This window comes from Delphinus delphis, chromosome 8, assembly GCF_949987515.2.
Source record: "Delphinus delphis chromosome 8, mDelDel1.2, whole genome shotgun sequence".
In the NCBI taxonomy this organism is placed as follows: domain Eukaryota; kingdom Metazoa; phylum Chordata; class Mammalia; order Artiodactyla; family Delphinidae; genus Delphinus; species Delphinus delphis.
The window spans coordinates 103,360,862-103,482,757 of record NC_082690.1 but is presented as its reverse complement, the minus strand read 5'-3'; the positions used below and the strand labels follow the sequence as shown (position 1 = coordinate 103,482,757).

Here is a 121,896-nt window from a genome sequence, read left to right as displayed (position 1 = left end):
CCACGACCATGGTGTCCTGCTGCCCATGCCACACTGAGGACCCCATTCACTGTCACAGACGCCCAAGGGGAGGGGCCCTAGTCCTGGAACCGCACTATTACCGGGACACATGGCTTCCTCCTTCCAGCTCCTGAAATGTTCAGTGTGAACCCCAAGCCCCCAAACAGTGCCCACCCTCCAGGGCCAAAGCCCACAGTTACCACTGCTGCCTCCTGCGGCGCTTCCAGTGCTCTGGTGTGTGGGTCTCGTGCTGTCCCGTGCCCACCCGCCAACAGCACCTGTGGGAAACAGACTGCCTCCTGGCCAAGCCCGGGGCACGAGGAGACCTCAGGGCTGGCAGGAGAAACCCCCAGACCTCCTGGGTTCTCTGGCCTCTCCCCTGAGGCACTGGCATCCAGACTGGGCCCTGGGTCCCAAGCCCAGAGCGTGAGGTGCGAGCTGATGGCACAGCGTCCAGCAGGCCGGGCCAATTAGGCTCACTGGACAGGGACAAAGCGTCTGCCTGCCCACTGCCAGCTCCTTGTTCCCCTGCTCCCTGCGGAGCTGTCACCTTGGTTCCCACCATGAACCCCAAAAGCCCCCTTGGACCTTCCCACCCTGGGAGTCCCTCACCAACCGCTGAGACTAAAAAGCTTTACTCTGGGTTCTCCACCTGTGTCTAGCTTGGCAAGCCCAGCGGGCTGCATCCCAATACACAGCCTATAATTAACTCCCAGGCTGTAATTAACACACTCTCGTTATTTCACACCATAAACCACCCCAAAATTTGCTGGAAATTGATTTTATTATTGATAAGTCACATGATACGAAAGGATAAGAATATTCGAAGGACACTTAGTAAGATACTGCTCTGCACGAAAGGGCAGGCAGAAAAAGTTAAGGTACAGTGGATGCTAAGAAAATAGGAAAAAGAGGCTGAAGAGTCAAAACAAGTAGTTTGTGTGTACACCACCGCCCCCCCCCCCACCCCGCCAGGCCCCTCAACCCATCAGGTAAGAATGCACCTGGCATCAGAACAGTGAGCTGGGAGCCGGGGAGGGGCTCCAGGAGGAGAGATGAGGTGTCCTACGGCTAGGACGTTCCAAAGGACTGGAGATGCCTGTGTATTGACAGATAACAGTCCCTACTGCTGAAAGGCAAGCCACCTCGAAACATCTGGAATGCTCAAGAGTCACCAAAGAGAGAAGGAGGTGACTGGAAATCCAGAGACAAGAGGTTCACATTTCCTCTCCCACATTCTCCCCTGGGAAGGGAAGACAAAGCAAAGCCTGTGCTGAGCTGGGACTGCCTCAAGTCCCAGGAAGCGCTCATGAAAGCCAGGGACCTACCACGGAGGAGCCCGAGGGCTGGGAGGCCCTCCCCGCGGCCAGCTCATCTGGGGGAAGGCAGGCGGGTGTGGGAAGAGCCATGCCCAGGCCACATCCAGCCTACCTACAAGGTCCTCAGGAAGGAGGAGACCACTCCCGTCCTGGGGTTTCCCGTGCATGGGCCGGCCCCCTGGCTCAGGCTGGGTGAAACCACAGCGCCATCCTGGAAGGAGCGCCAGTGGCTCTGAGGCTGGTGGCAGCAACCTTGTGAGTTGCCCAAGTTCACAGGCTTCATGGAACCAAAGCAGACAAAGAAAGATCAAAACTAAAACCTGAAGCCCAAGGGGGTTTGGGAGCTCCTCCGGGTGTGGACCGTGGGTCCAGTGGACTTGCTGGTCCACAGGACAGCCAGCTCCCAGCACAGTGGCATCACCAAAGATGAGCAAGCACACTTTCCTTCTGGTCAGAGTGTCTCCTGCCCGCAAAAGAGGCCTGAGTGAGGGGCGCAGGGGCCATCCAGTTTCATCCAGCCGGGGAGGGCTTGGTGGGGGCCTCACCTTCGCTGTTCCTGCTGTGTTTCAGTCCAGGGAGGCCCCCTGCCCTCTCCCCGCAGGGCCACGTCCCAGCCTGGTGGTGTGGGCTGGAATGCAGCAGAAGGAATGCAGGGATGTGGTCACCAAAGTCCAGGGGAAAGACCAAAGACACATAGTACGCCCAAGTGTCCTGAGCCCTATTCCTCCTCCAGTGGGGACACCTGCCTCCAGCGGGGACTTCAGGGCAGGGGATACTGTGCGTTTTGAGAGGGGCACAAAGGCGAGTCCCTGGGTGGGAGGGGGCGGCCGGTGCCTGGTCAGATTGGTCCTGAGACTGCAGCGGGGCCCAGCGTCCAGAGGGAGGGCAGGCAGGCTGCAGGAGGGATCCTGCGGCTGCCCCCAGCTGGCTCTGCACAGCGCAGCCCGGGCAGTGTCCCGGGTACAGAAGTGACTTGTCCACACGCTGAGGCTGCCCTCCTCCCAGCGCTCCCCCTCAGGTAGCATGATGCTGGGCCACGCCCGGGGGCTGCCCCCGCGCCCTCCCACCAGGCACCGCGGCCCTCAGCCCTGCTCCAGGCTCTCGGTGGGCTGCACCACGGCGTAGGTCCCCTGGCCCAGGGAGAGTTGCCGGCTGAAGAAGGACGTGCTGCGCTTCGGTTTCACCCGCTTGATCTGCTCACCTGTCGGGGAGCAAGAGGGACACGCTGAGGGGAGGGGGCCCAGCCCCAGGGGAGCCCCTTCTGGAGCCTGTTCAGGATGAGCTCTCCTCTTCACTCCTGCCGGCTTTGAGCCTCAGCCCCACCCCAGCTCTCCCACCAACGACAGGACATGTGGGGTGGGTGGCCAGCCTCCAAATCAGAGGCCACCAGGGTTTGCATTTGATGCTGGGCCTGCTGTGCTGTCTAAACCTGTTCAAGAAGAGACCAGAGAGGTGTGCAGACTTCCAGCTGTAAGTCACAGGGATGTAATACATAGCATATGGAATATGGTCCATAATATTGTAATAACTCTGTATGGTGACAGATGGTAACTAGACTTACGATCATTTTGTAACATATAAAAATACTGAATCACTATGTTTGTCAAAATCACTATATATATCACAATATATAATATATTGTATGTCAACTATAATTCAATTACAAAAAAAAAAGAAGAAGAAGAAGAAAAAAAGAACAGGCCAAACCCACAAAATACCTATAACACATACTACTGGCTGAAGGTAACCCTCAATGAGATAAAAAGACCTCTTTTTCTTTGGCCTCACTGCGAGGCTTGCAGGATCTTAGTTCCCCGACCAGGGCCCCGGCAGTGGAAGCCTGGAGTCCTAACCACTGGGCCGCCAGGGGAGTCCCTAAAAAGACTTCTTAAAAGTTAAAAATTTCAAGCCAGGTGATCAAGGTTAATATCAACAGTCATAAATCATGTTGATAAGGTACCTTTGATATGATGTAGTAAAAATGGCATGTTACCTCTGTGATCTTCCTCCCCCAAACCCATAACCCCATCTAATAATGAGAAAATCGTAAGAGAAATTCCAATAAAGGGGCATCCTACGATATCCCTGACAAGTACGCCTCGAGACTGTCAAGGTCATCAAAAAACAAGGAAAGTCTGAGTAACCTGTCACAGCCAAGAGGAGCCTAAGGAGACATGACAACCAAATGTAGGGTGGTGTCCTGGATGGGACCCTGGGACTGAAAAAGGACGTTAGGTTAAAACTAAGGACTTTAGTTAATAATACTGCATCATATCGGTTCATTAATTCTGACAAATACACCATATTAACATAAGACGTTAATTTAAAAACTCAAGCCACAAAAGAAAAACAGGCAACAGAAATGAACAGCAACGCAGGAAGAAACTGTACGTGATCAAGCGTGTAGAAACGATGCCACTTCACCAGCATCCAAACCCTAACTCCAGTGAGTTCTCCACCCCTCAGGACGATAACACCCATCGTGGGTGAGGGTGGGGAAGGCAGGTGCCTCCTTTCCTCCTGGGACGGGCACAGTGGGCACACACTCTGACCCAGCAACCCCATTTCTAGGAATTTATCCTGAGGAAACAGTTCAGATTCCAGGTAAGGATTTGGCTACAGGTACGTTGTTTGTAGTAGCTGAGAACTACAGTCAGCCCTAGGACAATGCCAACCCTCTGCGCAGTCGAAAATCTGGGTATAACTTACAGTTGGCCCTTCATATACCCGTGGTTCCTCCTTATCCACCGATTCAACCAACCAGTATTTACTACTGAAAAAGACCCGCGTGTAAGTGGATCCGCGCAGCACAAACCGGTGTTGTTCAAGGGTCAACTGTAACTATGATGTCCACCAACAGGGGATGGCGGGGGAAGGGGCTGAGCTCACTAGGAGAGGAAGACAGCAACTGTGGTAACAAGTGTGTCAGAGAAAAATTATAAATTATTTTGCTTTTTCCGATGATAAAAATGACATGCTTGTAAAAATTTAAATGCCAGAACGAAGCACGAAGAAAAAACGAAAGTTACAGCAGCTGATGGCTGCAAAGGGGTCCCTCCCTCCTGTGCACGTGGACGCTGTCTCGCATGCTAATGAGCACCTAGTACCTAGTACTCGTGCCTGATTTTCTCCTAGTACCTGATTTTTTCTACTCAGTGCTATTTTGTGAACCTCTTGCCATTTGAAAACCAAAAAAAAAAACCCTTTTTATTTTGGAATAATTCTAGACTTACAGAAAAGTTGCAAAGATAATACATAGAGTGCTTGCATATCCTCATAAGCCTCTCCTGTGTCAGCACGGTCCGGCTGTTACCACGGTCTGTGTCATAGATAAGAACACTGGTACAGCTTTATCAACTAAGCGGCAAACCTGTGGATTTCACCTGTTCTTCCACAATGTCCGCTGTCTGTTCTGGGACTCGATCCAAGACACCACAGTGTGCTAGGGTACGTATGGCATCTTTACCAGCTGGACTGATCCCACAGGGTGTGGGCCCATCGTTCCTGTACCCACACCTTTAATAACAGACACTGGTAATTTCTACTTTTTCACATCTGGACACGTCTGCGGACGCAGCAGTGAGAAGGGACGGAGAAGGGCTCTTACTGCCAGAGCCCCAGAGGCCTCAGATTCCCTGTCGCAGAGCTCAGACGATGGGACACCTGTGCCCAGCCTGCCCCCCACGCCCCAAGCCAGGTCCTGCCGCTGGAGGCTAACTCACCGGGTCTGGAATTGCTCCCCACCTCCCTACCCTCCAGAGCTCCCCATGGCATGCGTGTGCACGCGCGTAGGTACACGTGTACACGGCGAGGGGGTCACTCACCCTCCTCCACGTAGTCGATGGTGGAGAGATGCTGGATCCGGCTGCACACCACGCTGCCCTGCCTCCGCAGCTGGGGGTGTTGAGTGGGGGGTGGTGAGGAGCCAGGGGCCGAGGCCGGGCCGGCCGCGCTCTCCTGAGGGGTGGCGGGCTCCGCGGCCTGGCTCAGCTCGATGCAGTACTCGATGAGGCTGCTCATCAGCTCGGCCTGGGGAGGAGAGGGGGCCGGCGTGAGGCCTGGCGGGGGGAGCCCTGGCCCAGGCCCACCTCTCCCTACCTGCTGCAGAGCCAGATGAACCGAACCCACAGCCCCCTGCCCTCTGGTGGGGGAGGCAATGAGGAAACCAACACCCTTTACGCAAGGAGAAGGAAGGGGGGTGTGCTCTGTGGGCCAGAGGCAGGGGAGGCCTCCCATGTGGGGGGACTTCAGGGGTCAGAGATGGGCTGGGAAAGAAGGAACACTCTAGCTAGAAGGCGCAGGTCGGGAGGGAGGAGGGGGCAGGGCTCTCTGGGCCTGTGCGTTCGCTGAGAGAAGAACCCGCAGTCAAGGAGAAGGCGGTGGTGAGGTCACCGGGCGGGGAAAGCGGCTCCCTCTGGGCACGTTCTTCTAAAGTGACGTCTTCTCAACAGACTGGAAACGTTATGCATGTTGACATAAAAGGTGATGTGACCAGATGTCAGCGGGCACGGTCTGGGCACCATATGGCGGGGATGGCAGGGGATTGCAGACCCACAGACAGAAAGCTGCCAGCAGGTGGTGTCGCTTAGGCAGCATGTGTTTATGAAGTGTCACCCCGCTGCAGGCGGCAGGACACAGCAGGGACTGAGGTGAACAGATGCCTGCCGCGTGTCCTAAGAGAACCCGCTGGGGAGCAGGGTCAGAGGCCAAGGGGGCAGCTGGTGCCCAGCTGCCCGATGGGGTGGCCCGAGGCCTCCCCAGAGCCACACAAGCTGCCCTGCGCAGGGAGAGCAGGGCAGGGAACCGTGCACAGGCGGGTCCGGGCTCCACACCGGCCTCCTCGCCTCCCCGAGGGAACTGTGCTGAGCTGAGAGGGGCGCTGGGCAGCGGGCAGCCGGTGGGGACAGGCCCTGAGCCCTCTGAGTTTCTCTAACACCGCTTGATGCTCCTGAGGTTCGGGGACGCTGCCGTTATACCTCAGCCACATCCGACAGAATGAAATATCCACTCGGGATACAACTCAGCAAACTAGAAATGGACGGGAACTTCCTTAACCTGACGACAGGCGTCTATGAAAAACACACAGCTAACACCACACCTACTCAGAGCAAGACGGAATGCTTGGGCTTCCCTGTTGGCGCAGTGGTTAAGAATCCGCCTGCTGATGCAGGGGACGCGGGTTCGAGCCCTGGTCTGGGAAGGTCCCACATGCCGCAGGCCTGTGCGCCAGAACTGCTGAGCCTGTGCTCTAGAGCTCGCGCGTCACAGCTGCTGAACCCGTGTGCCACAACTACTGAAGCCCGCACGCTTGGAGCCCACGCTCCGCAACAAGAGAAGCCACCGCAATGAGAAGCACGCGCACCACAACTAAGAGTAACCCCCGCTCGCCACAACTAGAGAAAGCCCGCAAGCAGCAACAAAGACCCAACACAGCCAAAAAGAAATAAATAAATTTATATAAAAAAAAAGACTGAATGCTTTCCCCTCAAGTCAAGGATGTCTGCTCACACCTACTCACCACTGTAACGGGGGTCCGAGGCAGTGCTATCAGCCAAGACAACTGAGAGGCAAACAGACTAGAAAGTTAGAATACAACTGTCCCTGTTCATAGACAATGTAACTGTCCACACAGAAAATCACAAAGAATCTGCAAAAAAGATACTAGAAATAGTGAGTGAGTTCAACAGGGTTACAGGATAAAAGGATATATGGTAACAGAATCAGGTGCATTTCTATACACCACAATGAATAACTGGAAATTGAAATTAAAAATAGTACCATCTCTGGTAGCACCAAAAAAGGGGGAGGGGGAGATAAATCTAATAAAAGATGCACAAGACTTGTATGCTGAAAACCATAAAATGTTAGTGAAAGAAATCAAAGACAAATAAATGGAGATATAAAATAAATGGACTGGAAGATTTAAGAACATCTTTTTAAAAGACATTTTTTAGGAAAAAACATCAAGTTATAGACTGAAAGAAGACATCTGCAAAATATATATCAGATAAGGGACCGGTAGGCAGAATATATAATGAACTCTTACAGCTTGGTAAGAAAACAACCCAATTTAAAAAATGGATAAAGGAAAAAAAAATGGACAAAGGGAATCCTCTTGCACTGTTGGTGGGAATGTAAATTGATACAGCCACTTCGGAGAACAGTTTGGAAGTTCCTTAAAAAACTACAAATAGAACTACCATACGACCCAGCAATCCCACGACTGGGCATATACCCTGAGAAAACCATAATGCAAAAAGAGTCATGTACCACAATGTTCATTGCAGCTCTATTTACAATAGCCAGGACATGGAAACAACCTAAGTGTCCAACGACAGCTGAATGGATAAAGAAGATGTGGCACATATATACAATGGAATATTACCCAGCCATAAAAAGAAACGAAATTGAGCTATTTGTAGTGAGGTGGATGGACCTAGAGCCTGTCATACAGAGGGAAGTAAGTCAGAAAGAGAAAAACAATTACCGTATGCTAACACATATATATGGAATCTAAAAACAACAACAAAAAAAAATTGGTTATGAAGAACCTAGGGGCAGGACAGGAATAAAGATGCAGACATAGAGAATGGACTTGAGGACACAGGGAGGGGGAAGGGTAAGCTGGGACGAAGTGAGGGAGTGGCATGGACATACATACACTACCAAACGTAAAACAGATAGCTAGTAGGAAGCAGCCACATAGCACAGGGAGATCAGCTCGGTGCTTGGTGACCACCTAGAGGGGTGGGATAGGGAGGGTGGGAGCGAGACGCAAGAGGGAGGAGATATGGGGATATATGTGTATGTATAGCTGATTCACTTTGTTGTAGAGCAGAAACTAACACACCATTGTGAAGCAATTATACTCCAACAAAGATGTTAGAAAAAAAAAAGTAAAAAAAAAAAAAGGACAAATGATTTGATCAGACATTCCATCAAAGAAGACCTATGGATAGCAAATGAACACACGGATGGATAATCAACATCATTAGTCATTATGAAAATGCAAATTAAAACCACAATGACTTATCACTACCATACAGTTATTAGAATGGCAAACAAACAAAAACTGACCACACCAAGTGCTGGGCAAGGATGCGGAGCTACTGGAACTCTCAGACATTGCTGGTGGGATAACAAAATGGTGCAGTCACTTTGGAAAACCATTTGGTAGTTTCTAGTAAAGCTGATTATATGTTTATCATACAGTCCAGTAATCCCATTCCTAGGTATTTATGCAAGAGAAATGAAGGCACACGCCCACACGGTAGCCTGTACTCAAATGTTCAGAGCAGCTTTATTCACAAAAGCCCCAAACAGGAAACAACCCAAACAAGTGGGTGAAGAGCTGACCTGCAGTGTATCCATACAACGGAATACTATTCAACAATCAGCAGGAACGAACCGCTACACCACGAAATGTGGACGAATCTCAGGAGCATGAAGCTTAGTGACAGAGGCCAGGCTCAAAAGGCTGCATACAGTATAGATACTGCAGGGCTGGACCACTATTTGTTTATCTATCTACCAGTTGACAGACGTTTATGTTGTTTCCAATTCTTTGGTTATGACAAACGAAGCTGCTATGAATATCTTAGTATAAGTCTTGTGTGGACATATATCTCCGTTTCTCCTGGGTAACTATGATGCATGTGTTTATGACATTCTGGAGAAAGCTGAACTCTAGGGATAGCTAAGGGGAGCTGTCAAGTAGCGGGTGAAGAGGTGAGTCTTAAATCAGAAGCAAAATGTACAAAACAATTAAAAAAAAAAAAGCACAACCCCAAAGAAAAATTGGCAAAAGACCTCAATGAACAGGGTATCCAGATGGTGGATACACACATAAAAGATGCTCAACCTCATTAGTGTGCGTGTGTGTGTGTGTGTGTGTGTGTGTGTGTGTGTGTGTGTGTGTGTGTGTTGTCAATTAAAACCACATGGAGATTTGGGGGTGATGGAAATAATGCCAATTAAAAAATGGGCAAAAGAAAAAAAAAATGGGCAAAAGACGTGAATAGACATTTCCCCTCTAGAAAGATACATGGATGTATCTAAGCACCTCCACAGCTTGCCTGTGGTGGCAGTGGTTACAAGGGTGTGTGAACGTGTTAAAACTCACTTTTATTGTAAATTATACCTCAATAAAGTGACTAAATAATAAAGGAAGAAAACACAAGGAGATACTCCTCCTCACCCACCAGACTGGCTGAACGTTCACGATGACAGTACTAACTACTGCCGCAGCCAGCATCCAGCCACCGTGGGTGAACGCCGAGCACAGCACCTGCCTGTGACCCGGCCTGTCGGCTCCTGGGCGCGTACCTGGACGCGCACACAGAGGACATGTGCAACACTGACCACGCAGCACTGTCTGCAACAGTCCCAAACTGGAGACCCAAGTGCCCGTCCGCTATGGTATGGAAAAGTCAACAGCAGCAAATTCACATGTGGGAACACCCGAGAGCCGCATGAAAGACCAAAGCACTGCCACCTGCAGTGGGGACGAGGATGGAGCTCACAGACACAGGGCTGAGCGCAAGACACCGGGCAGAACAGAACACACTGTGGGAACCCACTGCCCTAAGGCTCAAAACCAGGCAGAATGACTCTGGGGTGACACAAGTCAGGATGCGGAGGTCCCTTGGTGGGGGCAAGGCTGGGAGGGGGCTCAAGGGGTCTTTCTTAATCTGAAAGGTGTTACATGGGTTTCTTTGGGGAAATTTGTTGAGATTAAGAGCTGGGGGGCTTCCCTTGTGGTGCAGTGGTTAAGAATCCACCTGCCAATGCAGGGGACACGGGTTCGAGCCCTGGTCCGGGAAGATCCCACATGCCGAGGAGCAACTAAGCCTGTGTGCCACAACTACTAAGCCTGTGCTCTAAAGCCCGTAAGCCACAACTACTGAGCCCACGTGCCACAACTACTGAAGCCCACGCGCCTAGAGCCCGTGCTCAACAAGAGAAGCCACCGCAATGAGAAGCCCGCGCACGGCAACGAAGAGTAGCCCCCTCTTGCCACATCTAAAGAAAGCCCATGCACAGCAACCAGGACCCAACGCAGCCAAAAATAAATAAATAGATTTATATATTGAAAAAAAAAGAGCTGGGCATTTTTCTACATGTATATTATAATTCAATAAAATGTTTACTTAAAAAAGAACTCTACGGAATTCCTTGGCGGTCCAGTGGTTAGGACTCCGCGCTTCCACTGCAGGGGGCATGGGTTTGCTCCCTGATCGGGGAACTAAGAGTGATGTAGAAAATGTGATGTCATCAGCATAAAGGTTGGGACGGCCGAGTGTTCAAAGACGAGAGAGGGAAGAGCTAGGACAGGGAGAGAACTCCCTTGCGAGGCCCTGGAAAGGAGGCCCAGCAGGGGAGACAGGGGGAGAAGGGCAGGAGGTGGGAGGGGCCCGTAGGGCCCAGGAGGGGAGCCTGCAGGAGCAAGAGCAGGCACCGGGTATCGGGTGTAGCAGGGCAGAGGCTGCTGGGGTTGGAGCAGTGGGTGCAGCGGTGGGAAGGAAGGCGTAGAGGGAGCAACGGGAGAAGCCTGGCTGTGGCGGGCCCCCAGGAGGGGGCACGTGCTTTCACAGGAGTCCCTGGAGCCCGTCTCTGTGCTTGGGGCGGAGAGCAAGGAGGCCCTGAGTCCTGGAAGGGCTCTCCTGGAGAAACCAGGGTGGGAGGGGAAGGGGCGGGGATGAAGGTTTGGCTGGGAAGACCAGGTGCCCAATGGATGAAAGTGAAACAAAGGCAAAGAGGGGTCTTAGCCATTCCATGCCTGCTCGTCACCTGAGAGCCCCGCTCACGGGGGGCTCAAGGACCGAGGGAGCCAGTGCGGGCTGGTCACACAGTACCGGGCAGCCCTCCACCAACCACTGCCCCACCACCTGGCCAGGCCTTCCGAACCCGCAAGGGTGGCTCCCAGTCAGCAGGAGCTGGCCCCCTGGTCCCCAGGCCCTCAGCAGCCCTCTCACCTCCTTGCCACCCAGCCTGGAGCCTCCAATAGTCTGGGACGCCCTGAGCACACCCTCCCCGACCCCCATCCCCACCCCCAGTGCAGGCAACACCCACCACTACCTGCTTGGAGTAGATCTTGAGGAGCTTGTTGACCGGTGTGCCCTCATTGTCCCCGTCGAACTCCAGCCACAGGACAGACTCCTCCTCCTCGGGAGAGGTGTGGTCCCACGACAGCTCCTGGAAGCGCAGGCCCAGCAGGACGTGCTGGCCAGCGGGAGACACAGAGCTTGGACTCCTTTGGGCAGAGGCCTGCTCCCCTGCCCCATCCCACGCGGGCATCGCCAGGAGGATACACCTGGCCAGGCTATTTACCTCCAAGGCTGAGCCTAAATTCAGGTGTCAGTTTCTCTCAGGAGAAGAAGCCCCGCTTCCATCAGACCCTCAAAGGAGGCTGTGGTCCAGGGAGGATGAGACCCCCTAAACCACGCACTTCTCATCAGTGGGTCAAGCTCCTGACAGCTGGGGTAGTGACTCGGGGAAAGGAAGGTGGGGAGGGGAGGCCTTTCCCCTGCGATCAGCTGGTTAGCATCTCAGCAGGAGGCCGGATGTGGGCCCGGCATGTTGGGGCACAGATGCCCAGGAAGGGCTGGGATCCCTCCCTGGGGACAACCAGAAGTCTCCCCCAAACTTCTCTGCTGGCTTAGCAGGGACCCCTGTCCAGGCGCAGAGAGGCCCGCAGGGCAGGCTGCCGACACCACCTCCTACACAGGCAGCCGAGACAACCAGCACCAAATGCAGGAAGGAGGGCCCCCAGTCCCGCAGGAGAAGCTCCCAGGGCTTCTTTGGAAAACCACCAGCTAGTCTCCAGCCACTGGCCAGGCAGAGCAGCCAGGCCCTACCAGACTCTCCACCTGTCTCCAGCTGCAGCCTCCCCCTGTCCACGCCACCGCCCTGCCTAGCAGGCTGGGCAGGAGAGCTGACCCACAGCAGACCCAGGGAAGCCCCCGGGATGACAGTGGAAGCCCCAGGGACATCTGAGGGAAGGAGGCCAGACAGGCCGCCCACCTGCTCCCAGGCCAGCCAGAAGCCCAAGGGAACCAGGAAGGCCTGGGTAATGACCCCACTCCCTTCCTCTCCAGTGAGGCCCCCACTCCAGGTCCCACCCTGAAGGAGCAGCAGGTACCTTCTCCCTGCTGTCAATGACATGCACACCCTCCAGACTGATGGCCACAGACACCGGCTTTTGCCCTCCCCGGTGCAAAAAGCCCTGGGCTGGTTTGTCAATCTCGCCGTGGAAGAAGGCAGACCTGGGGAGGGAAAGTGGGGTTAGGCTGTCCCCTCCAGCAGCGAGAACAGATGGCCCAGGGTCTGGGTTCACCCACCAGGGAATGCTCTGGCCAGCCCCTGTCCCAGGCACCTGAGAAGCTTAAGCTGTTTGGGTGACAGAAGTTAAATGGAAACCCACCCCAGGGGAGGGAGAAACTGAGGGGGCGGCGAGAAGGAGGCTTCATGGAGGTGGTGGCATCTGAGCTGATCAGGCAGGAGGAGGAACTGGGTGGCACAGCGAAGGGTAGGCACTGCAGGCAGAGGGTAGAGCATGAACCCGGGTGTGGGACAAAGCAAGTTACGTTCAGGGAACAGCCAGGAGCCCAAGGGCTCAGGGTCTGCAGGCTGTGGTTGCTGGAGGCTGGGAGAGCCCCGCTGCCCACCGTCCCCCAGGGGCTGCCCAGGCAGAGAAGCAGCTTCAGGACTCGACACCAAGAAAGGGAAAGGGCGCATCAACCTTAGGACACCCACCCGCTGAGCTGTCCCTCCTCCATCCTGCCCGGCCACGGCCTCTTCCTCTCCTCTGGCTGCCCTGGGCCTTCGCCCACACGCCCCCTCAGCCCTGGCTAAGCCAGAGCCCTAGTTAAATCCTGCAGCCCCAGGCTTCTCTGGTGGCACAGTGGTTAAGAATCCGCCTGCCAATGCAGGGGACAGGGTTCGAGCCCTGGTCCAGGAAGATCCCACATGCCGCCGAGCAACTAAGCCTACGTGCCGCAACTACTGAGCCTGCGCTCTAGAGTCCGCAAGCCACAACTACTGAGCCTGCGTGCTGCAACTATTGAAGCCCACGTGCCTAGAGCCCGTGCTCCGCAACAAGAGAAACCACTGCAATGAGAAGCCCGTGCACCTCAACGAAGAGCAGCCCACGCTCGCTGCAACTAGAGAAAGCCCGTGCGCAGCAACGGAGACCCAACCCAGCCAAAAATAATAAAAAAACAAAATAAATTTATATATATAAAAAAAAATCCTGCAGCCCCGAGGACAGGACTGGAGACAAGCACGCTCTACCTTCAGTTCCAAGAGCACGGCCCGGTGCTCCCACTCCAGGAAGACTCCCACAGGCTCGCTTCAGGGCTGGGACTCCTAATCCGCTGAGGAAACTGAAGCAACCCAAACAGCGGCCACATGCATCTCACTCACCATAAAAGCTAGAGACCTTTTGCTGCCCCACACCCACACTACTGCTCCGCCTCTGGGCTCCATCTCACAGCGCAGCTCCTGAGGAGCTGCTTACACTCACTGATTCTTTTTCTCATTGTCCTCCACCCACTGCTACCCCCAAGATGCTGGAGCCAAGGTCAACTATCAGCCACTCGGGACCTGTTGAACTTGACCTTGAAGCAGCAGCACCTGAGGCTTGGTCACTCCCTCCTCCTCAACACCTCCTTTCGCCGGGCTGGTGGAGACCCTCCCGCCTTGCTGGCCGGGCTCCTTCTCTGTCTGGTCCACACTCACTTGCTGGGGCTCCTGGTTTCAAACAGCACCTGCATGCTGATGACTCACCCATTACCCAAGTCTAGACTCAGAAACCCAAATGCCCGCTAGGATCGCCACCTGGGTCGCTGGAGAGCATCTCAAAATCAACACGTTCAAGGACAAGCCCCCGAACTTCCCTGACCTGCCCCCCCGCCACACACCATCCTGTCTCAGCTGATGACAAGGCCACCCTGCAGCTGTTCAGGCAGAAACCTGGAGTCCTCTCTGCCTGCTCTCCTTCACCTCCTGTACTGCACATCTTGCAAATTCCTTCAACTCCACCCTCAACGTCTCTGGAATCTGGCCGCGTCTCCCCTCCTGCGGTACCGCCGTGCGGCCTGAGCCACAGTACCCTGTGGAGTATGGCCACTGTCCTCACGGGCCGTCCAGCTGCTCCCTTGCCCCCCTGTAGTCTGTTCTCGGCTTCTACTGCTTGCTGTCTCTCTCGCCACTAGAACGGCCTCTTCACGGGCAGGGATGGCGGTCTCTTTTGTTTACTGAGGTCTCCAGCACCTAGAGGGTGCGGGCATACAGTAGGCACACAAGAGCTATTGGCTAGACGTGCCTCCATGAATGAGATCTGGCCGAGGGGGAGGTGGGCAGGTCCATGGACCACGTGGCTGCGGCAGGAGGAAGGAGAGGACCTGTCTGGTGTCCTAGCCCGTGATGGGGAAGGCGGAGGACGAGTGTCCAGCCTGGGACCTGCGGGGCCCCAGGTGCTGGCATCCAGACACACCTCGCGTGAGGACAGAGCTCAGCGGGAACGGAGATGGGCTCACGGGTCTTGAGGGAGGGACAGTGGGCCTGGGGCTGTGGCCGCGGCCAGGGAGCCGCTCACCCGTAGAAGGGCAGCTCGTGGCACTTGAGGAGGTAGGCGCGGTAGTGGGGGCTGAGGGAGGCCTCGTGCTCGCTCTCGCTGCCGGCTACCTCCTTCACCCTGCGGTAGGCGTTCAGCAGGCCCTGCTCGCCAGTTCCGGCCTTGGTCCCACGGCCCCGGAGGGCAGCGAAGAGCCCGTGGCCCCGCTTACAGAGGTGGGCAGGGAGGAAGGAGTCCAGCTTCTCCCTGTGAAGGAAGGAAAACAGGGCCCAGCATGAGGGCAGCTCCATGCCGGCAGGCTGGGGAGGCGCCGAGGTTCCCAGGGCGTGGGGAGGGCAGGGGGCACCCTGCACACGGACCCCCGGAGAGCCCACTGCCGAGAACCCTGCAGCATGAGAGGCCTGAAGGAGAAGTCTGGAGACCGGGATGAGAGCTGAAACCAGGCCCACCCCAGAAGCAGACTGTGGCCAGAGGAAGGTTTCAGTTTCTAAACTGGTGATTTTGCAACCAAGAAGTGGTCCTAGAGCTATCAATGTTCTGTTCTACCAAATAGGGAGGTAAAAAAACCACCAACCTACAACTCATCAGCACAGGTTCATGAAGGAAAGGGCATTTTCAATCACACACACAGAGTCGGGAAGCATCCTGGCGTGACGGCACCGTTCTTCCCCCTCAGGCAGCCCCCTGACTCTGGCCAGGCACTGGCCCTTCCAGGTGGACTGCAGCCAGGGCCCAGCCTAAGAGCAGTGAGCGCCCTCTCCAAGTCTACGTCTCCACGTTTAAATAAGGACACGGATCCCTACTCATATGGACGGGTGCCGGCAGGCGCCTGGCATGTGGTGGGTGCCGAACAAATATGGCCGAGGTTGTCACTGTCACCAAAGAGGGGAGGGGTCCCCGCAGGGGCTTCTGGAGGACCAACACCCCGGGCCATGGGAAGGGATGGCTGGCCCTGCAGCAGGGCTGACGCAAGGAAGGACCCTGATGCCCAGAGAGGCCCAACTGCAGGGCGGCATGAGGAGGGGTATCCAGGGGGCTGCCCCCACTTCTCAGGGCTGCCGTAGGCATCTTCATCATCTGTCCCCCAACATTCCTGCTTCCAGCCACAGCGCCCACTCGTCATTGGAAATCCCGCCTTCCCACTGTCAGTCCACAGCATCTGTGCAGGCTCATGGCAGGTCCTAAGGGAGGATCTGGGCCTCAGCCAATCAGCACTCTGGCCACTCTGTCTCCTTTGGGTGGACGTGGGCCCAGTCACCAGATGAGTCTTAGAACTCTGGTCACGTGAGGGATGAGGTCTCTCCTTGCCAATGTGCAACTATTGTGGCCACCTGGCCACCACGAGACAAGAGCCTGTCTGACTGAGAGCTGGCCCAGAGGACACAGGGCTGGGCGAGGAGAGTGAGGACAGGATCTGCAGGTTGGGGGTACCCAACTGGAGCCCCTGCACCTCAATCACCCCAGACCCGTCCATTTCTTGACAAAGTCCCTCAAGTCCAAATAGTCTGAGCTGGATTCGCTGTCACTTGCAATAGGACCAGACATGCCTATCACGAGAGCCAGGATTTCTACGGCTGCCAGCCTCCAGCCAGCTCAGCTGGGATCACTCAGGCTCCACTGAGCCCAGGGTAGCCCCTGCTGGGCCCCGACACAGGGCCCTGTCTCTGTGCATCCTCCCCCCGCAACACAACTGTACCCTGAAGGGCTGGTGTGGGTTAGAGCCCTGGGTCTAGGACAGGCTGTGTTCAAAGTTCATCTTCAGGGCTTCACTGGTGGCGCAGTGGTTAAGAATCCGCCTGCCAATGCAAGGGACACGGGTTCGAGCCCTGGCCCGGGAAGATCCCACATGCCGCGGAGCAGCGGAGCCTGTGTGCCACAACTACTGACCCTGCGCTCTAGAGCCCACGAGCCACAACTACTGAGCCCATGCGCCACAACTACTGAAGCCCGTGCGCCTTATAGCCAGCGCTCCGCAGCAAGAGAAGCCACCGCAGTGAAGCCCGCACACCACAAGGAAGAGTAGCCCCCGCTTGCCGCAAGTAGAGAAAGCCTGCGCGCAGCAACGAAGACCCAATGGAGCCAAAAATAAATAAAATAAGTAAGTTTTTTTAAAAAATTAAAAAAAAAGGCTACATAACTGTTACCAGTTTAAAAAAAAAAAAAAGTTCATCTTCTTTGGAAATATCTCTAAACCTTAAGATCACTGTCCACGGAGCTCAGAGACAGCCTGGTCTGCTTCCAGGGTAGCTCAATCGTCACGACCCCAGGCCCTGCCAATTCACACAGCAAAGAGCACGGCTTCTAGAGAGATGGTAGGAAGCACAGAGCCGGCATACTGGAACGTCCGGGAAATGGGGCCTCATCCCTGGAGCTCGAGACTAAGTGAGACTGTCACTGACAACTGGGACTCGGTATTTGGCCACACCCTGGCTGCGACCCCCAAAAAAGAACAAGCCCAACTCCCCCTGACCTCACACGGAGGCCGGGCTCCACCCTCACACACCTCTGGGGGTCCTCTCACGGACGTCACTTCCCCCATCTCCCACTGCCCGGGCCCCTCAGCCCAGAGCAGACGAGGAAAAGGAGGTTCAGAGAGGTGGGGTGACTCACCCAAGGTCACACAGCGTCAGGGCCTCCTGACTCCAGGACCTGGCAAGACCACTTGTAACCAGGATTCCGAGGTCACCCTCCCCACCTCGGGCCCCTGCCTCAGGTCACGCTGGCCCTCACCTCAGGGCACAGGCAGTGGGCTGGCCAGGCTGGTAGGGCCCGAGCTGCACACGGCACACCAGGGCGCCCAGGGCCTCGCAGTCCTCCACGTCGCATGGGTACCGAGCGGCCAGCACGTTGCCCTTGGCCTCCTCGTAGAGCAGCCGCAGGACCTCCTTGTCATGGATCTGCAGGCCGGTGTGGCAGGGAGGGGTGGCTCAGCTGGGAGGGGCACCAGTGTCCAGGGGTCAGGACAAGGGGAGGCTGGACACAGGGCGCCAGACCTGGGTGGTACCGCCTGGGAATCCCTGCCTCACCTGGAGCTCCCGCCGTTTGGGGAAGAACACGTTCCTCCGGAACTGCAGGGAAGGCTCATCTGGGGAGAAAGGAGGGGGTCACCGGCCGGCCGCCCCACGCAGCCAGCTCTGCCCTCTCCCCGACTGGCCCAGTCTCCATTCCCCAAGCCTCCTCCACCACCACTCAGAAAACCCCCGGGCTGTCCAGCGATAGGGGGCGTGGCTTATCGCAAGCTGCTCACTGTGCCCCCAGCCCACCCCTCCGGGGCTCCTCTAAGGGATCCCTCCCTCCTCTGGGGGAGATGCCGGCCCTGTCTCTCAGCCAGGGCAGCTCCACCTGCCAGGGGAGGCCTGGCTGGGCCCGGGGTCCGTGCTCCAGACCCCGGTGGGCCCGAGACAGGGACGCACAGGCAGCAGCACTGACCCATGGCCACGTCATCGTCCGGAGCGTCGGTGAATCGCAGCAGCAGTTCCTGCCACTGGCGGCCCAGCTTGTAGGGCTGGTGCTTGGGCTTCAGCTGCACCTCTGCAGGACGAGAGGGGAAGCGGCCATGAAGCCCTGACCAGTGCGACTGCCACCCACTAACAACAACAACAATGCAACGATGACGCAGTCATGACCAATATTAACTGAAGTAGGCACAAAGTGTCCAGAACCATTTCAAGTGGTTAAAGGCAACTGCCCTGCAATAACCCTACCCTCATTTCATCCAATGAAAATGAGGCTCAGAGAAGAAAAATGAGGCTCAGAGAAGTTAAGGTGTGTCCAAAGTCACACAACAGGGACTTCCCTGGCAGTCCAGCGGTTAAGACTCCGCAGTTCCACTGCAGGGGGCGCGGGCTCGATCCCTGGTCTGGGAATTAAGATCCCGCATGCAGTGTGGCTCAGCCAAAGAAACAAAAAGAAACCCAAACAAACAAAAAAAACAAAGCCACACAGCAATGAGAGGGGGTCAGGTTCCAGGCAGAGTCAGCCTCTGACTGTTCCCTACTGTGCCCAGGATGGGCTGGAGCTGAGAGGCTGTGGCAGACGGAAGGTGCTGGGGCCGGTGGTACAGATGGCTCCAGCACCGCCGTTAGGAAGCAGAGCCCAAAGCTGGTAACTGAGGCCCAAAGGGCCAAGGGGCTGTTCTCCCCTGCTCCTGGCCCTGCCTGGGCCTCTGCCCCGCCAGCCTCCACCCCAGCAACTCCCCCGGGGGCTCTAGGCTCCAGCTGATCTTCCATCCTGCAAGCTCCCTGCCTCAACGCCATGCCACCCAGCTGCCGCCAGGATCAGTGGCTCCACCAGGAAGCACTCCTGGCAACTTGCTCCTGGCAAGCCTTCCCGGCACACTTCAGACCGTGAGTCCCCTGAGGGCAGGGACACTTTCACTCCTGTTCCTCACCGGACCCCCAGAGTCTAGCTCTCTGCCCAGTACGAGATTGTGGGCGGGCTGCTCTGCACATACTTGTGAGACGAATGAGATGAGTGGCTAGCTGGGACCCCGGGACACTGTCCACGGTCCCCAGCCAGCCTCACCCCGAGCCCCAGCAGCTCAGAGGACTCCCGTTATCAGAAGAGGACTGCGCTGACCCTGCCGTCCCACGCTTCCAGATGGGGCCTTCCTGCCTGGGGGCTGCCACCCCAACGAGACTGACAGTCCCTGGAGCCCTGTTCCATGCAGAGTGACAATGGCATGCAGAAGGTCAAACCCTCCCAAACATCCACCTTGAAGGGCGGCTCCAGCAGACAGCACCCCGTCCCTGGGGCATATGTCACCCACTCCGGGCGTGGTGCGGGACCAACAGCTCTGAGGGCCCAAGTCAAAGCTGAAGCGGCCTTTCAGCCTTCCTGAACCCAGCCTGGGAACAAAGCGGGCGCTGACTCTGTGCTGGGGCCTCTGGGATGGGGCGGTGCCCCAGGGTGACCCACGGGCCACACAGGCAGCCCATTCATGTTCCGGTGAAGGGGGAGCAGGAATGCGATGACGAGGGAGTGGGGGAGGAAGTGAGTTGCCCCACTGCAGGGACAGGGAGCCTGAGGTAGGGCAGGGGCCCCATGAAACCACCCCCAGCTTTGCAGAGACACGAGCCAAGGGGCCCGCGGTCCTGACCAACAGCCAGAAGGGTGAAGGAGGGGCAGCTGAGCTGGGTGGGGAGCAGCGGAAAGAGACGGATCAGCAGGAAGAGGGTGGGCGAGAGCAGTAGCTGGGCAGGAAGCTCCCACTAGAGGGTGGGGGTGGGGAGACAGGCACTCCCTCTCCGACCAAGTGGGCATACCCTCCCTCCAGGGCACAGGCACAAACTCCTAGGGGCCCAGGGACCAGGCACACCCTTCTTGCCCCTGTTGCTCTACAAGGGAGGGGAATGAGTGCAGAAAACATGCGTGGTCCCGGCACCAGCTGGGGCATCCTCTCCTGGTCCCTCTCCTGACCAAGCCAGCAGGCTAGAAGCCCTATTCTGAGGCCCCAGGGAGCTCCCCATTCCCCCCCCACCTCATGTCCCCCAGGCCTGCGGGCTGGAGGGCTCCCACTGCCCTCACTCCCACTCCACCCGCCCGCCTTGGGATCTCAGCCTGAAAGGGCAGGACAGGGTGATCACGGGCCAGAAACCAGGCAAGGCTGGAGGCCCCCTGCAGAGAAGCTGGGTTCCCACTCATCCTCCCAACCCTCAGGAAAAGTCCCATCCTCAGGGGTGGCTGCTTCCTGGGCCGGGTCCCACCTTCCTCCCTGCCTCCACGGAGCAGGATGCAGCTCAAGGAGGCTGGCTGGGGGCCACCCAGGCTTCCATTCTGATCTTGGTCCCACCACTCACTGGTCCCATGGCTCCAAACCTCAATTCTTCATCTGCGTGACCAGGCTGGGCCATGAGGATAAGGTGAAACTCTGCTTGCAAAATGCCAGCTCAGGCTGTGGCACAGACCACGTGCTCGGTGAACACGCGCCCCCTCCCTCCCTGTCCGCCGCCCCCACTCCTCCTGATGTGCAGGCTCCAGCAGCACTGAGGCTGAGGGGTAGGCTTGGCCCCTCCTCTGCCTCCAGCACAAAGAAAAGAGAGGCGGGGGCAGAGGAGCCAGGCCACCTCTCAGGGCTCTGGGTCCTGAAAGCCACGGCCAGCTCCAGGACACAAACATGTCCCACCTTCCCCCGATGTATAGCGGCCAGAGGTTCCAGAAGCTGCCCCTTCCTTCCCCACTGGTCAGCGCCCTTCCAGCCGTTCCCCCTGGGCTTCTCACTGCCAACTCTTACCCAGCAGAGGGGAGACAAGCCAGAGCGCAAAGGCATCCAGGGCAACATCCGGGAGCTGCAGGACCTCACGGACGGCCTGATGCAGCTCATGGGCAGTGAGCGAGGGCAGGTTCTCCACGGCCAGGGGCACCATTGTGTCATCCGCCAGGTACACCAGCACGTCGGCTGCTGCGATGGAGGCCAGGCAGGGTCAGCTGGGCCCACTGCCCAGGCATGCCAACCAGGCGCCCTCCACTCCCCGCTCTGGGGCTGCAGCCCCCACCCTGCAACCCTTAGGATGACCAAGGCTACATTCCAGAGCCAGAGCCCCGGCATCCCCTAAGGACCCCGTGAAGAGTGCTGTCTGTTAGGACTTACTGAAGACCCTCAAACCACCCAGAAACCTAGCAATTCCAGCCCAGGGACCAGCCTAGACCCACCCTAACCCCCAGAAGTTCAAAATTAGGGCTGCTGCACCCACACACACTCCCCTGGCAGCCCCAAGGACTCTGGTGTGCTTCTCCCCCGAAGGAGAACATTCTACAGGTGGGACTGCGGCAGAGATAGATTGAACCCATCCTGAGGTTACAGTAGTTAGTAAATCAAGCAGGGAGGGAGAGAGCTATCATCCTTAAGCAAATCACTATCTCCCTCTGGCCCAAGCTAACATGGGGACAGAGGATTCTCAAGGCCACCCCAGGGTAAAGCCAGTTCCAGCGCTCAGCTTCCTTGGGACTCTTTAAGACTCAGGACTCAACACGATGGCCTTTCAGTGTCAAACAGAAGTACAATCCAAAAAGTTGAGTGTTCCCTTGTGACAGCCTGTGGGATGCCTATTTGGAGCCTGGAGCCAAAAGGAGACCCTTGAAAGAGCAGCCAGATTCAATTCTCCATCACTGGAACCACAGGTACCATGAAGAAGCACTCAGCTTCGAGGCCAATATACTCGGGGTTCCAATCCTGCCTGGCCTCTGGCTAGTTGACCGATTTCAGAAAGTCAGTGTGTCAAATGCCTCAGGTGCAAAGTATAGCTAATACCTGACTGACTTGTCACTTTTCCACACCTCAACAGACCTTATTTGTTAATTAATAAATAAGATTCTCTTCACTGAAAGAGATGACAAACCAGGGCCACTTCCTCAGGGCTGGGGCCCTAGGAGGGTACAGCGGGGAGAAGACTGGGGACAGGGACCCACCTCGGGCTCCCACGGAGGACACGCTGCTTCGATGGGACCGATCAGCGGGGCCGGGTTGCCCCCCATTGCCTTCTGTTCCGTCCATCTGCAGAGGGAAAGAGAAAAAGCAGCTAGTGGAGAGTCCGGAGCCCTTCAAGCTCTCACTGAGTAAGGAAGGGGTCCCGAACTGATCTACGAAGGTGAACAACCAGGGCTGGAGGCACTGGTGTGCTGACTAGCGCGGTCAGGGGTGGGAGTCCTCAGCCAACTGGAGGTCGGGGCAGGTGGAAGGGGTCGGGGCCGTGGTGGTCAGAAGACGGGTCAAGTTCGGTTCGCCAGGGTGCCCAGGCACGGCACGGCGCACCCCCGTCCGGGGCGGGGGCCCGTGCAGGGTGTCGCCGCTCCCTCACCTTGCAGGGACGCAGCGCCCGCCGCCTCAGTCCAGGTTCCTGCCCTGACCCCGGCCGCCAGCTGCTGCCCCGGCCTCACCGCCGGCCGGCACTCTGAATCCCACTTCGGCTCCAGCTCCCGGGGCTGCTACGCGGAAGCAGAGGCGGAGGAAGCGCCGCACACGGCCCCGCCTCTCCGGCCCGCAGGAGCCAATCGGAGCTCGGGGCCGCCGCGCACGCGCCCTGCCTGCCGCCCACGCGCTCACGCCCCTCGCCGGCTCGCGCCTATTCCGGCGGCACGCCTCCAGCTTCTTGTGCCTGCGTTGCGAAAGTTCCTCGCCACCTACTCGAGTGACTGGAGGGCCAGTGGCCCACACAAACAAGGGTCCCGTCTCTTGGCCGCTAACAGGGTGTGGCGAAGGTTCAAGGAAATCGGGAATGGGGGCGCGAGCTCTGGCGCTCAAACGCGTGTGACTTTGGGCCGGTCCCCTCACCTGTAAAAGGGAGATGCTTCGTGGCTGCGTATCATGGAGCCACACTGTGCTGGGCGTTAGGTAAAGGTGACGCAGGCCGCCGCCTCTACTGCAGCGCCTCGAGGCCGTGAGGGGTGGTAGGCTCTCCGCGGTGGTCAGGGCACAGGGTCCCTGTCCCCGCTCGTCCTGGACAAGCCCCTTCACCTCCGGGCTTCAGTTCCCTCTGTAAAATGAAGAGGTTGTACTCGATGACCTCCAGAGGTCCTCAAATTACATGTCAAAAATCCAGGCTGGGCACACCTGTTATTCCAGGGAGCAGTCACATGAGCCTTCACTATCTTGGAGACACAGCCTGGGACACCTTGCGTCGTTCGCAGGCTGGGAGAGGCATTGGGGCCTCGAAGAAGCAGGTGTGAAACCACTTATCCCCAGGGTCATGTCACTAACGTGTATGTCCTGGCAAGGCCAGCATGTGTGTGCCTGAGGTGTAGAGGTGCCTCAGAGAGAAAAACAAGTCCATACGGCGCTTTCCTAAGCCAGAGTAGCCAGAGGTTGTTCTAAATGACAACAATGGGCTAGGGGATGGGGGGTGGTGGGAGGTAGAGGGCTCACCCTGCCCTGATTCCAGCGCATTGGAAGGCAGCTCCAGCTCCTAACCCAGTCCAAGTTTCCTCAGTATTTGAAACAGCTCTTTGCCTGACCTGCGGGACCCACACTGCCCCCACAGTTGGTCTATTACATCATGTCTTCCATCCCAGCATGACCTGAGGACTCAAGGAAGTTCAGATGTGAGCAGTGGGAATCGGCATCTCCCTCCAGGTTCTCAGCTCTGGGACAGGCCGCAGTGGCTTGGTGGCCTCCCTAAACCAGCTGGACTGAAGTGTGAACACAGTTCAGTGTGTTGAGTGCTTACTGGGTGTGTGGCCTGGGCTGGGGCAGGGGATGGAGACCTGGGTGAGACGTGGTCCCTGCCCTCAGGGGTTTCATTGGGGAGTGGAGGGAGAGAGGAGAGGGAAAGAAGCCCAGGAGAGATGCATGTTTATTTATTTAATTAAATATTTATTTTTTTGGCTGCACCGTGAGGCATGCGGGATCTAGTTCCTTGACCAGGGATGGCACAAGGGCCCCCTGCATTGGGAGTGCGGAGTCTTAACCACTGGACCACCAGGGAAGTCCCGAGAGATGCATGTTTAAAGCTACATAAGATGACAGAATTGCTTTAAGAGCTATAAACTGTCACAAGCAGGAAGAGCAGCGTCCTCAATTCCTGAGCACCTACTGTATGCTGGGCCCTTTCCCGTGTGTTTCCTCATGTCATCCTCATGGACCTTCAGAGTGGAGATGAGAACAATAGTAGCTCTCATTTGTGGAGCATATATGATGTGCTGGACCCTTTTCTAAGTGCTTTAATCTTTGTAACACACTAAGAGGTGAGTATCATATTTCCATTTTATGAGAAAACAGGATCAGAAAGGTTCAGTAACAAAGCTGACGTCTGGCAGTACGTGTGGTGGCGGTGAGGAGACTGGAACCCAGATCCAGCGAGGAGCGGCGCTGGAAGAGATTCCTGAAGGCATTCCAGGTAGCGGGAGGTGTGGGAGCATGGTTAGGACACCAGGGAAGCCCTGGACCATCAGAGCACAGCAGGTGGGAAGGTGGGGGTGCACCTGGTGCGGGGGGGGGGGCTGGAGGGGTAGGCATGAACAGCAGGGGTAGGGCTGTGGTGTGTTTAGCAGACAGTGAGGCCATTTTGGAGGTCGTGAGCTACAGAATGTCAAGATCGGAGCTTTGCTCCGGCAGACAGAGGGTCAAGCTGGTGGATCTTGCTGGAGGATTGGAGAAGAGCTAGTCAGGGGTGGGGCTGCCCTTCTGCCAGCCTCTGGGGAGTGGCAATGGGTCTCCCTTGAACTGGGGAGGTGTGGTGGGATTAGAGAAGAGAGTGGGACCCATTCTGAAGTGACAGGGCAGCCTGAAGGCCTTTAGAGCCAAGAGGCCTTAGACTCAGCAATCTGCTGGGCTGGTCCTTTACTTTTGCAAACAGTGAAGGCCCACAGAGGGATTGCCCAGCATCACTCAGGAGAGAACGAGCTGCAGAGCTAGGATAACAGCCCAGCCCTCCGCGAGAGACCAGTACTCGGGAAGGTCTTTGGGGGCAGCCCTAAGGGCCCTGGGCAGCTCTAGGGGGAGGGGGTCAGAGATGGAACCCTGCTTCCTAGAACTTGTCTACCCGTGAGAATGTGGTGGGGGTGGATGTGTTCTGCTTTGGCAGCAGCGGGAGAGGAGAAGCATCAGCAGGGCTGGTCCTTGGGCATTTGATGGGAAACTAAGAGCTGTAAGAGACCTGGAGGGGCAGGTTGCGGGTATTTGGAGGACTTTACATTCTTTGGGGCCCACTGGAGATGGGGACAGAGAATTGGAGACCCAGGGCTGGCTGCAGGGCAGCTCACTAATGCTGTTCCCTCACTTGTCCACACATTCATTTCTCCTTCATTGCCTACACTGTGCCACACATAGTTCTAAGCCTTTAAGGTAACATTAGTGGACAAAACAGCCAGAGATCCCTGCTCAGACAGACAACAAGTTAATTGCATGGTGTGTCAGAAGGTGATGAGTGAAAGAAAAGGTTGGGCCAGGGAAGGGGCACCTGGAATGCTGGGCAGGTGGGGCAGATGGCAGTATTCAGCGAGCCAGTTAGGGCGGGCTCACTGCGCAGGCGATGTCTGAGCCCAGGCAAGAGGAGGCCGACTGAAGGAGGGAGCAGCCAGCGTGAAGGCCTGGGGGCGGGAGCCTGTTGGAAGAAGAGAAGGAAGCCAGGGTGGCACCTCGAGGGCACCTGGAGCCTTGGAAGGGTTTGGCTTTTTGTTTTTTTAGGTTTTTTTGATGGCGACGTGTGGGTTGCGGGATCTTAGTTCCTCGAGCGGGGATGGAACCCGTGCCCCCTGCAGTGGAAGCGTGGAGTCTTAACCACTGGACCGCCAGGGAAGTCCCTGGAAGGCTTTGGTTTTGAGTCTGAGCAGGATGGGGCCATTGCAGGGTGTGGAGCAGGGCAGAGACATGGTCTGCTTCAGTTTCAACTGTGTCATCTGACTGCTGTGGAGGACAGACTGGAAGGGGAAGTGGGTGGGTGGGAGGGACAGGGTGGGGGCAGGGAGGCCAGCTGTGGACAGGAATCCAAGTGGAGGTGATGATGGCTGTGGGCCAGGGCAGTAGCAGTGGAGGAGGTGAGGAGGGGTTGGATTCGGGATCCGTTTGGAAGGTAACATGAACGCAGTTTCCTCACGGAATGGTGGTGAGGTTGAGAGAAAGGGAGGGGTCAAGGCAACTCCAGGGGTTGGTGACACGTTTGGGGACTTCACAGCTTTCTCTGGGCAGTGGTGCCTGAGCCCTGGATCTCCATGCCCTTGAGAGAAGACCCCCTCCTCCTCAACCCCACCCCAGGCCCCAACTTCCCAGCATTCCTGAGAATAGAAATCTGACGGAATATCTTATGGCTGTTGATGTGAAGAACGTGGTACATCTGTACGCCGCCATTCTCTCTGCGTTTGCAGCCAAACCTGCAGTCAGCACCTTGCCTGCATCCACGGGTCTGCCCCCTTGTCCTGCCCTGTGTTCCGGTAGCACGTGTGCATCCCACCCTGCCACCACATCCCCACCACTGCTGTCTCCCGGGCCTTACGTCATAGGAATCGATGTGAGGTTGCCAGAGAATGTCAGAAACGTGGCCTGGATGATGTGGTCCTGAACGTGGACACTAACAAAGGAAACGCTCATACCTGAGTTATGGCTTATACGGCTCATACCTGAGTTATGGCTCATACCTGAGTTATGGCTCATACCTGAGTTATGGCTCATACCTGAGTTAACTTGAACGTGGTGCTAACTGGAACAGCCTGTTTGTGGCCTACCAAGGATACACTGTACGTCTGCTTTAATCATTAGAGAAAAGGGCGCATTGACCAGAAGCAAAGAATGTCCACATTAAAAATAAAGATTAGGGACTTCCCTGGTGGTCCAGTGGCTAAGACTCCACACTCCCCATGCAGGGGGCCCGGGTTCGATCCCTGGTCAGGGAACTAAATCTCGCATGCCGCAGTTAAGAGTTCACATGCCGCAACTAAAAATCCTGCAGGCTGCAACTAAGACCCGGCACAGCCAAATAAATAGATAGAAGATTAAGTGCCTCTCTTCCTGGGACGCCAATGCTGGTGCTCCTTCGATGATAAGTCTCACTTCCCAGGCGCCAAGGCCATACTGACGCTCTATGTACGTGCTGATCTGTTTTTTTGAAACCATGAAAGAATGTCTCCCTGACTTGTTTGATGTTCTTTGTTCTGACAAGGCATAAAACTGTGCCGAAAACCATGCTTCTCCGGAGCAGTCCCTCAGGGTTACCTGAGAGGCTGTCTTCCGGGCTCTAGTCCTCAGTTCGGCTCAAATAAAACTCTTTTCAATTCCTATTATACATTGTGCATCGATTATTTTCCTCGACAACACCAACACCTGGAAACCCCCTTTAATGACCTCCCAAGCCTCCCAAATGACATGGGAGCAGAGAACCTCAAAGTGTGTGCCTGGTCACAGATCACCAGGCTGCCCGGGGCTGCTGAGACTGGAACCCGGTTTAGAAGGTGCCAAAGCCTGTGCTGCTTCCACTCCATGTACACTGCCCCCCTTCTGGGGCAGAGAAAGATGACAGAGTAGGAAAAATAAAAGTACCAGACACTTAACGGAAGACACAACAGGTGAGCAATCATCTGATTTATAAAAAGAGGCAATGAATTTTTTCTTAATTGAAGTATAGTTGATTTACAATGTTGTGTTAGTTTCTGGTGTACAGCAAAGTGGCAACAAATGTTTAAATGATACAAAATAGCATTTTCAAAACAAAGAGTAACTGTATTTAACCATACTCAGCTCATAACAGAGCAAGAGGGTGAGTGGAATAATCATTCATGCTGGGACTTCCCTGGTGGCCCAGTGGTTAAGAATCCACCTGCCAATGCAGGGAACACGGGTTCGAGCGCACTGGTCCAGGAAGATCCCACATGCCACAGAGCAACTGAGCCCGTGTGCCACAACAACTGAGCCTGTGCTCTAGAGCCCCCAAGCCACAACTACTGAGCCCACGCGCCTAGAGTCCATGCTCTGCAACAAGAGAAGACACCGCAATGAGAAGCCCGTGCACCGCGACGAAGAGTAGCCTCCGCTCGCCACAACCAGAGAAAGCCCGTGCGCAGCAACGAAGATCCTACGCAGCCAAAAATAAATAAATAAATTTATTTTTAAAAAAATCATTCATGCTATAGCACTTATTTCATGAACTGGCGACAGAGGCAGTTGGTCTAAGGAAGCAGAGAGCAAGGGAGGGATTCAGGTCCCTGTCCTGTCAGTTTGGGTTGTTGTCTGAAGAGAAGTGGGAAGTCATAGCCTGGTCACCCCCAGGCAGACAGACACACCACCCTTTGTACACCGAGTCTCCAGCCTTACCCCGGAAAGAGGCATGGGGAGGGGAAGGCGAGGGAGGCTGTTTCTGACACACGCGGAGGAGTCAGTCGTAAACAACCCCTGGAGAAGGTGGCTTTGGGCCCTGGTGAGTCACTCCTCTCTGCTGGGCCTGCCTCCCCGTGGCCAGGCCCCACTGCTGCGGGCCTTGCTTGGGCCGGGCCGGGCTGGCTCCTTAAACCCTGGCTGACTGAGGCAGCCCTGGAGGGGTCCCACCAGGGCCTGAGCCCAGCTGCCAGGCCTAGTCACACTGTGAGGCCATTGCTGGCCGGCAAGGGGGGTCAGGCCACCGTGGGCCATCCTCCCTGCCCTGTGACATTTCACGCTCTGCACAGCTCCAGGCCACCAGGCCGCCTGCGTTGGCTCCCTTCCTGTCCTGGTCTTGGCACTGGGCCCTCACCCAGGGTTAAACATTAGTAGCAGATTATCAGTCCAGGGTCAGGGGGAGGGTGGAATTACACTTTTACCAGCGTCCCCTCTGCTGGAGCCACCAGTGCCTACCCCTGCCAGACAGTGCCCGTGGAGGAGTTTGTGACCGGCTGGGTCTCTGGTGAGACACTTTTCTTCCTTCCGTCATAGTAACCCCAATTACGGGTCATTTCCTGGGGAAGGTGGGTGACGTAGGAGGAGCTGAAGCCAAAGTCCTGGCGGCCTAGGAGCACCCAGAGCCAGCCGTCCTGGAGCCTCCTGGGAGTTGCTGGAGAGGAGAGGAGAGGCGGGTGCTTCTGCCCAGTCCCCAGGCTGCCCCCCAACAACCTGGATACCTGCCAAGTGCCCAGGTGCCATGCTGAGTGCTCTCCCAGACTCACCTGCACCGCCGGAGCCACTCTCCGGGGCTCAGAAAGGAAGTTCACCTTTGACCTCACCTGCTGTCCTGCATTCCCCTTTGGGCCTCTGCCCTACCTGGCAACGTGCCCTGAGGCCAGCTGTGCTGTGGACCCAATCCAGCGTCCAGGTGACACTTCTCTCTGAAGAAAGAGACATCCGAACCTGCCTCCCGGGGCTGTGACCTCACCGAAAGGTTGGGGACCAGCATCCACTATGTAGGGCAGGACCAGGAGGTGGGGAGACACTGGGGGCTGGGACCTCCTCCCCTGGTGCCAGTAAGACTCCTCTAAGGGGGCCTCCCTGGTGGCTCAGTGGTTGAGAATCCGCCTGTCAATGCAGGGGACACAGGTTCAAGCCCTGGTCTGGGAAGATCCCACATGCCATGGAGCGGCTAAGCCCGTGAGCCATGGCCGCTGAGCCTGCGCGTCCGGAGCCTGTGCTCCGCAATGGGAGAGGCCACAGCAGTGAGAGGCCCGCATACCGAAAAAAAAAAAAAAAAAAGATAGCTAGTGGGAAGCAGCCGCATAGCACAGGGAGATCAGCTCAGTGCTTTGTGACCACCTAGAGGGGTGGGATAGGGAGGGTAGGAAGGAAACGCAAGAGGGAGGAGATATGGGGATATATGTATACGTATAGCTGATTCACTTTGTTATAAAGCAGAAACTAACACAACATTGTAAAGCAATTATACTCCAATAAAGATGTTAAAGAAAAAAAAAGAAATGGTGTTCTGGATGCTTCTTTTAAAAATATATTTATTATTTATTTTATTTATTTATTTTGGCTGTGCTGGGTCTTAGTTGCAGCACGCGGGAGCTTCATTGAGACATGAGAACATTTTTTTTTTTTTTTTTGCGGCACGCGGGCCTCTCACTGCTGTGGCCTCTCCCGTTGCGGAGCACAGGCCCCGGACGCGCAGGCTCAGCGGCCATGGCTCACGGGCCAGCCGCTTCGCGGCACGTGGGATCCTCCCGGACCGGGGCACGAACCCGTGTCCCCTGCATCGGCAGGCGGACTCCCAACCACTGCGCCACCAGGGAAGCCCCGAGACATGCGAACGTCTTAGTTGCAGTATGTGGACTCTTACTTGCGGCATGCAGGGTCTAGTTCTCCCACCAGGAATCAAACACGGGCCCCCTGCATTGGGAGCATGGAGTTTTACCCACTGGACCACCAGGGAAGTCCTTGGATGCTTCTAATAGAAGAAATACACTGCCCATTCTAGCTGAGGAAGTTATGAGTCTGATGGAAGTGACTCAGACTCCAGTTCTGGTGGCCTCAACTCCTGCACAGATCCAGGAAGCCTACATTCCTGGTGTGAAAGAACAAGGTCTGTCTGAGACAGTCACTGCCCTTTCTGTGCCCCATTTTCCTCTGAGATCCCTTCCAACTGGTCCATCTTTGGGCCCCAGTGGCCAGTCCAGGACCACCACGGTGCCAGGGATTTTAGGCCGGACACAGAAGTGCTGGGGAGCAGTCACTGGAACATCTCAGGGGAGTTGGCGGCTGGTTCAAAGGGAGCAAGCAGTATACATGTGAAACAGAAGGTGGCTCTTAGAAACGGGGCAAGGAGGGATCAGTAGGTCAGAGTGGTCCTCTGTAGTTTGTCATTTCTCACCACATTACCAGTTAGCAAGAGAATAACATTTTAAAATCCTTTTCTGATTTTGTTTTAATTAAATCCTTTTGGGGGCAGAAATGATGCCTGTAAGCTTGCCTTTTCACTGCTGGGCATGGGTTTCTGTCTCCTCTCTCTGGTTCTGTCCAGAGGCATCTGTGCAGGGGCTGGAGCTCCTTTTCTTTATGCACCTCATTAGAACCAGAGAGAATGGCCGGCACCCCTCGGGCCATGCAGTCCCAGGCCTGAGTTGCTTCCACTGGCCTATGGCAGGGGCTGCTAGTAGGGCCCGGAGAACAGTGCTGCAGTGAGGTGAGAGTTAAGCGTGGCATGATTAGTGAGAAAACAACTCACTCCTCTTGGAAAGGAGGATGGAAAGACAAACAAAGATCAGGCAGGAAATGGCCGAAGATATTTTAAAAAGCCAGATGTTTGTACATCAGCAGGGACTCAGAATACGCCTGTTAAATTCCTTAAGGAATTAACAGATGTTATTAGAGGTCATCATTATTTGAGACTCAGAGAGGAGTCCCTGAGAGCTAGGAAATAGTAAATGAACCTGCTCTGAGGTTGAAAATGGGGGTGGTGTCTGAGGGTCACACATAAAGGTTTTTTTTTTTTTTTTTAATACATTTATTTATTTATTGGCTGCGTTGGGTCTTTGTTGCTGTGCATGGACCTTCTCTAGTTGCAGTGAACGGGGGTTACTCTGTTGCGGTGTGTGGGCTTCTCATTGTGGTGGCTTCTCTTTGTTGCGGAGCACAGGCTCTAGGCACGCAGGCTTCAGTAGTTGGGGCACGCGGGCTCAGTAGTTGGGGCACATGGTCTTAGTTGCTCCGCAGCATGTGGGATCTTCCCGGACCAGGGCTCGACCCAGTGTCCCCTGCGTTGGTAGGCGGATTCTTAACCACTGAGCCACCAGGGAAGTCCCACATAAAGGGTTTATAACTTGGGCAAACATGTTAAATAGCGTCTCATTGGATTCATGTCATCAAATGTTATACTTATTTTTACAGCACCGATCACAGTAGGAGAAGTTGCAGGAGACCTAATTTACATGTATAGTGACACGAGGGCTACATGTGTCTAAAGCAACTAGGTTCCAAACCATTAAAACATGATTTTAAAACCATTGTTAACTTTGCAAGAAGTAAGGGAACTTCCCAAAGACCCCTTCAAAAGAAGGAAGTGAGCGTAAACAGCGTGTTGGAACTGTGCAGCCCTTGGGGCAAATGCTAACACTGCAACCTTGAAGATTAAAGAAACACACAGAAGACTAGACTTTGGCCCAGACATTAAGGTAGCTGAACCCAAGATTGATAAATTAAGTCAAGATCCTGGAAGGGGCTATACCTTTAGTGAAAGAGTAGACCAGAAAACCTCCACCCACCGGTAAACGGAACCTACAAAGAAAACTGCCTCTCCCTGTGGTGGGAAAAAATTAAGAATAAGATGGGCTCCTGTGAACCACGGCACCTGCTACCACACTGTCCTTCAGCTCTGGGACACCTTCCCCCGCCAGAAACTAATTTATCATGATGGTAGCGCCACCTTGTGTCTGGAAGGAGTAACTACAGGCTTTTCTAAAGGAGCGCCCCCAAATCAGGATCTTCAGGTTTTCCAGGGATTAAATGCAACCAATAAAAAAATTCCCACGACAAAAAAAGCGACCAGACCCACAATGAAAAAAGAGCCACCATGGATTCAGGAGAAACAAAAGCAACAGATTTGTCCCTCCGAAGATTTCAGATGTTAGATTTATCAGATACAGAATGTAAAATAACCATGCACAGAAGATCTAAATATATAAAAGAATTAAAAGAGAAGAAGCAAGACAGCATAAAAATGACTATATATATACATATATATATATATATGTATATATATATATATTTTTTTTGTCTGTGCTGCACAGCTTGCGGGATCTTAGTTCCCTAACCAGGCATTAAACCCGAGCCACAGCAGTGAAAGCGCCAAGTCCTAACCACTGGACCACCAGGGAATTCCCTGATTCTGTATATTTAAAAGAAGAAAAAAGAAAAAGAACTGTCACAGCTGAAGAGAATTGGAGGTAGGTTGGGAGAAATTAGAGTGCAATGCAGAGAGAAAAAAGACGGGGAGCCAATCTTTCTGCCTTGGGGCTCTCTGGATCCCGTTCGTCATCTTCTCAAGACTGATGCTGCTGCTGAATGTAATAACAATAATATCTAACCTATATATATATAGTGCACCTATATATAGTGCTTAAAATAGCACCTGGCGAGTAGTAAACATTTTATAAATATTAATTTGTTTAATGCTCATGACTGACCCATATTATTTCTGCCTCTTAGGAACAGGGACTGTGTCTTATGCATCTTTGCTGCCCTGGAGCCTTGAATGCCTTCTGAACATAGAAAATTTAAATCAACTGAAATAATGCACATAATTTCTTTGTCCCCCATTTTGCATGTGGCAAAACCTGCAAAATTGGATAGGACTGCCTGACCTTGATTAAAAAAATTAGGTCTGTTGGGAGTAGCCGAAGTCCTCTTCGCCTTCTCTGGCTCCTTACACCTTATGCCCAGTGCGTGAGGAAGTCCCACCAACCACAGTAGCTTCCTAACTTACTTGGTTTTCCGGTTTCTACTTTTGCTCCCTACCTTGCCATGTATTCTTCATGCAGCAACTGGAATTAGTTTTTTTCAAACGTAAAACATATCATGTTCCTCCTTTGTCTAAATCTTCCCACTCTCCCCGCCCCCCCGCAAAAAAAGAATCTTCCTGTCTCACTTCCAATGAAATGTAAGTGCTGCCAGCTCAGAGGCCCCTGCCCACTTCTCTGCCCTCCTCCTCTGCTTGGCCTTCTCTCATTTTCTGTTTCTTAAACCTGTCAAGCGGTTTCTAACCTTAGATATTTGTACCTGCTGTTCCCTTTGCAGAGAACACTCTTCCTTTGGAAGAATGGGTGTTCCCTTCTTATCAGTCACTATTCCCCCCAACATTTCCCTGACTCCCCTCTCCCAGTCACTCTCTAGGACATGGTTGTTTTATTTTCATCTTGGCACTTATTGCTGTCCAAAATCACCGTGTTTATTTCTTTACTTGTCTTTTCTTTATCCCCTCTACCAGAAAGGAAGGGTTTAGTGAGGAGGATCCTCTCTGTCTTGTTCAGCACTAGCTTCAGGTCCCAGAACAGGACCTGCTCCACAAGCAAAGCGTTCAGTAAATACGGCTTGAATGAGCCCATGGCGCCACCCACCAAAAGTTAAGTACGATACACGATATCAATGCAAGAAAAGAAGAGATGACTGGTGGCTTTTTCTTTATGGCCGCGCTGCATGGCTTGCGGGATCTTAGTTCCCTGATCAGTGATCGAACCTGGGGCCCAGGCTGTGAGAGCGCCGAGTCCTAACCATTGGACTGCCAGGGAATTCCCTCTTTTTGGGGGACTGGTGGCTTTAAAAAACAAGCTGTAGGGCTTCCCTGGTAGTGCAGTGGTTGGGAGTCCGCCTGCTGATGCAGGGGGCGCGGGTTCATGCCCTGGTCCGGGAGGGTCCCACGTGCCGCGGAGTGGCTGGGCCCATGAGCCATGGCCGCTGAGCCTGCGCGTCACGAGCCTGTGCTCCGCGACGGGAGAGGTCACAGCAGTGAGAGGCCCGCGTACCGCAAAAAAAAAAAAAAAATCAAAAAAAAAAAACCAAAAACAAGCTCTGGAAAGAAGTCAGCAAGAAAACCCTGTGCTCTATCCCGCTCCTCCAACAGGAATACGACTCACCTGAGAACAGATTGCTTATCTGCCCCTCGGTTGCTTTGGTCAGGCCTTTAGAGATCATGTAACTTTTGGCTTCAACATTTAAAAAGAGATATGTCAGAACTGGAATGACTTCAGAAAAAGGACAATTTCAATGAATACAGGTGGGACTTCCCTGATGGTCCAGTGGTTAAGAATCTGCCTTCCAATGCAGGGGATGCAGGTCTGAGCCCTGGTCGGGGAACTAAGATCCCACAGCCCTCGGGGCAACTAAGCCCACACACTGCAACTACTGAGCCTGCGAGCTCTGCAGCCCGTGTGCCACAACTAAAGAAGCCCCCAACGAAGACCCAGCACAGCCACAAAAGAAAGAAAGAAAAAGAATACAGGTAGGAGAGCAGAATCTGTGGGGAAAGGCTGAATTATTCGGGACCTTAGGCAGAAATGGAAAGCCAGCAGGCAGCTTCAGAACTGTTTAAAAGTGAGTGGGCAATGACACACCTTTGTCTCACTGTCGGGCTGCCAGGTGTTGAGGTGGTTAGTGAGGACGATGAACCAACCTGAAAGAACAGTCGGTCTTTATTCACTGAGCGCTACTGTCTGAGAGGCAGAAAGAGGCGCCAGCTCCCCAGGGGTCCGTTTTCCCCAATGCAACAGCACTGGGGAGGGTCAGATGACACGGTCTCCTGCCTCTTTATGGACAGTGGGAGTGGGGTGGGGAGCGGGGGAAGGCAGGGAGAGAAGCGCTGGGAGTGAAAGGTACGACATCAAAGAGGAGGAAGGGTCTCAGCCCACGCCCCCAGTAAGGAGGTGTTGGCGAAGCCCCTAGAGAGCGCCTGAGCTGAGGCCACACAAGGAGGTCCCTGGGCTGGTCTGAGTCCTTGACTGTGATGCTCCCCAGAAAACCACACCGCCCTGTCTTGTGATTCCTGCGGTCGGCGTGAAAGGCCTCATGTAGGATTTCGGCCTGGAGCTGCACTCCAGCAGCCAGGGTCTGTCTGCGTCCAAAGTCCTGGTCCTTTCCAGGTGAGCCGTCCTCTCCCATCCTGCTCCCGTGCGGGATCTGGCTCAGGCCTCCCCATCTGTCACTGGGACCAGTGGGAGTTTCTCTGCCTCTAGGTCTCACGTCTTTGACCCACCCTCCACACCTCAGTGTTCTAGAACCTCACAAATGACCTGTCCCCACCATGAGTGAAACCCTTTGGGGGCGCCCCACCACCAGGCTTGGGGGGCTACAGGTGCCTCCAGCTCTCTGGGCCTCCCCGTGCTCTCTCGGGACGGCTGCCTCCTCGCCTGCCGCCCTTTTGCCAGGACTATGCTTCCCACTCCTCTGTCTGTCTGTCCTTCTGCTGTAGCTCAAAGCTCACCTCCTCCCGAGGCTCCCCAGGGCCACAGCACTGTGCACACGCCTTTATGACGACCCTTAATCACACTCCACTGTCACTGTCTGCAAGGTCCTGCCTGGCGGGGACACCATCTTCGCAACCTTGTCACACAGGAGGCCTTGCTGAAGAGATGTCGTGTAATGATCACATGAATGAAAAGAAAAAATGCATGGCTATTCCAAATCCTCTTTTGGCCACTCGGCTTGCAGGATCTTAGTTCTGTGACCAGGGAGCGAACCCAAGCCTCGCCCTCTCAGCAGTGAGAGTGCAGAGTCCTAACCACTGGACCACCAAGGAATTCCCCTGGCTCCTTTTTGTTCCCCTAGAATGTCCCTAGCTTGTCCCCTTCTTTCTCAGACACCACCCCTACCATGGCAATCTGAGAGAGAAATCAGAGCAGCAGAATGTCCTGGGCAATACTTGGGATCTGCCTGTTTGCCCATGAGGAGTCCCCACGTCCTGGGAGTCCCTCCTGCCAGGAGAGGCTCACTGCTGGTCATCCGCACACAGCTCGACAGCCGCGTTGCAGCGACCCCCAGCAATCAATTTAAAAATCTGAGGTGGGGCTTCCCTGGTGGCGCAGTGGTTGAAAGTCCGCCTGCCGATGCAGGGGACACGGGTTCGTGCCCCGGTCCGGGAGGATCCCACATGCCGCGGAGCGGCTGGGCCCGTGAGCCATGGCCGCTGAGCCTGCGCGTCCGGAGCCTGTGCTCCGCAACGGGAGAGGCCACAACAGTGAGAGGCCCGCGTACCGCAAAAAAAAAAAAAAAAAAAAAAAAATCTGAGGTGAACGTTTTCACCCTTCTCCCGTGAAAATAACACCCTGGCCTCTTTTCTGATTAAAAACTTTATTTCCAGAAGCAGAACTGTTTTTAACGCAGAATTCAAGGGATCGGCCTGTCTGTAAAGCCCGAATTCCACCTTCCCAAGTCCCTGACTCCACAGCGGTTCAGAAACCATGCAGCCTAGCTTCCCTCCCTGACACCCCATCTTTAGACCCTCTTCTCAGGGCTTGGAGAACTTTCGCTCAGAGCTTAGACTTAGTCTCCCAACTTGTCTCCCTTCAACGCTTTTCACAAAAGCTCCATTTCCACGGGAAAGAGACCAGCCCCCAATCTGCCTTCTGAGCGAGGGCGTTTCCATGGGAAACAGGAGAGGAGGGGCTCCGGCTGGAAGGGCCCTTCACAGGCAGCAGAGTCGCTCCACCTCCTCCTCACAGGCGTAGAAATTTGCAAACAGCTCAGGGCCGCTGCCCTTGCACTCAATCCACCTCCTCAACGTGCCCAGAGCCCGGAGGGCGTCGGCTTTGGTGGGCAGGGGCTCCAAGACGTCCTCTCCACCCCCACCCTGGTCTTCGGTGCCCACCTCCTCTTTGCACACTCCAGACACAGGCTCCTCACCCTCCAGGTCCACAAAGCGGGAAAACTCCTCGAGGCTCAGCCCACCGGGGACGGGTGGCATCTCCGAGGCTTTGTGCGGGGCCAGGGCCGTTCTGCCTGGAGCCAGCCCTTCCTGAACAAAGCTGCTCACGATGAGCTGGAGAGGCACCTTGGCCCAGGCCGCCGCTGCCATGTGTAGAGCATCCAGCACTGTGATGCCTGCCCCGGCCTCAGCTAGCGACGTACCAGCCCTCTCGCTCTGGACGGCAGCCAGCTTGCCCAACAGACGGCGCCGGTAATGGGCCTTAAAGGCCTGGACCACGGAGCTGGGCAGGGAAGGCGTGGTGCTAGCAGCGGACAGAGGCAAGAGCTTCACGTGGCCGAGCCCGGGCAGGCCTGCCAACTCCTCCACCACTCGGGCAGCCAGCAGCAAGGCTACCTGTCGGCCCTGCCGCCCCATGTCCCGATCAAACTGTGCCAACCATTCTGACCAGGGGATGGCCAGGTCAGGGTGGTAGGAGGCGGGCAGGGCCTCACTGCTGACCCCAAAGAAGCATCTTGGGGCAGCCTGGAGCCCACTGACCAACACCCGCCGTTTCTCTGTGCCCCTGCTGTTGGCACACAACAGCACCTGTACCCGATCACACACACCCACTCTGCCGGGCACTGCCCGATACAGCAAGGGCACTTCAGCACACCCAAAAATGTCCTCTGGGGAGAAATCTTTAAGAGAAAGAGGCAGCTGGGCCTGGGGCGTGGGAGCTGGGGGAGGCAGCTCAGGGGTGAACGGAGACACCACTACATGGCGGGCCCCGAAGCCCACGTTGTTTCGGCGTTTCCAGCGGACCAGCCAGCCAATGCTGGGCACAAAGTCCTGGCCCATGATGTCGGCCAGCTCCTTGGCTTTGTGGAGCAGCATGGGCCCCGTCACCTCCCAGGCCTTGGCCTGGGCAATGTGGTACCAGCAGAGCAGAGCCTCATCGATCCCGCTGTACTTGGACTCCCGCTTGCGCTTGCGCTCCCGGTTGGCCGTGCCACTGCACCAGTCCGCCAGCAGCTTCTCCTTATTCTTGCAGATGCGGGAGATCTGGGGCTGGGAGACCTGGAAGCGCCGGGCCACCTCCGACTGGGACATCTTGGACTCATCCAGGAGTTCCAGCACCTGGATCTTCTCGGCCAGGGACAGGGCGTGAAGCTTCTTCTTGCTGCACAGCTCCATGGTGTCTCCACAGCACCTGTGTGGGGAGGAAACGGCGAGCGGGGGCAACGGTGGAGGCCACTCGTGTTGGGAGAGGAGGTCAGTAAGAAAAGAGACATATGAGGCTGGGAGATAGGCTGGTGTGGGGGAGAGGCCAGGGAAGACTGGACCAGCTGGAAGAGGGTGAGGGTACCCTGAGCAGGAGGTGAGAGGGCTGGGCTGAAAGGAAGGGAAATGGCCAGGCTGAGTGAGCAGTGGGCTGGGCACTGATGGGGAGAAATGACAGAACAGAGCCCAGAGGAAGTGGCCCCCTGGTCAGAGGGAGAAGGGAGTCTGGGCTGGGGTTTGGGGGAGAAGGATGAATAGAGCTGAGGGAACAGCTGCAGAGGCAACAAAGGAGAGTGGATGGGCCAGGACAGGGGGCCTGGGGCTGAGTGGGGCAGGTGTAGGGATAATCAGAGCTGGCGGGAGGAATCCCCGAGAGGGGGAGGGGGTGGGGGGATGATGGCCTAGGCTGGATGTAGATGAAGATGTTCGGGGCAGGGTGGTGGAGTGAATGAACAGAATTGAGGTGACAGGTGTACAGACGACAAAGAGGGACGGATTGGGGGCTGAAGGAGCAAGTCTAATTTGGTGCTGGGTCCTGAGCAGGTAAGGCTGGGCCAGGGTCCTGCCTGGAGGGGGAGTAGGAGCACAAGGCCGAAAGGGCAGGTGCACAGGCGACGAAGGGCCAGAGGGGTTAGGAGGCCGCGGGCAGCGAGAGGGGCGGGGTGTCCTCAGCCGGGAGGGTCGTGGCCAGGGAGGGGTACCACGGCGCGGGGACGAGCGTCCGGGACCCAGGCAGGCCGGGAGTCGGGCTCCGCAACCCGGCCGGCCTCTCCCCACGGTGACCCGGGGTCCGTCGGCAGGGCGGACCCAGTTATCCGCCCGCCGGGCCTCCAGGCCTCCCCGCCTCCCCGCCTCCCGCTCCGCACCCACCTCAGGCGCTCGTCCCGCGGCTCCCGCCCCGGCCCCGGCCCGGCTCCCGAGCCCCTATCCCTGCGGTTACGGGAGAGCAGGGGAGGGACGCGCGGAGCGGACAGAGGGGCTGCGCGGGTGGCGGGCGCGCGCACAGCAGGGCCCCGAGCGCGCCGCCCGCGCCGGGCCCTCTCTCGACAGGGAAGACCGCGGTCCGCAGTTCAGCTCCCACCGCCTCAGCCCCGCCCCGGCCCAGTTAGATTGGCCTTCGGTGGCGTCCATCCCGCCCCTGGCTAAGTCTCATTGGGCATCGCGAAAGTGGCGGGTCGCCGGGTCCCCCGGGGGACGGAGCTTCCAGTGCTAAGGGACGGCGAGGCGGATCCCGGACGCGGCGGGAGTCCTGGAGGCGCCGCCAGCCTTAGGCGTCCCGGCCCTCGGGGCCTGACGAGACTCTGGGCAGCGTGAACGCCGGAGGTCTTCCTAGCCGTGACCCTAGGCAGCTTCCTCATCTGCCAAACAGGTCTAATACCCCTCATTGAGTGTTTTTTTAAAAAATGGAAGGTTTTGAGCTACGCAAAACATGTTACCATGGACAGCACGGGCCTCACGTCTATCAGCCCGGCTACAATAAACTACTTGCTTGGGGCCAGTTCTGGTTTAGGGTGAGAAAAGGCTAATTTTCTTTTTTTTTTTGGCCATGCCACGCAGCATGCGGGATCTTAGTTCCCCAACCAAGGATTGAACCCGTGCCCTGGCATTGGAAGTGTAGAGTCCTAACCACTGGACAGCTAGGGAAGTCCCAAAGACTAATTTTTATTTAGTTTTCTTTTCTTTTTTTTTTTTCCCTCCCATTGTGGAGCACAGGCTCCGGACGCGCAGGCTCAGCGGCCATGGCTCACGGGCCCAGCCGCTCCGCGGCATGTGGGATCTTCCCGGATCGGGTCACGAACCCGTGTCCCCTGCATCGGCAGGCAGACTCTCAACCAGCGCGCCACCAGGGAAGCCCCAAGATTTAATATTATTCCCTTCCTTGGTAGCCTTCAGTTCTTTGCAATCAAATATAGACTTTCTAACCTGGGGTCTAGTGCTCCCCATTCAGATCTAGCCTCCTTTCCTCTCCCTTTACAGCTCTGATTGGAAGCCTGGGGCCACAGATGAGTCTGCTTTCTCATAGGCTTCCCTTCCCATCCCAATCCTGACCCCTCTTCCATCCTTCTGTATGCCATCCTAAATCCACCGCCTGCAAACTTTCCAAATTTCCTCTCACTTATGCCTGTTAGTGTTCTCATCAGCATCCTCATTTCTTACATTTTCCTTTTATCTGTTCTCGCCTTAGACCACTGAACCACCAAGGATCATTTCATTGCTTTCTTCCCTCTGCTCCAGGCCTACTTCCATGTAAAGGCATGAGGATGGGGGCTGTGCTGTCCCTAACAGTTCCCAAACTAGAGCACCCTGCTTACTTAACTGAACACAAGGGCCCAGGCCACACCTTTCAGTAGGAAACAGTGGCTTTCAGACTGTCCCAGAAAACCTTAAAGATACTTCAGGGGGTTCATAACTGATTCAAATCTTTAAAACGGCTGCAGGAAAAGGAAACTCATTTTTGTGCACGTATATATGCCTGGAGGAAGGCTGCAGCGCTGCGCTATGGGCTGAGTTCATGCACACTGCATACAATGAAAGTACGTCAGCCAAGCAAGGCTGAGGTATCTCTCTGCTCATGTTCATTACTCGTGCAGAAAGGTTTCATGTGTTTCACTGTGATGTCATTAATTTTCCTGTCATTATAATCAAGCTTCTGGACCTATTTTTAAGTATCTGAAACCGCCAGGTCAGCCGTTACAAACCTGTCACCACTTGCATATACAAATCCAGCAGAATTTCCTCCAAACCAACAAAAATACAGAAATAAACAGGATTTTAAAGTTATTTTTTAACCCAAATTTTCTATTAATCAAAACTTCATTGTTCTTTATAAAAAAATTGTTATAATCTACATAAGAAATTAAATACCCAATTTTATATCAACTTAATCTATTGAGCTTAAGCAAAAATTTTAATTGGGGGTAAAAGCTATGCTTCAAAACATTTAAAAGCCACTGTCCTGGGCTTCCCTGGTGGCGCAGTGGTTGAGAGTCCGCCTGCCGATGCAGGGGACACGGGTTCATGTCCCGGTCCGGGAAGATCCCACATGCCGCGGAGCGGCTGGGCCCGTGAGCCATGGCCGCTGAGCCTGCGCGTCTGGAGCCTGTGCTCCGCAACGGGAGAGGCCACAACAGTGAGAGGCCCGCGTACCGCAAAAAAAAAAAAAAAAAGCCACTGTCCTAAGGAAGAAAGATTTAGGATGAAGTGGCCTTAACCAGGAAAGGGAGTTTGGAGATAAACAATCCAGCAGAGGGCTCCGTGTACAAATGTTTATTTGTACTAATGCTCAGTACACAGGAACTAAAGAAAGAAAGAAAAATACACCTCAACTCCAAAGTGACAGTGAATTAGGGCCTTCCCACAGCCAAGGGGAAGGACACTCCAGGGTGTCCTGGCATGGACTGTCCCCGCCCCACTACTTAATGTGTCACCAGGCAGAAAACTGAAGAATCAGGGTGCGAAGACCTTACCAGCTGCTAGCGAGTGTGCCAGGGAAGAAAGGGATGTCTATGTGGCTTCCCCACCACCCAGGAGCCAGGATACACAGAGCAGGAGGCAGAGGCTCCCAATTCAGTTAAGGGCAGGAGCTGAATGCCCAGGTCCAGGAAGAACTAAAAGGGGATTTCGGAGGTAGGCTTTTTCATCGAGTTAAAAAACAGGCACATTGTCCAACATCTCCCTGTGGCCCCCAAGCTGCTGGCCTGGCCCCCTAATGCTTCCCCTCTCCCCACAAAACCAAAGGGAATGAGGAGGGGAGGCAGAAGACAGGAAATAACAAGGGTGGGGAATGCTTCAGTCACTAGAGACCAGGGCCTGTGACAGTGAGCCAGGCAAGCACAAGGAACAATCAGGTGAAGCTGCTCCTCCCCCTGGGGTGGAGTGGTGGGAATGGGATAGAGCCAGGAGGGTGACCAAGAGCATCCTGGCTCAGGCAAAGGATCCTGGGTAGCAGGAACAGAGAGCCGCAGAGAGCCACTCTGGGGGAAGGAGGCTGTGAGGCTAAGCAGCACAGAGGGCACCGGAAGCTTCTTGCAAGCTTGCTCAGTTCTCACTCCCAGCTGCTCTGGCAGAGGCCCCAGCCTGGCTCACCTCCAGGGGAAGGGAAAACCCTGGGGACCAGAGTGGAGGCAGAGCTGAGAGAAGTGAGCTGCTCTCCCACTCTTTCTCGGAGGACACGGTTTGAACGCTGTGAATACCAGGGCCGGGGCCCAAGGCAGACAGAGTGAATGCACTTCATGGGGAACAGCGAGGAGCTGGGCCCACAGGTGTGCCTTGGGGCAGTGTGATGCTCCGTTCTCCCTGAGGGCCTGGGGCCAGAGGCGGTCAGAGCTGCCACCTCAGCTTGCTGCTGCCAAAGGCAGGTTGGCACGACCTCCCCGAGGTTCTCTGGACTTGTGAAAGAGATTAGGAAGGGAAGGTGGGTATGAAACACAGGAGAGAAACAGCCCTAGATGTATGGGGGATCGGGGGCGGCCACATCAAGAGGAGTTCTGATTCTGGTAGATGGAAGCTTTCTCCTTCAGCAGGTCCAGACACAAGTGGCAGCTCCAACTTCCTGCAGAGAAGCATAACGGGGTTAGGAGGGGCCCCGCACAATCCTCATCTGCTGTTCTTCTACTCCCCATACCTCACCTCCAGTAGCAGGATTGGCTACAGGCAGGATGGGAGATGTTCTGCAGTAGCAAAGTTTCACAGTTATCCTGAGCAGGGAGGAACTCTAGGTCTTCAAATATCATGAAAAATAATTCTCAATGGAGATATAAGAAATACTCGCCTAGAGGCCTATTTCAGAATATAGATGCCCAGGCCCTCTTGGCCTATTAAATCAGAGTCACTAAAGGGGACCTGGGTAGATATAACTTTTTTAAAGCTTTAAAAAGCTTTAAACTTGTGATTACAGAAGAACCACACTTCATTCTCATGGCCCCAAAGGTTAGAATAAAGATCATGAATAGAGGCTCTAGAGAAACCAATATTGATTCCACATAAGACAGCTTTCTGTGAAGACCACGGAAAGATGAGAAGGGCTCCCCACCATCACTAGGTGCCTGAGAGAGGCTGAGGACCCAATCAGAGGAAAGGGGGCCAACTATGATGACCCAACTTGTTGTGACCCAAGTCTGGTTTCATAGAAAAACAGGAAATAATGTCCCTTATGAGAAAAATAACTAGCTCATACCTTGTTTATTAATATTTGCTATGGTTGGATTCTTCTATGCTTTTTTTTTCTGAGAAAGAAAATGAGCCCTTTATGCCTTGAAGTTATAAGTGTAATTGTGCGTACGTGTATTCGAACATTATTCTGGGGGAAAGAATCCACAGCTTTTATCAGCTCTTCAGAGATATGAGACTCTCAAAAAGGTAAGATCCTTTCTGACCCAAAGGTAAACACGCAGCAGTTGATGAGCTTTCCTGTAAGTAGCCGGAGAGCGCTAACTACTTGAGGCTTTGTGAGCCGCATACAGTCTCAGCCATATCTTTTTTTTAAAAAAAACTCTCTTTAAAAATGTAAAAGTCATTTTTAGCTTGTGAGCTATATACACTAGCTGCAGCTATGTTTGGCCAGAGGGTCACAGTTTGCAAACCCCTGACCTAGAGCCTAGACCATCTGATGGCTCTACGGGGCCCCCCCGCGAGCTGCCTGCAACCCTCCACTACCTCAGTGTCTGACAGCACATCATTAGGAAAGCCTTTCTACAGTTAATGTAGAATTGTGCCTGTGAACTGGTATTTTATGGTTAAAAACCCCCAAAACACACTACTTCTCCTCAAACATGGCATGACAGATGAAACTTATAAACGCGGGATGACAGATGAAAAAGCCGAGTGCTCCCCTGCAGCTGCGGCAGGACCTCAGACTTTGTTAGTGGCCTCCTTCTCTAGGGGGTGACAGCCGTCTGACCTACACTACGAGTCAGCCCACATGACAGTGAGCTACCTTCTCTTGCCTGTAATGCTGGCCCACGTCCTTTGTCACAGTAACAGCTACTAGGCATTTGTGTCCTCCTGAGTAAGCTTCTGAATTTCTATAAAGGAGGGGCCTCGGCACAGACACCTGGCTGGAAGAGGACTTGCGGCGAGGCAGCCACTTTTTGGTGTCACCACTGGTTTTGTCGAAGACCTTCCATAAACCTGAAGCATCGTTAAGCACTGCTGGAGGGCCAGAGTGACCCACTCAGGCTCCAGGTTCAACTGCCTCCCCAACACTGGCAGAAACAAACGCTCACATCTGTCGAGAATGGAGTGCTAAAACTAGTCTCGCGTCAGACAAGCTACGAACTGAGTTTCTTAGACTTGTTGGAGGAAAACAAATCTCTCCTTCTGGTAATTACTCTCTGCTCAGCATCTCTTTTCTCTCAGGCTGTCGATTTTCTGTGTTTGTAAATGTTATCTGGTGATAATGTACAAACATTAAAGCCTCAAAGCTGCAATGCTAGGAACGCACTCTGAACTGAGTGAAGGCAATGTGCCTACTCCCTCATCTGAAAGAATGTATCACTGATACGAGAACTCACTTAACCGTACAGGCGATTTTCCAAGTTACTAATAAAATACTTGTCCTGAGTAAGAGATCAGGGAAACCTACCTTCAGGAGGCTCAGACATAGACGGGGTGAGACAATACATGTGGTAGCCACGATCGCAGTCATCACAGAAGAGCAGCTGGTCCTAGAGAAGGCAAGATGGAAGAGGAAGGGGGGAGGTGAATGACTAATGGGCCTCAGTTGGGCTGCTGAGGACAGGTAGGAAGGAGGGCTTCTGCAGACACGACTGCTAATTCCAGGAGGGGCAGGATAGATGGCAGTAAGAACAGACATGGGACCCTCTGGACAGAAAATCACTGCTGTCCACTTCCACCCAGACAGAGTCACTACTGTCATCCCACCTGGACGCCACCAGCCGCCTAACAGATCTCATGGCCTCCACATTGTTCCCTCCCAATCTGTCCTCCACAGAGCAGCCAGAGTTACCTTTTTAAGACGTAAGACAAACCACATCACTCCTGATTAGACTCTCGGAGCTGATGGCACCCGCCTTCCAGCCTCATCTTTTACCTGCTCTCCCACTGCAGGAGGGCTCCAGCCGGCCACAGGGGCCTCAATCCATCCAGTGTGTCCACCTTTAGGCCTTTTTGCTGGCTACTCTTTCCTGGGAATACTCTCTCCCCAAATCTTGAACTGTTTCCTTTGTATCACCCAAACCTCAACACCAACACCACCTCCTCAGAAAAGGCGTCTCTATCTGAATCAGTTATCTAGTTACTCTCTGCCACATTACTGCTTTCACTTTCTTCATGGAAGAGCATAAAAACGTCACCCACTTCCTTGCTTATTGCTTGTTCCCGCAAGAACGTAAACCCCATGAAAGCAGGGACCTTGTTTGCCTTTAGCGTGCTTATTGCCTAAAACAGTGTCTGACACCAAGTCGGTACTCAGTGAACACCTGCCCAACGAATCAAAGTTCCCACGGGTGGAAAGTACAGTAGAAGCTGAGCAGAAGCGTGCTGGGGGCGGGGGTGGGACGGGACGGGACGACACACGCACATCGTTCTCGGAGGTGCCACAGATGTTGCAGCACTTGCACTCGATGCACTGCCAGCGGTAGGTCTTCACGGCTGCCATCATCACGGGGGTGAACTGGAGGCAGGACGGATGCCCTGTGGGGGGAGCGAGTGAAACAGGCAGCCGGAGGTCGGGGAGAAGCGAGGTGACCTGGGTGACTGTGACAGCCGCTGGATGCCGGCAAGCCACGAGCCCCTCGGGGACTGGGTGCCGCTAGGGCTGCCCTGGCCCTGGGTTGGAGGTACCTGAGCGGCCACAGTCAGAACAGGACACCAGCTCCTCGGGCTGTCCTGTCTTCTTGTTGATCTTGGAGTCCCCCAGGCAGAAGTCACAGTAGTTGTTGGGCAGGGCCAATCCATCGGGACCCTTCTTGGCTACAGGGAGAAAGGGAAGAACTTTCATGATACCCATGTGGGCCTCTGGGTCTCTCAACATCCCTGCAGGGAGGGCTTTTCATAACCAGGCCAACGCCTGTTTGCCCCGCCTCTGACAGCAGCTTACATTTCTGCTCCTCGGACCTCTGGGAGACCGGCGTGGGTGGCTGCGAGTCTTCCTTGTCCTCGCCCTCCTCCTCAGCCAGGTGGGAGTGGGCGTAGTGGTAACTGAGGCCTGGTCGGTTCTTGTAACGTTTTCCACAAACTAAGCGCAGAGAAGATTGCAGAGAAGGGTGTCAGGATCCCAGAGTGCCACATCCCTGCCCCTCTAAGCTGTGGGCTCCACCTGAGGCAGAGGTAATCACCCCCATCAGCTCTGCTCAGGGACAGGCCTTTAGTGACAGCCGCCTCCCCGTGGCCAGGAACATCAGGCCTGGGGCTCTCCAGCTTCCATGGCTCTTCTCCCTACTAAACTCCAGCCCACGGCCACCTCTACTCCTCCACGTAGGCTGTCTGGGAGGCTGAGCCCTTGCCCCATCACCGCCTGCCCTGGGAATAGTCTGGGGAGCTCCAGGTCAGGAGGGAGAGGAAATTTCTATAGTCTTGCAATATGGCAGGAAGGAAGAAAGGTAGCAGAGACTCCAAACTTTTTTACCTCTCAGTAAATGAAGGAGCCTTACGCTACTCCATATATAACATAGCCCATCTCTGCCCAAATAAAGGAGCTAGGGGGTGGATCTCTTGGGGATAACCTACCAACTGAGTCTGCTGGGGTAGCTGTCTCCCAAAGAAACTCAAAGACACTCCCACATCAGTGCCCTGCCCGACCCCCCACCCCCCAACCAGCAAGGAAAGCAGATCCCCACGAGGCATCTCGCAGTTCTGAGCAGTGATACCAAGAAGAGCAGGGGGCAGCAGGAAAGGAACAGGGAAGGGATGGGAGGAGGGGGTGGCGGGATGGTGGGGAACGTTAGCTGACCACTATGTGTCTGTTTTGGGGAAGGGGGAGCAGAGGGATCTGTTTGTAACGGGTTCCTTATAATGCTTCTGAAGCCACCCCATGCAGTGGGCCCGAGCAGCCCTAGGAGCAACTCTGTGGGAGACAAGCAGTGGTAAAGGCAGCTTCCAGGACCGTGAGGAGCGGAGCACACAGAAGGCCCATTGCTCCTGTCCCCATGCCATTCCAGAGACTTTACGACTAGCATCACAGATGATAAGGCAGGAACAAGGGAGGAGGGAAAAAGGGATAGGAAAACCAAAAGTCTGAAAAGTTGAGAGAGCTACCTCTCTGGGGCGCTTTCGAGGTATGCTTTTGTTTGAAACTATCTGAAAGACAGAAAGAAAAGTCATGAGAAGAAGGCCTTGATACACTTGAGACAGGTGCGGCAGCAGCAGGAAAGCGGAGCAAACGAGAGAGAAACCCCAGCGGTGATGGTGCTCCCAGGGTGGAGGGACAGAAGTGGGCAAGAGAGAGAAAAGGGGGAGAGAGCACAGACATTGAAAAAGTCAGTGTTGGACTCCTGGGGCCCTGACTTGACTGGGGCCAGCAGACCTGGATGCCACCTATTTGAGGCCAACCCTGCCTGCTGTGTGTGCCCCTCACGGGTACCCCCACCCCGAGGACGGCAATCTCCCCCAGAGCATGCAGGGCTCACCCACCGTGTAGCGGAGGCCAGGGCCTCTCAGGGATCTCAGAGGGAACCAGGCAGCAGGCAGGACAAGAGTCCAGGCTTGTTTTACCACTTTGAACAAGGACACAACCTCCCCTCCTCTCATCTCCTGAGGAGCTGGGTCCAAGGCAAGGACTACCCACCCACTCGTGAGGCACTCACTGTCACAGGCATAGGGTTTATCTCGATCCTCCAGGATGGAAGCGTCCAGCTTCTTACGGGCACTGCCCACACCTTTACCCTGTGAAGAAGAGCAAAAAAAAGCCCTTAATAAGGTGTCTAGGCCTGAGGAGTTAGACTCTCCCGGAAGCTGGCTGCTCATCTCACTCAAGAGGGAAAATGGCAACAACGAGCAATAAAACAGTGGGACTCTGCAGGCTACCTGAGCCCCCAGGCTGCAGGCAGCACTCGGCCCCTCACCTTGGACTTCCCCTTGCCCCGACGCTTGGGAGTGTCTTCTTCATAGTCCTCATCATCGAGGTCATCCAGGAAGTCATCCGGTTCTAGGATCCGCTGAGTGGACAGGAAGATTAGGATGGGCAGAAATAAGGAACATCCAAAAGCTCCCCCATGATGGGACTGGCCGAGGCCGCCCAGAACCTCCTCTGTGACCTGGCCCCTCCGCTCCAGCCTCACTCCTCACTGCTGTTCTTTCAGTGCTTTGGGCTCTCCTTCCTCTGCGCCTCTCTTCATGTTGCTCCCCTAGCCTGGAATGCCTTTCCCATCAACTCCAAGTGGCTAAATCAAACCCCATGTTTTCATAAAACTTTCCCTGATACCCCAAGTAGCTGTGGCCTCTCCTGCCTCCGATCTGCCACCTTAGGTGCGTGTTAGTGGTGGTTCCCTTCCGACACCTCACTTCCCAGATTTAAATTAGAGCCTTCCTGCTTACTTGGGTGGCCTGGTGGGAAGTTTTTTTTTTTTTCCCACTGATCTGCTGCAGTCTCCCTATATGTGAAATGGTCAACAATACCTATTTCATAAGGTTGTAGAGACTGGAGAAGATGATGGAAAAGCACTTAGCACAGTGCCTGGCATATTTTTAGCTCTTATTATTTTTATGTACAGTTTTATCTTCCTTGTTGGCAGAGACCAGGTCTGCATCCCCCATGTAACCCCAGGCACCAAAAAACTTTGGTGGCAACAGAAGATGAACGAGAGTCTGTAGTTAGAAGGAAAGGAGCAAGAAAGACTGGAAGGTAACAATGAAGTTCTCATTACGGAATGGAGCAGGAACAGAAGTCCAGGTGGCTGCCTCCAGCCCCACAGCTTCTACTTCTATTCTGATTACTGGGTGGCCTCTGATGAAGAGGAGACTGATTTCCATCAAAGTTCCCTTAACCACAGTGTTAATCTTGTACCTTCCGTGCTCGACTGTTCGTCACAGGAAACTCGCCCAGGCTGTCATCATCAACTCGGGGATCCGGGGCGCCTCGCTTCTCCAGCGGGTCGGTGCGCAACAGAGCCTCTAAACTACTGCCGTCCTGAGAGATCAGCCCCTCCTTCTTCAGGGTCTGGTCTGTGTCTGCAGGCAAGGCCAGGAGGAGGCGAGGCTCAGAAGGGCGGAAAGCAGACCTCTCTGGGTGTATACATTGCTAGATCAGCCACTAGCCAGTCACTGTCTTCTGGTCTCTGGCTGAACCAAGACACCGTGGTTCACTTGGCACCATAACTTATCTGTTTACCTGTCTCTTCTATTCGACTGAGTTCTTTACAGAAGGAATCACATCTCATTCATTTTAGCGTCTTTAGGATCTAGCATTGGGCCTGGTACGTAACAGGTGATTGGCAGGCCTCCTACTACACAGCAGGCTACGCCCCTGCTCAGGGAGGAGTGTGCTTTACCTGGTTTAATAGTTGGGAAAGAAAGTCTTGGATCCTCAGGAGGGTGGGCTCGCCGCTTTTTCCGCCAGCGCCGGGCAGGGTAGGAGTACAGCTGCCCAGAGGCCAATCCTGTGGAAGGGAAAAAGAGAGAGAAGTCAAGACCTAACCCTAGAAAATAATACCAAACACTTTCTGCATGAGTAGGCCCTGACTGAGTTCCAGAGCAAGGGAGGAATATGGACAGTGAGGGCCTGGGGACGGGGTGCGGATAAGAAAAGCAGATGTAAGCTCAGAGGCCTTGGCTAACACATAGCTCTCCAAGAGCCCAACAAGAGCCTCAGCAGTGCAGCCTGCAGAAAACAAAGATGCTTCATCCTCCCTGGGCTTCTAATCATGGGAAGACTATAGTCATCCACGGGTGGAAAGCAGTAAGGAAAACCCTTTCAGCTGCTCATCACCTAAGATGAGGACGCTTCTTCCTCCTTGTGCTCCTGAGTGGACCCTCACCTGGACCCCGGTGTCGCTTTTCCATCCAGATATAACAGTTGCTCTGTGCTACTCCGGTCTGTGAGTCCAAGAAAGGCAGGCGCACGCTGCGCTCAGCACAGAGGCGGGCGTTGTAATTGTGGCACTGCTCCATTGCATCTTTGTAATACTGCTCCCCAAGGCTGCAGGAAAGACAAAGATCAGGTGTGTGTGTGCGTGTGTGTGTGTGTGTGCGCGCGTGTGTGTGTGTGCGTGTGTGTGTGTGCGTGCGTGCGTGTGTGTGTGTGTGTGTGGGGCTGGTGCTGAGCTATCCCTTTCACTTGCCATCTGCTTCTCTAGAAGGCTCAAGGGACTTGGAGAGTGTCACTCTGCTTTCATTTGCTACCATTTCTGCCTCACGGGACACCAAGCCCCTTTACTAAGTCATTATGAGGAAAGGTACTTTACAAATAAATTACCGTCAGGAACACAGGATTTCATCATGTGTCTAAGCGGACCTTAGTCTAACCCACAAAGAGGGGAAGAAAATAATGTTCATTCTGTGCCTCTCAAGAGTATAACCCTGTGCTAGCCAAGATGCTATTTCTCTTAACCCTCAGGATTCTGAGAAGCAGAGGTCAGCTCCTTTTTACAAATGAGAAAAGAATTCAAAAAGATCTGGGAGACTTATGGAATTATATTTAGCAAACTCTATACTAACTCTATCTATACCAACTATCTATACAATGAAATTCTACTTAGCCATAAAAAAAAAAAAAGGAAACTCTTCATGTACTAACATTAAACAATCTCCAAGACGACTAGAAAAAAAAAGGTACAGGGCTGAGCAGTGTTATAGGATGCCACCATTTATGTAGCCAATTGGTGGAAAAGAAACTGCAGGCCTCCAAGGAGAAAAACCAGGTGACTAGGGGACTTTCTCCTATGTGCCATTTTATATCTTCTTAACTTTAAACTAGGTGTTTAGCCAACTAATTCTATATACTAATTTTACAATAAATGGAAAACATCAGAAAATACTTGGACACTCTCGAAGCCTACTTTCTACTGAGTACCATTACACTGATATAAAACCTGTTTGCTCAAAGGCCTATCCTAGGACATTCTCCATTCTCACACCATCAAATTTTTTAGGAAAGAAACTTCTTGGACTCAAAAGATTCAATTTGAAATCTGATTTTTTAAAGTGCTTTAAAAAGCTGCAAAACTGCACAGTGCCAGGAGTTATCTGGTTCTAAGAAGCATGTATGGGCTTCCCTGGTAGTGCAGTGGTTAAGAATCCACCGGCCAATGCAGGGGACACGGGTTTGATCCCTGGTCCTGGAAGATCCCACATGCCACAGAGCAACTAAGCCTGTGCGCCACAACTACCAAGCCTGCGCTCTAGAGCCCGCGAGCCACAACTACTGAAGCCCGCGTGCCACAACTACTGAAGCCCGTGCACCTAGAGCCTGTGCTCTGCAACAAGAGAAACCACTGCAATGAGAAGCCCGCACACTGCAACAAAGAGTAGCCCCGGCTCACCACAACTAGAGAAAGCCCACGCACAGCAACGAAGATCCAATGCAGCCAAAAATAAAAGTAAATAAATTAAGAAGCATGTATATAGAACCAATCTTGTTCTCATGCTTCAGGGTTTAACAAGTACTTTAGTATGGGAACTTTAACTATATTCACATTTATATATCCAATCAATCTCAAAATAAACAAAATGAGGGCAGAGATGATTTCTTTCCCACAATATCCTCAGTACCCACGATGGTGTCTGAAGCATCTTGACTAAGGATTAAAAAGACCTGGCTTGGCTTCAAGTCACCACATAAATGTGGACATTTAATCAACCTACATGGACCTCAGGTTCCTATGCTATTGATTGGGGAGGCTGAACTAGATAAGCTCTGACATATTCTACGAGAGGGAGACTCCTAGCAAAAGAAGCTGAACCGAGGTCTTCTGTTGTTTATGTCCATAACTCAAGCTACAGCAACAAACCCTTCTCTGGAATCTGAGGGGGGCTTTCACTGGGCAGCCACAATAGACCACTTAGGCACAGCTTAGCACATTCCCAGCAGCTGAAAAAGACACACACTGCACACACATCTTGTGACACCACAAGACAGCCTGGCTTGATTCAACACGCCGTACTGACCGTAATTTGAGGTAGGCATGAATCCTGTATTGGACAGTAGAGCGAAGGGAACAGGTTCATATTTGCTCGCCTTTAGGAGGCAGCCATGTCCTCACTAAACAGAGGAAAACTGGATAAACAAGGCTGAGTGCAGCAGCTCCTTTGTTTCCACTGATGAGAATTGACACTGACACTGTAAGTCAAATGGAAGGAAGGGCTAGACAGGCTGAGAGCTGCAAAGTCAGAAGAAGGAAGCTGGAAACAGCTGGGGGGGATGGATGAGAGATGTTCTATCAGAGCTCTTGAGAGTTAAGTGGGATTTCGGAAGGTGGGGCAAACTGTCTCATGAGTAAGAGAGCTGAGAATGAAACACCAGTTGGAGGAAGAGAGGATCTGACGAGCAAGAGAGAATGAGAGAGATCTCTTAAGAATCTAAGGCTCCTATTTCAAGAAATTTCAAGGTAACATCATTCTCCAGATCTCGTTACCTAACTCAGAGGATTTCAAAACCAGTCAGCAAACATAGCTATTTTACACCATTATTTTGCCCTAGTAAGACCCCTTAAAGATCGTTTCAATTCTGACACCACGTTTGGGAGGGACATAAAATTTATAAACAGGGAAATTCTTCTCCCAGAACAAAATGCAAGTCAGAAAAGATGAGCTAGTAGTCCTGACCTCGATGTATAACCTCAGCTGTCAGAAGACTAGGCACACCATGGTCAAGAGAAGCGCCAGAAAAGCACCTCTTTCCAGGATGAGAATATGGTACAGGAAGCCGGCAAGTCCCTTCTTAAAGGGCAAGTTCTGTAGGGAAATGTATTCACTGTGGTCCACAGCTCTCTACAGCTAGAACTGAGGAGGAGAAAGTTGGTTTCTCATTACTGGTATTCAGGAACCAGTGGCTGGTGACCCTCCCGATCGCTACAGTTCTTTAAAGAGAAATAAGTCATGCTCTACTTAAATGGCCAAACCCTCATTTCTAACATCACACAAAAGGGCTGCTACCCCTATTTCCCCGATGAAAGTCTTCCAACATAAAGAATCTCACTACGTATAACGCTTAAACCTAGGCTAGTCTGACATTCCCCCAGTACAGTAAGGTTTCCAAAGTAGAAGCTTAGATTCTTTTTCGAGAAGCATGAAACCTGTGTAAAACCTCCCCTTACGATGGGACAGGGGGAGTCAACAAAGAGAAAGGGAGGGAAACAAAGAAAGAACATCTGAGTCAGGAAGGATAACTATATAAGGATCAACAGCATCATTCCTAAATTGAGGGAAATGTCAGCTTGAAGAGAGAGCTGGGGAAACTGGAGTGGGCAGATCAGAGAGAAAGATAATAGCGTTGGGAGGAGGGGTGGCTGAAAGAGGCAGCAGGATGGAGCTGAAAGCAAGTTAAAAAAAAACAACAACAACCCACAAGAGGAGAAGGAGAAGGCACTTAGCTTAATGGAAGTGGGAAAGCATTCTCAAAGAAAAGGCTCCAGGCAGGGGGAGGGAGAGAAGCAAATGTACCCTTAAAAAGGGCTCTTGGGAAGAGTGGGGCTCAGCCCACCGCAAAGACAGATGAGAAGCTGAGTCCTTTAGAAGAGTTCCCAAACCTTTACCTTGTCATTCAGTCAAAATCCAAAACTAGACACCCAGACAGCTCTCAATTTTCCTACCTCTGCAGCCAGCCAAACTTACCCATCAAAGGAGCTTGCTGTATTCGCCCACGGGGGGCATGAACCCATTGCAAAATTCATTCAGATTCTTCTGCAGGGAGGAGTCTGGGTTACATCAAGTCCCAAGGCATCTTTAACTCACAGCTAACAGGCCATTCTCCATTTACCCAACAACCATTAACTTTAACCTTGCTCGAAATCTGCCTAGCCCAACAGTACTGCACAGCGAAGACGGACGGCCTAGATGCCCCTCTGGGCGGCAGGGCGGCCTGGACCGCGTCCGTCCAATGCCCGCTTTTGGATGGCTGGGATTGGGCGGCGCAAAGGCCCTATTCCCTGAAGTTCTTTCCCTCTGTATCTGCTCCTCAACAAATTCTTCCCAAGAATATTTTTGGTCTCGGGTACCTGATACTCAAGGACCACCCGCCGCCCCCTCCGCCACCCGGAACATCACGGGGCTGTTTAGAATAAAACAGCCCAGAGTGCTTAACAGCGCCAGGGCTGCCGAGCCCGCTCCTCCAGGGCCGGTTGCGTGCAGCCGATGAGAAGGGGTCGGCGGCCGGGCCACTCCCGGGTCCGCCCTCTGCCCGGCTCCCCCGGACTGAGACGTCTCGGGAGCGAACGCGGGACCGTCTCTCGTACGCAACAAGGGCGCCATACTCTGGAAACCCTCAGCATGAAGGCAGCGCCCAGACCGCATAGCCCCACAGGGAGGCTGCCCGTTAGGGGCTCCTGTGGGCCACCCTCAGGGCCTCCACAAGTTTCCAAAGAAGCGCAACGTCTTCTCTGGAGTCTCCTGTTGCCCTCCCCACTAGGAGTCGCAACAATGCCTTCCCGGGCACGTCCTTCTCTCCGCCTCGTCCCTTCCCATGCCGCCCCCTGCTCCCAGGCCCCTTACAAGACCTCCCGGCCTAGGAGAGATCGAAACGACCACTCACAGCTTCACTACATTTTCCACCACAGCCGCCATCTTCCCGGCTCCTCTCCCTCAGGCCTAGAGGCCCGAAGCCCGCAGCGCGCAGGCGCTGAGGCCGCACGGGGAACCAGTTTCCTCGTCCTTCTGCGCAGGCGCCGCCCGTGCGCGCGCGCCCGAGAGCGAGCGACGGAGTACGAGATACTTGCGGTTCTCCTGGGCCATGGAGACGAGGGACGAATGCGCAGGCGCGACGGAGACGGGCGCGCGTCCCGAGACTCCGGCTCCAGTTCTCCCTCTTCCACCTGGTGGAGTGGGAGGAGAGAGAGAGAGTCTGGGCCCGTCCAAAAATGAGAAGGTGAGAGGTTGGGGAGAACTGGCAGGCACAGAGGTGGCCTAGATAGAGTTCATGCGTCCTGCTACCTCGCCGACCTTTCTTTAACCTCATGGTTAACCCTTTACCCTCACTTACAGGCCAGGGGTTGGTGGGTACTCGAAGGTAAGAGGAGCGAACAGTCCACTTGGGCTGCCAAACATGTGCCCATTTTAGGGAGGGCGAAGTTAACTCCCAGAACCTGGCAGATCTTTGACCTGAATATTGGGGGTCTGACAGAAGTTCCCCCACCTTCCTGCCACCATATCAAGCCACCAACTTAATTGATGCCCGCCTCTTCTCCCTTGCTTCCTACTCCCAAGCTCGTAACCTCCATGAAGAACTTCCCTCCTGCAACTATCTTCTGTACCATTCATTTCTCCTTCACTATTGAATCACGCAAATTCATCTACAAATACGACTTTGAAAAAAATCAGAGCCCTTCCTTAAGCCCATTCTGCTTTTGATTGTCACCCCATTTCTTTTCACCCTATAAAAACACATATTCTGTTTATACTCCATATCTCTGTTGACTTATTTCCAAGTCTCTTTCTGCCCAGTTTAATGGGGATTTTGTTCCCCCAGTTCATTGAAACATCTTCTAACAAAGACACCACGACCTCCATTTCAACAGATTTAGAGATTTCCTCTCTGTCCTTATCAGCCTATCAACCCCCATGACACCACTGACCATTCCCTTCCTTTTCAAACTCTTCTCCAGGTCTCTGAGACATGCACTCTTCTGGCTGTCCCCCTATCACACTGGCACACCTTCACAAAGAGGCTATCCTATGCTATCACAGAGGCTTACCTTCAGCCTCTTTTGCTGGCTCTCCATCCTCTCTTCCACCTGTAACTGTCAGAGCCCCCAGGGCTTGGTCTTTGGTCCTGGTAATATATCTTATTTCAGCAATTCTAAGATGCACCTATTCCCCGCCCCACCCCCATTTTAATATTTCAGAATCAGGACACATCTTACCATCACTGTGCCTTAAAATCATGTTTGGCAGATGAGAGTTGAATGGTATTTTCATTGCCTACCTTGCACAAACTTGCAGAATAGGCATCAGCGGCTTGGAAGGACACCCAGCAACAATCCTGGTGCACTCTTGTACCCCCAAATGATTGTGGGTATCACAGGTGGCTCCAAAGCAGGAGTCAAAAGTATGCATTACAGCCTGAATGTTTGTGACCCCCAAATGCATATGTTAAAGCCCTACCTCCAGTGTGATAGTATTTGGAGGTGGGGTCTTTGGGAGGTTATTAGATTTAGAGGAGGTCTGAGGGTGGGGCCCTCATGATGGGATTAGTGCCCTAATTAGAAAAGGAATCCAGAAATATCTCTCTCCATGAGGAAAGGCCATGTAAGGACACAGCAAGAAGGCAGACGTCTACAAACCAGGAGGTGGACTTCCACCAAGAATCAAATCTGCTGGCACCTTGATCTTGGACTTACCAGCCTCCAGAACTGAGAAGTTAATGTCTGTTGTCTGTGGTACTTTGTTACAGCAGCCTGAACTGTCTAAGACAGTGTGCGAGCCCTGAAGCTGAGCTCACACATACCCCATGACTGAGCAGTTCTGTCCGTGGATACATATATGGGAAAGCCTGTATGAGAATGCTCACAACAGCATTAATTGTAATAGCCTCAAACTGGAGCATCCCAAATGCCCACAGTGCTAGAGTGGATTAAACAACATTGAAAAGAACAAACTATTGCTACACAACAACACGAATGAATCTCAAAAAACTTAATATTTGAATAAAAGAAACCAATTTTGAAAGAGGACATATCGTATGATTCCATTTATATCAAGTTATGTAAACAGACACACTAACCTATGGGGATAGAATTCAGGAAAGTGGTTCCCTGTGGAAGATAATAACAAGGAGTGGGGGGCACTAGGTGCCTAGTAATGTTCCTTTTCTTCATCTGGGTTACACAGGTTTATTCACTTTGTAAAAATTCATTGACCTACACAAGATTTGTGCACTTCTCTGTAGGTATGTCTCAATAAAAAATTTTAAATAAAAAATATTAGAAATGATAAGTAGGCTAGTTCTCTATTATTGGAAAGGCAGTTTATGAGCGCAGCACCAATGGCTTTTGATTCTTTTGGGATTCTTTTAAGAAATACTCCATCACTGAATAACAGATACTCCCTATGCTCTGAACCAGTGACCGATATATATATACAGTGTTACTCTTACAGACAGGAACCAAGCAGTGGAAGTCGGGGTGCAGCCTCTTGCAAGCTCAACTAATGACTCTTTTGCAAAATGTTTGTTTTCTGTTTCTGCCGCTCAGGGCTCTGGCTGATCTAGAGCCTTTAGGACCCAATGAAGGAATGCTTCCACCAGGGGGCACAAAAATGTTTTCTCTAAATTAGGATCTGAGACTGCCAGTGGGCTATTTTGAGTTCCACCTGCCACTGGGCAAAGTAAAAAGTGGGTACCATTGTTGGCTGGGGTGACTGATTTTAATTCTCTAGGGTAAATGGGATTGCTGTTACCCAGTGGGGGCAGGGAGAAATATAAACAAAACCCAGGGGATCTGCTTAATATTATGTTCAGTGATGGGACTACCCTGACAATCCAGTGGTTAGGACTCGGCGCTTTCACTGTGAGGGCCCGGGTTCGATCCCTGGTAGGGGAACTAGGATCCCGCAAGCTGCGAGACCAAAAAAAAAAAAAAAAAAAAATTACAGTCAGGGAGACAGGCTCCTGATTGGGTAGTTTTCAAAAAATTATTTTCTGGAGCTTCCCTGGTGGCAGAGTGGTTGAGAGTCTGCTTGCTAATGCAGGGAACACGGCTTCGTGCCCCAGTCCAGGAGGATCCCACATGCCGCGGAGCGGCTGGGCCCGTGAGCCATGGCCGCTGAGCCTGCGCATCCGGAGCCTGTGCTCCGCAACGGGAGAGGCCACAACAGTGAGAGGCCCGCGGACCGCAAAAAAAAAAAAAAAAAAATTATTTTCTTTCTTTCTTTATTTTTGGCTGTGTTGGGTATTCGTTGCTGTGTGCGGGCTTTCTCTAGTTGCAGAGAGCGGGGACTACTCTTCGTTGCGGTGTGCGGGCTCTAGGCACGTGGGCTTCAGTAGTTGTGGCTCACGGGCTCAGTAGTTGTGGCTCGGGGGCTGTAGAGCACAGCCTCAGTAGCTGTCGTTCATGGACTTAGTTGCTCTGCAGCATGTGGGATCTTCCCAGACCAGGGCTCAAACCTGTGTCCCTGCATTGGCAGGCGGATTCTTAACCACTGCACCACCAGGGAAGCCCACCTGATTTGGTATTTAATTCCAACCTTCCCACTGAATACAAACTAAAAAAACAGAGGAAGTGAAAAAAAACTTAAAAGCATTGACAAGCTAGTAGTATAGTGACGAATTCCTGAGCTAACATTTAAGAGGTTGAAGCCCAGAGCTGTAAGCCCAGAATTCAAGGCAATTTTTGTCCTGGGGACATTTACTGATCTGGAAGATATAACTGTGAAGCTAAGCTGTTGTTTGGTGGTCTTTGGTGGGGAAGGTCAAAATCAAAACCCAGAGCCTGCCCAAGGTAGAAGTCAGATACCCTACTACCAATACATGCCCACTTTAAGATGGGATCCTAACTTCTGTGGACTAGTAGTCCAGAATCATATTATCCAGGTGGTCCAGGGAAGCTCAAGCCTTGAACTTGGATTAAGTGGACCCATCCTTATAATGCCTCTAGTCACCTAGCAGAAGGAAGCATATTTGGGACCAAGCACTATCCTTTCTGAAAGAATGTACTGTCATCCAAGGCCTCAAATTATTTCTAAAAATACTTTTTCAGATACAATATCCAGCTCTTAGTCAAAGATAATCAAGCACACAAAGAAACAAGAAACCTTGCACAAGAACTGACTGCAGGGCTTCCCTGATAGTGCAGTGGTTAAGAATCTGCCTGCCAACGCAAGGGACACGGGTTTGAACCCCAGTCCAGGAAGATCCCACATGCGGCGGAGCAACTAAACCCATGTGCCACAGCTACTGAGCCTGTGCTCTAGAGCCCGGGCTCCGCAACAAGAGAAGCCACCACAATGAGAAGCCCATGCACTGCGACAAAGAGTAGCCCCTGTTCACAGCAACTAGAGAAAGCCCACACGCAGCAACGAAGACCCAACACAGCTGAAAATAAATAAAATTAAGAAAGAAAGAAAAAACTGACTGCAAACGATATAAAGCACAGATTGACCCATACAGATTTCAGATGCTGGAATTACCTGATACCGACCATAACATAACACTGCTCATTGTGTTTAAAGAAGATAAAGACAAGTGTAAAAATATCTGCAGGCAACACATTTCTTTTTTTTTTTTTTTTAACATCTTTATTGGGGTATAATTGCTTTACAATGGTGTGTTAGTTTCTGCTTTATAACAAAGTGAATCAGTTATACATATGTTCCCATATCTCCTCCCTGTTGCGTCTCTCTCCCTCCCACCCTCCCCATCCCACCCCTCCAGGCTGTCACAAAGCACCGAGCCGATATCCCTGTGCCCTGCGGCTGCTTCCCACTAGCTCTCTACCTTACTGCGTTTGTTACTGTGTATATGCCCATGACTCTCTCTCGCCCCGTCACAGCTCACCCCTCCCCCTCCCCACAGGCAACACATTTCTAGTAAGAAGTGTCACAACAGAATTTTTAAAGAACCACATAGAACTCGTCCAACTGAAAAATACCAACACCAAAATTAAGAACACAATAAATTGCTGAAAAAGCGAATAGGCACTGCTGAAGAGAGAATGAGTGAACTACAGGGTACATAGGAAGACATTGTCTTGTCCTTAATACAGCATGGAAGACAAAAGAAAAGAAAATACAGAACTAGACTAGAAACATAGAGGATATAGAGAGAGATCTAAGATGCATTTAACTGGAGTCCCAGAGGGTAAGGAGAAAGAAAGGGGGTAGAGGCAATATTTAAAGAGAAAGTGATCAATAATTTTCCAAAAATGATGAAATACACGAATTCACACGTTGCAGAAGCCAAATAAGGCCCAAGCAAGCTAAAGAAAGACAATGGAAATAAATACTGAAGTGTCCTGACGTCTGCAACTTACTTTCAGAAGGTCAGGAAGAAAGTTTTTATATTAAAGAGATAGAGCAAATGAGGCAAAATGGTAATAACTGGCAGATCTAGATGAAGGTGTATGGGTGTACACTGTACCATCCTTCTAATATTTCTGTGGGTTGGAAATGCTCCAAAATAAAAAGTTTCGGGGAAGTGTCTATACAGGGAGATCCTCCAAGAACTCAAATTCTTTAAAAAAGAAGATTTAGGACATGTCACCTGGTAAAGAACCCCGAACAGGCAAGATGCAGGTTGAAGGCAAAGGTATCAAGAACTGGGTAGTGAAGAAGGGAGGTTATTCACACCAGACAAAGCTTTGTTGTAGAAAAGTCTACATATATTTCTTTTATTGCTGTGTCCAGTGTATTTTTTATATATTTTAATTCTCCCATTCTTCTCTCTTTCTCTCCACTCTTGTGTATAGGGTATATTGGTGGTAATTAACTTTACAGTGTAGTTTGTAGTTTGCAAAATATTGAGATGGGCTGGTAAAGGAATTGCAGGGGGAATGGACACCATCTCGAAATCCTGGACCTGGAAGTGGATGTGGTCATTGACAAGATTGTGAGTTGTCTCCCTTTGGGAAATGAGTGAATGTATTTTGGACAGAAAGAGGCATAGATGTATTATACCATGTATATATATATATATATTATATGATACATATAAATATATGTATATATATATTATATATATATATATAATACCTATGATATTTTTAAGAGTAAATACTAGAATAAGGACATGCATGGACGTTGGACATCTAAAACAGTGGACTGTAGGGATATTTGTCTTTTTTTTTTTTTTTGGCTGTGCCCTGAGGCTTGCGGGATGTTAGTTCTCTGACCAGGGATTGAACCTGGGCCCACAGCAGTGAAAGCGCAGAGTCCTAACCACTGGACCACCAGGGAATTCCCGTGGCATATTTGTCATTTTTTTGGCTGTCCAACGACAACTTGTCCTCCTATTTGTGGGAGGTGGTATCTGTAGGATGTGTATAGCGCTATCCAAGTTGAAGAGGGAAAGTCCTTCACTCCGCCTCTGGCTACTTTGGTGAAGCAGGTATCCCGAGTTTAGTCTGATGCTTCAGTTTCGCCATCTAGTCCCCTTTCTCCACCCAGATATGGCAACCCTGAGTGGTTTCCCAGGGTCCTTGGCCTCATGCCTGATGCAAGGTAGGTGGGGAGCACTACCAGGGGAACCGGGACAAGAATGTCCCTCTTTCATGGCCACTCTGTCCTCACCTCAGGTCCAAGCTGAGGTGCCTTCTTCCAGCTGGGTGAAGCTATAAGGAAGCTGTCCTTTTTCTTGTCTTCCCCTCCTGGGCAGATGGAGACAAGCCACTCAAGCCCCGAGGGGGAACCTGCAGGTAAGACGCTGCTGGCCTTCAGCTCCCCATCCTTTGCCTTCACACTTTACCAGGGTCTGAAGCTGAACCCATGTTGGGGGAGAGGGTTGCAGTTGAGCACAGGCTTTGGGGTCTCACAGTGGGTTCAAATCCCACTACAGATAGTACATCTCCTATTCTGTAAATGATGGCAAAAATTTCAGATTAAAAACAGAAAGTTTGGTAGGAACGTAAAATGGTGCAGCTCCTATGGAAAATGGCAGTTCCTTAAGAAATTAAATATAGAATGATCATGTGATCCAGCAATCCCACTTCAGTGTACACACCCAAAAGAAATGAAAGCAGGGACTCAAACAGATATGGGTACACCCGCATTCAGAGCAGCATTGTTCACAATTGCCAAAGACAGAAGCAACCCAGGTGTCCATTGATGGATGGATGGATAAACAAAATGTGGAATACACAGACAATGGAATATTATTCAGCTTTTTTAAAAATATTTATTTATTTATTTTTGGCTGTGTTGGGTCTTTGTTGCTGCGTGCGGGCTTTCTCTAGGTGTGGTGAGCAGGGGCTACTCTTCACTGTGGTGCGTGGGCTTCTCATTGTGGTGGCTTCTCTTGTTGCGGAGCACGGGCTCTAGGCACGTGGGCTTCAGTAGTTGTGGCTTGCGGGCTCTAGAGCACAGACTCAGTAGTTGTGGCACATGGGCTTAGTTACTCCACAGCATATGGCATCTTTGATTAGGGATCAAACCCGTGTCCCCTGCATTGGCAGGTGGATACTTAACCACTGTGCCACCAGGGAAGTCCTCAGCTTTTAAAAAGAATGAAATTTCAACGCATGCTACAGCACGGATAAACCTTGAAGACATCATGCTAAGTGAAATAAGGCAGTCACAAAAAGACAAATAGGGAATTCCCTGGTGGTCCAGTGGTCAGGACTCGGTGCTTTCACTGCCCTGGTTCAATTCCTGGTCTGGGAACTAAGATCCCATAAGCCGTGAGGCTCGGCCAAAAGAATAAAGCAAACCCCCAAACTAAATACCGTATGATTCCACTTGTATCAGGTCCCTAGAGTGGTCAAATTCATAGACACATAAAGTAGAAGGGTGGCTGCCAGGGGCCGGGGCAGGGGGTGTGGGGAAATGTGGAGTTAGTGTTTAATGGGTACAGAGTTTCACTTCGGGAAGATGAAAAAAGTTCTGGAAATGGATGGTGGTGATGGTTGCAGAATAATGTGAATGTACTTAATGCCACTGAACCATATGCTTAAAAATGGTTGAAACGGCGGCTTGCCCGGTGGCGCAGTGGTTAAGAACCCGCCTGCCGATGCAGGGGACACGGGTTCGAGCCCTGATCCAGGAAGATCCCACCTGCTGCAGAACAACTAGGCCCGTGCGCTCTAGAGCCCATGCTCCACAACAAGAGAAGCCATGGCAATGAGAAGCCCGCGCACCGCAATGAGTAGCCCCCGCTCGCCGCCTGCGTGCAGCAACAGAGACCCAACACGGCCAAAAATAAATAAATAAATTTTAAAAAAGGTTAAAATGGTAAATTTCGTGTTATATATGTTTTACCAGAATAAAAAAAACGCATCACCTTTTAAAAAACAAATCAGGGCTTCCCTGGTGGCGCAGTTGGTGAGAGTCCGCCTGCCGATGCAGGGGACACGGGTTCGTGCCCCGGTACGGGAAGATCCCACATGCCACGGAGCGGCTAGGCCCATGAGCCATGACCGCTGAGCCTGCGCGTCCGGAGCCTGTGCTCCGCAATGGGAGAGGCCACAACAGTGAGAGGCCCACGTACCGCAAAAAAAAAAAAAAAAAAAAAAAAACAAATCAGTGTAGTCAAGAAAAATGCCTCCTGGTCTAAATCTGCTTTGGCCTCTGGTATGAAATCTCTGCCTAGAGGTAGAAAAGCCTGGGGGTGAGGTGGGAGTCTGAGATTTGTAGGGTCAAAAGGATGGAAAAGAACCAGCAGAGAATGGAAGAGGGGTCACCGAGGCCGGCATTGGCCTCCAGCTGCCCACGTGGTCTGTACCAGTCAGACACGAAGCCCCATGCCAGCACCTTCCCCTCCTCTCGGTCCCCACTGTCCCCACGCGGAGCCAGCCCTCTTCCTGCAACGGCTTCTTCCTCTTTGATCTTTGGTCCGTCTCCCCACTCGGCCTGGCTGGTGACCCTTCTAAAACCTGGGTCTGACCCCCCGTCTCTCCTGCTTAAACTCTTTCGGCAGCTCCCATGGCCTCAGCTTCAGCCTTGCAAGGAGAACTGTTCTAAGCCGACTCCGACCCAGTTTCCCAGCTTCACGGTCCTGCCTTTCCCGAGCCCCGTGTTCCTTTATGTCTCACAGCATAACCATGTTTGAATACCTTCCATGTGCACGCTAATAAACGTTATCCCTGACTTGCTTAACAACCCTGCTAGGTTGTTAGGTAGGTATCACTGGCTGCATTTTAGAGATGGGGAAACTGAGCCTCACAAGGCTAGGTTGGACTCAGAGACCTTTGCTCTTTTTGCCACATGTCAGATCCTCTCTGTCACTCACTCTGGTGCCTCAGTGCCTTTGCTTATGCGTGAGCATAAGTCCGTCAGCCCTCAGGTTTGGCTCAGAATCACGACACCACCGCACCCTTGCCCCAGACATTACCAATCTTGGTGTTTTCTTCATGGTGTTCAACACTATAGGAAATTTGCTTGCTTACAGATTTGATATCCTTCCCCCCACCAGACTTGGAGCATGTCTGATGCACTGCAGGTGCTCAGTAGGCAGCGCTGATGAGATGGGTCTGCTGACGAGCAAGGCTGATCCCGCCCAGCCCCAGGCCCAGCCCGCCCTGCCGTGCGCTCCCTCAGTCCTCTGGCGCCCGAGAAGCTGTTGGTTCCACTGCGCCAGGCCTGTGGTTATTCCTTGCCTCTTGGGCCTCCCTGACAAACCCCAGCCCCCAGGGCCAGCTCCTGGCCTACTCTGGTGCTTGGCCGTCTCTTGTCAAACACCCGAATTAATGTCAGAATATCCCCAATTGGCACTTGGTTCGTTCCTGCTTCATTCTCACTATGGGCTAGGAATGGGGTACCGTCTTCCAGAAGGCAGGCCCCGCCCTGTTCAAGGCCCTCTGGGGCTGGGGTCTCCCCCAGGGTCAGCCCACAGCTCCCAGAGCCTGGCCTGACTTCAAGAGGAGCCTCGGGGCAGGGTACGGCAAACACAAGTACCAGCAGCAGCAAGTTTTATTGCAACCAGAATCCCCTGGTCATGTAGGAGGGGTGGGGTGGAGGGACATCGGTCACTGGTGCCACATTCCCAGTTAAGGACACAGAGCCAGAGGTCCAGCTGGCTGTGCCCCACGTCTTCCCTCACCCTCCGCCCCCCAGCAGGGCGCTGATGGGGCTGAGGCAGAGGGAGGTGAAAAGCAGATTCCATTTCAGCAGAGCCTCAGTCCAAGGGGTCTGAGGAGCAGTTGGCGGTGGGGGTCCAGGTGGCCCAGGAGGCACAGGGCACTTTGGGCTGACGTCTACACATATCCTCGTGGGGCTTAGGGGAAAGCAAAGAGGCCACTCTGTCCACGGGGAGAGGGTGGGAGGGAGGGGAAACAAAGACTCAAAGTGAGAAATCACTGGCCAGCAACCACGCAGGTGGGACCTTGGGACCCCGACTTCTAGATCAGGGCCGTGTCCACCAACTGTCTCTGGCATTCACCCCAGCCTGGCCATTCTTGTGTCCTATGTGGGGATCTGCAGGTGGCCCAGGTCCTGGTCCATGATCTGGAGAACGTCGTCCAGGATGGAAGGCCCCAGGTCTACATGCAGGGAGAGCAGGGAGCTGGCGTGGGACAGGAAGGGCTCCTCAGCCCCAGACTCGGGGCTCAGCCCACTGTGGGTCGAGGCAGCCTCTGGAATCCGCCAGATGTCCACACTCCCTGCCTCCTGCGGGGAGGGCTGTGGGGAAGGCTGAGGGCTCTCCAGGTGCAGGCGAGGGGGTTTGGGTGGGGCCTGGGCGGCAGGCAAGGTGAGTGCCTGGGGCCCGCCGATGACGGGGAGGGAGATGGCGTTCTTGAGCAGAGGGGACGGCCCGTCGGGGAGCTCCCGCCCGCACAGGGTGGCCGTGCGCGTGAACTGGAAGGGCAGCTCAAAGCCACCATCCTCCTCGGCCTCCTCGACCGCCGTCCCCGGCAGGAGGTGGAACTTGCCTTGCAGGAAGGAGATGTCACCGAACATGTCACTGCCGCCACCACTGCCGATGTGAATGGTGTGACGGAAGTCCCCCAGTGGTGGGCTGATCATGTCTGAGGACAGCAGGTCCCGCAGCTTCTCCTTCTTGCCTTTGCGGCTGCCGCGCTTCAGATAGATGGGCACCTTGGTGGACATCGCGACCTCACCACCCAGGCCTGGACAGTCTGCTCGCAGGACCACGGCCTCCGCTGCCTCCTCTCACCACCCTCAAGAAACACCTAGAGGGAGGTTTCCAGACACCAAACACCTGCCAAGTGCGTGTGGTGTGACCAAAGTTGGCCCAAGGAATTTGGAAAAGAAAGATAAACGATCGATGAAGTCAGAGGATCGAGATAACAAAAATCACTTTCTCCCAAGAGGGTTGAAAACTCGTCTGAAAACTGGAAGCAGGAAGGCGCAGAGCTCGTAGGCAGTGATGCTGTCTGGGCTCGTCCTCGCCAGCTTCTCTCTGGTCCAGGGCTGAGGAGCTGAAACATCAAGGGTACAAGTCAGGGACAGAAGGACAAAGGCAGAGGCATCCGTCTTGTTTCTGGGTCTCTTTCATCAGCCCTGGGAGCCCACGTGGCGCTGCACGCCTGTGGGGAGCCCTCCTGGCTGAAGCCTGTGTTCGCTCACGGACTTGTTGCACCTCAAGGCCTGGATCAGCAGCGCCAAGCCCCTCCCTCCGTGAGTGGGGAACCTAAGCGACAGGACTGAAGTCACATACCTGCCCCGGCTCTGATTCAACTGTGCCCAGGACATGACCGTGCCAACTTGTCTGGGGGTCTCGCAGATTTGTCTCAGCTCCCGATTGACGGAGGATTGAGATCTTGTAACCTCTGTCTCATCCTCCCAGGCCTGGCACAGCAGGAGTTCAGCCAACAGTGCATAACGACCGACACCTCCCATTTGGCCCCATCACATCCTACTGGAAGTGAGGTCACCTGCTCAGAGCTTCCCTTTTCTCCTCCTCTCCGTTAGGAGTTCCTTATGGGCAGGGCCTAAGCTTAATGTAGTTTCTGCCCCTCCTCCCTGCCCCAGCGCCTAAGGGGAAGATGGAGTGGGGGATACAAATATCTGAGGCGTGGCAGCTCTGCTCTGTGCCTGGAATTTCGTTGAGTTCTTTGCACACACATCTCATTTAATCATCACAACCACCTTCCTATCATTCCCATTTTAAAATTAGAGCTATCAGGGAATTCCCTGGCAGTTCAGTGGTTAGGACTCAGCGCTTTCACTGCTGTGGCCGGGGTTCAATCTCTGGTAGGGGAACTAAGATCCCACAAGCCACTAAATAAACAAACAAACAAACAAATAAATAAATAAAATTAGAGCTCTCGGACATTTTGGAGGGATTCCCATAAGGCATTGCAGAGAGAGAGAAGCAAAATGAAAAAATGGAGTCTAGAAGGATCCATTTTTTGAAAACATTGACCAGCTCTCCTCCCCACTCCCTGAACATGCATGTATGTGTACCTGCATAGGATTATATTCGATATAGGAACAGAGAAGAATATAGAAGGCTGGCACCAGGTTGTCATGTGGTGTACCTAGACTGGGGTAGGGGGCAGGGCTGGGGTGTGGGTCTTGTGACATGGGAGGAAAGTTGTCCTCAGAAAAAATTAAAATCTGGGGCCCATTACTAAGAAATGATATATGTAAGCCAAATATGAAAGGATGGTCACCAAAATGTTGATGGTGGTTCTCTCAAAGTGGTAGAATTTCAGGTGACTTCCCTCTCTTGTTCATACTTTTATAAGCTCAAATTCTTTTTTTTTTAAAATTTTTTTAAAGGAACTCTTTTATTTATTTATTTATGGCTGTGTTGGGTCTTCGTTTCTGTGCGAGGGCTTTCTCTAGTTGCAGCGAGTGGGGGCCACTCTTCATCTCGGTGCGCGGGCCTCTCACTATCGTGGCCTCTCTTGTTGCGGAGCACAGGCTCCAGACGCGCAGGCTCAGTAGTTGTGGCTCACGTGCCTAGTTGCTCCGCAGCATGTGGGATCTTCCCAGACCAGGGCTCGAACCCGTGTCCCCTGCATTGGCAGGCAGATTCTCAACCACTGCGCCACCAGGGAAGCCCTATAAGCTCAAATTCTTAATAAGAAGCATGTATTATTTATGAGCACGTATTATTCATGTAGTCAGAAAAAATAAAGATATTTTTAATGTGGAAAAAATAAATACACTCTGGAGGGGTATCGTGCAGGTTTGACAGAAAAAGGAAGTGGAGCAAGCACTTCCTCTAGTTCCCACGGTGGGGGATTGGCCTGATGTGTAGAATCAGAGCATGGAAGGCAAAGCAACTTGTCCAAGGTCACCCAGCAGGTACCTAGATAAGCCCACTCTCCCCAGGCCAACAGGGGCTGAGCAGGTGGGAAATCACTGGGGAAGCACCGAGCAGCATCAGGGAGGCCTCTGCCAGGTCCTCTGCCCCATTATTCATCCCAGGCCAGGCCGGGCAGGGCGAGGGAAGAGTGAGGGGACCGGCAGGAGGGAGCAGGAAGGAGGAAAGAGGATGCAGGAGAGGCTGAGTCCCAGCTACACCCCCCCAGCCCAGGCCCTTACTCAGGAAACCCCACCCCAGGACCGGACACCCTGGGTCAGTTGAGCTGAGCCAAAGAGACCGGACATCTTGCCCCTCCCAGAGCACCTGCAGCTTAATAGGAAACAAAAGAATGACTCTCCGGTGGCAGAATTCCAGCTAAGCTTGGAAGAAGCTGGAGGGAGGAAGAGGGAGGCAGGGAGTGCTCTGAAGTTGAAGTCTTGGACTCCCATCACTCCTTTATCTAACAAACATTTATCTGTGCCCACCATGCCAGGCCTGGGGGCATGCCGACACACCTCCTATCTGTCCCCTTGGCAGGAGAAGTCTTGGGGTAGCTTTTCCTTCTTTTTCACTCACGGAGAGGGGGGCTAACCGAGGGGATCTGCCCAGAACTTGGGCCAGTTCCCTCCCATCATTCAGGGGTGCCAAGACAGCCTGAATGTTTCCACAACAAATCCGGTGTCCCTGACAGCTCTCTTGCTCTGAGCCAGATGTACCCACCCAATTCCAGATGTGGGGAGAACTGAGGCTGGGGGGAAGGGTTGGGCCAGCCTCAACCACCAGGGGAGAGCTGGGAATTGCAACCGTCAAGCCCCAAGTATTCAGATTTGGCAACTACAAGACCCCAGGCTCCAGCTACCCTTGCATGGTTTCCATTTTAACGTCCCAGGCACAGCACGGTGGGTGTCATTACTGGCCTTTACAGAGGCAGAAGCTGAAACTCAGAGATGTTAAGCAACTTTGCTGAGGTCACCCAGCTAGTAAGAGGAAGAGTGGGCACTACTACGTAGCTGGGTCCCAGTGGCTCCGATGCAGTGGGCCGTGTCAACCTCTGTGAACTGCTTGGGGAGCAGGAGAGAAATAGGCTCCCACCTGGGCTGGGGCCACCGGGTCCCCAGACCTCCTCCATTTAAGTCCTACCTCTTGGTTGGCCCCCTCTCTCAATTTGCAAGTGTCCAGAGATGTGAGAATGAGCTCTCCATCAGGACAAGGCTCTGGGGGCCTGGGACGGGGGGCCTTCCTGCAGCTTTGGGAGGAGCAGATGGGAGACATCCCAGCTCTGTTGGCTTGCTCTGGAAGGAGCCCGGGGCCTCCTTTAGAGAAAATGACTTCCTGGATGCAGAACCCTTCCTGTCACAAGAACTACTAGGCCACTCTCCACCAGGAGTGTTCAAAAAGCAGGCCTCTGACCTTGAACCCATCTCTACCTGGAACTCACCCTAACCTTGGGAAGACACCTTTCCTCTCTGGGCCTCACCTTCCTCGTCTATGAAATGGGATGACAATAAAGCCGTTACCAGGGGGCTACTGGAGACCCTACTGCCATACTGCAAGTGAGAGAGAGCGCCGATGTACAAAGACAGGGGTAGCGGGTCACTTGTCAGCCCCGATATTTATTCAGCAAATAGCTGTAGGGCCTTCCTCAAGCATTTTGGTTCTCCGGGGACAGTGCTCCAAACAAGACCAAAAATGAACAGCCCCCGAGCAGAGGGGTCCGCCTCCGCCTGCCGGCCAGGACTTAGCCTGCCTGCGTAGAGTCCCCCTCGCTGGCAGCGGGGTCTCCCAGCGTCGCTGTGCAGAGCGGCGCTCGGCTCCGCGGCCACTAGGTGGCGCGCTCTCTCCCTCTACTGCCCCTCGTCCCGGAGGGTTCCCGGCGCGCACTCGGGTCTCCAGAGCGTCTCCTGCTCCCCCAAGGAGCCGCACGTTGACGTACCAGGTGAGGATTGTCTGCGGGATCTTCTTCTCTTGGGGGGCTCTGGTCTCACAACCCGACAGTGGGGGGAAAGGGAGAGATCCTGGACCCTGCCCGGGTATCCAAACTCAGGGAGGAGCCTCCCCCGTGCTTTCCGGCCTGGGCGATGTCCGAGTGTCCGCTCGGCTCAGGGCCAGAGCTCTGGCGTGCAGCCCCCGCCCCTGGCTCCCGTGGGTCCGGCTCCTCAGACCCAGCTCGGGTTCCGGCGCCGACCCCTCCCAGCCCTCTGCCCGAGTGCAGCCCAGCGCAGTCCGGATCCGTTTCAGGACACTCGCGGCCACGGCTAAAGATAGGAGGACACCTCACCATACGACCCTGAGCCCGGGCGGGGATGGCGGCGGGAGGGTACTCCCGGGTCCTGGGGTGGGGGGCGGGGGCTCTGGCGCAGTGTGGAGGGCTGGACCGGGAGTTCAGGTTCGGGATGCGCGGCGCACCGCAGGCCGAGGGGGAAGCGGGCGTGGCCGCCGGGACCAAGGCGCGGGCGGGAAACATGGTGCAGCCCGAGGCACCCGGGAAAGGATCTACGTGGAGGTGAGTCGGGGGCCGGGGCGCGAGCTGGGATGGGGCGCCTCGAGGATGGGCCTCCCTAGGAGCCGCGGTCGGGCCGCAGAGTCCCGGCCTGAACTCACCTTGAGCGCGTTCAAGCGACTGACCGGCGGGCGGCGAAAGCTCAGGAGCTGGACCGCGCGGCGATGGGACAGACCTGGGCTGTGAACTTACAGTGCTGACAGTGGCCCCTAAAGCCCCGCCCCCTGCCGCGGAGCCAATGCCGGGACCGCCCCAACTAGGCCCCGCCCACAGCCTCGCCCTACTCCCTGGCCCGCCTGGGTTCCCCCTTTGGAGGCGCAGCGCGGGGGTCCAGCAGCCGCGCGGGCCCGGGGGTCCATTCCAAGCTCGGGCGGCTGCGGCCCAGGCGGCGTCGGGTGCACGGGCTGGACTTCGCGGACTCCGGCTGTGCCCGTCGGAACCAAAACTCTCGGTTCTAGGAGGGCCGGGTCCGGGGAGGCGCCCGCACAAGTGTATTCAGTGACTACTAAGGAAATGAATGAGGCCTTAGAGGCGTCTATGTTAAAATATTACAGACTTCCGAGAGCTTTCAGGAGTTTGCCGCCCCTTAGAATACAGGGCATTGAGGGTGTGTGCGGGAGGAGTGGCCGGGCCATGCCCGTATTTGCTGTCAGGCTAAGTGGCTTCCGGGGCTGGGGTGGGATCCGTACTTAGACTCATTCCAACATTAGTTGATTGGCTGGTTGGTTGGTTCATTCATTCTTTCATTCGTTCAGTACGAGCAACATTTACTGAAGGGCAGGCCCTACACAGGAGCTGGAGATAGACTAAAGGGAACTCTGCCCTTGCTCCTTTCAGTGATTCAGCAGATAATTGTGCATCTATAGGTGCCAGGCGCTGTTCTTGTCGCTGGGGATGCAGCCCCCTCCGGACTGGGACCTACTGTCCAATGAAGGGAAATGGAGGAAACCCAAGTCCCCAAGTAGACTGTGATACCCGTCTGAGGGAGCAAGTGCTAAGAAGAGTGGGGCAAAGGAAGGGTGGATGGTAATGAGGTGAGGGGACCTTGCTTTCTGGAGGGTGACAGCTGTGACCGTACAATGTGACCAGGATGATGAAAGCTTCCATACTGTAAATGTGGGAGGGACTCTTAGGGAGAGGGGGTCAGGAAGGCATCCTGAGGGAGGGAAGGATGGGGAGAAGGGGAGTGGAGTAGGCAAATGGCCCCTCCCTAAAGATGTCCATGTCCTAGTCTCTGGAACCTGTGAATATATTTCGTTACACAGCAAAGAATAATTAAGGTTGCCAATGGAATTACAGTTACTAATCAACTGACTTTAAAAGAGGGAGATTACCCTGAATTATCTGGGTGGGCCCAATGTAATCATGATGGTCCTTAAAAGTGGAAGAGGGAGACAGGAGAGTCAGAGAAAGAGATGTGATGACACAGAAATGCTGTGTTGCTGCTTTGGAAGATGGAGGAAGGGGCCACAGACAAAGGCATGTGGGTGGCCTCTAGAAGCTGGAAAAGTCAAGGAAACAGATTCTCCCCCAGAACCTCCAGAAGGAACACGGCCCAGCTGACGGCTTGATTTTAGACCCATGTTGGACTTCAAACCAACGGAACCGTAAGTTAATAAATTTGTGTTGTTTTAAGCCCCCAAGTTTGTGGTGGTTTGTTACAGCAGCAATAGAAAACGAATACAGGGAAGTTTCCTCCTTTAACTCCCCAGGGAGCATCAGTCAGGTGGATTCTGCCAGGACTGGCCTGGTGGCTCAGAGGAAAACTGAGGCCTGGACAGTGGAGGAATGGGGCCCTGGGCCAAATTGTCGTGTGTGTGGATAAGTATTGTACCTCTCTCCCTTCTTGCCACCGCGGCTCTGCCAAGAATCCACCCACCCAGGCTTGCCTGTGCCCTTACCAAGTGCCTCTTGCCCCTGAGCTCCTCAAATCCTCTGAGAGCCCAGCAAGGTGGGCAGAGCCAGCATCACTATCCCCCTTTACAGAAATGGAAACCGAAGCTCGGGCCCTGACAGTGATCTACTTAGACTGCAAGTGGCAAGACATGCTGGCTCCGGGCCCTCGTCCCCACTCAGTCTTCTCACCCAGCCATTGTCACCCCCCACCCCGCCTTCCTTCCCACACACAGCCAGGTAGGGGGACAGCTAGGTGCCAGGCCCTGAGCACTGCTTCTGAGCCACAGACCCAGGTTCTGAGCTGGCTGTGCTGCTGACTTGCTCTGTGGCCACAGACGAAGAAAGTACAGTCCCGTTCTGAGCCTTCTTGCCTGTAAAATGGGAGTTACATGAGTCCCAAGCAAGAGAAGGGACTTGCGAGTGTATTGTTGATGGGACCACACAGTCCCCGCAGGCAGGAGTTTCATGGAAACATTATAACAGGAGCTTTGGGGGGTGGTGACTGGCCTTGTCACCTGACCTGGAATGAGTCTAATGATGCCTAGATGACTCTAATGATGACCCCCCTGAGCCTGCGGCGCAGCCCCGCCCATCAGCTGAGCGTCCTCCATTGGAGGAAGGGGCTCGGGGAAGGTCAGGAGCTCCATTCAGGGCTGGCGGCAAAACAAAGTTACAGAGGTGAAAGCTTGCAGAGGCAAAGACCCTCATCCAAGGTCACTCAAAGCCAGGAACGAACTCCAGAGCCCTTTGGAGAGGTTCTGGGGTGTGTGTGTGTGTGTGTGTGTGTGTGTGTTTGTGCAGTTGGGGAACCTTGGGGGATGGATAGAGAGCAGCAGATTTGGCCCCCGAGCCTGACCCAACCCCCGGACCCCTCCCTCAGCAACTAGCCATCCTCCCAACCAGGACCCAAAGCCACAGGAACCGTGCTCTGGGGACTGTTTTAATCCCACCTGGCTGTGACGTGGCTCCGCCCAGTGCCGGCTCCCTGTGCTGCTCTCCTGCCATCAGCCAGAGATATGGCCCCCACAAAGCCCACATCCAAGGCCCGCTTTGTGCCGGGCACTGGGTTCTGTGCTTTGCAAGCACTCAGGTAGGTGGTTCATTCTCCCCATTCACAGATGCGGTCATGTCACTTGGCTGGGGCCTGAGGAATCCCTGGGGATGGGGCTGCTGGCAGCTCTCAGCTCTGCTGAATGGACGAGATCTTTGCAGATACGCCCAGTGTTGCCATGGCAGCCCTGCAATTAATGAGCATTTATAAAACAGGATTTCATTGACTAAAACTGGCTTTTTTATGCAACTTCTCAGGCAGTGTGTAAAGGCCCAAGTATGGGTGGTGAGGCCGGGATCCTGAGCCACGGGAGGGCCAGGGTGTCCTGTATTTCTGACCCCGTAGACACTCAGGCCAAGTGCCCCCTGCCCAGCCTGACTGAGGGTCTGCTGCCTCAGCTAGGGCCTGGACTATTCTTGCTGGAAGGACTCCTGGACACCCCAGTGTCTGAGGGGGTAGGACCCTGAGGGACATTCAGGACAGGTTAGAGGCAAGGAAGCCTGTGTGGAGCAATGCCCCAAGGGGCTTCCCTGGAGGCCCAGTGGTTAAGACTCTGTGCCTGCAATGCAGGGAGCATGGGTTCGATCCCTGATCCGGGAACTAAGATCCCACATGCTGCGCGGCACGGCCAAAAAATCCCCCAAAAAATGTGGTATTCAAATTCCTTCTTCTCAGCCTGGAGCCTCGCCTTGATCCTGAGATAAGCCCAGTCCCCACCCCTCTGCCCCCCAGTCCCACAGCAACTTCCCACACCCACAGGACCTGTAATCACCACACAGGGACTGACTCAGCCCTTCCTTCCCCGCCCAGTCTCTTCTTCCTGAAAATCACCCACGTCAGCAGCCCCAGCCCCCAAAGGCCCTGGGGGATAGAGCCCGAGGCCCCCTTTTCCGAGGTTAGCCTGGAAGAACGGAGGAACTGAGCCGGAGGGGTAGGACTCCCAGGCCGGAGCCAGCTCTCCTCGGCCCCGCCCACCCGGGGACCTAGGGAGGCAGGTGGGATGAGGGGACCAGGAGTCTGGGGACAGGTCTGAGAGCAGGGAGTCAAAAGGGAAGGGTGGTGATACTCTTGGGGGCGTCTAGGGGGCAGTGTGAGGAGACAAGGTCTCTGGAAGGGCCTCAGCCCCCGCCACCCCGATCCCCTGCCACAGGGAGACAGGGAGCAGGGCCAGAGCTCCGTCCACCCCTAGGAAGCCTCCTCTGCACAGCCTGAGCTCAGCCTGCAGGGCTCCGTGGCCTGAGCCAACCCCAGGCCTGGTTTGGATTTTTCCTTGATTGTTTCTTGTTTCCTTCCTCCCCTGGGCTCCTGCCAACTCCAGCCCTGCCCTCCTCGCTTTTCACTTGCCTTCATAGAACTCTGACCTGGCAGAGGCTGGGATTCGAGATGAGAGTCCCTTCGAAGCTACCGCCAGCTTCTGCCTCTGCCTTGGACCCCTCCTTGGGAGCTGGGTGGCAGGGCCTTACTGGGGGACTTTCCTTTGGGTCCGGATTTTTGGCCCCAGGCCCAGGGCCATGGGGGTTTCCGGAGTGGTGACAGCCCTGTCCTAGCAGGGACTGAGGCACTTCCTCCCGGAGGCCTCTGGGAACATCCAAGCCACATGGCTGTCTTTTGGCCTGGGGAACACAGAGTTAGCAGGCGTTGTTTTCAACACTTCCCACCCCTTCAAGGCACCTTGTCATTATTCATTTTGAAAACTCATTTGCATCTACCTTGTGCCTAGAGCTGTGCTGACTGGAGAAGACACAGAGGGTCAAGGCTGGGCCCAGCCCTCAGAGAACAGATACCCTGAGTAAAACAAATAACCAATTCTAAAACAGCACATTCTGTGCCATAATGGAGGTCCTTGAAAGCAGAGGCCAGTTCTGATTTACCTCTTTCTATCCCAGGCAGCATAGACGAGGCTCAGTGAGCGACTATGGATTGAGTGAAGAACCAAAAAGAACAGCAGTAAGAAGGATTTGTTCTGCTAGAGGTGGGGAAACAGATGGAAGAGTTAGGAAGGCTTCGAGAGGAGGTGATATTTGAGCAGGGTATTAATGGATGAGTAGGAATTTGCCAGGCGGAGAAAGGAAAGGATATTTCAGGGGGAGCAGGGAGAGGCAAAGGCAAAGGCCAGAAGGAGTGCGAGTAGATGCATGGTGTGAGCGGGAAACAGGATAGATGTGTCCAGCAGACCACGGCATAGGAGAGGGGAAAGACCAGGAGGGTAGCTGGCGAGCACCATTATCCTTGCCCAGCTCCCATTCCTCTTATTCTGCTGACCACCCCTCCATTTTCCAGAGTCTCCAGTATGATTGACCTTGCCTCCAAGCTCTAAAAGTGGGTCTGAGGCCCCAGCCTACCCAATCTGAGTCATAGGGATGGTTTAGGGATGGGCATGTCAGCAGTGGGCTTCAGCCTGGGAACTTGTGGTGACTATTAGGGTGACAGATGCCAAAATGTCAACTCAGGGCTGTCAACTCACGGAAGAGCTTGTCCAAGAATAAAGCCAGCACAGAGGAAAGCAGAGCCCAGAGAATGACTCTCAATAACATTGTTCGTGCTTCTGGATCCAGCCATGCCTGAATCAGACATCCATTACGTGAAGCAACAACTTACAATTTTTGTTTAGTCCTGTTGGAATTGGGTTTCTGTCACTTGCCCATTAAAGAATAATTAAAAGCAGACAATAGCTCACGAGAGCAGCCGAATGCTGTGGGAGGGAAGCAAGGATCTGTGCAGAAGTGCGACATGACCAGAATTGCATTTTTTTAATGTAAACTATCTTGTTGACATGGTAATGCTTTCGTGTGGTTCACAATTTAGAAATCACAGCAGGCTGAAGAGCCCACGCGCCACATCGAAAGATCCCGCATGTCGTGACGAGGATCCCGCGTGCTGCAACTAAAGACCCGAAGCTGCCAAATAAATAAATAAATAAAAATATAAAAGAAGAAATCACAAGAGGCAAAACGTCTCCCTCTTACCCCTGTTCCCCAGGCACCAGTTCTCCTCTCCACAAACAACCAGCGTTATCAGTTTCTTGTAAACACTTCTAGAGATACTCTTTGCACATGCAAGCAAAGCCCCGTCCATTTTTTTTTTTTACACAAATGGCAATATTTAGACAAGTAGAGCCCCAAAGTACAGCAGACCTTGGTGGGAGCAGGGGGAGGACAGGCCCCACTGCCGGGGGCGATGGGGGAGATTCTGCAGGAGCCATGGGAAGCCACAATTTATTGAGCCTCTGCTATTCACATTGTCCGGCACCTTCCTTTCTTCAGTTGACATTATATCTATGACCACTTCATGTCAGTTCATAGAGTGTGTCGTCAGTTTCATTTTCTCACAGCTGCACAGTGTTTCACATGGGGTGTGCCATAATTTATGCAAATCATGGCCTCTCCAGCCTCAAGCCCCCTCTCCACTCCCTCTGTTCTGGACAAGGGTCTTTCAGCCCATCAGCCACACCCATGGCCTCAGTTGACGGACGTTTAGGTTGTCCCCAGCCCTTTCCTGTGACAAGCAGTGCTGCCATCTTGCACAGATGCTGTTACACACTCGTGTGAGCACAGCTGAAGAATAAGTTCATAGGGGCTTGGGGGTCGCAGGACACTCTCTGTTGTCATTTGGTCAGCTCTGTCCACTTGTCTTTCTCAGGTGATGTGCCAGGTCCAGGCCCCCATAGGGACCACAGGGCCCATTTCTCCTCAGCCTCACTGGCAACTGGTTCTCAGCCTTTTTGATTTGTGTCACTCTGGTAGGTAAACACTAACTAAAGACAAAGGAGCCTCAGTGTGGTTTTAATCTGTGTTTCTCTTGTAAGTGAGTTTGGCCATTTTTCATAGGCTTCAGGGCCATTTCTATTTCCTTTTCCATGAACTGGAAAAGGAATTAGAGAATTATGCTTAAGAGGATCGATTCAGAGAAGGGGACGTGGAGGGAGGCCTGACTGGAGGCAGGTGCCACTTTGCGGGGGATGGATCAGGAGAGAGACGGAACTTGGCTCTGAGCTGTGGTGTGAAAGACGGCGCTGGAGATGATGAGGTCGAAAGATTGGAATTTGGTGACAGATGGGCCACAGGGGCCAGGGAGGAAGGACCAGGGTCAGGCCGGTCCAGTGTGGTGACTTGGGTGATGAGAGGGGCCAGGGAGGAAAGGGAGGACAGTGGGGCCACCAAGGGAGATGGAGGATCCCAGCAGGGGCCCCGCCCACTCTCCACCCCACATCATGACTGATGCAAAACACCAACCTGACGGCCACACGCCCCTGCTCACATGCTTCAGTGGCCACAAACCCTGGTCAGGGACCCTGCTGGCCTGCAGCCTCAAGCCACCTCTCAGCTCCCTCTTCTCTGGCCTTGAGCACACCCAGCCTCCAGGACGGGCTCCTTACACGGCTCCTCCCTTCACCGGCCGCCTCCTGCGATTCCTGCAGGTCTCAGCCGTGGTATCTCCCCTCGGGGAAGCATTCTGGACCCCAATCGATGTCGAGTTCCCTCGGAGAAACTCCGGACCACGGTCCTCTCTGAGTCATCGTCATCTGATTCATGTCCATCCCCCACTGGGCTGTAACCACTGTTGCCTCCCCAGAGTGGATGCCAATGAATGTGAATGAATGAACAGATGAATGAATGAAGGGCAGGGTACCGTGGGTAGCATACAGGGGGCAAATAGGAGACGAGGGTTTAGGAAGTAAAAGAGCCTGCAGTTGAGACTTCCCTGGTGGTGCAGTGATTAAGAATCTGCCTGCCAGTGCAGGGGACAAGGGTTCCAGCCCTGGTCTGGGAAGATCCCATATCCTGTGGAGCAACTAAGCCTGGGTGCCACAACTACTGAGCCTGCGCTCTAGAGAGCGAAAGCCACAACTACTGAGCCCACGTGCCACAACTACTGAAGCCCGTGCGCCTAGAGCCTGTGCTCTGCAACAAGAGAAACCCCTGCTTGCAGCAACTAGAGAAAGCCCGCACGCAGCAACAAAGACCCAATGCAGGCAAAAAAAAAAAAAAAAAGACCCTGGAGTGGGCTGCCTCTGTTTGAGGCACAGTGGCTCTCGGTGCTTTCCTGGCGCCCCCTCTAGGTGGAGCAGGAATTCTCTCCATTTGGTGGTACGTGTCTGCATCCCGATGCTGAGAAGAGATCCCCACACAGAGCCGGCACCACTGCAAGTGTCTGCGAACAGGAGTAGGCGTGGGAACAGGCATGGGAACTGATGGGCTAGGGCCCAGGTGGACGTTTCATGACAAGGCATCCCTTCGGCAGGTATCTTTTGTGGGCCTACTGTGTGCCAAGCACTCTACAGGGACGGGACAGGGTCCCTGCCCTCAGGGAGCAGGCATCGTGGAGCAGAGGGGCAAGAGAGTTGTGTGTATACACACACACACACATAATTTTTTCTTTCTTTTAAAATAGTCCATGCGCATGGCAAAAGATGTCAAACAGGATGTGAGAATGGACACGACAAATAATCCTCCGAGCCCTGACCCCTGGTTCTCCAACACCCATCCCCAGAGGTAAACCACTGTGATTGGAAATAATCTAAGGTCAGAACATTTGGGGTTTCTTTGTTCATTTATTTTGTTTTTAATTTATTTTACTGAAGTATAGTTAATTTACAATGTTGTGTTAGTTTCTGGTGTACAGCAAAGCAATTCAGTTATACGTATATATATATATAATGGTTTGCATCTGCTAATCTCAAACTCCCAATCCATCCCTCCCCCACCCCCCTTCCCCTTGGCAACCACAAGTCTATTCTCTATGTCTGTGAGTCTGTTTCTGTTTCGTAGATAAGTTCATTTGTGTCATGTTTTAGATTCCACATATAAGTGATATTGTATGGTATTTATCTTTCTCTGTCTGACTTACTTCACTTAGTGTGATAATCTCTAGGTCCATCCATGTTGCTGCAAATGGCATTATTTCATTCTTTTTTATGGCTGAGTAGTATACCATTATATATATATATATATATATATATATATATATATATATATATATATATATATATACACCACATCTTCTTCATCCATTCATCTGTCGATGGACATTTAGGTTGTTTCCATATCTTGGCTATTGTAAATAGTGCCGCTATGAGCATAGGGGTGCATGTATCTTTTTGAATTATAGGTTTGTCCAGATATATGCCCGGGAGTGGGATTGCTGGGTCATATGGTAGTTCTATTTTTAGTAATCTCCATACTGTTCTCCATAGTGGCTGCACCAACTTACATTCCCACCAACAGTGTACGAGGGTTTCCTTTTCTTCACACCCTCTCCAGCATTTGTTATTTGTAGACTTTTTAATGATGGCCATTCTGACCGGTGTGAGGTGATACCTTATTGTAGTTTTGATTTGCATTTCTCTAATAATTAGCAATGTGGAGCATCTTTTCATGTGCCTGTTGGCCACCTGTATGTCTTCTTTGGAGAAATGTCTGTTTAGGTCTTCTGCCCCTTTCTTGATTGGGTTGTTTGTTTCTTTGTTATTGAGTTGTTTGAGCTATTTGTATATTTTGGAAGTTAGGCTAAGAAGAAGAACATTTGAAGAGGACTCCAGATCTCACGGGAAAGTGGGCCCCGGGAGCAGCCCCCCAGGACTCAGGCATGGCTGAGCCTTCCAGACACTGGCCCAGGGCTCCTCCAGCTCCCGGAGCAGAGAGGGGCTGCTACGGGACTGCCTCTGCCCACCCTGCTCTCCCCCTTTCCTGGGGGTAGGGCCTGCTGACTCAGCCCTGCAGGTCTTCAGTTCTCTCTCTCAGTGAGAAATGCTCAGACCCTGGGAGGATCTGGGAGCCACGGGAGCCAGCAGGATAGATGGGGCTCTGCGGGGCCCCGCCAGGCTCGGGGCAGATGCCCAGGCTCTCAGGGAGCAGTGCACGGGGACAGGGGTCAGCGGGGTCACGGACCAGCAGCTGTCCCCAAGACCCCCGAGGGGCCCTGGGCCCCGGCAGCTGCATGGCTTTCAGCTGTTAGGCGGGCACCCTGCTGACAGGAGGAGGGTGGGTCTGGGTGGGGAGTCTGGAGCTGGCCGTGGGCCCAGTGGGTCCCAGAGCAGACCAGCCCTGAGGCCCATGGGGCCCTGGCATTTCCAGGGCAGACCCAGAGGGAGCAGACATAGATAGGCCTGGCCGCTCAGGGAAAGAAGATCTAGAATGATGAGGCCAGGGTGACAGAGGGGCCCAAATGCCTGAGCGTGGGTGATTAAGTCCCACCCCAGCGACCTCCGGACTCTGAGGCCAGGCGCGTAAGCTCCCCCTCTGGTCTCCCCTCTCGTCGGCCAGACTCCCAGTGCTCTGGGTTCTCTTGAGAGTAATGAGTTCTACGCAGGCGACTCCTGGATCAACGCCTCCAATCCTCACGCCTCACCAGAGCCCGGATCTGTCATCCCTGATGTCCTGGGAGGCTGGGCCCATCTGGGTGCCCCCTTCATCCCGACCTGCCCCAACAGACCCAGGCATCCCCTCCTCCCACATGCTCCCAGGCACCTGGGTTGCTCCCTGGGACTCCTCTGAAGTCTGTCCTTGCTGGGTGGCCAAGTTGGTCAGTATGGCACAGAGGAGAGACGAGGGATTGGAGTTCAAATCCCAGCCCCATTGCTTACTTCGGCCGGTGATCTTGAACCTCTTGGAGGCTGCCAGAGGGTTAGATGTGATCTCTGTGTCAAAGTACACAGTTGGTCCTCAGAAATGGTAATTCCCTTTCCTTCCTACCCAAGCTGTGTTTCCTCAACTTAAACTTAAGAAAAAAAAAGGGGTGTGGGGGGGAATTCCCTTGTGGTTCAGTGGTTAGGGCTTAGGACTTGGCGCTTTCACCGCAGCGGCCCAGGTTAAATCCCTGGTCAGGGAACTAAGATCCCCAAAGCCGCGCAGCATGGCCAAAACAAACAAAACCCGGATGGTGGTGGTGGTGGTGGTGGTATTTGCTATTTCTCTTTTTATTTTATTTTCTAAATTGAAGTATAGTTGATGTACAATATTAGTTTCAAGTGTACAACATAGTCATTCAGTACTTTTATAGATTATACTCCATTTAAAGTTATTACAAAACAATGGCTATATTTCCCTTTGCTGTACACTATATCCTTGCTGCTTATCCATTTTATATATAGTAGTTTTTATCTCTTAATCCCATACCCCATCTTGCTTCTCCCCCTTCCTCCTCCCACTGGTAAGCACTACTTTGTTCTCAGTATCTGAGTCTGTTTCTGTTTTGTTAGATACACTTGTTTGTTTTATTGTTTAGATTCCACATATAGGTGCTAACATAGAGTATTTGTCTTTCTCTGACTTATTTCACTAAGCATAATCTTCTCTAGGTTCACACGCATTGTTGCAAAGGGGGGTTGGTATTTGTGCTTTAGGTTTGGGGGCAGGAGACTCACTTCACCAGAGCTCGGACATTGTAGCCTGGTGCTGACCTCTCTCCCCAGCTTCTGGCTCTCTGTCCTCTGGTTTGATCCATATTCAGGAGGCGTTTCCCTTCATGGTGGCAAGACGGCTGCAGCAGCTCCACCCTTATGGTGTGTCTTTTCTCCCACCTCCAGCAGAAGCCTTAGAGTCATTATGTTTGGCATGTCTTAGGTTGTGCCTATCCCTGGCCAATCACTGAGGCCAGAGAAATGCAACGTGCGGTTTGGTTTAGGCAAGGGAGGTGGGGGGAGGACAGGCAGTTCCTCCACAGGGGAACTGGGGTACTGTTTCCATAGGAACAGAGAGAGACTGCTGGGGGGCTCTGTCCTCTGATGGCTCTGAACGTGTCTCCCGTCTCCCGCCTCTCCCGGCTTCACTTTGCCCTTTGCGGCACTGCCAGCCCTTTCCTAAGACACAGATTGGATGTTGTCCTTCCACTACTCAGAAGCCTTCAAAGATTCCCCAAGGCACAAGAATCGATCCAAACTTCTCAGCAAGGCAGTCTAGCCTCCTCGAGGCATCTGGCTCCTAAGCAAGCACAGTTCCAGGCCCATCACTTCTTTCTTTCCCTCTTTTCTTCCTTCTCTTCTCCCTCCCTTCCCTTGCATTCCCTTCTTCCATAACTCTAAAGCCCCTCCCCCTACCATACCTGGGTATATGATATACCCAAGAGCATTGAGAACATGTTCACACAAAAACTTGTACAGAGTGTTTACAGCAGCACTACTCACAATAGCCCCCAAAGTGGAAACAACACTAATGTCCATCAACTGATGAATGGAGAAACCAAACATGGTCTATCTGTACAGTGGAATAGTATTCAGTCATAAAAAGGAACGAAGCACTGATAATGCTACAACATGGGTGAACCCTGAAAACATTATGCTAAGTGAAAGAAGCCAGACACAAAAGACTACATACTGGTTGATTCCATTTATACGATACGCCCAGAATAGGTAAATCTAGAGAGCCAGAAAGTAGTTTAGCATTTGCAGGGGATGGGAGTGGGGTGGAGATGGTGAGTGAGTGCTAGTGGGTATGGGGCTTCTTTCTGGGGTGAAGAAAATATTCTAGAAATAGTGATGATGTTTGCATAACACTGTGAATGTACTAAAAGCCACTGAACTATCTATACACATTAAAGTGGTGAAATTCGGGAATTCCCTGGCGGTCCAGTGTTTAGGACTCTGCACTTCCACTGCTGGGGTCCCGGTTTCAATCCCTGGTCTGGGAACTAAGATCCCACAGACCTTGCTGGCAAAAAAAAAAAAAAAAAAAGAAGAAAAGGAAAAAAAAAGGTGAAATTCGTGTTATTATTATATCTCAGTAACATTTTTTTTTTTAATGTAAAAAAAAAAAAACCTACCTCACCCCACCCCAGTCAGTCAAGACCTTTCACATCTACTTAGAGGGCCGTCTGGAGGGAGAGGCCACGTGTGTCCAACCAGAACTGGCTCTCAGGTGGCTCAGCCAGGAGCCCCAGGGTCGGGGGAAAGGAAGCGTGTATCAAACAGAGAAGTGAAAAATCAGCCCAAATGGCTACTCCCAGCACTAGGGGAAGCCGCAAGGCTGGGCTGAGCCGGGCTAGGTGACCCTGAGTGAAGGGAAAGGAAACACCGAGGCCAGGGCTGGGCAGGGCTGGGGCATCGAGGCCTGGGAGGCAAACGTGGTAAGAACACAGGACTTTGCTTCTTCAGAACCATCTGCTTCATCCTTGGGCTTGTGTCTTGAAGGCCCAGGGCACGACCAGGACGAGGGAAGATGCCACCAAAGGGGATTCTGAAGCAGGTGGGTCCCAGGAGTCCAGGCCCAGCCAGGTTCCTCCACTTCATCCACCCCCGTCACCAGTGCCCCCTCCCAGAGCCTTATTTCAGAATCCTGAGCCCCAGTGAGGGGAGGGGGGAAGAGCTCTCCCCACAAGCAAGTGGGACGAGGCTTCAGGAAACTGGTGACCCAGGTGAAGAGGGGCCGAGGAGCAGTCAGCCGGTAGTCGCTGGGCACCGACTTCCCGCCAAGAGCAAAAGGGAAGCGTCTGGTGTCAGAGGGGCACGGGTCGCCAGACCTGTCTGCAATCTGGGGTTCTCATCCTGCTTTTTTTGTTTTAAATGCCTGCTCAGGTCCTCCCAGAGCATTGCCAACAGTCACACGACTTGTATCCAGGCAACGGGCTCTTGCTCCCATTCACGCGGAGCACCAGCTTTCTTTCCCGGGAAGCTGCACACCACCGCCTGCCTGCCCGGCACACGCCTCCCTCCCACCAGGATACAGGTCTTTTCTCCCCTCTGTAAACCGTCCTATCCCACTGGGGCCTCTGGATTGTCCTTGACCAATGGGCACCAGGACATTACCATTCCCCACAAGGCTGCTGCAGCAGCAACATAAGAATTGCCAGAGCCGTGACACCCAAGGAGCCACACGTGGGCTCAAACGGTAAGGGCCGGAGCCTTGTCTATTGTGGCCAAAGGCTCGTAATCTTCCCCGGCAAGGGTTTTCCAAGGCGGGGAGGGGTGGGGTTTTAGCTGATATGTGGCTTGATAGAAATACAAATGACATTCTCGAACTGCGGCAACTCTATCAGGTTGTGGAAGAGGGGCCCAGGCTCCATCCTGAGGCTGCTAAGTCACAGTGGCCCTTTGACCGTGGCTGGGTGCTTCCCGTGTGGGGGATCCTGGGGAGGAGGGAAAATCAGCTCCCCAGGCTGGGGCTTGTCTCCAATTCCTGCCTTCAGAGGAGGCACTTGTAAAACGAATGAAACAAAGCAGCGACTGCTTGTTTTCAGAGGGAGACCAGTTTTACCCAAGCCTGGTCCGATCTGTTGTTGATTCCACTTCACCATCAGAGGAGGAAGGCAAAGGTTGCACACTATTAGGTTAACTATTTATCTCTGACTCAAGGCATCGGCACGGGCTGCTCCCTCGGCCTGACAGCTGCGGGTTTCCAGCCTTGGCTTTGGCGTGTGAGGCAGGACAGCCGCCAGCTCAGGGCAGAAACCCGCTCCACGTTTAGCCAGTGACATCCTCTCCCCAGATGCCAGGACACACAGGTGCGGGGACGTGTTGGGGACCCTGGAAGGCCTGGCCTTCCAAGTGTTCTGGGCTAGAGGTGAGCCCCAGGCTGCTGGTGACTCGGCTGAACCAGCGCCGGGGAATCCAGCTCTGGCGCAGCTCTGGGAGGCCGCCCCTCCCGATGGAGGGGTCAGGCTGGGACCACAGCAGGCCGGCGAGGACCGTACTGGGCGGGCCGGGCCCGCAGCCAGCTGCTCGCTCCATGGCCCGAGCCCAGCGCCTCCTCAGCACAGAGGCTGCGGGGGCCTTGGGAGCAGTCTTAGGAGGATCGGGGCTGGGGCTGGGCGGAACCCAGTGTGACAGACGCTGCAGAGGTCCAGGGGGGGCAACATTCTTTGTTCACTACCAGGAAAAAGACGGAGCGGAAAAAAGATTAAACTCAGAAGCCACAGAATTTACTTTCATATCTCCAAAAGTTGTTTCTATGTCTGACTCAGTAGGAAATCGCAAAGCCTTGACCTTCCCGAGCGCACCGCGTCCACAGTCAGTTCTTGCTGGGCTCCTAGTGTCCATGAAGAAACAACAGCTTCTTCCAGAGAAGCTCGACGTGGAGTAGGGGTCCAGCTGCCCAAGGTCTTCCCGCTGGGCCCCCTGCCTGCAGCCCTGTCCTCCCCAGCTGGCTGCCCCCTCTCCTTCCATGGGTGGGATCTTGGCAGATGTCTACTCCCGGGCTCTCAGTGTCTGGGAGGCCCGCACGACGGGGGGATGACAGAGGACCGAGACTCAGATCCTGACCACCTGGGCAGCAGTACATGGGCTCCGCCTGCCCTCGGCGCCCGCGGCCCGCCTCCTAAGGTAGAGTCGGCCGAAGGTGCCCCCCACCTGCCCTTTGGTGAGGCGCCCGGGATTCACACAGACGCAGCCAAGGATGTCCTGGGGGAAGGAAAGAAAGACTGTGGATTTGGAAAGGCCAAAATCATTGGGACTGATGTGAAAAAGCTGGACTCATCTAGCGATTAGACCCTAAAGAGGACTTTATAAAATGGAAACGCAGGCCGACAGAACCATCTAAGTCAAATATGCTAATTTATTATTAGAAAACTCAGAACCTTTTGAGTCTCTGAAACAAAATAAAGAAGATGACTCGGCAGGGTGACAATAAGCTCCCAAACTTGGAGACAAACTTGATCTATTTGTTTCCCAACATGAAAAAAAGTTTACCTCTAGAGGTTGAACTGGCTCTGGTTTGGCAAGAGGGGCTTGATCAGGTGGACTCCCTGTGAGGGACCCAATCCCCGGGCAGGGCCTCAGGCGGCAGAGATGAGAGTGACCAAGAGCTGCTTGGAGGTCATCTCAGAATTCAGGAGGGGGGCAGGCAAGCCCAGGGCACCTGAGGTGGCCTCAGGTGCGAACCATGGTTTGAGGGTCTTCCTACCTGTCTCCGGCGCCCCCAGGCTGGGCTGACGGAGTGCCGTGCCCTGGGGCGGGGAGGGCAGCGAGGGGGCGCTGCTCACTTACGCACTTTACTAACATTTGTTTTCTGAGACTGGTTCTGGCGTTTCTGGGAAATGGTGGAGTTCAAACCTACCTTCACAAAGTATCTCAGCTCTGAAGGGGCTATGAAGACATCGGGGGTGACGGGCAGCTGTGCATAGGCATAGAAATTCTCATAGTCAATGGCCATGTCCTCCTGGGGAGGGTAGAGCGGGTAGTAGCTGCAGAGACAGAGAGAGACAGTCAGCGGCAGCTGATTCAGGGACCCCCCTCCCCAGATGGATTTCCTCTATGTCACTGGTTTCCACGGTTTCACAGACCGTCTCTCCCTTTTCTCTGTGTTTAGGGGACAGGACGCAGGCTTGTCATCCCAGGGTGGAGTTCCCTGGTAGTGGCCTGGGAAAGGTGTCGAGGTCAAATCTGTCAGAGCTCCCTGAGCCCTAAGCGCTCCCTTCACGGTCAGCTACTCCGTCGGGCAGGCTCACCTCCGCTGCGTCAGGATGTGCTTGAGTATTCGGCTGAACCTGTCTGAAGTTCCGGAAGAACTAGGAGAGGAAGAAAAGCAAGAAACGGAAAGTGGAACCTTGTTTATCAGTGCCTGTTTCTCCTCGGGAAGGAGTTATTAAACTAGAGAGAAGCGACGCGGCCAAGGCGTGTGACAAGAAGGTACCTCTGGGGAAGTTTAAAGACCTGCCCGCAAATGCTCGGTCTGCTGAGCAGGACACTGGGTTGAGAAGGGAAAGAGCAGGAACACCTTGCGATCAGGGCCCAGGCAGGCTATCACCAGCTCTGCATCGTGCCAGAGAACGTGGAGTCTGTGCCGGCGCGAGGCCAGCTGTAGCCGGCGTGACCCTTGCTCCTCCAACCGGAGCCAACAAACACACACCCAGTCTCGCCTAGGACGCAAACTGCTCCACACTCCTTCCCATCATGGCGATGCGAGCAGTGAACCGCTGAGCCTCAGCTCAACACTTCTGGCTGTGTCTGATCCTCCGCAGGGCTACACACTGTTCTGGAAGGGGGAACACCCTGCGGGGTGAATTCACAGTCACCCTCTACAAGCAGGGACATCTTGTTTAGGTCACAAATGTGGCAAACAAAGAAAAGTAGATGAACTTCTATGACTAGAAGTTAAGTGCAAAGACAGAATGAATGTGGTCCTTCAGGGTCTCAAACACCACAGAAACAAGTGGTAACAGAAACACATGCATCCCACCGCTCCCCTTGGGTGCAGAGAAACTCAGTGGCCAAAGGCTTTGGCAGAAAGTGCTGCTCTAGGGGCTGCCCTCTCAACCCTGCCAAGCAACCCCTTGGCCAAGGACAGGACCAGGATCCAGAGGAACTGCCTGCGGGACCGAAAAACCCTTCTCACCTACTGATCTCCTCAGCCCCCATGTGGAGCAGCAGATCGGTGGATGTCAAGCCAAAGATCGTTCCATTTATGGAGAGCGTGCAGGGCTCGGACACAAACTGCACTCGCTAAAATGAGAAGGGGGGGACAGACGTTTGCACACCAAAGCTAGAAACTTCTTCCCCATGAAAATGGGGGGTCTGCAAGGGCTGGGGGGACCAGTGAAAGGGGGACCAACCCAACGGACAGTAAGTCACACGCCTGCCTGTTACAAAGAGAAGCTTAAGACGCAGGCATGTGTGCCTCAAAGGCGCCCCCGCCCTCTGCTTCCGGGACGAGTTGGGTCGCCTTCGGCACGTTGGACTCTGGCTGCCTGGTCGAGGAGGGGACGCTGGTACCTTTTTGTCCTCCCGAGGCAGGTCGGAGCAGCTGAAGGGCGGCTGTGGGTACACGGGCTCGTGGTGCACGTCTCTCAATGATGGGACGAAGATGAGGTGTGAGCCGGAGCTACTTTGACAAAAAAAGCATCAGAACAGGAAGGAAAATGAGTGCAGCTGAGTTAGCATAGCTGGGTGACAGACTTAAAGGGTCAGAGCTGGACACAAGAGGCTACTTCCAGGGAAGAAGTTCCGAACGGAGCTCTCCTATGAAGGCGGGGTACCGTTCCCCGTGGGACACCAGGAACGAGAGACGACTTGTCCTAATTTACACACAACCACCTGGATGGGGCTCATGGCTCTCTCCCAGGACACGCTTTCTCCTGGCTCCGTATGACGTTCTAGTCGAGAGAGGAAGAAGACTACTGTTTCGTAGAAAAAGGGGAGAAGAAACGGAGATCTAGGAAAGCAGGAAAGACGAGGATTTGACTGAAAATCCTCAGAGCCAGATCTGAAGCCAAAGTTCTGACTCTTCACACTGTGTGAACAGACGTGGCTTTTAGGCGTCACTAGCCTCCCTGGCTGGGGACCTCTTCCCTCGGGAGGGACCCGGCAGGCTGAGCAGATCTGGGAGGGGAAGGCACGGCAGGTTCTGGTTCGCCAAGAGCCCGCCCCGCCCACCCCTCCCGCACAGGGAATCAACGCCCTTGGTTTTTCTTTCTCAGCAGCCTGTCTTACAAAGATGAAAGAAATATCTAACTGCAACAGTAAAAGCAGAGATGACAGACATTTCCTTTGATGGAGGCAGGAGAATCTCTAGGGTTACAAGGTGTAAGTGAAGAAAAACCCCGTAACTCTAGAAGCCAACCTTTAACCTCTCCAGCCACGCAGAAGAAGAAAGGGGGAAAAAAACCTGTCCTTGGCGGGGTGGGGTCTATTGTAAAGAGGGAAAGTGTTACTTTGGGGCGAGTTTAACAGCCACCAATAGCTCTCACTTCTAGCGCCCTCTCTTGCTTAAGACGCAGTGGCTTCCCAGAGGCAGGTACAGGCACCTGTGCAGGTATAGGGACGTGGCTGCCTCTCACATGGGATAAAGGTGTTGGTGATGGTTGTCACACCTGTCACTTGTTTGTCAGGCCCGCTCAAAGCGTGAAGTGAGGCTTCTGCAGCGGAAATTCAGAATCTTGAGACCAAAGGCACTTTGCGAATTAGCTATAGTCCCTTTGACATTGAAAGTTAAGTCCCTGTAAGTAGCCAAGTCTATGGATTTGGGTGCTGAAGTCTGGCAGACAGGCCGGGGGGTGACCCGAAGGGGACAGTCTGTGCTTCAGATCCCCGGGGCTCAGTCCGTAATGGACAGGAAGGCGGAGGCACGGCTGGCCGCCGTTAAGAGATGGACTTGCTCTGCTTCTGTGCAGGCTCTGGCAGAGCAACAGTTAAGGAGGAAGCGGGCCTCTGGCTCAGGGTTATAGGCTGGCTGCAGGGGGAGGGATCCGAGAGAAAATTCCAACTATGCTGAGCATTGCACAACTTCATACACCACGGTGGGGAAGGGCCTTGCAGCCGCTCCCTCCCTCAAGCTCCCCCCCCCCTGCTGGGCTCTTGCGAGGGGAGGTGCTTCCTCACTGGCTCTGGTTTTCACTGATAAATCAGCTTAATGCTCTGCGTTTCTGACCTCTCAGAATAAAAATAAATTCCCCCCAAGGGAGGGCCATTTTTATACTGTTTTGGGAAGGGTGGGGCAGCCCCTCTCCCCGAGGCACACACTGGCCTCAGATGAAAGTGCCTGGTGGTGCTGGGAGCTCACCCCCAGAGCAACAATGCCTGGTTTGTTCTTTGTTTGTAGCACTGCTGTCAATACCATACGGGGTGAGGAACCCAAAACAGAACCCCATCTCAAATCGAAAAGCACCCAGCCTGCGCAAGGGCACCGCCCCGCAGTCCCTGCCTATCCCAGAGGGGATCTGAGGGCTGATAAAACAGGGACACCAGCCCTGCTCCCGTGTTTCAGGATTTATCTCCTGAGGAGTGCTAGGGGCCTCCAGGTCTGACAAACTCATTCAGGGTCACAACAAACCTGGGAGGCAGAGGGAAGGCACCTATGTTATCTCACTTGGAGGGAGGGAGGGGCAGATCCAGCTGCAAGGCTGTCACCTGCACAATTCATGCCCCCTGACTCTGGGGCAGTTGGGGGTGTTCTTCCCCAGTCCGAGAGGCCTACGACACTGGCCCGTGCTGCTGGTACAAGAAGGTAGAGTTACAGCTAATCAAGCTAATCAAGACCTGAGATCAGGTCTCCCGGCCAAGGGGCAGAAGATTATACATCTTGTGTTAAAAACCACCTTTGTTACAGACTTACTTTTAAAAGCTTAGCCTCGGGAATGTTTGTTTTTGATGAGCTCAGCTACAGGGAGGCAGATCCCCAGAGGAGGAGATCCACCACCAAGGGCAATTTCTCTCAAACCCTGGCGCTGGAGGGAAGGGACAGGAAGCGGAGGTGTCAGCTTCCTGAAAAACTTTCTACTTCTAGCTTAGACCCTTCCTGGAATAGAGGCTTTTCTCTCAATTTAGAACTGCCCATTTCTCATCACTGCTATGACCTTTCCCAGTCTCGTCCCTAGGGTCTGGGGCAAGCATTCAAGATCCCCACCCTCGTGAGTTTCTACGATGGTTCATACAAGCCGGCGGCGCCCATGAAACGAGGGAAGCACTGACTCGGGGAAGGACTTGGGCTCACCCCAAACTCACTCACACAAGGGATTTTGTGGTGTAAGTCATCAAACACCACCCTGGGAAGATTCCCGTGGAATATGAGTTTATACAAAAGGGAGTGAGAGGAGGAAGGAAGGAAAGAGCGAGCAAGGGAAGAGCGCAAGTCTGTGTAGCCTTTTCAAGTGTGTTTATCTTTGTTTTACAAAGACGCCTCCTCACTCAGCATCTGTGCACTTGAAGTTCAAGGGTTCTATCTGATCTCTGTAGTTCAAAAGGATATAAGGATGGGAACTACCACGACTTTTGAATAGTTTCAGTTTCTTAATGAGAAGCCCTGGAGAAACTTAGGAAGCGTAAGGTTCTGCCCAGTATTTTGAACTCTGACCTTCGTGTCCCTTCGATAATCGTTCGTAGACATTGCTTGAAAACTTCTTCAAATGGGCTTGTCAGTAGACAGCTCTGCAAGAAAAGAGGAGACAGGTTTACAGGGGAGACGTTTGGCATTTATTCACTTGTTGAGCGCTTGTCAGATGACCCTGGGGGCCAGCCCCTGAGCAAGGAGCTGAAGGAGTCACAGTGGCCTCTGTGCTCCAGGAGCTGAGTCTAGCTGGGGGCAGGAAGGAGGCGGCGGAGAATCAGTCCTCCTGAAAGTGAGCCGAGGGGACGACTAGGAAGAAGAGGGTTTTGGAATCTTTTCTGTGGCAGGTAAAACCTCCTGAGACAAAGGGAAGAAATGTCCTCAGAAGGGTCATTTGTGTTTTAAGTTCAAAGGATGGCAAGATGATGTGGGTCATGGAGCTGAGGGTAGCAGCCAGGAAGGTACTTTCACAGGCGCACCTCCAGGACCCGCGGGCACCTGCCTCAGCACCAAGGGTCGGTCGCACACCAGGAGGACCGGGACTCGGATAGCTGGATCCCCCTCCCCCAGCTTCCAAACAGCTCTGTATTCTGGTGAAATGAAGCCCTCAAATTCAGTACCTTTATTAAAAATGCCCTGTGATAATGCTTTCCTGATCAGCCACACGGATTCATTTAGGTTGTTACAGATGCAGGGTAAACTCAAAGAGACGAAAGTAACAGTGGGGGCTTGACTGAATGTGAGTATCCGGTATCTCTCCCTCCCAACCCCAGTCACTTACCTCTACCTGTTCATGCTTAGCATCCAGGAAAGGTCCAAACTGCAGATAAAGCCGCAGGGGAGAAACAAAGGTACCGAAAGAACAAATCAGAACCACACGTGTGTGTGAGTGCCCTCACATAGCCTCTCCTAGCAGTTGTCTGTCCAGGGTCCATCGTCCCTCCAAGGCCACCTGTACAGCCTGGGCCAGGCAGCAGCTGGGGCAGGGGCACCCAGCTAGTATCACAGGCAGAAGGACCTGACGCCTGGATGCTAGCTGTTTTGCCTCCTACAATACCGGGCTTTTTCCTTTCTCAACCCAGCAAATCTACCTCCATGCATTTGTATTGTGAGTTTTCAGAAGAGGTGAGCTCACAAACTGGAGTAAGAGACAGAGGTGGGGATACTATAAAGTCAAGGCAGGGCGGCAAAACAGCTCGGGCTTTTGGATTAATTCCACGCACACCTCACCTCGCCAAAGGTGTAGGCTGAGCACTAAAAAATATTTTTAAAAAGGAGGAGAGTCCCACACTCATCCTAAAAATTTAGAACCTCATCAGACCTTTCTCTAAGACCGACCCCCCAGTTTTCCCACTGGTGCCTCCCCGGGTGAAGCTGTCCCAGGAGGGCCTCCTACCAGGATGCAGATGTCGGGCTGGTCACGGTTGATGATGGTGATCAGGTCGAGCAGGGGGTCAAATGTGATGCTGTCAGATGTGGTGTATGGCCCACAGGCCACCAGGACCATGATTTGCTCAGAATCTAAGAAAGAAAAGATTGTTAAGATGCTGATGAGAGGACGCTGGGATGGTGGGAGAAAGGACAATTAGGGAAAGATGCCACGGGACTCAATTCACTGAGAGTCTCCTTACGTGTGCAACTCCAGGAATCCAGGAGGAGCAAGACCTCATCCTGCCCTCAAAGAACCCTCCATTGCTGGCAGAGACAGGTAAGTATGCAAACAACTAGAACTCGATAGATATTTACCAGCAGCGCATGAGTCATGGTAGGGAAGTGGGCATCTGGAGAGACTTGATCAAAGTACCATTTGCTTACATGGTTTTCCTCCCAACATTTACTTTGTGGGGTGGGGTGGGTTGGGGGTTTGGTAAAATACATATAACACAAAACTTACCATCTTAACCTTTGTTTTTGGCTGCGCTGAGAGGCTTGCGGGATCTTAGTTCCCCAGCCAGGGATTGAACCCATGCCCTTGACAGTGAAAGAGCGAATCCTAACCACTGGACTTCCAGGGGATTCCCTCTGATCTTAAGTAAACATTTCAGTGGTATTAAGTAAATTCATAATGGTGTGTAGTTATCACCACCACCCCTCTCCACAACTCTTTCTATCTCGTAAAACCGAAACTCTGTTCCCGTTCAACACCAACTCCTGCTCCCCCGGCCCCCACCCTCCCACTGTCTGTCTCTATGATTCTGACGACTCTAGGAACCTCGTCTGAGGGGAATCTTGTGGTATTTGCCTTTTTGCGACTTTGCTTACGCTTGTAAGTAGGGTGTGCCGGAAGCCAGGGCAAGGCAGGGGCCCGGATGGCCGAGATTTGAGTGCTCGGTGTGAGGGACCATCTGCTGGTGAGTGCAGCTGGAGAATCTGGTACCTCGAGGAGTCCACAATGACAGGCTGGGGTGCAAGGCTTGGGACGGGAGACTCTTGTGTGATGGGGTGCAGGGCCATTGCTTTGGGGCACCCTTTTCCTCACAGCGTCTGCTTTCCTTGTGGAGAATCAGCCTTGTCCTCCATAAGCGCCCCCCTCCACCAGGGGGGGCTGTAAATTAGGTGCACTGTCCTCCCCTAGCCAAGGAGCAGGTACGGGACCCAGCTTAAGCCATTCACACTCTCCTCTGGATTCTGGAATCTCAAGGTGAACTACCCAAGGACAGAAAAAGATTGGCGCTGACCCACCCCAGCAGAGATGCCTGGAAGAGACAGCGGGGGACTCCCTGCTACCTGGACACCTCGAGTTACTAAGCCCTAATCCGTGTGGTAAGCCTGTTCCAGCCACCTGTCCAGTCTGTGGGCTACCTGGATTTCCCCTAACAAATTCTCTTTTTATTAAGTTAGTCTGAACCTGGTTCTGTAGCTTACAACAACAAAACCCAAAGATCCCTGACCTCTTTTTTTTTTCCTTTTTTTAATTAATTAATTTTATTTTTGGCTACTTTGGGTCTTTGTTGGCCGCACGTGCGGGTCTTTGTTGGCCACGTTGCGGCGAGCGGGGGCTACTCTTCGTTGCGGTGCGTGGGCTTCTCATTGCGGTGGCTTCTCTTGTTGTGGAGCACAGGCTCTAGGTGCACAGGCTTCAGTAGTTGTGGCGCACGGGCTCCAGAGTGCAGGCTCAGTAGTTGTGGCGCATGGCCTTAGTTGCTCCACAGCATGTGGGATCTTCCCGGACCAGGGCTCGAACCCGTGTCCCCTTCATCGGCAGGTGGATTCTTAAACACTGCGCCACCAGGGAAGTCCCCCTGACCTCTTAACAGGCAGTTTCATTAGTTTCCTATGGCTGCTGTAACAAATTACCACAAGCTTCGCGGCTTAAAACAATACACATTTATCATCTTACAGTCCTAGAGGTCAGAAGTCCTAAAATCAAGGGGTGGGCAGGGCTGCATTCCTTCTGGAGGCTCTGAGGGGAATCTGTTTTCTTGCACTCTCCAGTTTCCAGAGGCTGCCTGCAGTCCGTGGCTCATGGCCCCTCCCCCACCTTCGAAGCCAGCGGCCTAACATTTCTAATCTTTGTGACTCTCACCCTCCTGCCCTCCCTTATCAGGACCCCTGTGATTACACTGAGCTCACCTAGACAATCCCCATCTCGAGAGCCTTAACTCAGTCACACCTGCAAAGTCCCCTTTGCCATATAAAGTAATACGTTCAGGAATATATTCCAGGAATGAGGACCATTATTCACCTACCAGAGTGGCAACAACTCAACTGAGAAAGAGAATTCAAGGGGAAGCGTAACACTCGCCACACCCAGCAGTGCCGTGCTGCTGCGGGGGACAAAGCTAATGGTTCTGAGGAGCCTACAGGAGACGTCAATCCCAGGTAAACGGTGAGTGCCAGGAGGGCCAGGCTCACATCCTATTCTGTGTGTCCACACCCAGGGTGCTGTGAGCCCAGACGCTGCTCACAAACTGTCTGTTAACAACCTACTCAACTGCTTCCAAAGGCTTCCCTGGCACAGCTCAGGCTCTGGGCATTTCAGCCCTGTCTGTTTTCTTCGTTACCTGAAGTCGATCCAGTACCAGCACTCTTGCTTCCATAAACACTTATTTTCTGAGCGAATGTGCAATGTCATAAACTCCTAGATTTCGTTCCTGATTCCAGCTGCCACTAAGAATGACCTCACACGATATTAACGTGGAGGGGGTGTTGACAATGTGCTAGTGTCAGCCATCTCCCTGCTAATCCTCAGCAGTCTTCTGCTTTGCTTACAAAAATGCTTGGAATTGTTCTGAAGCAAAGTTTATTAAAATGTTCGTCTTTTCCCATCTAGGTTAGTGACCAAATAACTCTAGGCTTTCTGAGAAATTTGCCTCATTTTTAAATACATTTTTTATTTTGGAATAACTTTAGAATTGTAGAAAAGTTCCAAACATAGTCCAGAGTTCCCATATGTACACCTTTCACCCAGCATCCGCTAATGTTAATGCTAGCATCTTATATAACTATGGTACATTTGTTGAAACTAAGGAATTAATGCTGGTATATTACTGCTAACTCCTGACTTTATTTAAATGTCACTAGTTTTCCCATTAATGTCCCCTTTCTCTTCCAGGATCTAGTCCAGGGTGTCACATGGCATTTACAGAAATTCTTTTAAAAATGGCTGCTCTTTAAAAAAATTTTTTAAATTTAAATAAATAAATAAATAGCTGTTCTTTTCCCTTTTCAAAGCTACCTTCAAATACCTGTTAAACATTAGTCTTTAAACGACAGTCCTTGTGGAGTCAGAGCACAGGCGATAACGCTGACAAAGCCATGTAGGCCCAGACCCCTGGCCTTCCACAAAGGGCCAGTGAACCCACCAATCCACAGTCGCCCTTGGAGCTCCGGCATGGTGCTCTCAAACAGCTCGTGTAGCTTCCCTGGGGCCTGAGGAACTGCGCTCCTGTACCCTTGTCCACCACCCTCCACCCGTATTGTTAGCAAAATAATGTTTGAAGCAAAGTTTACCTCCATCCTCTTCAGTGGGCTGATGGAACGGAAGAGGCACGCCCTTCAAACAGGAGAGAAGCTACGGTGAGGTTTTGCCCCCGGCACTGTCTTTGGTCAGGAATGCGGTGAGCACTGAATGGTGGTGTGTTTGCGGGTGTCTTGCCCCTTGGAGCTAAAAGCCTACAGAGTTGATGGTCCTGCCACTTTTCTTTACCGAGTGGCAAAGAAACCTGGGTAGCACAAGGTCACGGCTAAACTCATAAAACACCCAGCAAAAAGCAGGAGCAAAACAGGTGCCTGTAGGATCAGGGTCCTGCTGGGCGAGGATGGGTCCTGCTACTTCTCCTCGCATCCTCTGGAAATCTGTGGAGGCCTGTTGCTAGAGCAGGGGCGGCTGAGCCACGGGCTGTGGGGCAAATCCGGCCACCGCCTGTGTTTGTAAGTAAACTTTACTAGCACACAGCACACTCGTTGGTTTATGGGTTGCCTATGGCTGCCTTTGTGCTACGATGGCAGAGCTGACATTGTGACAGAGACCATACGGCCTGCAAGAGCCTGAAATATTTACTGTCTGGCCCTTTAGGGGAACAGTTTGCGAGGCCCTGACCTAGAGGTAAGTCCCACTCTATAGACAGAGAATTGAGAAGCAAATAACTGGGCCCTTACAAAGGACGGGCTCTAGGACAGACAGAACCGCATACACTGCCTGCAGCAAACCGGGGGGGAGTGGGGGGACACCGGTACCTCGTAGAGTCTGGTGGCAACAAGTTTTCTACCAGTGGTGTTGATTCCTTCCATAACCACAACCTGAAAGACAGGCAGCAGACAGGCTTGCATCACAGGGGAGATGAACGGGAGGTCTGGAATAAGTTATACTCTGATAGAGTTAAAAGTATTGTCCAGGACTTCCCTGGTGGTGCAGTGGTTAAGAATCCACCTGCCAATGCAAGGGACACGGGTTCGAGCCCTGGTCTGGGAGGATCCCACATGCCGCGGAGCAACTAAGCCCGTGCACCACAACTACTGAGCCTGTACTCTAGAGCCCGCAAGCCAAAACTACTGAGCCCGCACACCTCAACTACTGAGACCGCGTGCCGCAACTACTGAAGCCCGCATGCCTAGAGCCCATGCTCCGCAGCAAGAGAAGCCCCCGCAATGAGAAGCCCGCGCACCACAAGGAAGAGTAGCCCCTGCTCGCCGCAACTAGAGAAAGCCCACACGCAGCAATGAAGACCCAACGTAGCCAGAAAAAAAAGAAGTATTGTCCAGCTACTCTCATTCTGTAATTGTAAACTTGGGGGTATTTTTCTAGAAAACAAACCAAGGGGGTTATGTTGGCGTAAGAATAATTGTACTTTACATGGGTGACCTCATTTTACCTCTCCTGTGAGGTAGGAATTATCATCCCCATTTCACAGGCAAGGACACTCTGGTTTTGAGAGGTTAGTAATATCTCTGTAATCACCCGCCTTGTGGGGTGGAACTGGGGTTTGAACCTGGCAGCAGATCCCAGAGCTAAGGTCCGAGCATATGGGGGAAGGTTGAAATCCCTACACTGGTGTCCCCTCTTGGGCCTGAGCTCCAGCTACACCTCATGGCATCAGACGTCAAAAGCGAGGGGCAGCTGGCCAGCGACGAAACGCTCACTCTTGGAGCCACAGCCCTCTACACACACTACGGAGCAAACAAGCACGCCCGTGCCCAGTGGGAGACGCCCCTGATCTCACCTGTCCAGGAAACAGAGAATACTCTTTGAGCTCAGATAGATCCACTGGAATCTGAGCGCCTGAGGAATGCTCCCGATCTCCCTCAAGAATCACCGACTTGTGGTTCAGCTTCCCGTTGCTGTCACAGCCAATCTGGCCCAGCAGGGTGACGGGCTCCTGCCGAAGGTACACATAAGAATGACAGTCTTTGGGACAGGAGCTCAAAATCTGGTCAACGTAATGAAGACGGACACAGACCTTTTCAAAACAACAACACACGTTTTTTTTTGTCGGGGCATCATTTTGAGCCTGAGGTGACCACAAACATCATCACTGGCTCCTTGGGGTGGAAGGACCCTTAAAAGGCATCTAGTCTGCCCACCACCTAATGCTTGAGCCCCTCTAAGTGGCTGCCTGAGCCAGAGCATCTCTAGTTAAGGGGAACTTGCCCCCTTGCCACCCCCAGCAGCCCATGCACCGCACCCCTGGATAACCGTTAACAAAAGCTCTCATTTACTGAGCTCACTAAACAGCAGGCACCGTTCTAAAGGCTTACGTGTATTAACTCATTTAATCCTCACAGCAACCGAAGGTGGATGCTATTACTGCATCCATATTACAGATGAGAAAAACCAGTAACAGAAAGGTTAGATAATTTAGTCAAGGTCAAACAGTGGGAGAAGCCTGGGTTTGAAGCCCAGAAGTTCGGCTCCAGGGCCATATCCTGAACCACACACCAGAGTGCCTCTTAACAGGAAGTTCTTCGTTAAACTGAGCTGAAATTTCCCTCTCTGTGGCTTCCTCTATCCTGTTCCCACTCCCGGGGGCAAACTGAGGAAGTCTAATCTTTCCCCACGAGATCGTACATCCCAGACTCCCCTCCACTACTTCCTCCCAAATTCCCCCAAAACTTCCTTATATGACATGGTTTTGCCTATCTTCCCCAACTGGCCATTCTTCTCTGAATGCAAACACATGACAGAGGTACCATAAAGAATCTTTGAGAACACATCTCCCCTTAAAGTACGTTCTAGAGAGAAAGCACTGGTGCACGTGCCAGATTAAACTATGACATAAAGACACGATTGGCAACACTTGGTCCCTAATGACAGAGGCCAGAGAAGGGGAGAGACTGTGAGTCACCGTTTCTGGAGATCCTCACCTTGCTGCTGTCCTCATATCCTGATACTTGAATGCTTGAATCCCTCAATCTTTGTTTACAGGCAAGACTCTAATACAAGTGCAAAGGAAATGATTTTCTCTGGTCACAAAACCAGAGAGCACTTATAACCCATTTTACCAAATTCATCCCAGATAGATGTCCTAACTAGAAGGTAGACGATCAGTGAAAAGGAAGCAGGAGGCTGCTTTTTCATCGATTTAAAAAAACAATATCATTCAGGAAAGATTATTAGAATAACTCTTACTTGTGCTGTGACTAGAACAGGAGTAAAAGCCTCAATCTTGTAATGCTCCTTGAGCTCACTGCCAAGTTCTTCTATCTTACAGGTCAGAACTGAAATCCCAGAGGGCAGAAAGTGTGTTTAAGACATTTTACTTGCCAAGAAGAGAAAACATAGCACCTTGTAAAACATTAAAGTCAGTCATTTTACAGAAGCAGGAAGGGTGCCTAGGACACCGGCCAGTTCGTAACTTTCTGAAGGCCGAGCCAATTTCCCGATGTTGGGCTGCTGAGCCCGGCCTTCCATTTGGCCACAGGGGGTCACGCGGCACAATCCCAGAGTCAGTCTGGCTCCCACTCTAGCCTTCCTCTCACTCAGGTCGTCAGGGAGGTTTAGAGGAAGCCAAGCCCAACCGGGAAAGCCTTCCATTCTTCACAAGGAAGAAGCCATAAATGTCTTTGCTTCCTTTAACACTTTAATTGGCTTTCTTTACACAGTTCAAGTGGTTGTTACTGGGAAATGGTTATGTGCTTTCTCTTTAGCAAAGTGACGTGATTTGGGAGAAATACTGAGAGTTATCAGCTCATATCCTTTTACTAATAGGGGCACCCGGAGGACATCTATCAAAGGCAACCTTGAAACTTGTTCTACCAGCCTAGCTGAAGCTTTGGTACTGACTCGAGACCCTTCCGGGTGGTTTTATATCCTCCAGAATTTCAAAGAGAAAAACAATTACCTTCTCGAATGTCTGGGAGCTTCTGAAACATGGATTTGTAGCTCCCGGTTAGTGGCTCTGGATACCCCAAGACCTTCACGCTGATGTTACTGGCTCCTTCTCTCCCGGACCAAGACATCACCTGTGCTGAGCCAAAGGAGGTAACCACTTCTCCTCGGTTACTTCTCGAGCTGTATTTCTGAGAGGGAGTAGCACTAATTGGAAGCAAAAGACATTAGTGTTAGTGTGTTCATACCTAAAAGGAGAGAGGAATAGGATGAGGCTGCCTCTTGAAAATGGAGATTTGGAGGAGCGCCAGGCTGGCCTCACAGTTTATAAATCTAACCAGCTTAATGGGGTTGCACATTCTGGGCCTTTAAGGAATTCAGGAACGAGGGGGTTGAGGAACACCAAACGTGTTCAGAGGAGTTTAGATGCAAGGACACATTTTAAAAGGTCTTCTCCTGGCTTAAAACTAAACAAAGTAAAACAAAACCCAAACTCTGAATTGATGAAAAAGCAAGTTCCGAGTACTATTTTCTTCTTACGAATTTTCAGCGTTTGTTAGAACATCATCAGAGCCTGGAACTGTGGATAAGCCAAAAGTTGCCGTGCATACACCTAAGACCTCACGACACAGTTCAAGGTAGAAACAGCAATGAAGTGAAGTTAAATGAAATGAATCAGCTTTCCCCAGTGTCTCTGCAGGTGGACGCATAACGAGTTCTGTCAGCTGGTGAACAAACACTCCCATTCTCCGAGTCTCAACGGACAAGTTCTCGTATTTCCACTCACTGACTGATAAATTCCACCTCCAAGGACACACGGGTATTGCTGATCTGCTTAGAGGACAGCGAGGTCTTCTAACCCTTTGGTCATGAACACGGCGTAGAGAGAGGTCCAATTAAAACAGGCTTCATTTAATGTTCCGAAACTCTGCAGGAACAAGTTCTATGGGGGCACCGTTGCAATGGGTGCTACCAGTTCCTCCTTCCCAGGGAGGCTACAGAAAGCAAGCTTCATTAATTACCTCTATCTCCAATGCTGCCTCTACCTGAATAATTTAGAAGTTACTTTCATAAATTACAAAGCCAGTTTCTAATGTCAGCTTGCATTAAAAAATGGCGCGCATTAAAAAATGACTGGGCAGCACATCGCCGACTGCTCCGAGCTCCTCCCTGTGAAGCTCCATGGGGTGGGCGTTACAGCCGGCCCTTTAATGCAGGGAGTCGCTCACAGGGCGTCAGCCGTAGACAGATCTACGAGTTGCAAAGCCTTGCTTGCTGAGAGGATAGAACTGCTGTCATGGTGCCAGCACCTATGAGAACCATCTCTGTACACCACACCAACCATCTCTGTGCATCCAAAGATGCCCTTCTAAGTCTGGAAAACTCACTTCGGAAGCCCGTTTGAGAACTCCCGAAAGCAGGAGTGGACCACACTAAAGTCAAATCGTCCCTCAGAATCCAACCACCGTTCAGCTTGAATGACGGCTATCACCTCCTTTCTTTTCTTTTTTTAATATTTTTTGGCCATGACGCGTGGCTTGCGGGATCTTAGTTCCCCGACCAGGGATTGAACCCAGGACCACGGCAGTGAAAGCACCGAGTCCTAACCACTGGACCGCCAGGGAATTCCCTATCATCTCCTTTCTAATGTGACAGGGCTAGAAAGTCTTAAGCTCTGCTCCGTCTAGAAGAAGTGACTCCTAGCAGCCAAGTGTTTCCCTAACTGGTTAACATCACTGTTCCTTTGCCTCATCCTGATGTGGCAGCGCCTTTCTCCTTCTCAGTAAAGCTCTCATCTATGGAATTCTCTCACATAAGACATGTCATTTATGGATTTCCAAAAGTCACATGTGATCGTTGTGGATTTATGTGCAGAGGTGGCAGCAGGGATAAAATACCAATTAAGCTGGTGTAGATTCCCAGTGACAAGAAAACTCTCAGAAACTAATTGTAACCCGAGTGAGGGACAAAGAACAGGTTACGCAACATTATGAACAAAGATACGTGCTTTTCTTTTTTAAAAATAAATACTTCAGATAAAAAAAAAAAACCCCAACAACACACAAACTAACAGAAGCAGGTGGAAACCTATTTGCCTCTACTGGCAAGACTCAAAGGCCTCCCAACTTCTGAATAGACAGGTTGTTTTCAGTAGAAGATATCAGTTCCTGATCTAGGAAATGAGCCACAGAAAAGCAGGTAGAAAGTGAGTTCCCTTAATTACCGTAAGAAACAGTAATTTTCCACACAGGACAAGAGAGCAGGGAGGGCAGAGAGCCATAGGCTTTCCAGCCAGCTCACTGCAGAGGTAACAGTCCACTCATATTCATTCAGTCATGCTGTAGTGTCAGCCGCCACTAGAAACCAGAGAAAGGCAAGGGCAGGCCTGCTGTTGGGCAGCTGAATTAATTATGAGCCATACCTTGGAGAGAAACTTGATGGTGACAGGAGCTGATGGGGGCTTCGAGTAGACACACTCCTTTTTGTGAGGGGGGTTTCCGGAGTGGTGATAGCTCGCTTCTGAGAACCCTAGAAACAAAAGAGGAAAAGAGCCCAGTCACTCTAGATCCAGGCTGCTAATTAAGTGTACAGTTCCTTAGGAAGAAAGGGAGGACGGTGCCCGAATGAAGGGCACAGATAGGATAGGGTTGGTTTTCTTCTTAAGGCCCCATTTTCCAAGTATAATCTCAGAGAGAAATCCTCGTCAACTGTAACCCAGTATTCATCAGTATCATGTCTCCATTTGGGAGGCAATTATGAAACAAACGCCAACATTCCCCAAAAAGGATTGCCAAGCAGGCGATCTGTCCTCTCAAATCACTCGCGTGTTCACTTTCCTTCCCCACCTCTCTTTGCTTTACAACAGCTGTGAGTTTTGCTATGCATACGGTTCTGACCTGCGTGGACACATTTTCCTGACAAGGGATGGGACCATGTTACTATTTATTTTGGCAAAGTCTACCACGCATTTTCAAAATTAAAGAAGGGAGTGACTCCAGGCAGATAACGAGTGAGCTCATACTTGGAGAGGACTTAGCAAATGCCTCACTGATGGTCACTTCTGTTTTCTGGGTTTTGCTCATCAAGAATCCAGAGATACCCAGAGCAGAGGGTGAAACCCCCAAATCCCGAGATCCATTGTTCCCCAGAGTCTGGGACGACCAACTGTGGCTGAGGAATGACAAAATCCTTGCCTGGACGGCAACCAGGCGGCCAGCTAGTCTGCAGACATTCCCCTATCCTTGGGCTCCTCCTGGCTGCAGGTTTAAGTTATGCCACCAAAGCTGCCTACAGGGGTGACGACGAACAGATGGGAGAGAAAGGATTCAAAACCACCATTAAGGAGCTGGAATGGAAACTAGATTTTAAAAAGACCCTTATGCTACCACCCTTATACAAGAGCCATTTAAAAATATTCCTTCCTAGGGGTTCCCAGGTGGCGCAGTGGTTGAGAGTCCGCCTGCTGATGCAGGGGACACGGGTTTGTGCCCCGGTCTGGGAGGATCCCACATGCCGCGGAGCGGCTGGGCCCGTGAGCCATGGCCGCTGGGCCTGCACGTCCGGAGCCTGTGCTCCGCAACGGGAGAGGCTGCAACAGTGAGAGGCGTGCCGCAAAAAATAAATAAATAAATAATAAAAATATTCCTTCCTAGTATTTCAATATTTTTCCAATTAAAAAAATCCTAATAGTTGTAATCTTATTTTGAATATGAACCTTCACTTAAGTAATACACACACTGAATTTTTTGCTCTATATTAATTATGAGCATTTTCCCACATTGTCACAATCTTCATCCTTTTTAGTAGCTGTGTTGATTGAACTGATATACAATAATTTACTTAACTACTTCTCTATTTCTGGGTGCATTTGTAATTTCTGGTGACTATAAATAATGCTGAGATGCCCATTTTCACACACACAGCTTTTCCTAGAATTTGGATTTGTCTTTTTGTTTTGTTTTTTTTTTGCGGTACGCGGGCCTCTCACTGTTGTGGCCTCTCCCGTTGCGGAGCACAGGCTCCGTACGCGCAGGCTCAACAGCCATGGTTCACGGGCCCAGCTGCTCCGCGGCATGTGGGATCTTCCCGGACCGGGGCACGAACCCGTGTCCCCTGCATCGGCACGCGGACTCTCAACCACTGCGCCACCAGGGAAGCCCTGGATTATTTTTTTAGGGGAGACTCTTACTAGGGACGATTATTGGGCCATAGGATGGTAAAGATTTTATGGTTTTGATATATTTTCTCAAACTACTTCCCCCAAAGACCCTTCAATATACAGTGGGCTACAGAACTCTAGGTCTCCCAGGACATGGACAGAGGATGGGACTCTGGGAGAGAGCAGAGCCTCGTGGCTCTCATCCTCAGACCTTGCGGTGAAACCTGATTGTGTCAGCAAACCAGCTCCAGCTACGCTCCTTGGGGGTGCGCTCCCTCTAACCAAGCTCAGGAGACTCACTAATACTACGTGCCAGTTCATTCACCTGTAATGAGAAATACCGAGGGACCACAGTCTCACATCCTGGGGTGAGCATATCCTCACACCACACAGGAACCCAAATTGTAGCCAAGGATGCCAGCTTATTCACTTATTAGAATCATAATGCCGACATCATGGGAACTTCAAATCCTCAGGCGAATGCATCTCTCCCTGGCAGGAAGGACATGTGGAGAGCCAAGATTTATGGTGAGCATGGGAGCAAAAGTGTAGCTGTCAATTGCACAAGCCAAATATTTAATGGTGACAAGCTAAGACCACTGACATATTCACCTCTGTAACAGGGGCACCGCTGCCCCTAAGATCTGACACGGGCACTGTTTGGGTGGGAAAGGCCAAGGCTTGGCTCTGACTCTGTCATCATGCTGCCACTGATGTCTGACAGTTTCTGTGTGATGGGCACGGTTCTAAGCATTTTTCCTGTTTCTAGCCCAGCCCCATTCTGCCTCTCCTCTGAGCTTCAGACACATATTTCAAATTGTTTGCTCATTTCAACCCAACTCTCTCAGCTCTGATTCCAGGGTCACAAATTTTAATCCGTGACTGAGCCTCTTAGGTACTTTTGTAGCAGGAATGGGGTGTCCTTGATATGGTATTTCAGCCATCAGAAGGGTGTATACGTCAACAGTAAATTAAGTAAATTGGCACCTGACTTATGCATCAGTCTACTGAGAGCTGAATTACCATGAGTCAGTCCTGCAGAACACTGTGAACATTTTCGCTTTCTTGCTCTGGACAGGCGCACCTAAACTATTCACCTCCTTTCTTACAATGTAATTTACTTTGAAAGATTAAGGCTTACTCCCTGGTTAAGGATTTCCACAAACATATTTTCTATAAAGAGTAACTACTATTGATATTACTGAATACATTGCTTTGGGCTTGGCGCTTTACACATTCATTTAATTTTCAAGCCCTCTGAGATAGGAGATATTATTGGCGCTGGCTGCCAGCTTCTTGAGGGCAGAGCACACCCAAACCTGTTTCATTCACCAGTTCACCCAGTGCCTGGCATATAGTAGCTGCTCAATAAGTGAATGAATGGATCCTGATTTTAAAGGAAAGGAAAAGGCAGCTCAGAGAGATAAAAGCAACTCACTCAAGGTCACCGAGGTCTCTGACTCAGGCATGGAGGGCAATGCTTTTCCACTGCCCTACTCCACCTCTCACACTGGGGTCCAACACCCAAGTCGGATCATTCAGTTACAGTCCACTTGATACAAAATTAGGCAACCATTAAAAAAGAGTAATTATGGAGAAATTGCATTTATAAAAATTTTATGATATGATAACTGAAGAAAGCAGGACAACCATGTGTCCACGAGGACTGCCATCATGCATAAACATCTATGCATGTGATCGGAAAGGAAGATGCATAAGTGGAAGTAGAGCAGGAAACTGTATGAGTGGTGAATTTTCTCCCTTAGAACTTCAAACGCTGTGCTGATATTTTTAGACTAAAGAAAAAAATGCTGTGTGTAGAATGCAATTTCCAAACACGGCACACGCACCTTAGAGGGTGTGGTGTAAGCATTCAAGAGGGTCTCCTCTTCCTCCTCCACTTCAATCCTAAGAACACTGGTTAAGAGAAACAATAAACTTCCACCCAAAATCTAAGGCAAGCGTTGATCAAATAAGAAATCTGAGTATTAGTTACATTTGTTGCTTGTTTCTAAAATTATACATGCAACAGATAACAATAATGCAATGACAACAATAACAATAGATAAATGATGAAATACAATATGTGGTTTGATGCAAAGGCCTTGATCAGAAAAGGATACAGCTCTTGTATGGAAACGATGTCTCTGGCTCCCGCATGCCCACTGTCCTTGGAGGCACTGAGCCTGGCTTTGGACAATCTTTTGCTCAGAAACTGAGGAAGAAAAGATAATGAATATATTATTCCATAGTCAAGTAATAGAGGAGGCGTTCCCCACAGCCATGAGGTAATAATGGGCATTTGAAACATAATCAAAGATATAAAATTCCTCAAAGGAAGAATGCAGAAGATGCACAAGACCAAAAATTAAAGACTTCACCTGTGACTGTTTCCCTATAACACATAGCAGTTCTAATATTAACACCAATTATTTGTTGAAGACAGTTTTAGGTGATTTACATCCATTCTCATTTCATTCAATAACCATAAAAAGTACAGATCAAGAGAACCACTGAGAGGAGAGGAAACTGAGGCTCGGAGCCATTAGGTTAGTTGGTCCAAGCTCACACTGGGACTGAAATCCAGGCCCGACTCCAAAGCCCACACTCTTCTCAATACAGTGCACTGTCTCCCGACTGAGTAGACACGGAGAGTTACGTTATCAGTTCGCCTACAGTTTGTTCTTTTTTCTTCTCTTTTCTTTTTTTTTTAGTTTGTTCTTACCTCATGCTCAAAAGAGTTTAGGGTCTCTGAGGTGAGGCAGTCTTTACGTGTGCTGGTGCAGAAGGCTATAAGCTCGCCAGCCATTCCCTCCTCATTCTGTCCATACAGAACACACAGCTCTATCACTGCAGGGGGAAATTAGACACGTAAGAACTTAGTTCATTGCTTGCAGCTTTCATCTTGAAAAGTGAAAATAATCCTCTACTTAAATTCAATCAAAATTTATTCAGCACCTACTAGGGACAGGCACTGTTCGAGGCCCAAGGACACAGCAGTGAACAAAAAGAGACGCACCCTTGTCCTTAACGCAGCTCACTATGGAGGGGAAACAGAAAACAAATAAGTAGGGCTTCCCTGGTGGCTCAGTTGTTGGGAATCTGCCTGCCAATGCAGGGGACATGAGTTCAAGCCCTGGTCTGGGAAGATCCCACATGCCACGGAGCAACTAAGCCCGTGTAACACAACTACTGAGCCCGCGTGCCACAACTACTGAGCCTGCACTCTAGAGCCCGCGCGCCACAACTACTGAGCCCACATGCCAGAACTACTGAAGCCCGCGCGCCTAGAGCCCCTGCTCCTCAACAAGAGAAGCCACCACAATGAGAAGCCCGTGTACCGCAACTAGAGAAAGCCCGCGTTCAGCAACAAAGACCCAATGCAGCCAAAAATAAATAATTTAAAAAAAATGAAAAAATAAAACAAATAAGTAAAACACATACGTTAGACAATTAAATGTGCTTTGTAGGAAAATAAAGCTTGGACAGGGGTGGGGGAGTGGGGGGAGGGGCTGGCAATTAAAAAAAATTTTTTTCCCCTGCGCCACCAGGGAAGCCCTGGCTGGCAATTTTAAACCCAGTGATTAGGGAAGGCTTCATTGAGGAGGTGGCTTTTTTTCTTTTTTTGCGGTATGCAGGCCTCTCATTGTTGGGGCCTCTCCCGTTGCGGAGCACAGGCTCCGGACGCGCAGGCTCAGCGGCCATGGCTCACGGGCCCAGCTGCTCCGCAGCATGTGGGATCTTCCCGGACCAGGGCACGAACCCGTGTCCCCTGCATCGGCAGGCGGACTCTCAACCACTGCGCCACCAGGGAAGCCCGAGGAGGTGACATTTGAGTAAGGACTTGAAGGAAGTAAAGGAGCGAGTCAGACAGTGTTGAGGGGAAGAGCTTTCAGGCAAAGATCCTGAGGGAGAAGCAAGATCGGTAAGGCCTCTGGGGCTGGGATGCACTGAGGAAGGAGGCGACAGAAGATGAGTTGAAAGGATGAAGGGGGTGCAGACCGTTGGCCACTGTAATTATTGAGCAAGCCAAGAAATCACCAGAGGGTTTGAACAGAGCAGTAACACGATCTGACTTCCACTCAACAGGGTCACCCTGGCTGCTGTGTTAAGCAGACTGAAGGGGACAAGGGCAGAATCAGGGGGACCAATTAAGAGAACCATGGCAAAGTCCAGGTGAGAGATGATGGTGGCTTGGATCAAGGTGGTGGCAGTGGACGAGGGGGAGAAGTGGTTGGACTCTAGGTGGGAAACGCTTTGAAGGTAAAGCCAGTGGGATTTGCTGACTGGATATGGGGTGTGAAGAGAGAAAGGCGACAAGGATGATGCTGTGGGTTTAGCCTGAGCACCTGGAAGGGGGCAGTTAACTGAGCTGGGGAGACAGCAGGAGGAACTATGAGGAGAGGAAGCAGGAGCTTAGCTTTAGACACGTGGAGTTTAGATGCCAATGAGACATCCAGCTGGAGACATCTAGGAGGCAGACCAGCCCGCAGATCAGGCAAAAGGTCTGGGCTGAGATATAATTTGGAAGTCATCAGCAAACACATGAATGTAAACCCAGGAGACCAGGTGAGATCACCAAGAAGCCGAGTGCATCTCGGGGCTCAGGAGGCGGGTGAATCCGCAAAGGCTGAGAGGAGGTGACACGCATGGTAGAGAACACCTGGGAGGAGCATCCAAGCAGCTATGAGAAAAAACGTGTTTTAAAGGAGAGGACACGATAAATGGCATCAAATGCTGCTATTCATCCAAACGAAGACTGAAAATGCATCCCTGGCTTTAGGTGAAGGTCGTCGGTGACCTTGAGAGGAGCAATTTCAGTGAAGTGGTGGGGATGAAAAAGCTGACTGAAGTGGGCTTAAAGAGGAAAAATTTGAAGAACAGGTAATCCTGAGGAGGAGGTTTGTTGTAATTGGGAGAAGATAACTGGAGTGGGAAGGCGGGACAATGGAGTATTTAAACGGAGGGAGTCTAAGAGTCACATTCCTAGGCTATTAGGAAAAAAAACCTTATAGAGAGAAAAACGGAAAATAAGGGGAGAATTATTAGAGTGATGTCCTTGAGGAGGAGAAGGAATGGGATTTAGGACTCAAGTGGAGCATGTGGCTTTTGCCAGGAATATGGAGAATTTATTTACTGTAATGGGAGGAGGCAAGGAATATGGCACAGACACAGGTCAGTGGGAAGAAGTAATGGGGGTAGCTTAAAGAAGTTTTCTAATTCCTTCTATTCTCAGCAAAACAGGAAGTAAGTTCGTCGGCTGAGAGTGAGAGTGGGACAGAAGGTCGTTAAAGGCGCGGCAGGTGACGAATAATCATAGGAGACTCAGGGTGAACAGACCAGGGAAATATGGTATGACTGTCAGGCAATATTAAAATCCCAGCGAGGTTAGCAATTATGAATACCAAGTCTAGAATTCCAACAGCACTGCCAATGTAGTCCTACATGAGATGGAAGCCTTTATAAATTCTCTTGTTTCGATTTCAGGCTCACCAAATAAATTTCTGACTATGATTGGCTTTCTCATTCAAGTCTCCTGTTAGGAAGAGAATGCCCTGGAGATAAAAACTTGGAGTATTCTGGTCTCTCATAAATTACCACGTTTGCATCCTGGTTTTATATATTAAAAAAGTTCAATATGCTGATGAATGATTAAGGCAGGTGCACAATCACCCTGCTTCTAAAACTGAGACTGTCCACACCTCCAAAGACTTTGCTTCCAACAACTCCTTACACTGCCCCAGACCCTGACCGATACGATGGACCAATACAACGCAGCACCAGACTCGGGCACAGGAGACCTGGTTCACAGACCAGCTCAGGCAATTAACTCTCCTTATTTGTTTCTCCATCTGTAAACAGCTGAGAAGCTCCTTAAAGTTCCTTCCAAAGCTAAAATTCAATTTTAGGAACCCACCTCAAAGGACTCATATTTGCACAGACCACCAACAGTTTTGATGAAAAGTGATGCTTCAGCAGAAGTTTAGGTGTAGGCTGGAAAGGGAGGAGCCAGGAATAAAAAGCTACTTTTCAAAACCCCAACATCTCTTGCTTTGTTATTGAGCTTTAAGCATTTTCCAAACTCGGTGAGACTGCGCCGATTTAAAATCCCTCTTCATATTCTTATTTTTGATTTGGGAACCCACGCAGTACCCTGTGAGCGTTTCACAGTCCTCACATCCCAAACCTCAATACTCAGTTTAACTCATCTCACAAACACGGAGAAGCCCCATCTAGGGGAGGTGAACCTCGGAACCGAGCGGGAGCGTGAACCTGGGCTGGGGTCCAGGGAGGGGGCAAGGGACTCACACTTCTCAACCACAGCCTCCTCGCATTCTAGGCCGAAGATCTCCAACTCCTCCACCAAGAGCTGGGCGGACACGGCCATGATGACCCAGGAGGAGGGCCGGGGCCGGGCCCACCCAGCTCCGACCTGACGCCAAGAAACCCACAGGCGTGGAGATCGATGAGCAGGACGAGCTCCCTCTGATCCTTTCACCCTCCGAGGGACCGAGACGGAGAGTGACCAAATGGCCCAAGACCTCAGGCCGTCGGAAGGCCCCAGCCGTCAGTCACGGAGAAACACGTTTTCTTTTTCTTGAAGCCCCCAAACGCCTGAAGGAAGAGAGCAGAAATCTTGAGAAGTCGTTCTCCTGGGGAGAACGTCCAGCTTCCTAAAAGCCACCACTGAACATCTCAAGACGGGATTAGAGCTGAGCAGCCCGGAAAAACCCGCCAAATGCTTTGTATGCCGCCCGCATGCGCGAGACCCGGATTCAACCCCACCCCTTCCCCTCTGCTTCCTGTTCCCAGTTCCCGGACTATACGCGCGCACGCGCATCCGAGGGCGCGTGCGCACAAACGCATGCGCGCCCGCTCGCGCGCCCGCGCCTGGCGGTCGGCCCGCCCTACGGCGGCTGCGCAGTTATCCCCAGCCGGGCGCGAAAGCAAGGCCTGGGCGCACAAAAACCCGGACTCCCGGAACCGAAACCGCGGTTCTGCACCAGCCGCCGATGCCTTGACTTCCGGGCTTCGCGAAACTCCGTGACGTATGTTCGTCACCCTTTCGTTCCGTGCCTTGGTGCGCAGGCGCTGTCGTGTATATGCCCTTAAATGTCCCATTTTGTGCCCAACGCGGGAGAGGACGGGCTTGTCGTCCCTCTGTGTCTCCTGCTTCATGTCTGCACTCCGTGTGACTTCGTTAGGGAATCTGGTTGCCATGGTTATCGTCATGGTTACCACCGTGGTCCCAGCCACAGCGATAGGTCAGTTTTCTGGATCTGGAGCATTTCAGTGGAAAGAGGTGGAAAGGTGACAGAAGTGATTTGGTTTTGGGCATATCAAGTTTGGGTGCCTTTGGAATTTCCAGGTAGAGGTTCCCATTAGGCGACTGGAAGCTTGGGAGTGAAGATGGGTCCCTGAGGGGGAGAGAGTTCAGAGGTAAAATGAGAAGAGGGTCTTCCCCCGAAATATCTCCTAATTCTTTGACCCAAAATCTCCACTGACTCAGCTTAGATAAAATAACCTTGGGCATCATACTTGACTAATGGGATGGTAGATGGGTAGAGTCTCTAGAAAACTTTGCTGGTGTATGTCAGGAGCCTTAAAAATGTTCATCCGCCTTGACTCAGCATTTCTTATCCTAAGAAAACCAGCCGAAATTCAAAGTTTTATGAGCAAAGATGCTCTTCGTTTTTTAATTTACGATAAAAAAGTACAATTAAAAAATGGAAACAGCATCCAAAGGTAGGAAAGTATAGGGTATCACTACAGCAGTGATTCTCACGACTGCACTAAAGAGACCAAAGACTTTTAGCGGGCACATGAGATGTGGGAGGAAGAGCCAGGCAGAGCCCTGTCTTGGCCTCAGTCCAGCCGTGTGAAACAGGGGGTAGTCTGCATACTAACCACAGTTGGGGGAGGGCTGGAGAGGGAAAACCACCTTACATTCCCCTAAGGCTTCTTACTGGTGGGTACCAAGGGCAGAGGGTGGGAGCAGTCTACCTGGGTATGGGCAGTAGAGCGTATATTTGTTTTCTATTGCTATGTAATAATTTATCACAAATTTAGTGGCATAAAACAACATTCGTTTATTAGCCCACAGATCTGTAGGTCAGAAGTCTGGGCACAGCATGTCTGGGTTCTCAGTAAGGCTGAAATCAAAGTGTCAGTTAAGTTGCATTCTTTTCTAGAGGTTTCTTCTACCAGCCAGAGACACTGCTTTTAATGGGCTCATGTTATTAGGTTAGGACCACATTGATAATGTCGCTTTCTTAAGGTCAACTGATTTGGGGACATAACTACATCTGCAGAATCCCTTTATAGCATGTGAAGAGGGCACTGTTCCAACAGGAAAAGACATTGGCCCAATAGAGCACAACAAAGAAAAAAAGCAAAAGAGGAAGTTACTGGAACAAAGACATGATCTATTTTGAAATATGTAATGTCTTCAATATTGGGTATAGCTTCATTTCATGATAATTACCAAAATAGTCTCATAAAGAGGAGAGAGAGTTAAAAAGTCATCTGTTCTGTGTGTCAAATAGGCTAAGTATGACACTGACCCCCTTCTCTTTCCTTTAATGAATCATTTAGCTGTCTCATTATTTGGAGGTGGGTGATGGGGGTTGATAGTCAAAGGACTGGTTCTGGCCTCTTGAAAGCTTTTAAAAGCATGTCAAGGCCCTCCCTCTAGAATGTGGGGTTATTTGTCATATATTTACTCTGTTAACAGGAAAAAAACCTCTCCATATCCTGTTACAAATGCTTACTGACCATTTGGATTTCCTTTTCTGCAGGTTTACATCCTTTGTCCTTTGCCTTTCTTACCAAGTAGCAGGAGTTTTTGTATATCAAAGATCAGGGGTTGTAAACTATGGCCGTTAGGCCAAATTTGACCAGCTACCTGTTTTTATGAGGCCTGTAAGTTAAGAATAGTTTTTACGTATTTATTTAGTTATTTATTTATTTGGCCACGCCGGGTGTCTTGCGGGATCTTAGTTCCCTGACCAGACATTGAACCCGGGCCCATGGCAGTAAAAGCGTGGAGTCCTAACCACTGGACTGCCAGGGAATTTCCAGTTTTTACATTTTTAAATGGTTGGAGAAAAAAGAATAATAATATTCCATGATGTTATGATGTATGATGGAAATTATATGAAACGCAAACTTCAGTATCCATGAAGTTTTCTTGGAACACAGCCATGCTTATTTGTATATGAATGGTCTATGGTTGCATTTGTGCTACAAAGACAGACTTGAACAGCTGTGACAGAGACCTTGTGGCCCTCAAATATTTACTGTCTGTCTCTACAGAAAATGTTTGCAGACCCCTGCCATAGACAGTAACCACTGTCCATCAAATATGTTGCACACATTTTTTTCCCAACCTGTCTTTTTTTTTTTTAAGCAGAGGTATTTTTCTTTTCTTTTCTTCCAGTTTCATTGAGATATAATTGACATACAGCATTGTATAAGTTTAAAGTGTACAGTGTAATGATTTGACTTACATACATCATGAAATGATCACCACAAGAAGTTTAGTGAACATCCATCTCTCCTAGAGATACATTAAAGAAATAGAAAAAAAAACCCCACCAAACTTGTGTATGTGATGAGAACTCAGGATTTTCTAACATAACAACTTTCATATATAATGTACAATGGCGTTAATTACATTTATCATGTTCATCACATCCCTAGTACTTATTTATCTTAACTGGAAGTTTGTACCTTTTGACCACCTTCATCCAATTCCGTATCACCCCACCCCTGCCTCTGGTAACAACAAATCTGATCTCTTTTTCTATGATTTTGTTTGTTTTTGAAGTATAGTTGGCCTACAATACTATGCTAGTACCTGTTACACAACAGAGTGATTCGATATTTCTGTACATTTCAGAATGATCCCACGATAAGTCTAGTTACCATCTGACACCATACAAAGATATTACAAAATTATTGACTATATTCCCCACACTGTACATTTCATTCCTGTGACTCTTTTATTTTGTATTGGAGGTCTGTACCTCTTTATCTCCCTTACCTATTTCTCTCCTCCTTCCACCCCCTCCCCTCTGGCAAACGCCTATTTATTCTCTGTATCTATGACTCTGTTTCTGTTTTGTTATGTTTGTTCATTTGTTTTGGTTTTTTATTTTATTTATTTATTTGGCTGCATGCGGGCTTTCTCTAGCTGCAGGGAGCGGGGGCTTCTCTTGTTGCGGAGCACGGTCTCTAGGCTCGCGGGCCTCAGTAGTTGTGGCTCGCGGGCTCTAGAGTGCAGGCTCAGTAGTTGTGGCCCATGGGCTTAGTTGCTCCGCGGCATGTGGGATCCTCCCGGACCAGGGCTCGAACCCATGTCCCCTGCATTGGCAGGCGGATTGTTAACCACTGAGCCACCAGAGAAGTCCTGTTTTGGTTTTTTAGATTCCACATATAAACAAAATCATACAGTATTTTTCTTTCTCTGTCTGACTTATTTCACTTAGCATAATATCCTCTAGGTCCATCTATGCTGTCACAAGAGTTCATTCTTTTTTATGGCTGAGTAATACTTCCTTGTGTGTGTGTGTGTGTGTATGTATGTATATGTATCTATATCTATCTATCTATATATCACATCTTCTTTATCCATTCATCTATTGATGGACACTTAGGATGCTTCCATATCTTGGCTGTTGTAAATGATGCTGTTATGAACATAAAGGTGCAGAGAGCTTTTTGAATTAGTGTTTTCCTTTTCTTTGGAGAAATACCCAGGAGTGGAATTGCTGGATGGTAGTTCTACTTTTAATTTTTTGAGTAACCTTCATACTGTTCTCCATAGTGGCTGCACCAATTTACATTCCCAACAGTGCACAAGGGTTCCCTTTTTCTACATCCTTGCGAACGCTTATTTGTTGTCTTTTTAAAAAAAATTTATTTTATTTATTCATTTTTGGCTGCATTGGGTCTTTGTTGCTGCACACGGGCATTCTCTAGTTGCGGAGAGCGGGACTACTCTTCATTGTGGTGTGCGGGCTTCTCATTGCAGTGGCTTCTTGTTGCGGAGCGTGGGCTCTAGGTGCACGGGCTTCAGTAGTTGTGGCACGTGGGCTCAGTAGTTGTGGCTTGCGGGCTCTAGAGCGCAGGTTCAGTAGTTGTGGTGCACAGGCTTAGTTGTTCTGCGGCATGTGGGATCTTCCCAGACCAGGGATCCAACCCGTGTCCCCTGCATTGGCAGGTGGATTCTTAACCGCTGCACCACCAGGGAAGTCCCTGTTGTCTTTTTGATAATAGCCATTCTGACAGGTGTGAGGTGATATTGTGGTTTTGATTTGCATTTTTCTGATGATTAGTGATGTTGAACATTTTTTCATGTGTCTGTTGGCCATCTGTATGTCTTTGGAAAAATGTCTATTCGGGTTTTCTTCCTACTTTTAAAATTGGGTTGTTTTTTGATGTCGAGTTATATGAGTTCTTTGTATAGTATATTAACATCTCATCAGATATATCGTTTGCAAATTTCTTCTCCCATTCAGTAGGCAGCCTTTTTGTTTTGTTGATAGTTTCCTTCACCATTCAAAAACTTTTTAGTTTGATGTCATTCCATTTGTTTATTTTTACTTTGGTTTCCCTTGTCTGAGGAGACATATCCAAAAGAAATATTGCTAAGACCTATGTCAAAGAGCATCTTACCTGTGTTTTCTTCCTCAATCTTTTAACCATGTTTCTTCATCCAAAGTTTTACAACTTTTATGTCTATCTTTTCCCTTATGACTTTTAGGTTTCCTACTTTGCTTAATAAGATCTTCCCAACCTAAACTTATGCAACTATTCTTCTGATATTTCTTGCGTTAATTTAATTGCTTTACCTTTTACACTAATCCAAACCTTGAAAACATTATTGAATCACAGTGGACAACCTTGTCTTCTTCTGTATCTGAGGGCAGGGTTTTCAGGATGACCTCATTTGGCTTGATGGTTGCTACTGGTTTGTGTTAAGAATGCACAATCAGAATTTAGTTATTTTCTTCTAGTTCTATTTTACTTAGAGTTTATTAGGAACGGCTGCTGCATTGTACTCAATACCACAAGAGAATGATTTCCTCTTTTAACTAATGGATGTAATAGCATGTCACTTTTAAAATGATAAAATATTCACTTTAATTAAAAAATTTGTGCATCAAAGGACACTATCAAGAAAGTGAAAAAATAATCCACAGAATAGGGGGAAATATTTGCAAATCATGTATCTGATAAGGGTCCATTTTCCAGAATACATAAAGAATTCATAACTAAAAAACAAAAAGACAAACAGCCCAATTTGAAATGGGCAAAGGACTTGAATAGACTTTTTCCTAAAGAAGATATATAAATAGCCAATAAAACATGAAAATATGCCTAACCTCATTAATCATTAGAGAAATGCAAATCATATTACTTCAAAATAGAATGGCTATAACAAAAAAAGAGGAACAACAGCTAACGTTGTCGAATTTGTGAAGAAATTGGAACCCTCAAACATGCTGGTGGGAATACAAAATGGTGAAGCAAACAGTCTGGTGGTTCCTCAAGTAGTTAAATATAGAATTGCCCTATGATCCAGCAATTCCTCTCCTAGGTGTGTACCCAAGAGAATCGAAGGCATATGTATACACAAAATGCTTCTACAAAAATATTCATAGCAGCACTGTTTATAATAGCCCAACACTGGAAACAACTCCAATGTCCATCGACATGAATGGACAAATAAAATATGGTATATCCATACAATGGGATATTATTCAGTAAATAAAGGGAATAAAGTCACTGATATATGCTGTAATGTGGCTGAAACTTGAAAGCATTATGTTATATGAGAGAAGACAGAAACAAAGGGCCACATATTGTATATTTCCATTCATGTGAAATATTCAGAATAGACACCGGTGGAGACAGAGAGTAGATTTGTGGTTGCAGGAGCTGGGGAGGGGAGAATGGGGAGTGATTGCTAATCGGTACAGGGTTTCTTTTTGGGGTGATGAAAATATACTAGCAGTTGATAGTGGTGATGGTTGCACAATAGTGTGAATATACTAAAAAACATCAAATGGTACCCTTTGAAAGGGTGAATTATCTCAATAAAGCTTTTATTTTAAAAATGTTCATGTAGCTGTGTTTTGTAAGCAATATAGTCCAATAAAAGTGCTCGTTATATAGTATCTCACATTAAAGGAAATAATATAATTCCTGTTAAGCCATAAAAAACCCTTCATATCCTGAAGGGCTGAGGTGGGTAGGGTTTATCGTTATTTTTTCGAGTGGCTTGTCATCTCAAAGGAACAGTTTGGTCAGGGAATAAAATACAATGTTTCATGCAGTGACATGCTGTTCTCCCAATATAAAGTCTGTCCGTGGGCATAAAACCCAGGCTATCTATGGTGGAGAGAGGCACAGCTTCTGGCCCACGTGGCCGTGTGGCCAGTCAGGAAACAACCACTCTCTGGGGGGCCTTCCAGACCAGGCTGTGCTCTAAGAGAGCCCTTGGCTACCAGGTACTGCACACCTGCTCTGGGGCAGCTCTTTGACCTTCACTGTGTCATGTAATGATGATGCAATCCCTGAGTTATTGGTATTGTTACCTCTATTTCCCACATGCAAATAAGGAAACTCAGAGAGGGAAGTGACACGTCTGGAGAGAGTTCTAGCTTAAAGGTTGAGGCAGATCCAGCCCAGCCCAGGTCTCCAACACAAGTTCATGTTTTAACTACAGCCCCAAACAAACAGACCCCCCCAAAACCAAAAAAGCAGAGAGAATCCCATCTTAACATAGGAATACAATACTTGCATAGTGCTTTACAGCTTATAATGCTTTTACTATACCTTATCACTTGATTTCTAGCACATTTTTAGCACATGCAAGGAAGACGTTGTTAGTCCCATTTTACTGATAGGGATTCTACAAACTTGGAGAGTTTAGATAATTTGCTGGAGGTTGCATTGCTGGTAAGGAACAGACTAAACTGTGGACCAGTTCTTTTATATTGCAGCTATGAGTAGGTGTAGCAAAACTATTGTGGGGAACTCCCAGGGAACAATGAGGTGAGATTTCAAACCATCTCCTGTCTCGGATCCTGGACTTTGATTGCAAATGGGGACCTCATGGACCTCACATTTGCTAGAAATGATTGAAAGGCTTAAGGTCAGGGCCAATTGTACACTGCTGTTGGCACACACAGTGTGGATAGGTCACATGTATTCTGCACCCCAGCAAGAGCTGGCGCAAAGTGGAAATCATATGGAACACGATGCTGAGAATCTATGTTTGGAAAATGCAAACTTAATAAAGGGTGGCTTTTGAGCCAAGAACAGCAGTATATATAAATATAGCATATAATATTTTATATACTATATAGCATAATTAATAATACATGTATAATAGTATATAATTATATACACCCCCCCGAAGTTTGCCAAATAGACATTTTAAAGGGCTTGAGGGAAGTGTAGAGATAGGACAGAAATACTTTGAACTGTCATGTAATAATGTAATTATAATAATGAGAAGTAAATTTTGAGACTACAACATAATCCCAAGATTAAGCAATGTTATATCCTAAGTCAAGTGAGAAAGGACTTATTTTACACTTTTAATTTATTTTATTTTAAAAAAATTTATTCCATTCTCTATATAATAATTTCATTTATTTTATACTTTTATTATTTTATTTATTTTTATTGTGGTAAAAAACATAAACGAAAATTTACCATCTTAACCATTTTTATTTGTACACTTCATTAATGTTATCTTTTATTTATTTTTGACACTAATATTGCTTGGAGGGCACTGCTCTGCAGTGTGGACATGTTACCACCAGGTGGCGGTAGTGTGGTACAGTCCCAGGGACTGCGCTTCTGCAGGATTGTTACTCAAACCCTTCCCAGATTCCCCATGCTGTTGCTATGGGAAACTAAGGCTTTCTGGAGAGGAGAAGGCAAGATTTTAAAAAACAAAGCTATGAACCTTGAACCAATTAACTACAGTTTATTAACTTACTACCACGTCTGAGGCGCTGCGTTGGCCCCGTGGTGCGGAGATGGTGGGAGGGGGAGGGGCGTTACATCGGGGAGGGCTGAGGGCCGGGGCCATACCAGCTGCTGATGTCTACTGCGCACTCGCCCTACTGGGTGCCTCTTCTGTGTAGTCCTTACTCGTATGTAAGGCAACCCGGTGTGCATTACTGCGACTAGCCTCTGCTGCCCAGATCGTTTCCTTATTATGGCCACTGCGATCTGTTTGAAATTCAAGCATGGTTATGTCAGCCCCAGCTCCTGCGTAGAACCCTTTCAGTGGGTTCCTCTTACCTTTGGACCCCCAAGGTCCAGCCTTTGTTCTCCTGTCTCAGGCCACACTGGTCCATCTGCCACAGAGCTCTAGTCCCTGCTGTGGTCCAGCTCCTCTTTCTCAGGCCCTCTTCCTTGACCTCCAGAGTCTCTCCTTCATGACCCTTATCACAGCTTTAATGTCACATTTGTCCTTCTTGGATTCATATTTCTCCAGCTCATTTTACTGTAAGCTCCCTGGGGCAGATCACATGTCTGTTCTTGTTTTTTAATGTTTTTTAAAAATAATTAATTAATTTTTGGCTGCGTTGGGTCTTCGTTGCTGTGTGCAGGCTTTCTCTAGTTGCAGTGAGCAGGGACTACTCTTCATTGTGGTGAGCGGGCTTCTCACTGCGGTGTCTTCTGTTGTGGAGCAGGGCTATAGTCACTCAGGCTTCAGTAGTTGTGGCATGCAGGCTTCAGTAGTTGTGGCTCGCGGGCTCTAGAGTGCAGGCTCAGTAGTTGTGGTGCACGGGCTCAGTAGGTGTGGCTCATGGGCTCTAGAGCACAGGCTCATTAGTTGTGGTGCACGGGCTTAGTTGCTCTGCGGCATGTGGGATCTTCCCAGACCAGGGCTCAAACCCGTGTCCCCTGCACTGGCAGGCGGATTGTTAACCACTGCGCCACCAGGGAAGTCCCACGTGTCTGTTCTTATATTCTGGTGCCTGACGTGTGGCAGGTAGATGCTCTCAGGAGGTGCTTATTGACCAAAGGAAAGAAGTGGAGGTTGGAACGCCTTGCTTAGGGTCCAGCAGGCAGTAGAGATGCCAGCGTAGACCGGGTGCAGATTTCCACTCTGTCCACTCAAGTTGGCTTTGAGCCCTATGTGACCTTGGACGGATGAACTTCAGTTCATCTGCACTTCAGTTTCCCAGTTTGTCAAATGGGTATAAAACCAGGTGGACTCCAGGATGGCTGTGAAAATGAAATGAGTTGACACATGTGAGGGAAACATCTGGGCATTGGAGTGTTGGCTAGAGGCCAACGAAAGAATGTAAAATATCTCATTAATAATGCTTTATATTGATTACATATTTAACCCAAAATATTGGGTTAAAAATGTTATATTTTACTATAATGTATATTATAAATTAATTTGTTTTTAAAAAAAATAATGTGCCTATTTATTCATTTTTCTGACAAGTCACAGTAGATTTAAAAAAATATTTATTTGTTTGGCTGCACTGGGTCTTAGTTGTGGCACGTGGGCTTCTCTCTAGTTATGGCACGCAGGCTCCAGAGCGCGCGGGCTCAGTAGTTGTGGCACGCGGGCTATCCAGTGCATGGGCTTAGTTGCCCGCGGCATGTGGGATCTTAGTTACCCGACCAGGCATCCAACCTGTGTCCCCTGCACTGGAAGGCGGATTCTTAAGCACTGGACCACCAGGGAAGTCCCTATAAATTAATTTCTTTTTACTTTTTTTAACGTGGCCACTAGAAAACTTTAAATTACACACGTAACTTGCATTATATTTCTACTGGTGCTGTTCTAGATCGTGGTTCAGATGTGGAATATTAGCTGGGTGGTCCAAATGCAGGCTTTGCCTTGCACTATTGGGTGGACTGGAAAAATTTGCCGATATTCCTGAATCTCAGTAAGTGTAAGTTTTGTGAAAATTGTGTGATGAT

At 51.6% G+C, this 121,896-nt stretch overlaps 5 protein-coding genes and 1 long non-coding RNA gene across 10 annotated transcripts; 1 reads left to right on the top strand and 5 right to left on the bottom strand.

Annotated features, from left to right (window-relative positions):
- Positions 1-774: 774 nt before the first annotated feature.
- FRMD8 (FERM domain containing 8) lies at positions 775-22,807 on the bottom strand. Its single transcript, XM_060019232.1, has 11 exons — positions 22,692-22,807; positions 22,303-22,387; positions 21,128-21,295; positions 18,325-18,426; positions 17,922-17,980; positions 17,626-17,792; positions 14,917-15,141; positions 12,460-12,583; positions 11,397-11,540; positions 5,144-5,348; positions 775-2,520 (listed from the first exon to the last, which is right to left on the bottom strand). The coding sequence occupies exons 2-11, from the start codon at positions 22,385-22,387 to the stop codon at positions 2,402-2,404; spliced, it is 1,398 nt and encodes a 465-aa protein (XP_059875215.1). The 5' UTR covers positions 22,692-22,807; the 3' UTR covers positions 775-2,401.
- A 14,176-nt stretch (positions 22,808-36,983) lies between these two features.
- Positions 36,984-39,938, bottom strand: TIGD3 (tigger transposable element derived 3). Its single transcript, XM_060017507.1, has 2 exons — positions 39,765-39,938; positions 36,984-38,823 (listed from the first exon to the last, which is right to left on the bottom strand). The coding sequence occupies exon 2, from the start codon at positions 38,805-38,807 to the stop codon at positions 37,392-37,394; it is 1,416 nt and encodes a 471-aa protein (XP_059873490.1). The 5' UTR covers positions 38,808-38,823; positions 39,765-39,938; the 3' UTR covers positions 36,984-37,391.
- A 2,208-nt stretch (positions 39,939-42,146) lies between these two features.
- On the bottom strand, positions 42,147-55,651 carry DPF2 (double PHD fingers 2). Of its 3 annotated transcripts, none has more exons than XM_060019228.1 (12): positions 55,537-55,651; positions 50,828-50,988; positions 50,342-50,449; positions 49,858-50,021; positions 48,917-49,009; positions 48,659-48,737; positions 48,111-48,152; positions 46,954-47,091; positions 46,698-46,826; positions 46,435-46,547; positions 45,478-45,559; positions 42,147-43,446 (listed from the first exon to the last, which is right to left on the bottom strand). In XM_060019228.1, the coding sequence occupies exons 1-12, from the start codon at positions 55,566-55,568 to the stop codon at positions 43,370-43,372; spliced, it is 1,218 nt and encodes a 405-aa protein (XP_059875211.1). In that variant the 5' UTR covers positions 55,569-55,651; the 3' UTR covers positions 42,147-43,369. The 3 variants fall into 3 exon arrangements, with proteins under 3 accessions (XP_059875211.1, XP_059875213.1, XP_059875214.1); XM_060019230.1 differs by lacking the exon at positions 48,111-48,152 and adding an exon at positions 54,621-54,689 and having other exon boundaries at positions 55,537-55,626; XM_060019231.1 differs by lacking the exon at positions 48,111-48,152.
- Positions 55,652-65,549: 9,898 nt separating this feature from the next.
- CDC42EP2 (CDC42 effector protein 2) lies at positions 65,550-71,695 on the bottom strand. The gene is made up of 2 exons (XM_060017506.1): positions 71,464-71,695; positions 65,550-67,024 (listed from the first exon to the last, which is right to left on the bottom strand). Exon 2 carries the CDS (start codon positions 66,690-66,692, stop codon positions 66,048-66,050), a length of 645 nt encoding a protein of 214 aa, XP_059873489.1. The 5' UTR covers positions 66,693-67,024; positions 71,464-71,695; the 3' UTR covers positions 65,550-66,047.
- A 562-nt stretch (positions 71,696-72,257) lies between these two features.
- On the top strand, positions 72,258-73,173 carry LOC132429271 (uncharacterized). The gene is made up of 3 exons (XR_009520318.1): positions 72,258-72,396; positions 72,897-72,969; positions 73,075-73,173. It is a non-coding gene; the product is annotated as an uncharacterized lncRNA (long non-coding RNA).
- A 12,964-nt stretch (positions 73,174-86,137) lies between these two features.
- On the bottom strand, positions 86,138-111,672 carry POLA2 (DNA polymerase alpha 2, accessory subunit). Of its 3 annotated transcripts, none has more exons than XM_060019225.1 (18): positions 111,232-111,672; positions 107,648-107,772; positions 107,046-107,137; positions 106,773-106,830; positions 103,186-103,292; positions 100,777-100,970; positions 100,065-100,153; positions 98,659-98,814; positions 97,676-97,738; positions 96,950-96,992; positions 93,393-93,517; positions 92,778-92,816; positions 92,024-92,097; positions 88,948-89,059; positions 88,571-88,677; positions 87,684-87,743; positions 87,293-87,419; positions 86,138-86,637 (listed from the first exon to the last, which is right to left on the bottom strand). In XM_060019225.1, exons 1-18 carry the CDS (start codon positions 111,308-111,310, stop codon positions 86,488-86,490), a joined length of 1,800 nt encoding a protein of 599 aa, XP_059875208.1. In that variant the 5' UTR covers positions 111,311-111,672; the 3' UTR covers positions 86,138-86,487. The 3 variants fall into 3 exon arrangements, with proteins under 3 accessions (XP_059875208.1, XP_059875209.1, XP_059875210.1); XM_060019226.1 differs by having other exon boundaries at positions 88,948-89,056; XM_060019227.1 differs by lacking the exons at positions 106,773-106,830; positions 107,046-107,137; positions 107,648-107,772; positions 111,232-111,672 and adding an exon at positions 105,248-105,317.
- Positions 111,673-121,896: the final 10,224 nt, after the last annotated feature.

Bases quoted from the DNA above. Each gene is read 5' to 3' on its own strand.
- DPF2 (XM_060019228.1), bottom strand. From the start codon at position 55,568: ATGGCGGCTGTGGTGGAAAATGTAGTGAAGCT. The intron at 50,022-50,341 runs GTAAAGCACACT...CCTTGCCTGCAG, and splicing joins TTTCCCAACTATTAAACCAG to ACACAGACCAGACCCTGAAG. The intron at 48,738-48,916 runs GTGAGGGGCCGA...TCTTCTTCACAG, and splicing joins GGGGCAAGGGGAAGTCCAAG to GGTAAAGGTGTGGGCAGTGC.
- TIGD3 (XM_060017507.1), bottom strand. From the start codon at position 38,807: ATGGAGCTGTGCAGCAAGAAGAAGCTTCACGCCCTGTCCCTGGCCGAG.
- CDC42EP2 (XM_060017506.1), bottom strand. From the start codon at position 66,692: ATGTCCACCAAGGTGCCCATCTATCTGAAGCGCGGCAGCCGCAAAGGC.
- POLA2 (XM_060019225.1), bottom strand. From the start codon at position 111,310: ATGGCCGTGTCCGCCCAGCTCTTGGTGGAGGAGTTGGAGATCTTCGGC. The intron at 107,773-111,231 runs GTGAGTCCCTTG...TTCCCCCTGCAG, and splicing joins GGAGGCTGTGGTTGAGAAGT to TGATAGAGCTGTGTGTTCTG. The intron at 97,739-98,658 runs GTGAGATCAGGG...CCTGTCTTTCAG, and splicing joins ATTCTCTGTTTCCTGGACAG to GTTGTGGTTATGGAAGGAAT.
- FRMD8 (XM_060019232.1), bottom strand. From the start codon at position 22,387: ATGGACGGAACAGAAGGCAATGGGGGGCAACCCGGCCCCGCTGATCGG. The intron at 18,427-21,127 runs GTAAGAGTTGGC...CTCGTCCTGCAG, and splicing joins GCTTGTCTCCCCTCTGCTGG to AGGTGCAGCTGAAGCCCAAG. The intron at 17,793-17,921 runs GTGAGGCAGGGA...ACCGGCCTGCAG, and splicing joins CCAAACGGCGGGAGCTCCAG to ATCCATGACAAGGAGGTCCT.